The sequence below is a fragment of the Cyprinus carpio genome, chromosome A15, assembly GCF_018340385.1.
Source record: "Cyprinus carpio isolate SPL01 chromosome A15, ASM1834038v1, whole genome shotgun sequence".
NCBI lineage: Eukaryota > Metazoa > Chordata > Actinopteri > Cypriniformes > Cyprinidae > Cyprinus > Cyprinus carpio.
In genome coordinates this window covers 19,431,108-19,575,286 of record NC_056586.1, presented here as the reverse complement: position 1 = coordinate 19,575,286, position 144,179 = coordinate 19,431,108, and the positions used below count along the sequence as shown (strand labels likewise).

Below are 144,179 nucleotides of genomic sequence, written 5' to 3'. Positions count from 1 at the left end.
CATTCCATTTGATCGTTTGGCAAACATAATGGAAACTTTACTTTTGAATTGTTCTCTGAACACTGAGAAAATGTTTATATTTAAAAAAGGTTAGACGAATATTCAACTAAAATGATTCTGAAAAAAATGTTCCATGAACAATGTATAGTAAAATATATATATAAATCAGAAGTTGTGCAAAATATGCGCTGCTAAAATCACAGTATCAAAGAATAATAGGAAAGATGATATAGTTGTTATATAATATTGCCATGGGTGCCTCTGTCCATGCAAGACCACACTGAAAATACAGTTTTTTTTATCCTTTGGCGACAAAAGCCCATATTTAATATAGAGCACAGGAAGTGTGTTTTTCACACAAACCATGTATGTGGGTGTGTTTCGTTGGGAAAGACCATTCTCTGGTGTCACAGCTAGACTTGCATCATAACGTGACACCGTGAACTCTACAATGTACTAAAGAATTTCACAGTAGGCTGATTCTAACAGGTTACCAGAAACTACTTCTGCAGAAACTCATAATAGGCTACTTACATTTTTTTTTTTTTTTTAAAAAGAGAGAAAAACAGTTATGCTGTAGAGTACTTAAGCAAAGGTATAAAACAGAAGAGTCCTTTAAAATTTCCTTCCATATTTCATTGCTGCTTGTAACTGTCCAGTTTGTCCTTAAACGTTTCCATGCAAGTTTATTGTGGAAGAATGGCCTCTTAACCACAGTTCATGAGGGGATATGTGCTTCATTTCTGTGCAATGTCAATTATACTTAGAGTTCCTATAAACCCTCTTGCCTATTATATTTGGCCATAACCAGCCATAAACATCATGCACCTCCTCGGGATACCCTGCAAATGAGTTTTTCTCACACACTTCTCTTGAGATGATCCAAGACTGTACAAATGTTAAAAAAATATTCACCAGGGTAAAAAAATAAAAAAAGTTTTCCAGGATTTATGTCACAAAAAATACATTTTTACTATCAGTAGACATTGAATATATTCATTCTCATTATATTATATTATATTTTGATTGAAATAAATTAATTATTATATTATAATATTATATTATATTATATTATATTATATTATATTATATTATATTATATTATATTATATTATATTATTACAGCATTTTTTGCCGAGGGGTTTTAACATTTTCATATAATATACTTTGACAGATATAAGTCTCTAAATGTTGACAAACTTTCAGTTTGTGTGACAGCTGTGCCTTTTTATACAAATATGGACGATGTGCCAACCAACTCCCAGTCTCCAATAAATATCAAAATTCTCAGCGTTTTGGCTATTATGCATTATGCTATGCCATGTTTTGACCATTATGTTTGTGCAGAATCTATTAGCATTGACTGGAAACTTACAGCATCTGGAAACCCAGTTATTTGACATTTTATGGCCACTTAACTCGAAGCTCAAGTATGTATGCAAAAGTCAAATATTCTTTCATTGAGAAGACAAACAACTCAGAAGATCCACCAAAGAAGTTAAATGAATTGAGATGTCTTTTCTTGGAAAAATCCTTGTGTCCAAGGATCCAGCTGTTAGGTCTACACAATCATTCATTTATTATGTCCCTGAAGGAAAAAAACATTATGAAAAACAAATCTACAAGAATTTAAAAGACTGAAAGTGGTGATGAATAAACCTTTGGACATTTCATAAGTTTAGCATCCCCCAAAAGTATTTTCTTCACTTCAAATATCTGTATTCTCCAGCATGTGATTAATAATGCCAAAATATCTCCTGACAGCTGCTCTCAATCTTCTATCTAAAAGCTTCCATGGGACAGATGGCTTTGTGTGTGATGATATATTTTGTTTTTATTTTTACTCTCTATGTCAGCTTTGGAATAATAAAATATGAGTTGGTTTATCTATTTATTGGGCTCCATTTTCACAATTTACTGTAAGTGTTCCTTGGCAGGATGTCAAAACTGGTTATGCAACTGCTGATTCCGCTCCATTCTCACAATACACATGCTGCTGCTAATTGAAAATGTGATTAAGCATGTAACTTCAGTTTTTTAATTATTTCAAGTGATGGAGTAGACATTTCATTATGTGTGTAGAAAAGCACACATCTGCTTGCAGAGACAGAAGCTGTTTTCATTGGAATAAACAGTTTCAAGTATGCAGTAAAAATATTTTGCTAACCTAAAAATGTGCTTCATGTTGTAACATCCAAACTAACTGGTTTTATCGAATGGATGATGTGATAGAGTTGTCTTGTTTATGCCCTATCATATGGAGCTGCTACAGTTTCAGTTGAAAAGTGAATTACAGACAGGAACTAAGAAAAAAAAAAATGCAGGATGTGGTTTCACAAAGCATAACATACTTAAGGTCATGGGATAAACAAGATAGTCCAGGCACAAAAAGCCTTGGTTTTCTACTCAAGTTCCTTAAACAACATCTTCTTTAGAGTTTTGAATAATAATAGCAATATACATAAATATATATACTACTATTAAAATGTTCAGCAAGTGTGCATGAAATTGATCAAAATTGTCAGGAAAGACATTTCTAATGTTACAAAAGAATTCTAATTTAAATAAATGCTGTTCTTTTGAACTTTTTATTAATCAAGAATCCTGATTAAAATGTATCACAGTTTACACAAAAAAAAAAAAAAAAAAAAAAATTAAGCAGCACAACTGTTTTCAACATTAATAATAAGGAGAAATGTTTCTTGAGCACCAAATCAGCATATTTGAAGGATTTCTGGAGGATCATGTGAAACAGAAAAATTCAGCTTTGCCATCACATGAATAAAGTACATGTTAAAATATATTAAAATAGTTACCTTAAATTGTTATAATATTTTACTGTGTAACTGTTTTACTGTATTTTGTTTGCAAATAATTGCAGTCTTGGTTAGTATAAGAGACCACAACCCCCCCCCTAAAATAAACAAATTTATGATAATGATGATTATATATCCTCTGTGTGGTATAAAACATATGAAAGTATGAATAGAACAAAAACACTCATTCTGAAATGATTGTAAAACTGTTGGTTCTATATGTATTAGTTATAAACAGTTCTTTCCACTATAATGAAGAACCACACTATTAAAGAAAGGAACAGACAAAAAGAGGGAAGAGTGCTAGAAAATGATGTACAATATTGTATTGTTAGTAATGAAGCATTCCATTTTAACCACTCCTAAAACCTGCGATGGGAGTGCAGGTATAGCCAACCAGTGCTGGGATTTTCAACAGTATATTTTAACTATATCTTTTAAAAACAATGTGGGTATTAATAAATACAGAAATGGTTCTTGCTGTGTAACTCTCCATTTCAGACGTGTCACATAATATCACTGTTTGGAAGTGAATTTGGCAGTTACGAGTGGACTGACTCTCTCCCCTCAAGTTTTTTAAGGCAAAAGTTGTAATATGTGTGTAATGTTATCATTCCCATCCAGCCCATTTGTTAAGTGTCTGTCATGTTGGGATGTAAGGGTCTGGTGCTGACTGGTGACCTTTGACCCTTTAGGCATGGCTGAACCTGTTTATGTCTGTCAGTGTTGCAGCTTTTAAGAAAATACCTCACATGCATGTACAATTTAACAAAAAGAGGGTGAGTAAACAATGAATCTGTTATCCCTTGTGTTTGCAAAATCATGCAACTAGACCATTTCGACATTTCTGTATATGCAAAACCAAAACTTTCATAACTTTAAAGATTGAAAGAATGATCCCCCCTGAATGATTGCCCCTCTTGTCTGAACAAGCTATTGAGGGTTGGGCTCCAACATGACTGAAAATGAAAGATACAGACGGAGCATTTAGATAATTACAAAAGGTCAGGACATGATCACAAGTTCTGTGGTTTTGCTAATTAGAATAAAATGAAATGACACAACAGCTTATCAGAAAGATCATGCTTGAATCTGACTGTAGTTCTTGGAAGCAGCTCAAATGAACCAGCATGCACTGTATGCACTACAGTGGGATGCGTGTCACCACTAGCCCCCCATCTGAAATGTCCCGCTTTGACCTCTAACACTCTATGTAGAAATAAATAGCAAGTTCAGTCTTGCATTCTGAAAAAATGTTTTCAGCCTTTTGCATTCTTAGGTGGGTTGGCTGTTTACATTTACACACATTTAGTTTATATATGCATATAGTTTGGTCATTTGCCCGGTCCAAACTTCTACTTTTGAAGAATATTTATGTGTGTGTGTGTGTGTTTATACAAAATGTAAAAGTAAAAACATTAACCTAATGTGAAAAAAGCATTTAGTTTCTCTACATTATCTTACATAATCAGCATTTCTTAAAGTAACAAATAAAACTGCATGGAGTGCTTTCTTTCAAATAGAAGTTCATGCCGCATTTTCTGTAGATAACATTTGCTACATTACGTATTGACACAAAATGTCAGTCTATGACATGCTAAAACATAGAAGTTATGTAAAAAGTCTGTAATATATGTATACCTTGACTTATCCCACATTACAGTGACTGCCTGAACACATGAAGAGTGTGAATTTGTATCTTCAGGGGGGCAAAAAACCCCCAAAACAAAATAGTCTTGATGTTGATAAAAATACATAGCACACTCTGAGAAATTATGCATGAATCAAGTGATTTCAGATTTATAAAACTTGGATGTATTGACTGGAAATACTTGAAAACCTATGCAAAATGAAGCTGGCTAAAACATAAACAAAAACATATTTTGTACCCATTGTGCTAAAATATGAATCATTATACTGGAAATGGTATTTTTTTTGAAAAAGTCAAGATCTCCCGATTACATAATCCCAATATTATTATTTTTGATAGTGATTTTTTTTTATGTTTTTTTTTGTTAATTTTACATTACATTTTTTTTATTTTTTATTTTTTTACCTTAGTAACTATTAGCTTACAAATCATAGTACTTGGCAAAGATAGTGCTTATAAAGGTATAATAATAAAAATGTAAATATAATAAAAAAAGCAAAATGTTAACATTCAAAATATTTTTATTTAAAAATAAAAATAAAATAATGTGTTAATGTTGTGAAACTTCAAACACTGACACACAATTCCATGTCTAAAAGTTGAGTTTATTATACAAATTGAGAAATAAAAGCAAAGGATCCAAAACCTGTTTATGCTGAAATAAATTTGGACTGGAAACATGAAAATTCAGTTTGAGACAAAGCTTTGAGTTTTCAAAGCATGCATGGTTCAGCACATTTGTGCACAGTTTATGCAAAATGGGCACACTTAAAGACACACACAAAACACTAAAGAAGATCGATCAAACCTCTGTCCCACAAGAAAAAATAAAAAAAATAAAAAAATAAAAACCTTAAAAAAAGATTTGAGATTCTATAACAAAACAATGCAACAATTTCTATTTTTATTTTAGATTTTACACCATCTAAACATGAGCACCATAAAATCATTGTCCATGCAACGGTAAACTGTACCCCAGAAAAATAAATTCATGTTACAGGTTTAAGGCAACAGTTCCCTACACCATGTATTTCATATGAGCGCTTCCATTTTTTTTGTTTGTATGCCTCAAGTGTACCGTAACGCCACACGTAATGCACAGTTGTACAAGTGTTTCTGAATCATTGTAACACAAAATCATCTGATTTTGTGTATCATGTCACATATGATCACTTTTTCATGAAACTATGATTTTTCAAACCACACTTTAGAAGAGAGAAAGCTTAAAATATTTCCATACACATATGGAAAATTTCGTATCCCTGTTTGGACCAAATGTACTTGAACAAAATCATCTATTTTCTCTGGGGCAACAGGAATGATCAGTATTGAGTTTGTTTTTCTTTTGTCTTAAACTCAACTCCAACCTGGTAGATTCTGGACCACTGCGCAAGTAAATGAAGGAAGTATTTGCTATACTCTTCAGCACTTGTTTTCTACTTGTGCTCACTGTGGCTGGTCTTGATCTAGGTTCTCCTCCGGGGTACTCCTAAAAAATAAGAAAAGATGGGTCACCACATGTTTTCTCACTTCGATTGTTTGTTCAATCTATGTGCAGGTACTGTATTATAAAACATAAAAATATTTCAAAAAGTGTCAAACTGGTGTTCAGCTGATTTGCCTAAAGTAGCTGTCAAGATGCAAATAACTGTTTAGTGAATTACCGACCTGGTCTTCTTCCAGGCGTTCTTCCCTCTGGAAATGGATTATCAAAAGACATAAACGTCAACCATGTTGGGATGATTTATTTTGAGATACTTAATGTGGGAATCTTACCTTGAATTAATTTAGTGATGTCTTCAGGATCCTCGCCAAAACCTAGTGGGAAAGAAGAAATAATAAATAATACTAGCATTTATCTGATTATACATGAAGGACTAGAGAGAAAAGGAAAAAGGAGGAAATATTAGAGGTTGAGTGAACCGGCTTTACTCCATAGCCTGTTCTGTAGCTAAAAGAGCTGTAAAGAGTACCCAAAAAGAATAGAAAAGGGAGAACAATAAATCAAAAGGTTTAGCTGTCTTTTACCAGTAACTTTAGCACAATAAAAAGAAAACTATATTCCGTAACCTGGAATATGACAAAATGTATGGGGAAAAAAGGTTTGGAATGAGGAGCACAAAGTGGGGTTAACTGTTAGCGTGCTAATAAAGTGTCACACTCTACCATAAAGCTCCATATCGTTGGAGCTGCTGACTGAATATTCAGGACCTGTTGATACAAAACATTAAGCAGGTGTCAATATTTGTCAAATCCAGGTCTGTGAAAGGTTTCTGGTTTCTGGCTTGAGCTACAACTGAACTGTTGGGAAATATCACAGTGCTTTTCATAGCCATATTTCAAGTAACATTATCACACATGTGTCTCCTGGAGAATAACCAGACGTTTGGAGTATGACTAAAAGACAACACATCGCATTTTTTTATTCATTGTTATTAGTGTGTTTCTTCAACTATGGATGTTTTTGGCCTAGTGGACTTTTAGAAAAATATATGTATTACAGGATGAATTGTCATTTGATTAATTGTCAGAACATTTCCATCTTAAATTATGCGTTGTGTTTAACATAAACATTTTAGGAATGGTTGATTTTAGAAATGGTTGGCTCCTTTGATAACGATAACAATTTCAATAGTCATGTCATAGCTAGGATTTTATGTATCCTAAAAACACACAATTAAGTAATATGTGACCCTCTCTGTGAAATCCAGGCTAAAGTCTCAAAATCTAATTATGAGATAACAAGCATCAAAGTTTGATTTCAACCATTTCACTATGATTTCAATCTTTGACATGGTCTTACTCAGTCAGTAATAAAGATATCAATGTTACATTTTCACAGAATGTTCTTTACCTTATGAAGGATGATTTTATATAGAAAACAGTAAATCACCAAAAATAAAATACTTTAGCTGGGTTTTCACAGACAGGGTCACATATTTTTACACTCTTTTTTGCATAATTTTACACTCTTTTTTTTGCATAAGTAACTTCCAAAAAACTTTATTAGTCAACAAATTGTTGGTTGTGGTGAAAATGTATCATTTGTTTGTAAAAAGAAAAAAAATATGTTGTGAATCATGTTGCACACAACAAAATTTCAATAAATTTATGATTATTTAACTCATTGCTTACATTATAACATCTTAAACACACACACACACACACACACACACACAAGATATACACACAAAGCTTTATATCATGGGTGTGTTAAATGATGTTTACCTTGAAGGACTCTGGTAGTGATAGAGGGTTGACCATCAATCACACGGGTAACCTTTGTAATTCTCGGATCACCCTCAATAACCCGTGTCACCTTGGTGATGGTGGGCTCTCCCTGGACTGCAGATATAAGAAACACATTACTCATTAAACAAAAAGTCTTCATGCAATAAATCAATAATCTAGCTTCAATAATAAATCAATAATAAACTCTCATTAGTAATGAGTTTCATTGGGGTCAGTTACCTGTGATGACTCTTTCTAAAAGGAAAAAAGTTCAACATAATCATGTCAGATTGAAATAAAACAGAATTTTTGAGAAAACAGAAACTGATTGCATTGACATGAAAAACATTTTTTTTTAATATACATACTTATAAATGTCAGAGGGATCTCCTGATATCTGTATCCAGAGACAAACTACAAAGGAAAGAAAATACATGTATATATCCAGTCTATTACAATTTTAAGGCATGTCAATAAAATTACATAAAGAAAAAAAAGACATTTGGATTACATAGAAATCTGGTCTGTGAGATTGAGTCTGAATTTGGTTGCACATAATCAAGTTAAGCCAAGAACCTTCAGGGCAACGGCGTTCCCCAAATGGACCTTTATGTGAACTACTTCACGCATGGACATGGTTTTGAAGGAGCATGTTGCAATTCAATACCTTAATGTGGATGTGTCGGATGATCCTTCTCAGGAGTGAAAGGAGGTCCTGGCTCCCAACTGGTATATCTTTAAAACAGAACACAGTTCTTAAACATGGATTTGATTTAAAAAAAAAAAAAAAGCCACTGCAAAAGTAGAAGCATAATTTCGTAATCCTCACCCTCAGGGTACAGAAGAGTCCTGACGACATGAATTACTCCATTTGTGGCCATTAGATCAGAATCAGGAACTTTCACAGTGTTGACCTGCATGCCCTCATTTGCCTAAAAAAATAAAAACAAAAATAATAACCACCACTGTGATATTTTTATTACAATGACTTCTGTAATATTTTTTTTAATAATTATAATTATTAATAATTTAATTTAATAATTTAATTCAACTTAATTTAATATGACTATACAACAAACAAATATATATATTTTTTAAATAATCATTTAACATGATTACAAATCGAACATAAAAATGTAAAAATGAGATAATACGGGATCTTGTTATATTTAGGAGTTGTACTTGATCTGAATATTAATGTTTATTTTAATTGGTGTAAGCTAATGTATTCAGTCATATTAAAAATATACTGACAGCTAATTTAGATAATTACAAAGTTTACAGTATTAACTTACAACAAAAACAACATTTTATTTAATCAAAGAAACGAAAGAAAAAGAAAAATGTTTTATGTCGCCTTTACCATGTATAGTGACTGTATATTAAGGTTAAAACATAAAACTATTATATGGTTATTTTTAAAACTATTCTTTACCCCTGTAGCACTAAAAACTAAATCAATTTTCTATAAATTCAATCAAAGATTGTATCAAGATTAGTGGTTTTCTACAAAGAATATTTAGATTTTACTCACAGGAAATTCCCACCCCAAAACAGAATCATATAATCAGATGAAGGTTCTTGCATGTGTCCCTATAACAGATGTTATGACTGGAAATTAATTTCAAGGCTGGGCAGCCAGAGTGTTGGATACTTACATACAACACCTTCAAATTGCTGCCCTGGAGAGTTTTCAGGAGGTTAGTGACTCCAGTCTCCAAGCCTCCACCGATGAAGATGCCGTTACTGAAGTGATAGAGCAGGATGGCTCTGAGGGCGTTAACGTCCCCTGATCACAGAGAAGAGACTCTGTCACATCCTGTAGCCTCTGTCTTTCATCTTTAATCTTAATAATCCTGAATAAAACACAGCTAAACAGTAATTCTAGATGTGGTGTGCCTTGAAAATGATGTATGAAAGGACTCACTCTTCAAAAGAGACAAGTCTCTGTCACTGAGCCCAGCAAAAGCCTCATCTGTAGGAGCAAAGACTGTGAAATCTCCTTCCTGTTTGAGCAGATCAGTCAGACCAGCTGTCTCCATCAGGGACAAAAAGATCCTGCAGCAATGAAATGATATAGTCAAGACAAGAACAAGAAAGCGATCTTCACTTTGACTGTGCAAACATGTCATTTTTCTTACTTGAAGCCTCCGTTTTTCACCAGAAGTTGGTACATGCTTGACTCTGCTGGCATGATCAGGGTCTTCATAAGATGGAGGGCACCGTTACTTCCCTCTTTGCTTCCACGGATCAAGCAGGCGTTCTCAATGCAGACAGCCTTTGTAGTTAAAATATTATGAGACAGTTCACTTCCTCTGAGATTACTAATGGGAACTATTTTAGCTATTACTTAGCACTTACAATGTCAATAAATGTCAAGTGTAAGTAAAGGCCAAAGAAGAAGTATTCATACACCTGTCATTTCAGTAACAGAGTAACACAGTCTTTATATGAATCTGTATCGAGTGTTCCCATAAAATATATTTGAAACATATCGTAAATACGGGTTAAAATATCATGTTTAAAAAGGGTAAGAAAATACCTTTCCAAAACATTTCAGATATACATGCAAAAATAGTGGGCAAGAACAAAAACAGACATGAAAATATTTTTTTCATAACTTTATAAAGTTTTATAAACCTAGTTTTATTGAAGTACATTGGAAAAAACGACTATTTTATATATATATATATTTTTTAATGGTTTTTATAAAAGAATTTTAATAGTAATTAAAGGGCAAATATCTGATGAACAAATATTTAAGATACATTTATATAAATAACATTAATACACATTTAATATAATAAATATTATATTAGCAGTTTCATGTAATACTTTATAATATTATTATATAATAATTATATAATAATTTTACAAATCAAAAGCAAATCAAGAAAAAGGACATATAAAACAACACTGACTGTGCGGTAGACGAAGACTCTGAGAAATTTCCCTGCGAGTGTTTCCAGACGCTGACCATTGTACAGCTGACTCAGCACAATCTTATTCTTCAGGATGTGGTTTTCCAGAATGATCTTCAGGAAGCTCTGGTCCATGGACATCACCTCATCTAAATAGTAGAAAATAAATGATTTGCACTTGAGGTTTACCATCATGCCAAAAAAAATTATAATAATAAAAATTGCGACAACATTTTCATAACCCCTAACACGATACAATGCGACTCTGATTTAGTACGATTAGAAAGACCGAGAAACTTCTTATATATTAAAACATTTGAATAACCAAAGTGGCCGTCGAAACATTATGTTTCAAACTGCAACATGTAAAAACTTGGCGGGCGTTTTGCAGAGAGCAGTTTGTGGAATGTTCATTCCCAGACAGGACTTTCAGTTATTGTAACCCCAGGCACTGTCACTTTTCCCCCATGCATCCTAGTAAAAGGAACGATTTACCATGTAAATATAATGTGATGAATGTGTTCACCTGCCATTAGCCACAAATGAGCTACAAACATGTGATGATGAGGTGAAAGATCTAGCTTAGCCTTCTGTGAGGTCTAAAACCTTCTCTCTTCTAGGTGGGATAACAGAAGCTTTCGTCTTCTCTTTCTTTCACCATCTTTGCAGTGCTGGAAGCCCAATGAGGCCCATAGATTAACAGATACATGTCAACACGCTGCCATTTTCCATACACATGCACTGTATGAATCATCTGTTTTTACACCTGCTATCCCATGAAGAATCAAAGTTATAGTTATGGGACCGCAGAGGTTAACAGAAGCAAGGCATATCAGCAATTGAAAGAACACCGGTCTTCTTATGGTAGAATTACAATAGACGATGAAAGAGAAGAAACCAGCAGCTGTGTTACGGTAAGGAGACTATAAAAGTTAGTTTAAGGAGGAGAATAATAAGAAAGAGAGATTGACATGTTTTCAGAAATGTTTGCTCACCGTTGAAGGCTGTGTTAAGTGGCGCCAGAAGTGTGTACTCAGCCTGGGGTCTCATGGCTGCAGACAAGCCCAGCTCTGTCAACATGTCGCTGAAGGTGCCCTGAGATTGTCCAACCAACTCCATAACCTGTTTAGCTTAGAAGAAAAAAATCTAAATCTTTAAAAAGCATATTAACAATGCTTTCTGAAGGATCATGTGACACTGAAGACTGGAGTAATGATGCTGTAAATCAGTAGCTTTGCCAACACAGGAATAAACTGCATTTTACAAAATATATTTTTGGATAAATGAAACTGAGAGGTTAAGCTAACCAGAGTTAGGCATGAGGACTTGATCGATGAGGTGGATGACTCCATTGGTGGTGACGATGTCCTTCTTGAGTACCATCTTGATGCCGTTGACTGTGAGACTATCTCCATCACAGCCAATCTCAATATTGCTGCCCTCCAGGGTCTCATAAGATGTGCCGGCCATGATGGCCTCAGAGCACTGAACAGAGTTCAACAGATGGTAGTTGAAGAGAGCTGGAAGAGAAGAAACATCAGTCTCTGTCATCCAAGCACATCTGTTATTCCTCTTACACGCCTCTTGAGATATGAGGAAATCATGGAAAAATTACATTCATTTGCATTTTCATTTTTAATTAATTATTATTATTTTTTTTTTATTGATATTTTGAACATACCACATCAGGTAAAAAAGACAAATGGGAATGAGTCTGTTTGAAAGTGCATCATACAAACACACTGAATGACAATTTTGGACTGTGATTTAACAAAGTATTTGCTCCAAATTAATTTGCATTAAATCACTTGGCAACCACAGTTCCAGAAAGTTTAGGCAGTGCATGTTGAAAAAAAAATTCCTTGCTAGTTGACTGCAGTTCTCATTATTTTTCTTTTGATTGAATAAAAATCTGTGTAGTGCTACATATGTGATCAAATTCCTAATTTGTTTTCATGGAAGAGAATGACTGTAAATTTGAAATGCATATATCTGCTAAGTTAGATGTACACTAGCATATCAATACAGTAGCATCAACGCTAATAGACATACACCTAAAGCCACAAAACTACAATTTTATTTTCATGACCTTTAAAATTTGTCTTTAAAATTCTATTGTATAATATACAGTATAGATTATGTAGATAGCATGTAAATGCTTGCATGTAATCCATTATGACACTTCATCTCCTGTTTGTTTCCAAAGGGAACCATAAGGGATCCTTGGGAGCCTTTGGGTCCTCTCTGAGTGAGACTCTCAGAAGCTTCAAGCCATTTGACTGCAAATGGAGCACTCTGATCTCACGTCAAAAGTCTGGCTAGGGACTAATAAGAGGGCAGAGATCACCATTGTTGCCAGTTTTCACTGGATTGTAAAGCTAACAGCTGTTTTCTGTCTATATGTTTCTGGCAAGACAAGGACGATGATCTTTTCAGAAAGATCTTTCTCCTTTGCCCTTACGATGAACATATTGCTTTAAAGGTTGTAAAATGTTTGAGTCAAATGGATGCATGTGTTCAAGCTGGCTGTTGTCTCACCATATTGTTTTTTGTGCTGAATTTGAAGGTGTTATATGCTGTTATAGGTAATTGTATCAGGCATCAGTATCTAGGTTAAGCTTAGAGTTTTTTCTTTTTCATTTCCCTGACTTCTCTCAATGAAATTATGTAGCAGATCAAATATCTTTCTGCTTGGCACAACAGATCGGGCCATAATATAAGTTTTATTTTAGTTTTCACTCAAGCAGTTAATATAACCCTTAGTGTATTTTAGACAAACTTTATATTCATGAGAGTGGGCATTACGTAATTCTTTTACATGATCATCGGGAAAGCTAATGTTTCCGAACTCCAAAGCAAACATCAACCACAGTATCTTGAAAAAACTGTAAAACGTACCAATAAACTTTAGTTCTGCTGCCGAAAACCTTCGGATTTGATCTCATCTCCAAGGGGCTCAACTGTAACCCTGTCTAAATCTCTAAGTAGTCCCATAAGTGTGGCTTTGGCACTGTTTGCCAGCTGTCTGAGAATTCCAGGTCTACAGCCCAGGGTGCAGCGGGCTCATCTGGTTTGAAAGGGGGTGAAATAACACTCAGCCTCACTCAGTTGGCTCATATCAACAAACGTGGCATGATGGAACCACCAATCCCTTGATTTCCTGCCACTATGTATCACTAAATAAGAATAAAGCCTTTCTTTGTGCCATCAATTTGGGACTTAACTTTTCAACCTTTGCAACTTAAAGCACTCTGTTTGAGAATAGTGCATGGGGCTTTACGTCTTAGTGCTTGGGTTTACCTTGGAGGGAATTCTTGTCTTCCATAAGCCTGTCCAAAACCTCTCTATCCAGCTTGTCAAAAGCATCATTGGTTGGGGCGAACAGGGTGAACTGTCCCGGCTGACCCAGCTTCTCAATCAAACCAGATGCTATAGCCACAGTCTGGACAAGAAATGGAGCATAAACAACTCTTGGTCAATAGATTTGGTTCATGGACTACATGGTTCCAAGTTTTCTTAAAACTTACACTCAAAGTACTCAGGTCATCATCCACTTCGATAACATCCTGAATAGTGTTGCCAACGGCCGTAATGACGCGGTCAATGACATGGACCACTCCGTTGGTGGCCACCTGGTTGCCGTGAATGATCCTGGCACAGTTCACTGTGACAACCTGAACAAGAACCATGTGTAAAGTTTGTTCCTCATGGAGATGCAAGTAACCTCCATTTCTCAAAATATCAACTTACCCCATTGGAGTAATGATTGATGAGCAGGTTCAAGTCGTTGTACATGGAGGTGGCGGTCATTCCGTTCTTGAGGTCTTTGGTAAGGAGACGTTTGTTGACCATGTGGTAGTGGAGAGCATTGTACAGCTCAATATTAACATTGCTCACCAGAGCACTCCTTATCTCCTATAGGATAAAGAACAAGCCAATACAAAACAGTCAAGGAATTACTCCATTTTCATGCGTGTGCTGGAGGGGAAAAGAAGGAATGAGATGTTACCGGATCAAGAAGATCCCAAGCATCATTACTGGGGGCGAAGAAAGTGTATGACCCAGCGCCTTCAATCTCCTCCCGTAGTTTGGATAGAGCAGAGTAGTCCTGGGTTGTTGTGGCTTTGACCAGGCCGAGGGTGCCATAAACGTTGTCAATGGGAGCAACTGCAAGAAAAATTAAACAAAGATTAACTGCACGATTAGCTCCAAGACTGCAGCTTTAGAACTCTTTGTCCAACACTAGGTTGCAATCATATTTAGCATACTAATCATTGTGAATTTGTATTTTATTGACAACATAACCAGACTGAATGATTTTCCAATGTCTGACTGGTCAGTAAGCAACTATTAAGAAACCAACCTGCAGGACAGCCGTGCATGCCTTCCAGCTTCATGTAACCTGGGCAACACTCATACAACACGATTCTGGACAAAGAGGGAAGATATAAAACCAGAAGAACATGTGTTATGTGAGTACTGGATCTAAGACATATGGCACCACTTTGAAAAATACAATACCAGTAGTGTACAGGCTCAAATTCATTTTTTTTTTCCTTGGATGCCATTCACTAGTCGTTACAAGCTATCCTGGTTTTAATGATAACACAGTTCAAGGTCCTGGATAGACAGTCTGTCCATATGGTAACCATTAACTGTCTTTGTACATAAACATGCTATGTGGTCCTGAGGTTTGTGCATTATTCCACTATCATTATGTTGTCACAGCATTGCATTAATAAGTTAAGTGCCCTGAAGCTAAGCGCTGAGACCAACTTGGTGGTTTGGTAAGGCTGAGGGGTATTTTTGGATCCAGGGTGCCTTTAAAGTAAATTTATAAGCCAGTGAAATTTTGGTTTGGAACTTACAATGTACAATGGAAGGAAATGTCGAATCAGCAGTTTTCCAGTAATGAAGGTCGCATTCTATGGTTTTTCTGTTTTCATTGAAAGAGGCTCTTTAAGCCTTCAAACCAAGCTTGTAAATATATTTCCATGACCACACAAATTGGATCTCATGGATGCAATACCATTTATATATAACATTCAAAAGTATATTTGATAATACATTTATTTATAAATAAATTATAACACATTAAAAATATGCATAACTGTCTGTAAATTAACTGTGTGCATTATGTAAATTAAAGACTTTTTTTAAATTCCACCATAAACAGATATTTTTATGCATCATTATTGCACCATTTATTTCCTTTATTAAGTGATCAGCCAGATGCGAGTTCATATGCAGCATAACAGGCTCTTAATAGAAATAATAGGTTCAATAAAATTCACCTAAACTAATTATACCAAATATACAGCAGCCATATTGTAGAGTTAATAAATAGCTGTTAATTGGAAACAGGTTTTTTATAAGGTCCTCTGAGAAAACACCACTAGAGAGTTACGATCCCCTGAGAAGTTCTCAAAGCTGCTGATACTGTACACACTCTAGTTACAGTAGAGATTCACAGATGTACACTAGTCAGGGTTAGTGGGTTGCCGCACTTGGAAATCTCCACACCAGCAAAACAGTTCCATGTGATGCAAGTTGCTGAAATCCAAGCAAATAAAACATCCTGCAAATCACCAAATGAGAAATGTCATTCAGCAGTGAGTTCTGTGGAACAGTAGATACTGACTGTCTCTGAGATTGAGCAATCATGAGACTGTATGATAATAATGGGATCACTGTACGTAGGATCCAGATGCAGTAGTTTTGGATCATGGGTGGCCTCTGTGTTTTCTATGGAATTGAAGAACAATGAAAGGGTAATTGAGGGATGTCAATAAGGTCATGTCTCACTAGACCATAAGCTTCTAAAGAATTACTCCCAAAAACAGGAGGAAAACATGACTCCTGTTGACCAGACACTCTTAGGGAATACGGCTGCATTAATCATTGGGGAGAAAGTCAGATTTTCCAATTTCCCTGAAGTTCTCCCTAATGAGTCACCAGTTCAAAGGATCCACAAGATTATGCACATGTTCAAACCATTAGGATGGAGTTAAAACCAGCAGATGGTAGAGATATCTAGCAAAATATATAAAGATAAGCTTTGTAGAACATAAAACCCATGACTTCAAAAGGGAGTTATCTTCAATCTTCCCTCATCTGCACATTGAAAATCCATCAGCGATATAGCTTTTCGTCCCAATCTTTGGGAGAGATCTAAGACATAAGTCATACTCATCTCAATTATGTAAGCTAAGCACACTAAACCAGATATTTACAAAGAGTGCCAGACCACTATGCAGGGTTGCCAGGTTTTCACAACAAAACCCATCCAATTGCGACTCAAAACTAGCCCAAAACTAGTCTAATCACATTCCGGGGGGTAAAATACATGTTTGTTTTTTTTAGGTTTTCCCTGTTAAAATTTGCATTCCAGGGGCTAAATATCACATTATTGGGGTCTCAACCCACGGACATGAAAATCAACCTACATCAACAGTGTTAAAGTAGCCCAATTCCATTGGAACACCACAGACTTGGCAACACTGCCGCTATGTAATGGTCTGCTGAGCGCAAAAAAAATACTCAGAGCAAAACAGTCCCTGGCTTTCCAGTAATCAAAACTGCAAGGGAAGCAGAAAGTCTACAGAATATCTCAGGCAAGTCTGGCTTTGCAACTAAGGAAATTCGAAACCACTGGAGGTTACCTCACATTGGTGCTGTTTGGTCACACTTGAAAGGCCTGGGTAACCCTTTTATATTGCCGTTTCCTCTCTTTTCCAACTATGGAAAAAGAAGTTGAAACTGGAGGCATAACAAACTCTAAAGGAATCAACGGTTGTGGTTGACCATGTTGGCCTCCAGAAACAACCACATCATTACTTGAGCCTGCAAAGTAGGACTTTGCGCTCATCTTACCAAATATTGTTGCTCTAGATGTTGCAATCTTTTTTGTTATTGTTGATTTTTACATTTCACATGGCACTGAGTTCACTCAGTTTTGCCAAAGAGCTTCCTGAAACACAAACGAGCCTGCTGACATTTCCACCTTGCAGACAGCTGTGTATTTTCGCCTTAGGACAGAAATTTAAAGAAAGGTGTTTCAACACAAGCCAAGCACCCCAGGCGAGCTCTACTGCTTTCTTTAATCATTGATGGCATGTCCTGACAATGTCAGTGGGTTTCACCATTTTATACCGATTAAGGTTCTGCAGTTCTCTGGTAGTTTGTAAGACTGAGTGCTGTAGTAACGCATGGAATTTGGTTAGTAGCAGTGGAGTGGGTCTTTTTCTATTCATCTCTTCTTTGTTTTGGCAGCAATAATAAACTGTAAATCTACTGTTGCTGTCAAATTCTGTGCTTTACAAAGTCTTTTGGAAAGGAAGCACTGTAAATTCAACTATTAAACTGCATTTGGAGCTCAGCTTAAGTAGGAAATCATATGTGCGAGTAACTGTTGGAAATCTTCATACACTCTTACCAGTTGGGACAGTGAACTTTCACCTTTGACCATCGGAGCAGCTGGAACTTTCCAGTTTCTGTCAAAGAGACAGTATTTGTAATAGCCTCCAGAAATCATAAAACATCACACTTACGCTTTCTTTCCACAGATGGCCCGTTGGTACCAATTACGACACGTGCTAAAGTATTTCTTCTTTGTCCCCACGACTTGCTGGAGAGCGCACACATTTGGTCTGCAGAAAGGTAAAGGTAAGACAGGATGAAATGAGCAAAGCAAAGTCAGAAGAGTGCAACAGATACACAATATTTTATTTATTTATAAAAAAAATTGTGACAGCATTGTGCTCCTCTTTAAAACTGGGACAATAAGCATTAGCTTTGATGTAATAAAGGAAAAATTAAGATAATTAACTTTAATATACTTATTCTTTAATAAACATATCATTACATAAATATACCTACAGTTAATATATTATTAACTTTATTATACCTATTAAGGCCTTTGTATTTATATAATAATAATAAATAAATAAATAAAATGCACATTTAAAAAATTTAAATGAATTATTAGAAAATTCTAATAATAAAAATACTATTACAAATTAAATATGAACAAAATATAATAAAATAATAAATTAAATGAAAATAATTAAAACTAAGATTATAAAAATTATTCATTAAAAAAAAATAAAAAATCTTAGTTTTTATACTTTCTAAGCCAAAAATATTATCAGCCTGACAACATTTTGGCTACAACAACAACAACAGCAAAAAATAAATAAATAAATAAAATAAAATTAATAATATCTCTTACCCTTCTTTCTTTGCTCTAATACGGCTGTGGGCAACTATCTTGTCATAAGCTGAGGACTCTGCCTGGTCAAACGCAGACAGCACAAAGAGTGCAAAAGCAGCTGCAAAGAGTAGCTTCATCCCTGCTTTCCCCACCGTGAGACTTCAGAGCAAGAAATGGGCTCCAGCTGAGGGGGAGAGGGCTTTTATAGCTCAGCTCTCAGCAGCAGGAGAGACTGGCAAACTATCAGTGCAGCAGCCTTTCCTGTCCACCAGTGTGTCTCTACAATCTCACCTCCTAACACTGAATAAGCAAAACACAAAGAGTGGAGGATTAATTCAACAATGAGCTGAGGTGTGAGGTTGAAATTTTGCAGAATTCCTAATAATATACATGGGGAGCTATTTTAGTCCATATTAGGATTGGTGTAGAACTTTCACATTTTTTTTTTAATTTGATAGTTATTCTTTACTGGTGATATTTCACATTTTAGAAAATCTGAATCTATGCAACATACGTACACTGTTACACAATGATATCTGACGCACTGACAAAGGATCCAAAAGTCTGAGAAATGCTTCTGTTTTGTGTTTTTCTCATTTGAGTTCACAATTGTTTTATTACAAAACATATTATCAGAATACATTTGAGTGAAAAGTTAAAAAGAAATTTCAGAATGTCTTTGCTATATGAGAGCAGAACTCAAACATTTGTGTAAAACTTGACAATTTTATGTACTGTATATCCAAAATTTAACAATGATCCAAATAGTATCTTGTTTTTCAATTTAAGCAAGAACCTCTGAGTGTCTGTACAAAATTGTTGACATGTTCAATATCAAAATATGTAATCTACATATAAAGCAAAATCTTGATTATTTCTTTATAATTTTAAATTTTTCAAAATCTTTCTAATGTATTTGTCTTTCTCCCAAAGTTACAAGTTTCTTTACAGGTATAAATGAAAATGTTATTCCAGATTTTCACTGTTCTCAGAGTTTTCAACAGTTCATCAATGAGGCATATGATACAAAGAAAGAAAAAAAAAGGACTTTGTTTTAAAGGAATATTGCTGGTAAACCTGTAACTTAAAGGGAAAGTATTTTAGTGAAGTAAAACATGAACAATTTTGTGAACCAAAGGCTGCTGGATTAAAGTATAAATCAATTTTACATAACACTGTAGCTTCACTCCACTGTAGTCTCCACATATTGACAATAATACAAATTAAGCCCCAACGCATCTGATACAGCGGTCTCATACAGATTCATGTGTCTGTGCTTGGCTCACTCTTGTGGCCGGATGCAAACATAGCTATGAAAAGATGGTGGTATCTTATGACAACCTTTTGAACCTTTTGGATTGATGGCTCCATCTTGTGGAAACCCTTAACTTAATACTTAACTGACATATTAACAGGATTTTTTTAGGGCGTCCAGTCTGAAGACATCCATCTTTCTAGCCAATGCCCACCCCAAAGTGCACTTTGTTGATCCTGGTCTTTTAGAAGAAAACGGAGAATGTAAATATTACTTACATTTCGTTATAAGACATAAAGGTGCAGTGAACATAAATAATGACTTTTCAAACAAGTTTTTCCAAACACTCACCCCATCTGCCACTGGTCGCCAAACATACTGGCATTTAAGAGCTTTTTTTTCTTCTGATCTGCTAACAATCAAATTGCAATGAAAGAGTCTTGGTTGACCTCACACCTAATAAACACTGACTCTGTCAAAACAAGATTTGGGTTATATTTTGAAAAAAAAAAAGAGTGATGTTTAAAACTGTCATTTAGAATCTCACAGAAACATGTTTCTGAAGTGAAATTGCATACATAAGACAGATAAGAAGACGCATCTGGAAATAGCTCCATCACTTTTTTCCCACTCTTTCTCTTTTCTATCTCTTCTCTGTCAGTGCTTTTATGGCTTTTGGACAAGTTATTCTGCAGTGTTGCATGCAAAGCAAGCGAGCCGAGAGACATTGGTAGTAAATATACCAGAACATGAACATAATCCCCTCAAGCTGCAGAGGATTCTGCTGTAAACAGATAGATCACGAGATGTGAAAAGAAAATACAAAGAAAGGACAAAAAGAACATATAGGCTATATATGTGTATATGTGTGTGTGTGTGTGTGTGTGTGTGTGTGTGTGTGTGTGTGTGTGTGTGTGTGTGTGTGTGTGTATTTTAGTGAAAGAAGATATTAGTTTAATAGAACATTCTGTTCTCAGAACTTTAGTGTATAATTATAAAATCATAAAAAAGAATGTTCCTAGAACATTAGGAAAAAGATTCAGCAAATTTTTCATGGCTACCACATTTACCTCAAAGACACAGGAAGTGACTCATTTCAACAGCAAAGTCTGAGAAACTATTTGCGGACAATTTATTCACCGTTAATTGAAAGCAGCACGGGGTGCCCCCAGATAAAGGAACTGCTGTGAAGTTAATTAATTAAAGAACAAGAACAGCCACTGTGTGTTGCCATGGCAACAAAAGAAAAATAACAACCACTTGTGAGAGTAATAGATTACACATGTGCGTATAGTGAAAAACTCCCAGTATATCAAATATCTTTATTTTCCAAAAAATAAGTAACTTTTTTTTTTCCTCTCAAAAATAAGTTCAGAATGTGACAAATCATTAAGCATCATATAAGGTGGGCATGAAATTGGGAGAGAGAGAAAATTGCATGCTAAACAAAGAGTCTGAACTAGCAATATGTTACCAGGAGAGTGAGTTTTTATTTTATTTTTTTCAAATAAACATAGAAATATTATCAAATGTCAGTTGAAACTATTATTTCTAAGATCTTAACATTTTAAGAGTTAGATACTTATCCAACATAATACTGAGGGTAGTGCTTAGAAATCTGTAACAGATGTAATCAGATGTACAGAGATCTGTATTATGAGTGCTTTACTTAGATTGCATAGTCATATATATATATATATATATATTATATATATATATATATATATATATATATATATATATATATATATATAATTCTTTTTTTTTAAAATCTGGCTGTGCAACTGTTGTATGTCATATCCAACTAAATCTAGATGATTTGGAGCTCAAAGGAAATAAGAATGCTGTTAAAATATTTGGGGTTTGTAAGATTTTGAAATGTTTTTGAAAGAAGTATCTTATGCTCACCAATGCTGCATTTATTTAAACAAAAATAGAGTAAAACAGTAATAATGAAAAATATTACAATTTAAAATAACAGTTTTCTATTTTACAGTATTTTAAAATAATTTCATTAGCAATATATTCCTGTGATGACAAATCAGAATTTTCAGAAGCTATTTCAAGAAAAATGTGCTTTCTTGCTGCTTAACATTGTGAATACTGTAATACTTTTTTTTTTAGAATATTTAAAAAAAAAACTGAATTTAATTTAATAGAATTTTTTTATTATATTATACATGTCTTTACTGTCACCTTTGATCAATTAAATGCATTCTTGCAGAATAAAAGTATAAAAAAATATGTAAACAAAAAAAATAAAAAATAAATAGTATTAATAATAATAGGCAAGTTCTCTGGTCACTGATAACATGTTATTTTTCTAGCTTTTTTGTCCACAAGTTATGTTTCTCAAAAAAAGATGTGAGAGGATGCTGCACAGTGAAAATGTGAGGTTAGATAAATAAAATAAAAAATAAAACCATTTAACAGGTCAGTTGGACACTGTGTATTGCTTTCCTGAGCTTTCTCTATTTTTTATCCTCCAGATTTACAGCTGCTTTTGGCATCTGTAGTGCTAGGAAGTTTCTTGAGCCCAAAAACAATCAAGCAAATATCTTTTCCTGAGATAATTCATCTCACAAAACCTCATCTCTGTGCATAAGAAAGGATATTCTTTCATCTCTGACAAAGTTTGTCAGTTAAATTTGAGATTCAGATAATCCTTGGTTACAAAAGAAAGAAAGTTTGTTTAACTAATTTTCATGCGGAGATGCAGTGTGCTCTTTCTCTTGGTCCTCCAACACACTTTTCTCTTCATCCATAAGGCACTTTGATTCATTTTCTTCATGCTCAGCTTTTTCTGCCAGATATTTCTCAACTGTTTCCTCTCTCACCCAGTCTAATATGCCAGAATCCGACTCCTTTGCCTCTTCAGCGAGTGAGTAGATCTTATTAGGGTTGAGACTGTTTTGTTTCCTCTGGAATAATTCAAAGTCTGTAAAATCCTTAGGGAAGCCCTTCCTGGCTTTGTCTTTGAGTATCGGGTCAGTCAACACTACTGCTGATCCATTGACCAGACGACCGAGAGACTCCCTTGTCTCTTCAGATTTTTGTTGCTGTAGCACTGCAGTGACATCATACAAATGTAGTTTTTTGTTCTGCTGAAGAGCTGAACAATATTTCAGTGAACTGTCTGGATGTGAAACATCAGAGGCCGCTGTTCCCGGCTTATTTGCACAAGTACTTTTCCGTTTGCCCTTCATCATTCCAATGACTTCGTAGCGGAAGCTAGATATGTCCTGCTTCAGCTCCTGTCGAAGTGATTAGAATCCACAATTAACTTGTGATTTTTACTCAAAGTGCTTACTTCAAGGTGCACTAAGCAGTTTTTAATCATTTAAAATGTTTCACAATGACTAGAATTTTGACTGTTTAAAATGTACACTGAAATTAGAGGAAGACTCCAGTCATACTGTATCAGTGGGCAAGAAAAAGCAGTTTTACTCTATATAAGTGTGGCCCTTCCCATGATCATCCAAATACAATTTTATTCAAGGGTATTTTTACAATGGCATTGAAAAGTAAATTTTTTTTTGTGTGATGTAATACTTTATGTGTATGTAAGGGTGTGTAGTATATAGTAAAGGAAATTAGTTGTTGCTTGCGTTTGATCTCAAGTCAATGTGAAAATATAATAAAATCTGACAAAAAACCATTTGGTAGACAAAATCATTTTCAGTGCTTACTTTGAAATTCTCTTCTGTGAGTCCCTCCTCAGTCTTGGCATCTCGAATCATAGCTGCCACATATCGTTTTATTAAGTTTCTCAAGACCTCCTGCATTTAAGGAAACAGCAGTACAATTGAGGTGAAACAAATCAATACAATGCAGAGAAATAATATTTTTGGTGATAAGATACCTGGTATTGGTGGTTGAGTCTCACGTTTTCAGCAGCTCTTCTCTGAAAAGACAAACAGAAGGACATTTGTAATTCAATAATTCTATGTCTGTCCCCTACAATACTAAAGTATCTTCTCTAAGACAATGAAGCACTCTGGACAGCTTATGACACATATTTATAATGATACATATTTCAATAAATGAATTCTCTTTGCTCCATTAACCTTTTCAATAAAATGTTTGTCATGTCATATGATTAGTTATTCTAATACCAAATTCTATTTAAGAGATAAAAAAGAAGAATAAGAAATAGAAAAAGAAAGAAGGAATATATATATATATATATATATATATATATATATATATATATATATATATATATATATATATATATATTTTTATTTTTTTTAAGAGTCTTACCCCCAATGTCCCAATTGTCTCAGTCCTCTTTGACCTCCTCTTGAACACATGCACCTTAATCCATGTAATCAGGTAACATATGGATTTGGGACTGGGGATAATGTTGAAGGGAGGTGGCAAGGTGCCTCCTTCCTCAAAATAACTCATCCATAATTTAGTTCTTGCAAATTTCCACTCAATATCAGCATGGTCCTTCAGAAAAGCAAGAACACACTATATGTTAAGGCGGGTCATTTCTGAGAAATTTACATTAATGCTTTCATACCAAAGTGACTTACAATGTACAGCGCATTGTACCATATTTTCCAGAATTTATGTCATGGGGTGACTTGTATTACAAAGCAACAAAAATATGCCTACAAGTGCTCAGGTCAGACCTCAAAATTAACTTACGGCGATGTGCTGATAGGAATTGTTCATCATGGCAATGAGCATGTTGAGGAGGACCACCAAGGAGATGATGTTATAGGTGCCAAACATAGTGGCACCCACAAATTCGGTGAACTTGTGGTCAGCTTGGACATTGGTCACATACAGATTGATCAACCCAAAAATAGACCAAAACAAAGACTGCAAGGTCTCAAATAGCCTACAAACAGTGGACAAGCAAGATCAGAATGGGTAATTCCAACTTATACACAACTTTTTCACAATATTTTCATTTTGATCTAGGAGTTAAAATTACGTTTTAAGATTAAACTAATTTACAGCTGGTGTAGTTAACAATGACAATAGATAAATTAAGCTTTGAGATATGAAGCATTAGATATTAGACTTTTTCCCTTCAAACTTACGTTGAGAAAGCGTTGTTTTGATGTTCACAGCGGATGCCTTTGCAGTTCATGCCATCACTAGTCTCATAGTAGAAATAAAGCTGATTGAGTCCATTAGCAAAGGCAAGCAACACCAGGCAGTAGATGAAGAGGAACTTTAGGATGTCCAGAAGCATCCGTCCTAATGATATCTGCAAAGGACCTAGGTGGGAATTGGCCGTGAAGAGCGAGATGAGGCGTAGAGAGCTGATGATGTTGGCGATGGCAAACACTGCCTCAGCCACTAGTGTGGGGTGCCACATTTCCCAGGTTTCCCTGGGTTTACAACCACTGTACTGTTAGGAAAGACGTAACAGTTAGTAACTCTTGATCCATTCCTGATTCCCACCTGTGACTATTGTGATGTAATGTACCTTAACATATGCAACAATCTTCAGTGAGATGGTTGCAAGATACAAGGAATTCATCACAAAGTCCATGAGATTCCACCAGTCATGGATGTAATCCTGAAATCCACCATCCCACATCTGCTTGATCTCCGTCCATATGAATCCTATGAGGGCGGCCGAGAAATTTTGTTGGTATATGTTCAAAGGACCAGAGAACCAAGATTAACCATGAAAATACTGCATGATGAACATTACACACAAATAGCACACTTTAGGATCATTTTATGGAACCATATCGGTTCTGTAGGGATGTGGCATTACCTAGAACCCAGGGTAGGACCATCCATTCCACAATGGTGGGCTTTGGACCTTGGCGATCAGGATTGTTGGAGACTATGTGCTGAGAGGCCAGCAGCAGGAGGAAGGTCAGGTAAGAGGCGGTGTGGCAAATAAACTTGATGAAAGGCTTGCGGATGAAGAGGCCATAGTGGCTCTTGGGTGCCACCAGGTAACAGAGGGAGAGCAGGGGGAACATGAGGCCGATCAAGACACAGGTGATGAACTTGCCAGCCCAGTGACGTCTCCTCCAGCCAGGAAATTCATCATACCAGCGTGAGGCCAACAGCTGCTGGCAATTTGGCTGTGCTACAAACTGAGACAGAAAAGAAGAGAATACATGTAATGAAAGTATGAACAGGTGGTCTGGGAAGCAAGCTGCCAACTCTGTCATTTTGCTTTTTTCCCCATCGTCTATGGTCAGATTTCCCAGAATATCCATTTTTACCATGGCAAGACTTACTAGAAATTTGCATCTGTGTACATATATTATATTGCATAGTTTGTGTATGACATGGGACCACTAACTTACAGAAATATTATTACGACATGTATTCCACTCTAACTGAGGAATAAACTGTCAGTAAAATTAAGTTACAGCACAAGCAAACTATACATCAGTGTTTTCCACAGATTCCCCAAAGCTCCAGACTCCAGGATACCATGTGAAATGAGCATTAGTGTCTTATAAAGTCAGAATGATAAAGTGAACATGAAGAGTGAGGCCAGGAGGTCTGAGTTTCTTCCATTTATTCCCCATCAGACTGCTGAGCCTAGTTAACATGTTGCTTCATACTGCACGAGATTCAACACTTACACAAAGGTTTGTAATGTGATTTGACAACAAAATTGTTGTAGCCAAAACAGTTAAAAGGTGCAGTGGCACCTATAAATTGAAAAATCATGAAATGTTAAGAATTTTGTAAAATACAATACAATAACAAAAAAATTAAATGAAACTAGCCAAAAAATAATAATTTTAGTACTAGTCTTTGATGCAGAACATACTGTAAAGGTTTTACTTTTTATAACTTGCCTTTAATTAATCACAAAATGCCATAAAACCTAGAAATGCCACTAGAAAACACTACCAATAATGCTCTGGCCCTGAGATAATAAATGCTGTGAGATATATTCTAGATATTTTTATGGCCCTGAGATATTTAATGATACCAAATTAACATACTAAAACATTCAGCACACACACACAAAAAAAAAAAAAATCCAAAAAAACAACTACAGTAAAACTAAGTCACAGAGTGAAAAATAACAAAACTCAAAAAGGACAAACTGAACAAAATAGACATAAAAAACTACATTTAAAATGATAATAACCCTGTGTGTAACACACTCACTATACTGAGCGAGAGAATGTTGAAGTAAAGCTGTATTATTTAACATTAGAATTAAATTTAGTATGTGACTTGTACTGTAAGCCACCTACAGGACAAAGTTGTAATTTAAGCTTTTAATCTTTTAATTTAATTTAATAAAAAAAAAAACACACAATTCTCTGAATCATGCATAATGCAATGTACATTTTTACTTTTGTGCTTTGCCAAGCAAATGCTACAGTACTTGCAACCATATATTGACTCTTGTTCTTGATGCTTATTTTGTTCTTCTCCATCATCCTCTTCATCTTGTCTCCAGCGATTTGCCCAAAGCCATTAACGGAGCATCTAAAATGTCAAGCGGAAGTGGGAGGGCGCCTAACCAAATTACAAACAAATGCATCCTCATTAGAGCAGAGCCAGGCGTTCTGGAGGCGATGAGGTCAAGTCTGAGATGATTTTAAGTGTTCTCCGTCAGGGCTGATTTGTATGGTGCAATCTGTTCTACCACTCAACTGAGGAGTCTCTGTCACAGGGCTGCTGTACAAGCGACAACAGTACCTTAAAACACCTCAACAGGACAAATAAGGCCAAAAAGAAACATCAGGCCCAGTCTAGAGTATGTGCCTTTTTACTGCCGCACTCTACATCAACAAATAAAAGGTGGGGGGAAAAACATGCCAACTGACTTAATATAGTACCAAGTTCACTTCTTCTGTCACATTTCTTACAAGGCTTTCAGAACTATGTACAAAAGCTTGAAAGCTTCATAAACTTTTACTGAAATGTGAAAAGAACTTTAATACAAGTTCAAAATCACAGCACCTCTATATGTATATACAGGCACATATACAGTAGCTACAGTGCCCATATATTATAAACTATTTAAGCACATCATTTGAAATGCTTTACCTCCACAATAAATAAATAGTACAAGCATTCCTAATGTCAAATGTATTCCATGTTCTCTACTCTTACAAGGTTTGATATCTTTTCATCTGAGCTAATATAAAAGCATGCTGCATCTGAGTCATTCAAGTAACATTTACAATAATAAGATTACAATAATGAAACAAATGCCATTTAATCTGAGCTTAACCATGTCTAATATTATCACAGGTTGTGAAGAATATAACCAATAGATATTTAAGTAATTCACATACAATAAGCAGAAAAGAAGAGCATGCATGTATACTGAACTCATCTAAAAAAAAAATGTAGGGCCAAAAAGAGGGCAAAATAATTTCAGCAACATGGCTCTAGAATGTCACAACTGATTGCTGTGTAATAATAATTTCTTCCTTTATTATTTATTTATTTGTATCTTAGTCATTTTTATTATATATAAATGGCACTGTATTGTTGAAAAAAAATTAAACCAAATAGCATATATTTTGAAGTCAATACAAGTTACAAATATTTTTTTAGCACTTTACACAAATTAAAATCTATTGTAAAGACTATAGTGTCATTATTCAAGAATAATGAATTATATAATTTCAAGAAATCATTATTATTAAAGAAAGATATGTAAAAGAAAGATAAGTAAAATATCTGACAAAAAAAGTTATAAATAAATTAATACAAAATAAATTAATAATAAATTAAATAAGTTAAAAGCAGATGTAAAAAAAGTTTTGGTGATGGGTTTGTGTTTGCTGCTTGGTTTAAAATTTGTTATCTGTATACATATAAATGTATACATTTTAAATGTCCAAATATTCTTCGGGTAATTGTACAAAAATACATAATTGCAATAACAGATCCATACCTCTTTTTGGCGGTATTTGATGGCCAACTTCAGTCGAGCCAGCTCATTGTTGGCCTCATCCTGCAGCAGGTTGACATTATCTCTGAAATTGAGGATCAACTCCAGTTCGCGTGAGGACCGGGTTTGATCCAGGAGATCCTTTGCAAAGTGTTTGCATTGATGGGAGAGCTCCTCGTATTCAGCCTTGAACTCATTTTCAACTTTGCTGAGCTCCTGGAGCTCCCAGCTGAGCTGGAAGGCGGTGAGGAAAGGATCCTCGCTGGACAGGGCAATGAGAGAGGGGCTGGCCAGGGCCTTGTAGATGTTCAGTCGCGAGCGTGAGTGCCGCAGACTGTCCACGTCTGAACTGGAGATGCACTCCATGCAGTTACAGCGCACCTCGTGAGGCTGGGGTATCGACACACCTTTTTGCACCAGCATCTTGATGATCTCGTAGTTGTTGGTGTGGGCAGCCAAGATGATGGGAGTGATGTCAGGGGTGAAGTCTGAGAACTGTTTATCGAGCAGGATGGGTGGCACCTGGTTAGAAAATAGAAAAGATGGCTGAAATTCATGTCACACATATATGCCATATTCATTATTTTTCACTTTACAATGGCCCCAAAAACAACTGACACTTTTAGAAAATTAATATGACTCTGAACACAAATATCCTTGTATTACAACTGAACAAACCAAATATATTATAAAATTAAATATGTATTTTTTTTATATAATAAATGCCACATTTCGTTTGATATTTTGTCATATAATACATTTTCAATTGTGCCTTAAGTGTCCAATTACTATACTGTAAAAAAAAGAAAAAAAAAGTTGTAAATAAATCAGAGATTATCGGATTTAACAAGAAAAATACTATTTTGTTTTTTCTACTTCAGATTTGAATGTTTAATTCAGTGTGTTACTTGCTGTTTTTTTGTTGTTTTTTTTAACTTGTGAAATTTACTAACAATTTCTACACCCATTTTTTTTTTTTGTGTGTGTGTGTGTGTGTGTGTATTTAGGTCCACTGTATGTTTTATAATAATAATAATAATAATAATAATAATAATAATAATAAATGTATGATTTAATTGTACACTATTTTCACTCAAATAGCTACTAAATTTCACAAACAAGTGCAAAGTAACAGCAAATAACACACTGAATAATCTTCTGTTTTATCCTAATACATCACTAATATTTATGCATCAAAAATCTGTTTTATTTATTTATTTTACAGTGTATTGAAATACTGCAATATTTCTTACTGTGACATTGTTTTATGGAATAAAATATAAAAAAAAAAAAAAATGAAATATGCATAATATTGAATCAGGATTGAGGGCCTGTTTTGACAAGCATTTAGTGATAAAAAAAAAACAAAAAAACAACCATTGCCGTAATGAGGATGCATTTGCTTTGCTGGATAAAAACCCCACAATTAAGGCCTCGTTATTATTCAGGTCTCAAATGTGAAGGACAGCTCTGACTATGAAAATGAGAATAATACCAAACGAGAGAGGAACACAAATGCATAAATTAGGAAGAAAGGTATAAAACAGTAGGAGTGCCCACTGCTGGTTCAATTATGACGAAACGGAAGCTACATCAAATGACCCAGACATTGGCAGGGAAAAAAAGTTTTTTTCTGAAAAACCTCTGAGAACATAGGAAAAAACACTTGGAAGAGAGGCTACAGAGAGGCCTGCGATCACTTTGAAGTAGCTACAGCGCTTCAGTAGCAGAGAAGAACCGTGTGAAATTCTGTCTGGAGTTTGGCAAGGTTTTCGCTTGAAAAGCATAATAGTGACCCAGTTACAATGGGAAAAGATTCTGTGGTCATGTAAGACAGAGCTTTTCTAACCAAAGCAATATGTGTGCCAAAAAGTGCCCTAAACAACAAACAACAAAACATCCAATAAATTACACAATCCTGAAGCACTGGTTTTCATCAGCAAAGATGGCACACTTTATTAAAATAGAAGGAAGAACGGCTGGCACAATATATACAGCAACCTGCTTCAGTCTGAAGTTTGGGAGGGACGAAGTTCATCTAAAGGACAATGTTTTGGACAAGGGCAGGGATAAATTAACATCAGGCAACATAAGAACAAGATTGTGAATGTGCATTTCCTAAAATGCTACGGTTGAAGCACTAATCCATAATCCTAATCCAACCATGAAGTACATGCAGTACTCGAATTGTGGCACACAAGTATCATCCATTATCCTAAAAAATTTGAGCAAATCTGCCAAGAAATCTGGCCAAAATCATATGTGCAAATAAGTACAGACATTAAAAAGACTTAAAGATGTAATTCTTGCAACATATTGCATATTAAAATAACCTATGAAATAATTGGACCCCTATGACTTTCTTAGTCTGGACAAATAATGACTTTTCTTAAACGAAGTGGACTATCCCTTGTAAATGTAAAATCTGGAACCTGAAGCATAACCAGCTAAGAACTGCTGTTTTAAAAATAGTGAAGTGGATGATATCTAATCCTTTCCTGGGGAGTTTTATAGCAATCGTAAAATATACACTGCTTCATGAAGACTGTGATCACACCACATTTGTGGGAGATGGATTTAAAAAAAAAACTGTGAGAGACAAAGAAAAAACATGAAAAAGAAAACCAGGCGGCATTCACAAAAAGTGATTAAAAGTGATAAAGAATAACGAGTGAGGAACGGGTGAAGTGAGAGTAAAAAAAACTTGACTATTTGAGGAAGATAATGAAGGCTCCAGTTGGAGAGACATGTTCAGGCTGGCACCTATACTGATTATCTACTGCTGCAATACGACGCTTTGAAACTCATCCTTAACCACAACAGACCGGAGAGGTGAAGGGAAAAGTATTATCAGTAAGATGACAATTCAAGTCAGCTTTGTGTTTAATAAGTGAAAAAAAAACTTATCTCATGATTCATTACGCACATCTCCAAAAAAGAAAAGGGACAGCTTTTCTTTAATCTGATTATTTTTAATTGTTAAAGAAAGAGTCCCTTTACAACCATGTAATTTTACTGATCTGAGCAATGCAACTTACTCCCAAATGGAAAATAATAATAAAAAAATAATAACAGTTAAAAGTGTAATTTTTTACATGCAAATCCAAGATGCAGATGAGTGTGTTTCTTCATCAGAACAGATTTGCTCACCAATATGAATGGGTGCCATCAGAACAAGAGTTCAAATAGCTGTTAAAAACATCTCAATACACAAGGGAATATCTGCGTGTTTGTAAGAAACAAGTCCATCAATAAGATGTTTTAACTTTAAACCATCGCTTATGGTAAAAAAAAAAAAAAAAAAAAAAAAACTTTTTTGCCTACATAACAGCTAGTTAACTTATTTTAAAAATAAATAAATAAATAAAAAAATTAAAAAAAAACGAAATTACCAGTTCTGTAAAGAATTCGCTAATGTGATAAAAATCGCAAAACATGAGAGCCACAATTTATAAGATCAAAGCAAACAACCTGTTCCTGTGTACTTACTCGCCCTCTTGTGGTCTATAGACACGCTGATTTAGTCATTTGCATATCAAAAAGTTTTATAAATGCGACATTAATAGACATAGACAGGAAGAGACAGAGACAGAGGAAAAGAAAAAGCACTCAGGGATTGAGGAAGGAAAGAGCAGATGCAGAGCTGCTCTGGTTTGTGAATGGTGCATCCATCCCATCATTTTTTTTCTGAATGCATCCAGTCTATTCTTAGCCAATAAAGGAAAATTAAATTAAAGTTATAAGGAGTGGACAGAAAAGTAAGACCCATGTTAAGTCACTTGGTGAGGGAGCAAAGATCGCTCCATTAAAAAGTAAATACCATTAGAACAATGGTAATTGTTAAGTGTCTTGTAGAAAGCTGTTTTCTCCTCTGAAAAGAAGCGGGCATACAAGCACACCTTTTTCTTCACCGTGTTCTTGTGTTGACAATTGGGGACTTAATTCCTTTCAGCCCTAAAAGCACTCCTATCTGCACTATCAGTTGTTTACATGAGAAGTTAATACGACATCTTTTGAAGGTTTTGTGTCCAGGGAGACTCAATGTAATATCTGGATAATAAAGCAAACATCTATATTCAGATCTGCTCTACAAGTTCTGTTTTGGAGGTGCCATTTGAGGACTAAAAATGACACAGCTATGTTCGGAGTCACAGATAGCAGGGAAAAAAAACAACTCAAAATGCATATAATAAAATGCAAATATTCATATAATTATGCATAGTTAGGACAGCAAAATAAACAAGCTTTATGACCTTCAGCAGTTGCCACAAATTCATCTGTCACTTGGCATCTGCTTAATTGGGCAATTAATTGTTTTGTGCAATTAATTATTGGCAGCTCAGAGCAAGAAACCATCAAAATTCAAAGATACAGTATGTATAGAAACTAAATAAATACACCTTCACTAGTCAGGCTGGTGGGAGACCAGTCAAACAATCAGCTAAACCAACTGAACACCAGCAAGAGACCAGCTAAAACAGTAAACCACCTAAAACTTCAAAAGCAGACTGGTTTTCAGTTCTTTTATGGAATATTGTTATTGTTTTATAGAATATTGACAGTGTGTACTTCTTGGTTGGCTAGTTTGTGACAGAGAAGAGATCTACAGTAGCTAACTATACCAGACAGTTCTTCAAACAAACCTGTTTCTCTCCACTTGGCTTCTTGTGGTTCAGCAGGAGCTCCACGGCTCCCACCACCTCTTTACGGATGGCGTGGAGCAGAGCATCCCCGACATACACGTTGAAGCTAAGGAGCAGCTCAATGATCTCCAAGTTCTCATTCTCAATGGCGATGAGCAGCGCCGTGCGCCCTAGAGGATCAATGCAATTGATGTTGATACTGAAGTAGATCTCCGCCTCTTCCAGCGCTAGTTTCACGCTGGCGTAATCGCCCTTCTCCACGGCGTTGAGGTAGGACTTCTCCTGCGCCGAGAGCTCCGACTCAGCGCGCACTATCCGCAGCGGAATGCGGTCCCGGTACGAGGAGTTGTCCGTTCTGCGGTAGTACAGCTGTGACATTGTGTCTTAATCCATCAAAAAACAGCTGGAGAGCGAGGAGTAAAAGCAACCTAAAGACAAACACATCTGTATACGCTTGGAAATTGACAGACGCTTTATAATAACAGTCTACTGAAAATTTAGCAGAAGCTGGTCTAAGGTGGCAGATGCAAGGTAGTAGACCACACAGAACCAGCTGAACAGCTAGCAGCTAGTGATACAAGTGGTTAGGTTTTTTAACAATGGCTGTACGCACAGCTGATAAACAACTTGGAACAACTAATGACCAGCTGGACTTTCGAATAACGGGTCATGCAAAGGGCTGGGCACAGCAGAATATATCATATTGACATGAAAAAAAAACCTTAAAATATCAAAGTAAAACAATTAATAGTCCCTGGTGGTGCGTAATGAAGCAAAATAAATGAAATAAAAAATACAAAGCCTTTACTCTTCAAATTACGCATACTTTACGCATGCTATCGCCTTTTCTTCGTTTTAGCGACTTAAAATCTAACTCATGATACAAAATATATTCAAATAAAATATCAGTGCTTACTTGAATTAAAGCACACAAACCTACCAAAACACACTAATCTCCAAATTACGCATGCTTAGGCAATGGCACCACTATAAACTTCGCTTAAAAAACAGCTGCGATTTAATCATTAAGCATCACGACTGAACTTTTGAAAGAGCATATGAAGGATATGATGGCTGGATTAACATCAACACAATCCGCATTAAACACATACGGTTAAATAAACAACTAGCAAGGCTGGGATAAGGATTCTGTATTGATTTACAGTACAGAGCGCAGTGTACAAAAAACTCACCTTGCTGTCGTAACAACTTTGATTCTCACATTAATAAAGCTGATGCTATCAACTTCACCGATTCATCACCGAAAATACTTCTGGAGCAGTGAGGATTGTTGCGCATGACTGTGTTGTGCTTCCACAGTCAGCACCGACGCACCGCTGTCATCGTGCTGGAATTGCAATTATCCATTACGCCAGCGGTTCTTAATTCCAGTCCTCGCGCCCCCCAGCTCTGCATATTTTGTATGTCTCTCTTTGTTAACACACCTAATTCAGATAATCAGCTCGTTAGAAGTGAGCTCCGTGCATCCACTGTGTTCCCATTGACATGGTCCCTACACAGTGTTCATTGCTCCCTACTCCCTGAGCAGGGGGAATCTGTTGAAGTTTACCTCACTTCGGAACATTCATTCACGGATTTGCGCTGGCGACGTCTTAACACACGGACAAGTGTGACATCATGTACCTCTGTAAATAAATACAATTTACATTCACGTCTCGCACACTTCAATGCACTTTGAATGGAACATATACGTTCGCTTTGAAGTGGAATCATGGCGGAATATCCTGTGATGTCCACTTCGCATGGCACTTACGTTCGAATAGTACAAACGTCTAAAGCCATAAGAGAAACATACAAAATGTGCAGAGGACTGGAATTGAGAACCGCTGCATTACGCCCAGTAGACATCTGTCATTGACCACAGTTCATTATTAGCATTTCCTCTCGTCTGTTATTTCAGTTCAGCTGAGCCCCAGTCTGACGTAGATGATGCTAAAAATAATTACCAAATTACATAATACACGTGCACCAGCACAGCATAACAATAATGCAATCGAACTTACATCTGAGAGAGAGAGAGAAAAAAAAAACTTCTTGTTTGTATATCGTCGTACTCTGCTTATGTTTAAAACATAGCCTACTGCACGCGCCAACGCAGCTACAGAAGAGGGACATATTTATATCACTTAACATTCACTAACAAACATTAAAGACGGTCAAGGCCTGTTAAAATGTTAGGGCAGACCGGTAGTGGTATACAGTACATTGATTTGTAAACATATCTCAAAGAACAGATGAACTGTAAATAAATGTAATATTTAAAAAAGGTATAATGATATTTGAAAAGTGTTGTTCGTGCTTTATGTTTTGAACCCAATCAATAGCTTGTGAATCGGACTACACAAATGTTGCTCTTGATTCATTAAGAAGAACTGGCTCACAAGAATCATTTGTAAGGAATCAGACTGGGCTGGTCCTATGGGCTGGTCATGTATGCTCTTGGTCCAAAACGAAGAATCGGTTCATACGAGTCATTCGTTCGGTAACTGAACTACACTCTCTTTGTATGTTTTGATTGACCAATTAGGGATGTGTTGTAGGGTTTGTTATGAACAACTTTAATGTGTGGCAAATAAATATTAGAATATTATATAAAGTTTGAGATACATAAAGCAAAAAAGTTACAGACAATTTTTACACCTTCCCAGTCTACACTTCAAGTGTCCTCAAAGGTGGTAGAAGCAATGTGATATCTAATTTCATGCAATTTGATTAAGCCAGACGCAGGTGCAACAATTATTATTATTATTATTTGTAATATTATGCAGAGCTTGTGTTTCAGAATCATATGGTGCTGGCAGTTGGGGTCTTTATACCAATATCAAATAATGTAGAAAAATAATAATTATATTGCATAGCCTATTTTTTGTAATGTTCTTTAGTCTATTAAACTTTAATGAGTATCAAATGAAAATTGAATTATATTTGTGTGCAATGCTGTTGACTTTTAAGTGCTTATTTTTGTGGGTAACTAATGAATCACAGTCTTTTATGATGAATGCATATAGGTTTGAAAATCATACATATTTTCAGACTGATTTGTTAATGAAGCAAATTTGTGAATCAGTTTAAATAAATGTTAAAAATAAAAGACTCAATACAAAATGAAAATAACAGAGTCACATGAACATAACTGGAGAATATGGTTGTGAGCAAGCTTTACTCTACCTGAGCAAACAGATTAAACATTTTAAAGCATTTTAACTAGACATACATATATTCACATCGACTTTTCCATGGTTTTATACAGATTCCTGTTAGAATATCCAGTATATTTTAGTAACATTAAGCCGATTTGATCAGTACGGAAATCTAGAAATGTTTCATTGTATTGTCTTGATGTTACTCCTGTGAGAGCTGGTCTGACCTACATTCTGTCACGAGGAGCAAGATTGCAAGAAGGTTAATTGGATACACTTTTAATTGCTATTCCTTGATCCAGTTCAGAGAAGGAAATTCTGTTGGGTATTACGCTCAGTTAATAATCAGATAGTAGTATGGGTTAATTAAACGATTGTCATTTGATATCTTTAATTCTGCTGCAAATTAAGAATTGTTCAGGGTGTTCAGGGAGTTCAGGAAGTTAAAAATTATTTTAATAATGCAAAATGACATAAAAGTACTCTCATTTTGAAAGCTGATTCCACAGACATGTGGGCCCATCTGGAAGCCAAAAGGCATAAATGTCACTTCCAGTGAAATCAGTGTCACTTTCTGTCAGCATGTCTCAGTCCTTACACTTCCTTCATGCCAAGCAGTTTTGTTTAAAAGGCATCATATCTGTGAACACTCATAAAATGCCTTGCTTCCCAATTTATTATTTGCAAATTTTTCTTTATTATTCAGCTATTTAAAGGTACCTGCAGCATTTTTAGCAGCGTCAGGCACAGGAATATTTAGCAATCAAGGTTGTTTTCAGAAAGCTTCAAAATAAGTCGAACCCTCGAGCACAATGTGGTTACAACAAAATGGGGTGAACATAAATCAGACTATTTTGAGATGTGCACATAAATATTTGCATGGGATTATAACAGCATGCCTTACAAGTGCTATGTAGATTAATGCCTTTCAATTTCTGAAGACCGAAAACTTAAACAGTGGATAGATTGTGTGAATCATTCGTTAAAAGTGTTGTTTATAGTGGATGTGACCATCTATTCTAAGCGTCAAGAACACCTGATTCCTGATAGGCAGTTTAAGCCCATTTTGATATAACCCTACAGTTCAGAAGTTTGATGTTAGTAAGATTTTTTAATGTATTGAACAAAGTTTCTTATGCTCACCAAGGCTGCCTTTATTTGATGTATAATCAATGATAAAATATTGCTACAATTTATATAACACTAAAGTTAATGTTTTTTTTTTTTTTATTTTTTTTTAATTATTTTTTTTATTAAACAATCCAGAAAAAAATATCAAGTTTTCCACACACAAAAAAATTAAATAATGAAAAAATAACCATTTTCAACATTAATAAGCAGCAGCAAATAAGCGTATTAGAATGATTTCTGAAGGATCATGTGACACTGAAGACTGGAGTAATGATGCTGAAAATCCTGCCATCACAGGAATAAATTACACTTTAAAAGGACAACATTTGTTTGAAATAACTGTTACAATCCAAAAGCCTTTACTGTCACTTTTGACCAATTTAACGTATTATTTCTTTAAAAAAAAGAAAAAAGTACTGAGCCCAAATTTTTAAATGGCAGTGTATGTAATTAAAGATTTAACCTGCAGCATGAGTTAAACTTATTGCTCTGAATGAAACTGAATGGTGATCAAAAGCATCCTCATCTGACTATATGTATATACAAATGGCTCAAAGTAAATTAAAAAAATATATAAATAGCTCAAAGCAGTTCACATAAGCTCTGCTCTGAAAGCACTACACAATTAGACAGTGCAAATAATGATGTCTGATTGATGTACCAGAGGACTCTCCACTTGCAAGCTCTTCAAATATCTGGTGGAGTGTTTCATCTCTGAACCCTTGGGGGTGAAAAGGGTTTGTGTGTGCTCATTTAACCCACAGTGCATTATGCAAGTTTAAGCAAATTTTTGAAGAGAGAATACGTTAAAATTATTCCTCTTTGTAAACCCCAAAAAATTACTCATCAGCTATTCATAAACTAATAAACTTAAATAAAACTTCACAGACAGCTGACATTTCTGCAGGGAGGGTAGATAGTTTAAGAGTATGTTGAACTGAACGTCATTGATTTTGTGATGTCTTCATATTATGGGACTTTATAGCATTTAAATATAACAGCTGACATTAGGTTGTGAGTAACTCTCTAAATCTAAAATCCTTTTAGCTTAGCCTGTTAGCATGTAGGCTAGTAGGCTACAAAACACAGAATTCTTGCAAAATTTGAATGCAAAGCTACAAACTAAAGCCCGATTCGGAAGGTAATTGTTTCTCATGTGGAGGTCTGTAAAATAGGGTGACCAAACGTGCCATTTTCCCAGGACACGTCCTGGTCAGGATTTCTATATTGGCTAAAATATCCAGGTTTTGGCTTTGGTTTCCTGTTTTCATACTTAATGAAGGTAATGATCGTTTGACCAATAACATGCAGACATTGTACGTAATCGACCAATCGTGCATTTCAGAAATAAATATATATGCAAATTACACCGAAGTAGGCTACAACAGTTAACGTACCTTATGGAGTTCGGGACTGCTCAAAAAGGGTTTAAGCACTGAATTTTTAATCGATTTCTTCTTGTAAACTCAGAGATGTGGATTTGGACGGCAATTAAATTACCACATGACCTCGGTGTTTGTCAAAAAACAGTATGTAATTCGGCCAGGGATTTCTATGTGGGTGGTGAGAGAAAAACATCTACATCCTGGATTCGGACGTCAGTTAAATCACTGACTACCCCCTTGTAAATGGTGAAAATCACTTACGTCCCCCTGAGAAACAAATACCGTCCGAATAGGGCTAAAGACACATTAAAGCGTTTAAAGCCCTATTCGGCCGGTAATTGTTTCTCAGGGGGATGTAAGTGATAACACAGTCTCTGGGAGATAATAAGTGGAATATCGTTCACCTGAAATGTTTGTCTTTTCATCCTGATCAGTTTGTGGCACTACTGAGGTTGTATGGAAGCCCTGATTTCTTTGACAGTGGCCTTCAGCTCATCTGCATTTTTTGGTCTCTTGTTTCTCATTTTCCTCTTGATAATACCCCATAGATTCTCTATGGGGTTCAGGTCTGGTGAGTTTGCCATCTAGTCAAGCACACCAACACCATGGTCATTTAAGCAACTTTTGGTGCATTTGGCAGTGTGGGCAGGTGCCAAATCCAGCTGGAAAATGAAATCACCATCTTCAAAAAGCTGGTCAGCAGAAGGAAGCATGAAGTGCTCCAAAATTTCTTGGTAAACGGGTGCAGTGATTTTTTTTTTTTTCAAAAAAACACAATGGACCAACACCAGCAGATGACATCGCACCTCAAATCATCACAGACTGTGGAAACTTAACACTGGACTTCAAGCAACTTGGGCTATGAGCTTCTCCACCCTTCCTCCAGACTCTAGGACCTTGGTTTCCAAATTACAGTAAATACAAAACTTGCTCTTATCTGAAAAGAGGACTTTGGACCACAGTCCAGTCCAGTTCTTCTCCTTAGCCCAGGTAAAACGCCTCTGAAGTTGTCTGGGGTTCAGGAGTGGGTTAACAAGGGGAATATGACAACTGTACATGTCTGTGTGTGGTGGTTCTTGATGCCTTGACCCCAGCCTCAGTCCATTCCTTGTGAAGTTCACTCAAATTCTTGAATCAATTTTGCTCAACAATCCTCATAAGGCTGTGGTTCTCTCGGTTGGTTGTGCATTTTTCCTCCACATTTTTTTCTTCCACTCAACTTTCTGTTAACATGCTTGGATACAGCACTCTGTGAACAGCCAGCTTCTTTGGCAATGAATGTTTGTGGTTTATCCTCCTTGTGAAGGGTGTCAATGATTGTCTTCTGGACAACTGTCAGATCAGCAGTCTTCCCCATGATTGTGTAGCCTAGTGAACCAAACTGAGAGACCATTTTGAAGGCTCAGGAAACCTTTGCAGGTGTTTTGAGTTGATTAGTTGATTAGCATGTCACCATATTCTAATTTGTTGAGATGTTTGTTAAAATGAGCCAAAATCATCACAATTAAAAGAACCAAAGACTTAAACTACTTCAGTCTGTGGGCACTGAATTTATTTAATTCACGAGTTTCACAATTTGAGTTGAATTACTGAAATAAATTAACTTTTCCACGACATTCTAATTTATTGAGATGCACCTGTATTTATACCGATTTCATCAGGCTCCAAAAATTCTTCAAAAAGAACACAAAGAATGGCCTTCTCAGCTGCCATAGTTGCAACTCTTGCGTCATCAGAACAGGGTGTTCAACGCACCACCGTTTCCGTTTAAAAAAAAACGTTTTGCACCGTTTTTGTCGGGGCTGAACGCAGCCCTGTTGTCCTTCAGTGTAATTTGCATATATATTTATTTCTGAAAAGCTTGAAAGTAAGAACAATACTTCATAACTTCTCACAGCGACTGGGAGCAGAAAGAGAAGAAAAGCACGCAAACATTCGAAATGGGTCTTTATTTTGGCAGCAGGTATGCAATACAGTTTTAAAACGTGTATTATAAATGGATATATAGGCTACATAACTATATCATGTATAATTATATACAACTACAGCGCAAATAGGCCTAATCAAATGATTAGCCTATATATTATAAAATATGATTGGAATAATAAGAACACATTTTACATAAGTATTTTTAAATGTATTTTACACAATAGCTAATAAGAATACATTTTGTAAATAAAATTCATTTTATTTACATCAGACAATTATGTGACTGGTTACGTAAGCAGCGTGTTCGTAGGATCACAGAGCTCACTCCTCCTCTGTGAATAGATCGCCATCCAAATCCATGAGTTTTATCACTGAGATGATATGTAAATTTATTTTTACAAACGTCCACATGAGAAACAATTACCGTCCGAAACGGGCTAACAGTGTTTCTTTCTAACACTTGAAATAAACATCACAAATCAGCGTAGTCTTTAATCAGAACATTGTGTTTATGGTCAAATAATGTTGTCACATGACTCTATGAGCAGGTGGCGGTAATGCACCTTGAAGTTGTATGCCAACCGCCATTAAAATCTACTAGAAGAAGAAAAACATGACTCTTTGGCGGATGTTCAAAAATGTGGCTAGAAAATTCAGCTGTGTAGATGTAATTCCACTGAAGTGTAGTTTAGTGCCATATTTCCTGTTGCTTGTGTTGTGCATCAGATCATAGATACGGGACGGCAGTCTGGAGACAGATTTTGGCGTGTATTATGTAAGCAAAATAACTTTTGTAAACCAGTGTCTAGATAATGTTTACTTTACAACTGTAATCAATTCACTACAGCTGTCTGACCAAACCATGCAGCTCTACAGCGTTTTTTCCATTACAAAATAGCAGTCTATGTCTCAGCCATGCAATGTGGCTTTCAGGTTTAAAAAAAGGATGCAAAGGCACTTTTTCAGAAAATCTCCTTTTGTGTTTTAAAGAATGAAGAAAGTCATACAAGCTTAGCCTAGCTAATAAAAGTATGCTCTGAGAACATTTATTACTCATTAAGTTTTGAAAACGTTTTTTTTAGGTTATGTGAACATTTAGATAACATTCCATTTTATCATTTTGCAAACATTTTGTAAACTATACTTTTGAATGTTTTCTAAACTAGTAACTTTTCAAAAATGTTGGATGAATGTCCAAATTTCAAAGAAAAAAAAAAAACATTAAGGAGGTATAAATAATGTTTTTGCTTTGTTTTGGGAACATTATTAAAGATAAGATAATTTGAACAATCATTCTATTAATTTTACTGGAAGAATGCTTCTTAATAACTTTGAGATAACTTTGCCAGAATGTGAGCCAAAGTTCTGAGAATGTTCCCTCTTATGGAGGGATGGCATGACATTTATGAATGAATTATATCTTTAAATATTCCACTGTCACTTCTTTTTGTGTGGATTAGAGGCTGGGAAGATTGTAAGAAAAAATTATCACTTCGGCTAGTTCACACAAAATCCAACTCTGTAAAAACAGCGCAGCCTCGACACATTGATTGCAGCTGTTGCCATGCCATTGTGTAAAATGTGGTTTAATTGCAGCTTTTCAGTCTCTGGTTTTCATATTCCTCTATAAAGGGTAAGTGAGCAGCTTTTCTCATTGCTGATGGAACTGGATGAAACCCAGACAAGAGAAAAGGGTGATCTGTCTGTCTCTTTCTTTCATACCAGCAAATGCAAACATGCTCACAAACACACATGAGTTGGAACAAAGCAGCAAAATGACAGTAAGCACAGTTTGAACAGAATTAAATAGAATTTGTAATGCTGATGGTGACAGACGGGGATGGAAAAAAAGCAAAGCTAGTGAATCACACTCATTTAAGTTCCTTTGTGGATTCTTTTGCTTTGTTTGGAAGTTTTCTTGTTTCGAACAAAGCACATTAGGATTGTTTTTTCTGCCTTTTTATAGTGCATCCCATCTGATGTTTGAAATGTCAGACTTTGATATTTGAAAATTAGATTACGAGTTTCTCCTGCACCTTCAGAATGTAAGTATATATTAAAATACAAAGTAAAATATTCTGGAGGAACCATAAACATCAGTCACTCTAAATATTCATATTTTTACATTACTTATAGTTTGTGTTTGCAACCCATTTTCTGGCATATTTTTGAGTAAATGTAGTTGTTTATAATTCATTAAATTTATTTTATAAATATAATTTTTTGAGATGGACCATGGTAAGCACCATGTGCTTTGAATACTGTTGTCCCTGTTTTAACTAGCTTAAAGGTGCCATGTGTAAAAATTGAGGTAAAAATATCCAAAAAATGACCTACACGCATCAAAAGAATGAGAAGAAATAAGGGCGATGATGTCATTAAAAAAATGTCAAGTTATAGTGCTGCAGAGATATCAACCTTAATTAGCATTAGCATTACTAGCCACGGCCCGACAGGTGTCGTAATACCAGTTTCGGCCATGGGAGGCGATATGCGGGCAACATAACCACCAGCCAACCTGCAATACACGAATAACTCGCACGGCTTGTGGGCGTACTTGAAGCTGATGTCAAGCAAAACCGCGCTCGGAATCACAAATCAAATCCGATAAGAAAAGGAGCCGAAACAGAGTAAACCATCGGCACTGCTTTCCATCGCTGGAGACAACTGATGGACTTGAAAGAAATGAGCTTCGACTCCGAACTTGCAACATTTCTTTTGGATTGGTAAGTAAGATGCTGTTAGTATTTGGCTAGAAGTTTGTTTTATATGTTTGCGTATTTTTTTCGGGAAGTTATAACATAGAAATGTATCGAAGGCTGTTCGATAAACGTGCTAATGTTAGCGATGGCTAACCGTAGCTGCGTTTGATAGTAAGCTAGCTATAACTTACCCACAGATCCGATCCGGTTTTCACCTGTTATCTACCAAAGCCCGTCTCTACCAAGCTGATGCTAAAATGTAACATTACCTAAGAAGCTTGAAATGTCTTCGATGATAATGAACCAGAGAGAGAGAGAGAGAGAGAGAGAGAGAGAGAGAGAGAGAGAGAGAGAGAGAGAGAGCGCGCCCCGGCCGCGCGCGCACTCACTCACTATATTCAGAGCGGTCAAGTTTTTGAAAGCGTGTGAAAAGAGTCTCACGGTGAATGCTTGAGAGTTGGCAGCTCTGGTTACGTTGGTTGGCGCTAGCTTGGTCAACATCAGCTGTCTGATGTTGACCAATGATGTTGACAGAATGCTGTCTGTCAAATTAATTTAATTCAAATAATGTGTATATACAATTCAAAATGTAATATGAACAAAACGAATATGAACATATTCACTGGTAAAGGTGAAGGGGAGTAGCTTGAAGATGTTTCAAAATCACTTGACATCACCCAACGTTCCTCTGGAGGCAAAACGTCCTTTAGGCTTCGGCTATGGCTCTAGGGTTGTTGTGAAGGTAGGGGCGGAGCATAGAGACTATGCCGTTTCTCGTTTGTTACTCTAGAGTAGACCAATTCACTTTATTGAGGCATACTGCCCCCATCTGGTATGGAATGTGGAGTATGACTTGATTTTTTTGCCAGACATTACACATGGCTCCTTTAACCATCAAGACATTTTTGTTCAGTCTAGTTAATCTAGACCAGCACTAACCAGCATAAACGGCCCTTTCACCTGCATAGGGCTCTTTGTATAATGCTTGATATATAATTAATTAATCTGTCAGACTATCTGAAGTGCTATTTCTAAAAGCTAAAGTATTGACATATAGAGAGAAGCTCGAACACTTGTCTAGCCACAGTCAGTGTGGGCAGCACTTTTTCTGGACAGAGACAGAGATGTCTCTATGTAAGGCATGGTCTCACCTGTTCTCACAGGAGAGAGCTACTTCTGAAGCACATCTCTCATCCCTTCTCATTTCCACAGACAGAGTGGGTGGTTCACCTCCACAAGACAGACGTGCTGATTTGCATTTTTATAGTGTTAGTAAGTAGATATTTCCCTCAGACCTGAATGAATGAATGAATGATGATGCAATCATTTCTCATATCAGCAATGTGCATGTGTGTGTGTGTGTGTGTGTGTGTGTGTGTGTGTGTGTGTGTGTGTGTGTGTGTGTGTGTGTGTGTGTGTGTGTGTGTGTGTGTGTGTGTGTGTGATAAATGATGGATGGATGAATGATTGACCATCTGATCACACACAAAATGATAGATTGCTTATGGGCTTTGTTGCCATTAGATTGGCTGGAACTTTGCCTGACTTAAATTTTTGTTGGTAGAAGTCCAAATCCATATAACTATATAACAACTATAGGACAGGAAGAGCTAAATAAACTTATCACTGCATCTAAACCAACAACATGTTTATTAGATCCTGTACCCACTCAATTACTGAAAGAGTTGTTACCTGTAGCAGAAAGAAAAAACGCTTCTCAATATTATTAACTCGTCGTTATCTTTAAGTCACGTCCCAAAACCATTCAAGCTGGTGGTTATTAAGCCTCTTATTAAGAAACCACAACTAGATCCTAGTGAACTGGCAAATTACAGACCCATTTCAAATCTTCCCTTTATGTCAAAAATTTTAGAAAAAGTTGTGTCTGCTCAATTGTGCTCCTACCTGCAAAAAAATGATCTCTATGAAGAATTTCAGTCGGGTTTCAGGCCCCATCATAGCACAGAAACTGCACTTGTTAAAATTACAAATGACTTGCTTCTTGCATCAGACCAAGGCTGCATCTCATTGCTAGTTTTACTTGATCTTAGTGCTGCGTTCGACACCATAGATCACGACATACTCATAGATAGATTACAAAACTATACAGGTATCCAAGGGCAGGCTTTAAGATGGTTTAGATCCTACCTGTCCGATCGCTACCACATTGTTTATATAAATGGGGAGTCATCTCATTTATCACCAGTAAAATATGGAGTGCCACAAGGATCTGTCCTAGGTCCTCTGCTATTTTCAATATACATGTTGCCCCTTGGTAATATCATTAGAAAATACGGGATTAGTTTCCACTGTTATGCTGATGATACTTAACTATATATCTCAACAAGACCAGGTGAAACTTCAAAACTATCTAAGATAACAGAGTGTGTTAAAAATGTAAAAGATTGGATGACCAATAATTTTCTCCTATTAAATTCAGATAAGACAGAGATATTAGTTATTGGACCACAAAACATTACACAGAATCTCGTAGATTACAATTTGCAATTAGACGGATGTACTGTTACTTCCTCTACTGTCAAAAATCTGGGTGTTATATTAGTCACTACAGGTAGTCCAAAATGCAGCGGCTAGAGTCCTTACCAGGTCAAGAAAATATTTTACAGTCTCTGCACTGGCTACCTATTAATTTCCGCATCAGTTACAAAATATTATTACTGACTTATAAGGCCCTTAATGGCTTAGCTCCTGCGTACCTAACTAGTCTTATACCACGCTACAATCCATCATTCTCCCTAAGGTCACAAAATGCTGGACTTTTGGTAGTTCCTAGGATAGCAAAGTCCACTAAAGGAGGTAGAGCTTTTTCGCATTTGGCTCCCAAACTCTGGAATAGCCTTCCTGATAATGTTCGGGGTTCAGACACACTTCCTCTGTTTAAATCTAGATTAAAAACACACCTCTTTGGCCAAGCATTCAAATAATGCATCTCATAATTTTGGACTGCAGTTATATCTGATCAAAAATGGGCATTATTATTCTTTAACTTGGGTTAAACTAATTAATTTTACTTGGCTGGAACAGCAGCTACGCTAATTATGTCTCTATTTGTTTCTCTGTTTCTGCTGGGATTTACATCCCGTGGTAACTAGGATTTACACAAGCTCCAGTCTGGATCCAGAACACCTGAGAAGAGATGATGCCAACCCCTCAGAGGACCTCAGATGATGCTAACCCAGAGACTACATACAGAACTACCACATTTTGCTCTAAGTTTGATTGCATAATTGCTGTTAATAGTGTTAATCGTCTGTTTGTTTACGTCTTTTATTGATTTTTCTGAACATTTCTGCCGTATACACATAAACTGATCACCACTTATAAGTTACTACTAAATATTGTAGAAACTTAATTTTCTGTAAAGTTGCTTTGCAATTATTTGTATTGTAAAAAGCGCTATACAAATAAACTTGAATTGAATTGAATATAAGATACATTGATTATGTGGATGTCTGTTATGATGATAGCAAGTATTATATTATATACTGTAGGTGTTTGTATAGTTTGTATAACTGAATATACTTATATATTCATATTAAACAGTGCCTTTTTTTTTAAAAAAAAAAAAGAGCACACAAACAGAATTTAACCAAATCATTTTAATGGTTATGAAAAAAAGATGCATTGTATCCCTAAGATTTTGTATTTAGTATTTGTTTCTTTTCCTATTTTATAGTGTGGAGGTCTTTAGCTATTTAAAATGATACAATCTTCATTTTGGGGGGTTCTCAGCAAATTCTGAATTTATTCATTCTATGTAATTAGAAAATTAGTTTTTATTTTTATTTAATAATTTATTTTTTAAGGATTCAGCCATAGATAATGCATGGTTACTTTATTTGAACTTGAGGCACAAAATGGCATAGATATAATTTGAGGGCCTTTTTTGCAAATAAAGTTAATTACAATACTACACTCTCAGATGTGTGTGTGCATGTGGACTTTTATTTTGTTTTTGTGTGGTTTATGAAACATTTGCTAAAGTCTTTGGTCCTGGCTTCCAACACTCATGACGATAGAGCTATAAAAAGCACAGGATGTTCTAAACCAAAGATTGCCATTAAAGGCCAGGTTAAGCAAAGCGACAGCTTGTTTGTTTTTCTGTAAGACTTTGAACTTTTCTTCATGGAACATCATTCTATAATCTGGTCTGTTTCTCAGACAGTTAGTGTAGGAGTTTGCGTGTCCCACAGTTTTATCATTCACTGACGACTCCTCAGTCAGCAGATCCCTCTAACTGCGAAGTGAGGCATGTCAGGTTCTCCTCACAGCCTCTGATCCCCAATGTGTGAACTCTTGAGTACTTACACTTCAGCCTGTGTCACTTCCTGTTTGAAATGGTGTTACATCAGCTATAGTCCCCGATGATTGGTTCTGATTACTGAGAAAAACAGATATTGTATCTGATGTGAAATGACACACAGCTTTGAGGTTCTGAAAGATGACAGAATGTGTCCATTTACAGTAAAAAATAGAACAAGTCCAAAGCAATTCAACCTTCCAATTAAGAAATCCCAAAATACAGCAGCAACTGTTTTTTAATCATCTGCTAGTTTATTTTAGCAGCCTCTGGGTAGCATCATCTGAAAGGAATCTCCTGCTGCAGGTTGTTTAATGACTAAATCATTCAAGCAGATGAAAGTATCTCAGGAACAAGAAAAGATATGCATTGCCATTAGGAAGGTTCAGTTATGAAATATAACCTACTTTCAATCATATTTATGGATGGAGCAACTTCAGCATGCTGCAAAATGGTGACAAGCGTGTTTAAGGAAATTAATTTTAAAACTGATTAAACAGTGCCAAATGAATAAATCATTCTGATTTTTTAGTCACTCCATCCTGTCAGATGTTGCTTAATGTTCCCTATTGCTCAAAGCAAAGGCAGACCAACCAGCATAAAGGTGAATTATAACATTACAAACTTTGATTTGAAGGAAAAAGTATTTGAAAATCGAAAAAGATTCAAAATAAAAAAATACAAATGAAAAACCGTAAAAGACAAAATGACTGTGCTTAACAACTGAATTACAATCACAAAAAGCATTGCAAATGAAAATATGCAAAATTGCATATTTTGCAATAAACATAAATATGTACACACACAAATATGAACAGTAAGTAGTTTGGGATGTAGCAGTCGTAACAATTTCTTTAAGTAGCCCTGTAATAAATGGGATAGCATAGCTTATTATACTTTATCACTAATTCCAAGAATTCAATATCTTTGTACAATCGCTCTCTTGTATGCATAATAGGAAATAGTTCCATTCTTGTAAAGCCACTGTTAGACAGAGAGCTCACTTTACAAGAAAACACACTGACATGTTACTACTTTGACATTTACCTTTCTTCCTGCTTACACTGCCTGGCTGTTTACAAATGACACAGAGTAAAACAAACCACCACCATCATTTTATAAATCAAAACCTGTGCACTGGTCACTGCATCAGTTATGCAAGTACGTCTCTAGTCTATAAGATACATATTTGTTCAGAGTCTTATGTGTATATAAGATACAACTTGTAATGAGTACCATGGCTTCTGCTCCCACATGACTGTTGCCTACGAAGAGCCAATAAAAATGTTAAGCAGCCAGTAAACCTAATCAGTTTAAATGAGGACTGTTTTGCTTGCATTTTAATACTGCTGTTCCCTCACAGATCAGATCAGCATTCATGCACTGATGTCATTACACATTTAAAAACAGAAGGTGCTCCTTGATAAGGTAACATGACTAAATAGGGCTCAGTTTGAGGAATGGCTATGCAGGAATAAGGCCAGTACCTTTCAAACCAAGTAAACATTTGGTTCCATGTGATGTAGTGAACATTGTTGTGACACCCCTGGCTCTTTATGCATCGTTTTTCCTTCTGGAGCTTCAGTGAGCTTTTGAATCTGTAAAAGTTGCATATGAGTCCCTCAGTTGTCCTCAGTGTGAAAAGATGGATCTCAAAATCATACAGTCATTGTTGGAAAGGGTTCAAATATGCAAAAGATGCAGGAAAACCAAAGTATGTGTGGGACCTGAAGGATTTTTCTGAAGAAGAGAGGGAAGTTTAACTCTTCAGGACAAACAAGGGACTTGTGAACAACTATTAAAAAAAAAAAAAAATAAATAAAATAAAAAACGTTGCTGATCATTCAGGTATTCAACTAATATTTTCTCTTGTGGACTATTTGTAAATGTCTTTTATTTGAAATATCTTATTTAGATCAATACTAAATAAAAAAATAACATCCATTTTGTATGATCCCTCTTATGTTGGTAAAATTATTAACTATTTGCAGAAACTGCAAAGTGTAGGTAAAACTTTGACCACAACTGTAAATGCAATTTATAAAGTGAAGTGACATGTGGCAAAGTACTATGGTGACTCATACTCGAAATTTGTGCTCTGCATTTAACCCACACACACACACACACACACACACACCGTGAACACACACCCGGAGCAGTGGGAGAGTAAATAAGTGTTGGGATTTCTTTTCAAAGAAACTAAATATGGAAAACAATAAGATAATATAATAAGTACTTCAGTAATGTATCAGTCAAAATCTCTGGATATGGAAGTGGTCAGGATGGGAGTATCCCATGACTGATGACAATCTGATTCATCTGCTGGTCATTAAGCTGCTGTTTGGGCAGTTTGCTTGTGGTCAAATTTAGTTTGCCTAAATGCTTATGTATATATAGAGTCACAGTGAAATGAATTCTGTGTTTTTTGTTTGTTTGTTTGTTTGTTTGATTGATTGTTGTTTTTTACAGTTAACGCTTTCATTCCCATTATTGTTCAGAACTGCAGCTTGAATAATATATATATTTTATTGTTATTTATTTATTTTAGGTGTACTTCCAAACTTTACTTTTTTTTTGTAATACAGTGTTTTGCGAGGTAGACCATGGGGGAATGTGACAGTTTTCGTTACAGCGCCATCTATTGGCAAATCAAATTTTCTACCAAATTAATCTAATTCTTCTAATTGGTTTGAATAAAAGAGAGCAGTCCTGGTGAATCTGATGTGTGCTTTGGGCTTATAAGACTGCACTTGTTGCATATCATAGATGTATGCATTTGGCCATGCAATCTTTGTTTTCTATAAATAATGACATTTAAATGGTTGCATGTCTGTAAAGTGGGCACAAGGGGGCAGTTTGGAGCTACATACAATCTTACTGCACATTCCCTGACCTGTAAAAGGATAGTATGGCGAGGAAATATGTATTTTTGCATTTATGTACTTTAAGGTTGTATGCATTTCTTTTTCTTACAAACGTTTACCATAAAGTTAAAAACCGATTGCTGGTGCTTTAAATTACTGTTATGTTGATTCTGAACAGTGAAAGTGAGTTAAGAGATTGTAAGGTGTTCAGGTAAATGCCAAAATTCTGAATGGTTTTGTACCATATCAGATGTTAAATACCAGCTCATCCATTAAACATAAAAAAAAAAAAAAAAAAAAAAAAAACAATCCCAAGACATTTTGGACTATATAGTATCATACCTGCTGTTAAGTCTAGTGGAAAAAGCTTAACTTTTGAAACTTTTGAGCAGCTCAATAAAAGATTAATGTTGCACTTAATTAATGGCAAGCAGGGAACAATGAAAATATTTTTGTCAACCCCAAAACAAAGCAGTATTAGCCACCATTGATGTTAACCTTTAGAAGGCAGTTTGAAAGCACTCTAAAATAATGAATTTGTAAATATCCAGAATGGGTTGCTTCTTTAGCATGAAGTATTGAAATTTAAAAAATATTTTAATGTAATATATATATATATATATATATATATATATATATATATATATATATATATATATATATATATATTTATATATATATATATATATATATATATATATACATATATACATACATACACACATACACACTCGTGTAGGATGATACATTTTTAAAAACATACAACAAAAACCATTTTTCTTAAAGGATGTGGTATGCAGTATTATGCTGAATTCATTTACTATTCATTAAAAAGCACTTACAGACCTTGGTTACTCTGTAAACAAACTCGTTAAGTCTCCAAACTCCATGTTGGAAGATGAGAGGGATGATGGCATTTGCAAAGTGTAATTTCCACATTTTTCATCCAACAAGATGAATTTTTTTTTTTTTTTTTTTTTTTACAAGGAACCACAAGAAATCAAAACATCGTAAACTGTGTACACTATTATACAATGTGAAATAAACCATTTGAAATGAAATATTTATGTGCTTAAGACCTTGTAGACTTTCAGAACTATATAATATGAAACACATTTCTGCTAAAACATTTTCTTTCCAGATACTGCAGTATAGGGTGGATATACAGCAAGTGCCAGCAGGGTTGAAGGTCCATTGGGCAGAAATTGTATCATGCTGGGTGTGGATGTAGATTTGGCCCAAAGCAGGATTAGAACAGGTGACCCTTACTGTGGCTTACTGACCACCGAACAGCTGGAGGCCTTGAGACTTATTAACAACTGTTTAAAAATTTAGGGTCTGAGGGGTTTCTCCTGAGCGAGCTTGTTTTATAACTGAGTAACTTCTGATGTTAATTATCTATGACAAATTTATTTCTCAGCGCCTCCTCGGGCACAACTATAGTATGAATTTATCTTTCTGCTCATTACTATTTCAGCATCAGTTACAGCACGCATCTCATGCAAATATGGTTTTAAGCCATATTTGAACATTTCAAAGCAAGAAATAATGTAGATAAATGGTTTGAAATGTGTGTTGTACACTGCCATTAAAAATATTTTATTTTTAAAGAAATTAATCTTTTTATTCAGCAAGGATGCATTAAATTGACCAAAAGTGACAGTAAAGACAACAATAATTATCTATTTCAAATAAATAATGTTCTTTTGAAATTTCCATTCATCAAGGAATCTAAAAAATGTGTCACAGTTTTCACAAAAGAATTAAGCAGCACAACTGTTTTCAATATTGAATGTTTCTTGAGCATCAAATCAGCATGTTAGAATGATTTCTGGTGGATCATGTGACACTGAAGACTGGAGTAATGATGCTGAGAATTCAGTTTTGCCTTCACAGAAATAAATTACATAAAAAAAAAAATCTTTAAATAGAACATAATTTTGCAATATTGCTGTTTTTGCTGTTTTTTACAATATTGATCAAATAAATGCAGCCTTGCTGAGCATCAGTGACTGTTCAAAAACATTTTAAAAACCTTACAGACTCAAAGGATTGCAACAGTAGCGCATCTTTTCCTGTAAATGGATGTAATGGTTGTTTAGATGAGCTGTGGATGTAGGCGAGAATAGGATGATTTATATCTAAGCCTAGAAAAATGCAGTGTCTTTATAGCAATTCACAGAACAACTCATTAAAGTACTTTTAAAAGCAATTTAAGAAAAACTTTTTCAGCCTATAACAATCTTCATAATTATAGATGATACTTTCTTTGATGTTTTCACTCCCAATCCATTTTCTCAACCAGTCTCAAAGACAAGCCCAGACATCTGCACCTCTGACATATTCTGTTTTGACCTCTGTTTGCTCTGAACACATCTGTCATACAAATTGTGTTGACATGTTTTAACAACAAGCTCCCCTCATCCGGCAGGAGAGCATGTCCAATCAAACACAGGCCATAGCCAGTGCAGTAGTGAACTAAAATAGCACTAATGAGATGTGTGGGCTGCATTGTCATAACCAAGTGCATTTCAGGCAAAATATAGACCTGATAAGTTCAGAGATTGTTGCAGTTGAAAGACTGAATGACAACTGCAATGCTTGTACACTTTGTGTACTTTGTGTATTTTCTAATAACATAAATACCTTGCATTAAAGCCCTCGAAGATGCATTTAAGTTGAATAACGAGCTGATTAACTAAAACACTGAGTAGATTCGATTTTTAGCCATTTTGCACAGATTTATACTACTGTTTGAAAGTTTTGACCTATGAGATTTTTTTTTTTAAAGAAAAATAATATTTTAAAAAGAAGTCTCTTACTCTCACAAATGCTTCAATTATTTGATCAAGAAAACAATAAAAAGTATTGTTTATTATTATTACAATTTATAATAACTGCTTATATATATCAACGTAAGCATAAATGTCATTTATTTTTGTGATAGCAAAGCTGAATTTTCAGCAGGCATTACTCCAGTCTTTAATGTCAATCTTAAGAAACTTTTCTTATTATCAATGTTGAAACAGTTGGGCTGCTTAATATTTATGTGGAAACTTTTTTTCAGGATTTATTAATGGATAGAAACTTCAAAAGAAAAACATTTATTTGAAATTATTCTTTGTAGCATTTTGTAAATGTATTTGCTGTCATTTTTGATCAGTTTAATGCAACCTTGCTGAATAAAAATGTTCAGTTAAAAAAAACAAAAACAAAAAAAACATACTGATCCTAAATGAATGGAATTGAATGTCTGATCAATCTAAATGTGTGAAGTGCAGGTGTATGTACCCCCACCACCACCACCACCAGGGACCAAATGTCCTAAATAACAGTTATCCAACACGTCATGTCTGGGCACACAACCACAAGTGATGTTCTGGAAACACTAAAAGAAGATGAACTGCTATAATGTCTGGTGGCAAAATACGTTTATTATAATAGCAAGAAAGGGGTATTCTTAAATCAAGCCAGGAAGAGAACATAAGATCCTGAGTGGAAAGGAGAAAGCACCTTAGAAAATAAATGGATTTGAATGTAGCCCAGGTAATGCTGGGTTTATACATTGTGGATAGAGATGTAGAGAACTCATGCTGCAATTGATGTGTAGGATCAGACTGAGGTAATGACAATAATCTGGGCTCATACAAGGGGAGGTAGGAAGTGTACAATTCTCTTTATTGTTACATAACTTTATCTCCAAGATAAATCATGTACCAGCAAAAGATGCATAAAAGATTGTGAACTTAAAGAGTATATTTCATGTAAAATATAATATCTGTAAAAGTAATATCTGTTTTACATGATAATGACAGACAAGCTAACTTTTAAACTGCTAACCTTTCACTGCTGCCTTTCATCTTTTGAGAACATCTGCAGCTTCCTACACATCCAATAAAACCAAAATAACCATTAAGTTAAATACAGGGCGGCAGTCGAGCGATGATAAACACTCAGAGCTTTCACTTTGTCCATTTCTCTGAAGTCAGTGTTGGAAAACCTTTTTTTATTTTTCATGCAAGTCACAAGTGAGAAAGCATATACCTTATTAATTGTGTCATACAGTTACAACTTTTTAAGCTCTTCTGATTGTGCATTAAAAATAGAAAATTGCAAATCTCTGGAATGGACAATAGGTCCATAAATCAGCACTAGGCACCTCTAATCTGATATGTCTGATTCACACTGGGGGTGTTGACAGGGCTGAATTCCTCTGTGATGTACATAATTTTAAGCCTTTCTGGGAACATCAGCCAAACAGCAGGATGCCAAAATAGTTGGTTGTCTGAGTTTGTGTGACTGTGCATGTGGATAGAGGTTTCTTCATGCATTCATGGTACTTTGAATTTCTCAGTAAGAATCTAACACTCTCAGGAATATTCAAAAATGCCTTTGATTAAAATTGGTCTAACTTTATCATTTATGCAGAATTTTACATATGATCATAACACCGGCATACGTTGAATGAAATACAGATTTTTTAATCTAAAAGACAATAACTTTTGGATTACGTTATTTAATAAACCACTTGCCTTTATAATTTACCATGCAAGCATTATTGTATTTTATATCAGTTTAAATACATTGATCAAATCAAATATAAAGATATGGTTTGCTCATAACGCTGTTGAGTGTATTATCTTCACTCAGCTCTCTCTCTCTCTCTCTCTCTCTCTCTCTCTCTCTCTGTCTCTCTCTCTCTCTCTCTTTCCAATACCTGCTATCACCTGCTCTCTTCTCTCACATCCTTTGGCAGCTGCACAGTAAGATGTGCACGTCTTATCAATCAATAAACCCATCACATGTGTGAAATGCAGCTATAGTCCAAAGGAACATTTACCTAAATAACTGACATGCCTGATTTAGAGTCTCATTTAGAGGGTAATGTATATTCTAAAAACCTTAGAAAAAAAAGGCAGCTGAATGTTTTCATGTGTTCAGTTCACAGGGAAGTTCATGAGAGCGTATAATGTATATCAGACCATTATAGAAAGGAAAATCTCTTTACATATTGTTTTCTGCTTTCTGACTATTTTTCCCTTTATTTGATATTGCCAGCCAAAGCCAACAACATTGCCTCAAAATGAAGAGCACCAGGTAATTTTATTTATTTATTTATTTTTATCTGGCAGTAATTATTATTATTATTATTTTCATGATTATGTAATGAAACCGAAGAACAAAAAATGTTATACATTTTAACGCAGCACTTTCTGACCAAGTCAGTTTGATTGCCTGTGCAGAAAGGAAGCATTCTCCTGTCCAGTGCAGACTGTGATAACTGTGCCAGATTCTATCAAGAAGGCTACAATGTGGTAAGATATGTGACTGTATCAGTCGATTTTATTCTTTCAGTTTTTCTAGAAAAATAAGTACATACAAAAATATTAAGATTGCAATTTAAATAAAGAAGAAATTCAAAGTGTTGGATTTCATGTCATTTTTATTTCATGTCAAAGCTTAAAGCACAGTTTTCAAAAATATTGATAATGAATTATTTTAAAAGTTATTTAATTTAATTCCAAGTTACATTTGAACAGGAGGTCGTGGGATGCCAGAAGTCAGAAGGAAAAATAATTTTCCTGTTATAAATAAACCGAAATGAAAGCCATATAGTAAATAAAACTAAATACTAGTAAGTTTAAAGGAAGGAATGCTAAAACGGCTTGCCAAAATACCCCACAACAAGTCATTCCTTCTGAATTCATGCAGATCTGTCCCCGCTTGCCTCGGTGTGACAGTGCTTGTGACCAATCAGAGCACTCTGAACGCATTCCATCGTAAACGTGCGCCAATAGCGTGAGAGCGGGGCGTGATTTCTCGCGCAACGCTCCGAGAGGCATGGAGTTTATTCAGAGTGCCAGCTGCACAGGGAGAGTGGTGCATCCTTGCGTGGATGCGAATGGGAGATTTTTCTGCTGCGCGCATTAACTTGCTTCACTTTCTCATCTTGCCACGGACTGTGCCGAACGTGTAGTAGTAATTCTGGCTTACATCACAAATGGCTCGGAGTATAACAGAGCAGCGACAACGTAGAGCGTTTCATGTGCACTTGTTTTTCTTTATACTGACTTTGTGTCTCGATGCATCTGCACAGGGATTTGAGAGTTTGGGTTTAACATACGGTTTAAGATCTGAACTTTCAGAGGATGCTATTCTTGTTGCCAATAATGGAGTACGGGTTCCTTTCGGCAGATCTGTCTATATTGATCCAATCAATGATCTGGTTATCCAAGTTCAGCCCGGAGACAAGTGCACCGTAACAGTTCTGGATAATGACCCGCTGTCACAGAGACCGGGACAGCTGTCCCCGAAAAAGTTTCCTTGTGAATTTGGTCCCAATGATGTAAAATATTCGCATTTCGGATCCAGGAGCCCTTCAAAAGACAGAGTAAGACTTCAGCTCAGATATGATACTCAGACTGATACAGTCATAATTCCCTTTATGATGGAAGTTGAGGTGATTTTCACTCAGCTTGAGATTCTTACCAAACACATGCCTGTAGTTGTAGAGAAGCTGCTTGGAATGAGTAATCCTATTAATAAGAAAATCCTGGAGTTTACTTATGATAGAAATGCTCATTTGTGTAAAGTTACATCACTGTCCAGTGGCAGCTCATTACCCAGGTATGGAAAGCTGATTGATAATGGAAAATTAGGGAAACCTGTGGACTGTGATGAATTTGTCAGGATGGACATTCGCTATCAGCATACTTTTGCACATCGTTCTCCAAACCGAGATTATATTCCCATGTATTTAGAGTTACAAGATAAAGAAGCAAATGTACTGAAGCAAGAGTTTTTCCAAATCGTGGTGATTATAAAGGAGGGTGAGGAAAACACAGCTCCTAAACCGAGTTTTGTAGCAATGATGATGATGGAAGTTGACCAGTTTGTAATGACTGCCATAACCCATGATATGCTTGCCGCTGAGGATGTGGAATCTAATCCTGATGATTTAATCTTCAACATCACTTCTCCGCTGTCCTTTGAGGAGGGCTACATTGTGAGCACGGATGACAGGAATTTGCCCATCACGTCTTTTTATCAAGCAGACCTGAAAGATCTTAAAATAGCCTACAAGCCTCCCTCCGTGGATTCAGATGTGGAGAGAATTTTCCAAATTGAGTTTGAAGTTGTAGATACTGAGGGGGCTTTATCAGACCCCTTTGCATTTATGATAGTGGTTAAACCCATGAACACTTTAGCTCCAGTTGTGACCCGTAACACTGGCCAACTGCTTTATGAGGGTCAGTCCAGGCCACTGTCCAGCTCACAAAACCTACAAATTAGTGACGAGGACAACTTAGACCACGTCCAAATCACAGTTATTAATGGCCTTCGCCATGGAGAGCTCCCAGTTCTGGGGTCCAGGCGAAAATTCTTCACCCCAGCAGATCTTAATTTAGGGAGCGTCATCTACCAGCACGATAGCAGCGATACATACAGCGATAATATCATTTTTAGAATGACAGATGGAAAAAATGAAGTTGAGTTTCTATTTCCCATCACTGTGGTGCCAACTGATGATGAACCTCCCATAATCAATGCCAACACAGGCTTAGTTGTGTTTAAAAACCAAATGATGCCCTTTTCTTCTTTAATGCTTAGTGCAGCAGATATAGACTCTGAGGATTCAACCATTAAATTCATCATGGTGCGTCCATACTCTACAATAGGAGAAGTGATACTTCGTCAATCAGATGCACCGGAGGATCCATCCACATGGAGGTTCAATGCCCAAGATGAGATGTATGAGAAAGTAGTGACAGAATGGTTCCAGCACGACATTACAGAAGGCAAGCTGTTTTACAGGCATATCGGACCACATAATACAAAGACCATCATGGACCAGTTTGTTTTCCATGTACAAGACGACAACGACCCACCGAACCAATCAGGTGAGAACTCTTTTATCATCAAAGTTCTCCCCATTGATGATATACCCCCAGAGCTGTATCCCGGGACCACTCTGCAAGTGACCGTTCATGAGTACCAGCTCACCTATTTTCGAAAGAAGTTCTTGCGCTACACAGACTTGGACTCAGAAGACAGAGATTTAAAATACACAATTACCAAGCCACCCACCGACACAGATGAGAACAGCCCTGGCATTCTAGGAAGCATCGTTTTAACTGAGAGTCCAAATTCAGAAGTCACCGAGTTCACTCAGGCACAGATAAATCATCACAAGATAGCCTACAAACCTCCTGATCTAGAGCTCGGAATAACCCCACATGTGGTGCAGTTCCATTACAAAGTTGAGGACACGGCAGGAAACAGCGCCAATGGAGTTTTCACCATATTTTTACAGCCTGTTGACAACAAGCCTCCCCAGATCACCAACACAGGCTTTACCGTGCAAGAACGAGGGGTGCATGTCATCACACGTGCCGAGCTGGACACCACAGATGCTGACACGGACAGCTCACAGATTCTGTTTACAATCACCCAGCCTCCAAAGCACGGCCAGGTTAAGTACACATTCACTGATATGACTAAAGGGAATTCATTTAATGTGGACGATATATCTTTTGGCAGAATGTCTTACATTCATAATGGTGATGAGTCAACCAGCGATTTCTTCCAGTTGGATATCAGTGATGGTGTCCACGTTGTCACAATCACCGTCAGGATCAATGTGAAGCCTATTGATGATGAAGCACCAACCATCAGCCTTCCAGAGGGCACTATTGGGTCTTACATAGAAGTTTTGGAGAATGGAGTGACTGAGATCACCACCAACGTCATTCAGGGTCGAGACGAGGACACTGATGACCTCAGGCTGACCTTTATCGTAGAGGACCCCCCAGTGTTTGGTGAAGTATTAGTAAATGGTGTGCCCTCCAATAGATTCACTCAAGCAGACATCATTAGTGGCTTGGTAGTGTATGCACATAACAGTGGAGAAATTGGCTTGACAACAAAACATGACTTCTTTAATCTTACGCTTACTGATATGTCTGATGACTGGATAGTTGGGGGAAATAAAATCAAAGGGGTTCGCGTGCAAGTCACAATTTTGCCATTGGATAGTCAGGCCCCTGAGGTCTTTGTGGGCCCCCAATTCATTGTCGTGGAGGGTGAGAAAAACATTATCGAAACTTCACATATTAGTGCTAATGACATCGACACCCCTAATGATGACCTTCTTTGCACAATTATTGTACAGCCCACCTCAGGCTATGTAGAAAACATCTCCCCTGCACCAGGCTCTGAGAAATCCAGATCAGGGATTCCTATTAGCGCTTTCACCATTAAAGATATTCGGGAAAAACACATTTATTACGTGCAAAGTATTCATAAAGGTGTCGAGCCAGTTGAGGACAGGTTTACTTTCAGGTGTTCAGATGGGATAAACTTTTCAGAGAAACACTTTTTCCCAATCGTGATAATCCCATCCAATGACGAAAAGCCAGAGATCCATATGAGAGAGTTTGTTGTGATGGAAGGCATGAACATTGTCATTGACACTCCAATATTAAACGGTGCTGATGCTGACATTCCAGCGGATGAGCTTACGTTTATTATTTCAAAACTTCCAAAACATGGATACATCCTTAATCAGTTAACCTCAGGTACTATTCCTGTCACAAACTTCACACTCGATCAGATACAAGAGGCTTCAAGTATTGTCTACGAGCATGATGATTCAGAAACCACAGAGGATAGTTTTGATGTTCTACTTACTGATGGCAAATTCACAGTGGAGAAAACCGTCATGATTATGGTCATTTTGGTTGACGATGAAACCCCAAGGATGGCGATTAATGATGGCCTTGAAATAGAAGTAGGAGAGGTGAAAATAATCAGCAATCAAGTTTTAAAAGCCACTGATCTGGATACAGAAGACAGCATTCTGACATACATCATCCGTTATGGACCAAATCAAGGGTTTTTACAAAAGCGAACACCATTTGGAGCTCTAGAAAACATAACTGTTGGAATGAACTTCACACAAAATGAGGTCGACCAAGATATGATTGTGTACATTCACAATGGACAAGAGGGAGTTCGTGACCTTATCAAATTTGATGTTACTGATGGCATTAACCCTTTGATTGACAGATACTTCTATGTAACTATTGGTGGAATAGATATGGTGTTCCCTGATGTGATCAGCAAAGGTGTTTCTCTGAAAGAAGGAGGAAGGGTGACTCTAACCACAGACCTGCTCAGCACTAGTGATCATAACAGCCCCGATGAACACTTGGTGTTCACCATCACACGTGCCCCTATACGAGGACACTTAGAGTGCACTGATGTACCAGGGATGCCCATTAGTTCATTCACTCAGCTTCAACTAGCTGGAAATAAAATTTACTACATCCACACTGCTGATGATGAGGTGAAGATGGACAGCTTTGAGTTTGAGGTGACTGATGGCTACAATCCTGTGTTCCGCACCTTCCGTGTGTCCATTACGGATGTGGACAATAAAAAGCCTGTTGTCACCATTCACGGTCTGGTTGTTAATGAAGGTGAAAATAAGTTAATCACTCCTTTTGAGTTGACGGTGGAGGACCGTGACACAGTTGATCACCTTTTAAAGTTTACAATCACCCAGGTGCCTGTACACGGCAAGTTGCTGTTTAACAACACCCGACCTGTCACTTCCTTCACCAAGCAGGACCTGAATGAAAACATGATACGTTATAAACATGATGGAACCGAGTCTGCCTCCGACAGCTTCTCGTTTACTGTTACCGATGGAACTCACACAGACTTTTATGTGTTCCCTGACACGGTTTATGCAACTCGCAAGCCCCAGATGATGAAAATCGCAATTTATCCAGTGGACAATGGAGTTCCACAGGTTGTGACTAATAAGGGTGGTACAACATTAAGAATTCTCCCTACTGGTCACCTTGGGTTCCTGATCACTAGTAAAACATTAAAGGCAGAAGACAGAGACAGCCCTCACAGAGCAGTCACTTTTAAAATTACTGTGGCTACTGAGCATGGCTACCTCATTGACTTGGGGAAAGGCAATGCCACTATCACCACATTCACACAAGGTAAGTTTTGTGATATCAGTTTAATAAAATATGCTATATTAATTTAAAAAAATATTAAATCAATTAATGGTACTAGTTAGGGCTGCACAATTAATCGAATTTCTAATCGCGGTTACAAATATGGATGCCACAATTACGTAATCGTTCAAAGTGGCAATTAATCGTTCAAAGTTCACTTAAGGTAATCTGTGTGCTTAAGGCGTTTTTTTTTTTTTTTTTTTTTCTTTCTACATGTTATCTTAAGGTTTTTTTTCATTATGTTAATTTTAGTTTTAGTATAACATTATAATTCCATTCATATTTTTACTTTTTTATAATTTAAAGAAGAAACCAATCCGATGTATAGTTGACATCTGAGACTTAATACTTTAGAAAATGTGAGTAAATACTGGATTAACATGCATCTAATAATACTGTATTAAAGTCATAACTCATGCAAAAAGGAAAATACTGTGATCATTTATTCACCCCCATGTCATTACAGACCTTTCATGCACAGAAGGTGATCTTTTTGAAGAATATCTTGGCTGCTCATTTACATATAATAAAAGTGAATCTGGACTGAGTCTGTCAACTCGTGTTTGAAAATAAATAAATAACTAAATAAACCACTAAAAATATGCTTAAAGTTGTTTACCATCTCATCTCCCGGCCTGGCCAGATGAAAACCCTTCTGAAACATGATGGGGAGACTGGTAAACAAACTTGTCTCTGTCTATCTGTCTATCAATCAATCATCAGGGCAGTTACAAAATGACAGAAAGGCACCATAAAATAAAGAATGATTTGGAGCTTGACAGCATCTTTTATCTTTCAGTTTTATTATATGGAGAAGAGCAGCCTGGATAGAAGGGTGAATAAATTGACAATTTTCATTTTTGGGTAAATTGTTTCATGATCCTAAATGATAGGTCTTGCTATGTTCTCAACAGTGTTATGAAGGAGGATTTGTCCTGAAATATTGAAAGAATATCTGAAAAAGTGTGCACCATTTCGCACAAAATGTTTTTTTTTGCCATCAAAAAAGAGCAATATAGTATTCATTGTTTAAAAAGCAAACAGTTGTTAATGTGTTACACAAGTCATAGAGTTACAGTGAAGACCTGAGCTCTTAGTATAATTGTAAAAACTTGTAAATGTCAAAACTAGCAGGGGGCATGCTCAACTTGCCACTCTGTTTCCCCTTTCTAAATAAGCTGGTTTTTTTCAGGATTCTCTTTGAATATTTCAAGGGAATTTAGCACAGTTGGGGGCTGGGGGTGATGGTGTGGACTACTGACAGTAAATAAAGTTGCTGCTCCCTTGTGGGCATTTGAAAATGATGGGTTTACATTTTTATGAGCTGGCCGCTTTGAAGAGAAATGTTTTGACATAAAATATTGAAGATAGGCTAGAGCTGTGGATGTAACACCCTCTCAGAAAAACCACGTACATGAAATGCACTCCAAAGTTTGAGCACAAGAGAGGGCGGGTGGAGAGGGCGGTGTAGATGGAGGCCTGCTGGAGACCTGCTGCTCTTTATGGCTCCTTTCAGTCAGAAGGGAATTGATGTACCACAGCTTCAGAGCTTCATATTTCTTTCAGTCTAAATTAAACACTGCCCAGCTGATACATCTCAGACATAATGTAGTTTGGTGCCTGCAGAGCTCTGTGCATGAGCAAATGGGCAAAATGCCCTTATTTGAAAGTGCTTTTTAACCTGGTTCATATAGACCCTGTCTCAAATGGCACCCTGTGCCCTTATGGTCCTCCTCAGAGTCTGGATCAGGGCTATACTTTTACTAGGAGAAAAATGGCAAGAATTGTACTGCACAAAAGTCTTAGGCCATTAGTATTTTCACAAAAAAAAAAAAAAAAAAAAAAGCCAGTTATTTCAAGTTTCTTCAAGCATCTTGGAGACATTGCCACAGTTTTTCTGGGTTTAGTCTGGCCTCAGCATTTCTGTATCTTCATGTAATCCTGGATGATGGTGAGATCAGATCTTTGTGTGGAGCACTGGCTGTCGTTAGACTCCTTATGCAAACAAAAGTCTCACTGGATTATTACAATTAATGGAAAAAGAAATGTTTGGAAATGCAAACTGATATTTCCTACTGACACACTTTATTTCATTTAATATATGGAATGTTTACATTTGAGTATATGAACATTCTAAAAATATATATACCATATTTCTCTGTAATGGTTGATTTTGCTTAGACAATTGTGTCATTCTGAAAAATCTGAACTGTATGATAAAACGGATCTATATAGTATCGTTAATATAAAGCAATAAAGTGAATCAGAGCTTAGCTTATAATCTAATATAGTTTAAAAAGTAACTCTTCCTTTTGAATGTTTCATCCTTCAGCTGACATCGATGACATGCATATATGCTACGTGCTTCGAGATGGAGACAACGCCACTAGCGACACATTCCACTTTTCCATTGAAGACAGTGGTAAGATATTGCAACCTCTTTTTATTGTTTTGGCCTCAGGATGTTTAGAATATGACTGGTTGGATTACAGACGTGTTCATCCCTATCTGCATCATCCTTCATTTCTTTGTGTGCTCACCAAGTGCTTGTGAAGGAGTGACTGTGCGAGAGCAATAACTAGAATCCGTGAGTTAGTTCCGTCTGGGATGTCTTTTGATTGACACGTTGGCATATTGAACTGGAAAACTTTAATAGAGCTTTGGTTGGGTTTTTAATCATTTTATTGAAAAACGTTTTTCAATCTCAAACTTTCTCTGATGGGTTGAATGAAGCTGTCCAATTATAAACCCACGAAGTGCACTTAGCACCCAGCGAAGTCCCAGAAAGCATTATTAAGGACTTATTGCTTGACTGCCAAAAAAATGAAAGCTGATATGTTAGAAACAAGTGCTTCACTTTGAGGATGACTTGCGTGATGAAATCTTTTGTCTGTATTTAGCCACCATAATATAATTTGAGAAGGGTGATTGTCTTAATGAGGGCCATTTTCAGGCTAATTAGGTAATGCTGACTAAGTTTATGATAGTTTTGAAATTCTGATAGATAAGATACATTTTTACCAAAGATCAGCTCCATTCCCTCATTATTTGATTTTCTTGTCTATCGTCCTACTTGCCTTTCTTCTTTTTTTTGTATACACAGCCCACTTGAAAACATTAAAGGTTTCTGCTTTTACGTATGCAAATGCCGATTGCTTGTTTTAGTGGGCTTTGAGGACACTTTATGTTCCAGAGACCCTCCTGACAGCCTGTTCATTGTTCTCCTATGCCATGGCTATAAAGAAACATGCTATTTTGTAATGGCACCGTTTCTCTTTTCCCATGACTGAAGAAATGCTCTCACCTCCCACTCCCAATCTTCTGTAGCCACAATGGAATCATCTAGTGAAAACCAGTGTCATTTCACACGATTCTGTACAGAAAATGTAGATCGATTTTTTTAAGAGGATGGGAGAAGACTCAAAGTGTTTTGCATGGTTTAGTCATATGATGAGTTTGAACTCTTCTTGAGTAGGTTAATTTGTTGATCTTTTGCTTTCTATCATAAAAGCATTAGATGTAGACTGACTTGATTTTTATGGATTTGGCATTCAATACTGTTGTTCTAGGTGCATGCTAATTAGATTATTCATTGACTGGCACAAAGAGCCTGTGTCTAACAGAAGTTGGCACGAGGTGTGTGTGTCTTCTGAAGTTTGGCAATTATACAATGGGATTCTGCAGAATGTTGTATAAACTCTCCTTTCAAAAAGGGCTCAAGATGCCCTCATTGTGTCTTGTGGCACTTATTCTTTTCTAAATGAAGTTTTCTTTCATTTTGCTGCTTGTCAAATGATTATGAGGAATCCTGTGCTTTTTTCGGTTATTAAGTCTTTTATGCTCATCAAGACTGCATTTATTTGACCAAAAAACAGTAATATTGTAAAATTGTGCTGCTTAATGTTTTATGGAAGCTACTGTAAATTTATTAGTGTTTTTTTTTTGATAAATAGAAGGTCCAAGAGAACAGCTTTTATTTGAAATAGTTGTTTGTAACATTTTAAATGTCTTTACTCTTGCTTTTGCATCCTTGTTGAATAAACAAATTAATTTCTTATAAAAATCCTACTGACTCCAAGCTTTTGAACAGTATAGTATACATACATAAAAGTGTGTTAAATTATGTTTCCTACTGTTAGTAGTACAGTAAGTTGCCTTGATTTTTCTTTTGTTTTCTTCACATATCACGTCACATGTCTTTTATTCGAATTGTTCATTTGTTAGAACTTGATTTCTGAATGCCGAGAACCGCTGTACATATTCAGTGTGTGGTTCCCTAGAATGGTTTGCACCTCTTTAAATAGACAGAATTTGTCCTCATGAAACGACGGTGAAATGGACTTGATAAGATCTAGAGGCCCCCCTGGTATGCCTTAACATTTGCTTACTGGTGAGTGCTGGTCCTCCCCATGAGAGAGTGTCTTACATGTTTCATATTGTGCCCTCCAGGTGAACCGATGAGCAAAAAGACAGACACATTAAGGAAAGTCTGAAAAACCAACCCAAGACTTTGCTTCGATGTGGTCACCTTTTCTCAACTGTAGTGGAAGTTGTTACCTTAATCATATTGGATGTTTTTTCATTAACCATCCATTAGTCTTAGTGGCATCCCAGTTCCCTAATCATTTGATTCATTTTGAGGTGTTTTCATACTGTGTAGCAATATTCGGATGCAAAAATTGTTATTAGATTTTCAACCTGACCTAGAGTCAGTTTTCAGAATTTAATTTGTGAATTGTGTGCTTATGAAACTCTAATACTGGCTCATTGATAGCAAGGCTGCCAGACTGCTGATGTTATTGGTAGGCATGAGAGCCACTGTGGCAGCCACACTAATTCCCCCAGGTACCCCCTGCGGCTGTTTCAGAGGCTGTGTTTCAGACACAGCTGTATCCTGTCATCATTTTCCAGCAGAAATCACTCTGCAGGTAGAGCTCATATAGTAAGACAGAAAATTGAGATGTATCCAATGGGCTGTTTAGTCTTTATCTTAAAGCAACACTGCAGTACAGCTCATACAGGTTGTAAAATAGGGCATTTTTGTTGCTTGTAAAGATTAAGTGTCGGTTTATTGAATGTTTATTTAGACTAAGCCCAATAAAGTCGAGAAAATGCTTCTAGTTGTGTGATCAGATTAAGCAGTTTGTTTTATAAGGCATTGCTGTGTATAAAAGTGTATCTGCCTTCTCAGATAAATATGTTTTAATCTCAGGCATGAGCTGTTTGGAAATTTAGCCTGACGTACTGAAAAAAAAAAAAAAAACCATCAGTTTTCCAGTCAGTTCTCTTTAGGGCTTGCTTTCGGAATTATAATCAGATTTCTTGTCTGTTAGCCAAATAAATTACACAAACTGGGAATCTGGCTGTGAAGAAGACATGATATAACATTACATACAGTATGTACAGTATGTACGTACAATACATGTATGGGTTGTATAAGTAAATAAATGCCATAAGTGGATTATACAGCAGATGCATGCAGCCAATGCTGTTGTTTATTGAGTGAACTGAATTAAATGTCTTTCTTATTGAATCATGCATATTTAGAGGCATAATCCAATGTTATTAGTACTAGAATTTGCTTTTAAGTATGATTTGATTTTGATTGCAAAAAGAAATTTGTGATACAATGGCTGACGGTGTCAAAATTAATTTGTTGTCACTAACTGTTGCCACCCCTTCTGCTCTAATGGAGGCCAAATTACAACTAGCACAAGTAATTAATCAACATCACTTTATGAAAGGAGTTGAAATTGCCCTTCAAATTAATGCTGTTAGTTGGCAGCAGATTCTTTTGTAGAGTTGTGCTAAAAGCAGAGTAAATGACCCTTTGGCTTAGATTCCCAATGAGTAATATAATTGGTCTTTCAGAGGATTATTAAGTTTTCAAACTTTGAAAGATATCAGCAGGTGGTTACTGAAGAATCTGAAGTTGATGATGGTTTTTGGACGATTACAATTTCTTGTGAAAAGTGGTTACATAGCCAAAAACATGCCAGATGATGAGTGCAAATAGATGAAAATGTCAATAGATATTATGCCTTTGAAGAAGAAAAAAGAGATAAATATTGTATTATAAAAAAATACCACAAAAAATAAATAAGGATTTAGACTTTTTTTTTTAAATATATATATAATTTTGTTCTTATCACCAGTAGTACATGACACATTGGAAAAGTATAATATAAAAAAACACATTTAATAATTTTTAAAAATTATTTATTTATTTTAATTCTGGTCTATTTAATAAGTTTTTTTTAATATTGATATTTTTATTATTTAGTTTATTTGTGCGTATGGGACTAATGCAAAATCTTCTTTGGTAATGTGGGATGCAAGTTCTCTGTGCTGATCCATGAACAACAATTTTGGTTTGCAGCCTAAAAATAAAACAGCAAAAACCTTAGGTGTTTTTTTTTTTTTTTTTTTTTAGAGATATTATTCTTTTTTTCTTTTTGCCTTTAAATTAAGATCTGGTTTTCTGAAGCCAGTTTAAGATTGGGCTGATAAAATGTTTTGAGCACTTTTAGACAGGTTTTTTTTTTTTTTTTTTGGTCGCGAGATTCCCATGTTAACACATGCAATTCTTTAATAAATGTTTTCATTGTGATATTTATATTTTAGCTGCTTGCTGGTGTGATGAATTGCAGAGTCCGTGCACAGATCTGTCAAAGGACTGATGACTGTCTTGAAGAGCTGTGATTTATTTTAGCTACAGAAATGTTTACAGCCCTCAATGTGAATAGAGAGAACATTGTTGTGTGACTAGGTGGTTCTGATTTGATCAAAAGTATTTGGCTTGAAAAGTTTGAGAAACACTGCTCTTCCTTTTTCATTTCCCTCTGGGTTATGCAGTTTCAGACTGAACACTGCTCAACAATGAACAGATGAATATTACTTGTCATTTTGCCAAATAGTCTCAGAAAATAGCACAGTTACCTGAAGGCACCTCATGAAATCCTCAGTGAAGTTTTGTAAAATGTTTGTCTGGCCTCACAAACAGGCTAATTTAATGTTTTTGAGGTAGACGACAAAGTCTTGGTTTTGTTGTGACCTTGTAATCTTGGAGAAATAATACTCTCTATATCAGGTACAGCATTCTTTAACACATTTTTGCATTTGTTTAAATAAAGGAAGCTGCTAGGCTTAAAAATGGTATTAAGGAAGGATAAACTCTAGAATTGGAGACGAAAGTGGCCATAATTGTTACTTGTGAGACCTGGCAGGTTGCTGAATGGAGATTACTGAGAGTGGTTACTTGTGCTTCTCTTTAGTTGAACACAGCAAACTCTCTCACCTTTGTCCCTAAAGATTCTCCTCATCAGTGGTCAAGCTAGGGAGACTGCATGGAGAAAGATACTTCATCTGGTTTTTGTTTTGTAGATGGACATGTAGGCCTAGGGGCCACTTTTTGGCATGTTTGTTCACATAATTGTTCTGTGCAGCCACCTTAACCCCTCCCTTCCATTTTCCCCTCTGATTCTTCTCCTCCTCCCCGGTAAATTGAGCTTACCTGAGCACACACAAGTTCTAGCACTGCCTGTGGGTTGTTTGTGGAGCTTTAGAGGAGCTGTCTGCCTCCAACCTCTAATCCACTCAGTCAGTCAGCAGAGGAGACGTCCCCACTGACAGATTCCCGCCTGCACCTTGCTCTTTGTTTTCAATTCCTGCCTTCTCTCTCTCTCTCTCTCTCTCTGTCTCTCTCTCTTTACCATCCTGATTGTCTCTGCGCTAGCAGGGAGTCCAGGGAGGCTTGTTTTCTCTATTTGTGTAAGAAGAATACACACATCAAGTATGAATTAAGGCTGTATATTTTCATGTTTATCTGATTAAAAGAGCTGTGGTGGATTGATTGATTGATTTTGGCCTATTTTGTTCTTAATTAAGTATCTGTCCCACTGTTCTAAATATGTGCAATTTTAAATGTGAGCAGTCTTAAATGGCCCCTGATAGAAAAAATGTTCCCCACTGCTTTATAGACTTAAAAGTGTGGTCATATTTACCATTTGCTTGATGAAATTAAGTCATTTTAATAAGAATCCTTTTGATAAGTGAGGGAGCGAATAAAGTTCCCCATAAAAATTTTGCTCATGTTCAGGTCGGTCTCACAAATTCATCAGTTTGACCAACAGAAAGCTGCTTGTTTTGAAAGTGGCTTTTGTGTAAGTGGTGCATTGTGCATCGCTACACTATTTGACAATGGCCAACAGACATTTTGCCGAAGAAATTTGACTGCATCTTTAGTTTGTATTTATCATAGTAAAACCACAAAACACACTGGGTGAATCACTAAACAGAGCTGTGAATACTTTTATTGTAAAAGGGATTGTTCAAGACTTGCAAAACCTACACAAGCATTGGTGGCTCAACACAAAACGTTTGTGTTCATTCAGAACCATTGACAGCGGTGGGTCTCTTTCCAGCTCATCTCTGAAGCACCACCTCACTCCAGTCTCAGGTTAGCAGAGGGATTATGTTTCTCAACATGCCATGAGGTGCTACGAAGAAAACAAGCTCATACATGCACTGGTCAGGTCAGAGTGTCTCTTACAGACTTTATCCTTCATCTTCAAGCGGATGTGCATAGATCAGCATATTTTTTCCACCCTATTATCTGTTCAGATTCCATTATTAATGAATATAGCAACTTTGGTCGTTCATAATTACAGGTTAAGCACAATCATAAATAGCTCCAACCTATTTTAGGCCATAGACAAAAGCATGCTCTTCGGCACATTTCATTGACGGCAGACTGTGTAAGAAGTGATTTTGACATTTATAGACACGGCTTCACATAAACCATCTGGTCTGGGAATATAGACCATATACAGGTAACATCTGCTGCCCACAAGGGTGTTGTTATTATTTTCCTGGATCAGCACATTGTTGATTCCAGGAAAATGAAATGAGAATTGGTTTGATTTTAATATCTCCTCTGCTTCCATATCCACTATCTGGAAATATACAGTAGCCTCTGGAAATATAAGAGGTATAGTAAAAAAGTAACTACAATACACTTGTTGGCATAACAAGCGCTTCCTCGTCCTCCTCTGCACACTTGTTCTGCACAGCAGTACCTTCAGTACTCTTGAGTGGGAGTTCTTTTTCTCAGCAGCATAGCTTGCTTACAAATACATGAGTTTAGCAGGTCATAAGAGCACAGCTTGAACTCCATTGCCATCTGTATCTGTTCTTTTGCCTGTCCGTGAATTGAATGCTTTAACACTTTTGGGTTTGTATAGCGCATCTCAAGTAGGAACCCTAAAAATAGTGTAACTGTCACTGTAGTGTTGATTTTTTTAGCAGTTCTATTGCTGGCAGCCCTGGTTTATGTCAACGCCGCAATAAAATTGGTACCATATCAGGCAGTAGGTACCCTAGAGCAGTAGTTCTCAACCACATTCCTTGGAGGACCCCCATCACTGTCTGCACATTTTTGCATGTCTCCTTAATCAAACACACCTGATTCAGGTCACCTGCTCATTAGTAGAGATTCACAGTCTTGAAATGGGTGTGTCAGACAAAGGAGACATGCAAAATGTGCAGTTTTGGGGGTCCTCCAGGAATGTGGTTGAGAACCACTGCCCTAGAGCAAGGCATTTAATCCTAGGATTTTTTAGGATGAGACTTTCTGGAGTCGAATAATGGGCTGTTAATTACTTCAAATCAAAATAACTAAAATTGGCAGTTGATGAAAAAGATTTTAAATTAACTTGATATGGTAATTAAATTGGTATGGCCTTCCTAGTCAGATTCTAGCTGTGAATCCAACAATATGCTAACCATCAACATTTGTTAATATTATCTTTGAATTGAAAGAAAGTTTTAGGGTCTTTGCCCTGGTTCGTGTGCCCGACACACATTCTCCGCATTCTGTCCAGACTTGCCCTGCTGGATCATTCAGAGTGTCGTCGTCCCCTCCCTCAGGATGTTGCTCTTGCATTGGAGGGTTTGAAGACGAGTTTTATAACAGGCTGCAAATTTCCATTCCCAAAAACAAATTTTACAGAAAACCAGCAATTAAACTGGGTCAGTTTTTTCCATGCCATTGCACCTCAAGACCTCTGTTCTGTTGTGGAAATCAGTTATTTGCATATGGAGTACGGCTTTGAAATATATATATATATTATATTATTGTATAATATAAAAAAGAATGAAAATATATTTTTTTTTCATATATATTTATATCTATATATGTGATATGTACTATATATATATATATATATATATATATATATATATATATATATATATATATATATATATATATATATATATTTTATTTCTTTTTATTTATTTTTTTTATACACACAATCTAAACATTTGGTGTCAGTAAGACATTTTGTTTTTGAAAAAAGTCTTATGCTCACCATGGCTGCATTTATTTGATCAAAAATTGTAAAAACAGTAATGGTGTGAAATATTATTACAGAATAAAATAACAGTTTTCTATTTGAATTTTACCTTAAAATTTTATTTGTTTATTTTATTTTTGTTTAAAGTTAGGTTGTTTGTTTTTTTTTTTTTTATTACAATTGTATTAAGTTTAATTTTATTTTTTAGAGTGTGCTGATAAATGTGTGGAAATGAATAGAAAGGTCAAAAATCAGCATTAATTAGTCTTGAAAGAATATAAGTTTTTAGTTTTATGCACAAACAAATGATGATAAACAGCCATATTTACCTATATATTTTTGCATTTTAATATATATAAAAAACACAGACTTCTATGTAAGTGTAAATGAGTAGTTCAAAATTTTGAATTGATCATCATTTTTTTTTGCTTTAAATATTCTGTTAAAAACTTACCATTTTTTATGTAATTTTATACTACCTGCAGTGTCATTGCAGATATATTGTAAATATTAAATATATTGCCCAACACTAGTTAAATATCCAATGTGAGTGTAACATGTCCAAGCTTCTAGGCTAGAAATACTAAAATAGATTATAACAATGACAGCATGACAACTGTGACACAATGTATGATACACTGTCAAGCCAGTGATACAGTTTTCATGTTGGCACTGTAAGCATGAATACCTCTAGATGGTAAAGACAATCTTTCATTCTTATTTCTGTGGGCCTCAGTCCCGTCATGGTTTTCAAAGGTAATATCCTGCAAACAAAAAGACCTTGTTTGCTGTTCTTTCTGATGCCCCAGTGCTGTAGACATGCTGTCACTCTGCATCTGTAAGCCTGGCACTATCACTCAATACATCAGTCTGCATAATACTTTCCTGGCCTTTGCTTTCTAACCGCCTCCTTCCTGCTTCTGTCTTTGAGGGGCTGCTGACAGCCTGGGCCTAGCTGCAGCCTTGCAGTCTCTTCCCGCAGGGCCTGGGTGTCTTGACTTGAATCTGACAAGCCTTCCTCTCCTCCCTACATTTCTACCTCTATCTTTGTCTCTCTCTCTCTCTCACCCTCCTACTTACGGACACGGGCTGAAAGTCATAGCTCACCTCATCACTGTACCATCTTGAAGTTGTTTTGGAGAGAAATGAGATCTGAATTCCTCAATATAAAGATTGTTGGTTTTTGTGTGGTGCTGTCAAGTATGGAATCAAGTGTTTGAAATGTTGGTTGTGGACTTACAGGATCTTTGACAGTCAGTGACATAACAAAAATTTGAGATTCGACTTTTTCCTACAATTTTTTTTAATAATAATAAAAAAATACAAATAAAATAAAATACAAATATCAAAATAAATTAAAATATAAAAAACATTATTTTCTTCTTTATATATTATTTTATTTCTGATGATCAGAGGACTTTTGAATCCCACTATACCAGTGATTTTTATTTGTGTGCAGTGTAGTATTTGAGTTTGAGTATTAGTGTTTGAAATGTTGGTTTTGGACTGCAGGTTTTTTGACAGTAGAATAACCCCAAAAAAATTGTACAATTAGAAAAAATAAAAAAAATAGAGTAGGAGTAGAGTAGGAACAAAAAGTCTTAGACCATTATAAATAAAAATAAATAAATAATAAATATAATTTATATATTATATAGTATATATATATATATATATATATATATATATATATATATATATATATATATATATATATCTATATATATATATATATATATATATATGTGTGTGTGTATATAAACTTTATTTTATTTTATTTATATATTATTATTTTAAGACTTTTTGTTCCTACTCTACCCACTCTAATGCTTTCAAGCTGCCCTGTATGTTCTGGCATTGTTCAGTTACAGGTCTCAGGGGAAAGAGGTGTGAGCAGCCGGTGCTGTTGAGCATCTTCTCCTGGGAGCCAACCTGTGAAGTACTACCCACCTGCCCCCGCCTCCACCTCCCCTCGGGATAGGGAATTTTTAGAGCTGTGTAATGACTGGGAGGAAGTGCAGGGGAGATGAAAGATAGAGAAGTGGCTCAATCCCTTGTAGTGGTTATGATCAGCTTCCTAAAGCCCTGAGCCATATCATGCCATTCTTTCATACTGTTGCCTCAAATTCTAATTTTTTCTGACTTCTAGCTATTTACTGTTACGTGGCTCTTCCGAAAAAGCTCTCAGTTGAGAAGAAAAGCACAGTTTAGTTTCGTTCTGGATTTTCTTAAAGGATTAGTTCACCCCAAAATAACAATTCTGTCATCATTTGCTCACCCTCATGTCGCTCCAAACCTGTATGGCTTAATTTTTTTCCTGTGAAACATAAAAGAAGTAATTCTAAAGACTTGTACTGGTTGCTTTTTGACATGAAATTACACTGAATGTGGACTGAGGCTTTCAAGATTCAAAATGAATGCAAAAGTATCATGAAAAAAGTTCATATGACTCATGCTCTATATTCAAAGTCTTATGAAACCATGCAAAACCGAAATCTTATAAAGTTGTTATTCACCTTAGCATGCATTGATGTGTTTATGAGAGAAGTAGAGATGTCTGATTTGTGAACAAATCGTTCTATTGGACCAGATCTTTTCGATTAATCAGGTCATCCAGTTCACCATGTCAGGTCTGAATGATTTGTTCATGAATCAGACTTCTCAAGTTCAGTGACTGACTCAATCAATTTGCAGAGGTTAAAGCTCACTGGAAGATTACTAGGAAATAAAGTTTTAAATTTGGGTTCACATTAAGCTATTGTGTGATTTTTATGTTGTAATGTTTATGGTGAAATCTTACATTTAAAAACTTTGTGGAAAGTAACACAATCAGTTACTTTCAATAATACATTTTGCGTTTAAATTTTAAGCTACAGAATTTCAAAGTACCAATGTAGTGTAATGAGTGACAAAATATTGCTATTTTTAAGTAACATTCAAAAACAATGTTTACACAACACTGTTTTAACTAAAAATGGGGGAAAAAAAAAGCGTTTTGTGGGGCCTGAAAATGCAAACTTTCAAAAACGGGTGCAAGTTTTTTAAAAAGATACTGTAATCGTCTCGGTGTAAACTACAAAAAGCAAATTTGTGAAAATGGTAATGTCATGCAAATGCGTATTATGTGTTCACATAGTGTTTCTTTACCATATCACCAACTACTGGTCTGGCATGCATAATACAGCGTTTTAAGACATTTTAGCAGATCTGTGTCAACAGTGATCGTTTTGACAATGTTGTCTTCTGTGAAAATTCAATGAAAATTTCATTGTCATGTAAGTGTATGTCTAACGTAAATATTGATTCACATCTGCAAATCAGACAGGATTGCTTTCATGTTAATTCTAGTTCATACCTTTGCCACCAATCACAATCATGATTAAGACTCCTATTTTCAAGGTATTATATTTTGTTGTGCATTCGAGTTTGGGAAATTGTTTTTATACTAATAAAACTAACCAATATATGACATACAGCACAAGCAGACTTGATAAACACGCACAGCTGAAAATGCCTTAAAATTGAGTTTTAAAGGCATAATTTTCTAGTATACTGCATGACACCAGTATTCATTAACATGAATGATGTGCACTGTGACTGAATGGCTTTAAGGACCATGAGGGATAAAGCTAATGAAAGGACAGGCTTTGCAGCAGTAAAGCGAAGCTCTCGTTTTCCTTCATTCAATCAATTTATTTATTCATTTATTCATGATTAGTCAATAGATGTTGTTAACACTGCATGTCTTTAGCACTTGTCTAATCATCAGTCAGTGCATTTGCCCAAGCTCTAGCACTTTTCGCGTTGTCCTCGTAACCTTGAATTTTACAAGGAACTAATGGGGATTTAGCGCATGTTGCAGACTGTGAAGAGCCATCAGTGAGTGCAGCCCAATCTCAGGGGATGAAAGTCAATCTGTACTTGCTGTGAGTGCAACCTTCGTCTTGTAAATCAATGACACGCACACTGACCGCCTCTTCAAGCCCCAGGACAGCAGCATGCCTATTTGCTGCTGTTCATCATAACGCTATACATATGAGCAAGCTTCAGCATGCCTTTTATGCCCTGTTAATTCAAGTAAATCACTTAATTTATGTGTTTTTTAGTCTCTTTGGAACTTGTCCTGGAGACCTGAAAATGACCAGCGATGTATATTTACAGCCAGAAGATTCATTGATATTTAGATTTTTAGATTTCAGGGTCATTTACTTCACTTGGACTTTTTTACTTCAGAGTATTGAGCTGCAATTACAGCTGCAGGAAATGTTTGTGAACCCTTTGTACTTTTTTTCATGTGAATAGCAAATTTGTGAGTGTTTTTATAGGTCAGAACAGATCTGATCAATGCCATCCATCTTGTCTCAGTGTTTGAACTCCAGGTTAACTGACCCTTGAGTTTAGTTAGCTGTTAAAATCATTGGCTTAGGGATTTATATATGTGTTTTTTCCACCCTGTACTTTGAATGTTAGCACAGTTAAATTATTTTGAGCAGCATTTTTGTCTGTTAAAATGAGGAACGATGCACTGATATTAAAATCCAGGCTAATACCAATATGCCAGTAAGCAAGGTTATAGTTAACTAAACCTTAAACTAAAAACATAAATATGTAAATAAAATACATATAAAAGTTTGAGGTCAGCCATTTTTCTTTTTATTATTTTTTCTTAGTAAGGATGCATTACTTTGATCAAAATTGGCAGTAAAAACATTTATAATATAATATAAAAAAAAAAAAAATTATATATATATTTTTCTGTTTCTATTTCTATTGGCTGTTTTTCAGTTGTTTAAATGCTGCATCACATTATGAAAAAAAAATTAGAGATTTGCTAAAGATTACTTTTAACAGTGTTATTAAATTATTTGAGTTTTTATAGAATAACTTCAGGTGAGCATTTGCTGATTGCAAATGTAATCTAAATGTAAAACTAGGGAAAATGAGCATGTCAAATTAAATCTTTAATATCAGCTAAATATCAGTCAGTACTGGTAAAATAAAATCTCTAATATCATTTTGGGCATCTCTAATTGTGACTTATTTGAAGATCAGATCAAATGTCATTGCTTAATTATCACTGAAAATCTACATTGTCTTGTAACAGATTCTGATGTTGTCAGTTTTTCACTCAGCTGTGTTACTCTTCTGCTTTGCACAGTCTTCTCTTAGAAATGGCACTCTAAATACCACATTTCAGTGAAAAGGTCACCGGCTGTCCAGAATGTATCAGCATGCCACTTCAGAACATGGTAGTGGCCTTTAATGCTTGTGCACCGAGAAAAAATAAGGGCAGTGTTCAATTTTTATGCACACTTAAGGTTTGTTTATCTCTTACAACACATTATCTGTCAGACTACTCAGCTCTAATGCTCACTGTGTAATATTATGTTATGCCAGACCAGTGTTCTTCTTTATAAGAATTTTTGCAGACTTCCTCCTTGTCTACTTGCTTTATTTGCTTCTTTTCAGTATGTAGGGACTACACAGTATTACACATCCAGGGATGTCGGCCTGTAATTTATTTCTGAATTCTATGTATACTGCCACTTTAGACTTCAGTTTGGTCTCAAGCGAAAGTCTTTGCATGAGGGAGATGAATGGAATAGAGTTCCATGGCAGACAGGAAATAAACTAGGTTTATACCGAATTAACTCAGACTTTGTCAGTCCCATTAAAAAGTTTTTTTTTTTTTTTTAGTCTCTGAAGTAAGACTGAAAGGGACATGATGGGCATTTGGAAACTTTGTTTAGAGTACTTTAAGACATTTTTGTGGTGTGCTTTATAAATAAACAAGGCCATTAAAGGGGTCATGAACTGCCTTTTTTTTATTATTTTGTACTGTTCTATGAGGTCCACTTATAATGTTATCAAGATTTTCACATCAATAACATAATATTTTAACAGTAATAGGCTATTTTCTGTCCTGTTTCGACCCTCCTCATCAGAACGTTCCGTTTGAATAGGCGTGGCAGATTATAGACTTGGAAGTTAACGCCCACTTCTATGATTGGTTAACAGTTGTGTATGTTTGACAGCCTACAGCCTTCATAGATGGACACTGCTGTAATTTAGGTTTAAAAAAGCATAAATTCTCAGTTCATATCAAATGAACTATAATAACAGACAAAGCAATAGTGATCACCTAATAAAAACAGTTACTCACACTTGTGTGGTGTGACATTACTGTCGGATCCAGTAAAGTCGGCTCAGAATCATCTTTTAATTTAAGTCTTTCAGAAAATCTGGTGTCAAATTGTGCCTTGTAAACGAATCCGCTGTGAAATGAAGTGAACAAACAACCAAACTTTTACTGATGCGGTCTGGAACTTTAACATTAAAAATAAAGCTAATCCACTCTTTCCTAATATTGGGATCCAATGGAAGGTTATGCAAAGACTGTGTTTTTCCACAGCTTGGCACTGAACAGTATGGCGTTATATTTGTGCCTCAATCCTGAGCGAGTAATTGTAAGTTTTGAGCACAGAGAACTATATTTTGCAAGCACTTTACATTATATTTTGAACAGAAATTAACAATCGCAAAAAAAAAAAAAAATTCGTTTGAGCAAAGAATAAACGATTCCGTGCTCAATAAATGTATTTGCTTGTTTGCTATTATCCATATTAACGTGCAGTAATAACCCCTCTCACGCAGTTTACTCAGGTGCTCTCTCACAAACTTATTCTCTGCGCTCCTGTCAAGTTCCTCTCTCTCTCTCTCTCTCTCTCTCTCTCTCTCTCTCTCTCTCTCTCTCTCTCTCTCAACCTCTTAATTCTGTGCGCGCTCAACTCTTGACACACGCTCGCTCAACTTCTCAACAGCGTTACAAGTGTGCCACAAAATCAACCAATCGGAAAATTAAAGGTCAATTGTGATTGGCTGTTGGTCTCCAATCAAATCGTTAGTAGAACCAAAGCCCGTCTGGTAGAACTATTCTACAGCATCCCGGAATCTTACTGAAAAAAATCTACAAAAATAACTGACTACAGCGAGACTAATGGATTAAAACACATTTTGGTAAATTTTTTTTTATTATTATTAACTTAAAAGTGCCTTGATAGTTTTTTGTGGCCTCTATTGGAAAGAAAGTTTTCACTTGGTGGACATTTCACTAAAGTTTTCCAGATTTGAAAATGCTTTATAGGCTACTGCATGAATTTAGGTCTACTTCATGAAAAATATTTTATTTTCTTCTAATGTTACATTGGTATGTTGTCTTATAGAATAAACTGAAATAAAATTAATATACATTTTTTTCCCTTGTCTTTAATTACATATTTGGTATTGAAGTAAAAGTTACCCTTCACAACCATGCTGATAATCTACACATACATATCCAAAGTAAACTATCATCGGAGAAATTTAGTTATAATCTAAAAAAACATGTTTTTAGACAGCATGTTCTACATCTTATTCTAAAGTTTAAATACAAATTCCTATTTTGCTATGGCTAGGATGCTATAAGGGATACATTTATTACTATCTTCCACCACACGTTATCTATTATTACTACTATCGTTAATCTTAGTCATGTACCAGTAGTTTATTCTCAAACGTATATGGCTAACTATGAATCCCTCTTCTTTGCTAATCTGAGCGCTTTCTGTCTAACAGGATTTGCTGAGACAGCACTTGATGGAGAGACTTCTTACCAAACTGCAATCTGCCATAAACCAACTACCACTAAATTTGGATTATTTGGAGTTTCTGACACGCCATGAGCTTATTCTGTTTGAATCGTTCTCTGAGCAGATAGGCAGTGTATCAAACATTACAGAAGCACTACAAAACCTCTATGATGTTATCAAAAGGGAAATTAATGCCAGATCTATGCCCATTGTTGAACAGGAAACAGAGGTTGGTCCAGGTTCTGGTCACCCCAAAATTGTAATAGAGAAAGAAAAACTAAAGAATTTGCTGGACACACATCTGCCAGTCTCCTGCATCGCAAAATTCTTGTGTGTTTCAAGGAGAACAATTTACAGAAGAATGCAAGAATTTGTTTTATTTGTAAGAGGATCATACAGCACAGTGACTGACCAAGAGCCTGACAACATGATTTCAGCCATTTAAAGTCAGATGCCAAATGCTGGTTATCGAATGGTTCAAGGCCATTTGGTGTCAATGGGTCTCCGCATTCAGTGGTGGAGAATGATGGCCTCTATGCATCGGGTTGATGCTGCAGGGATTTTCTTACGGCTCACAGAACTAGGTTGTGTTGTGCGAAGAAGTTATTCTGTTATTCTGAAGAATCTGTTTTCAATACCTGAAACCATATCTTAGACAAAACAGCAATACCCAGTTTTAGCTGATTGATTGGTTTTGTTTCATATTAGAACACAACAAATAAATGACCAACTTACCAGTTAAAAACTCTTTCCTAAGGGCTCCTGTATCAATACCTGCCTCTCCTATATACACCACCTTCAGAGTACTGGCAGGAGATGCAGCTTTCTTTCTTTTCCACTGCAGAATGCCCCTGTCTGGAAGGTCTTCTCTGTCCACACACAACTTAAATTCTGTTGTTGTGTCAACTTGATGTTCAAGGAAGTCCAATATATCTTCCGTACTTAAAGAGGACAGAGAACATATAAAATAGTCCCAAATTATCAAAAACAATGTGTATAAATTATTGCCATTTCATAGTTCCATCCAGCAGTGTGCAGAACAGTGTTTGGAAAAGAATTAAATTATATGTGATTATGAATTACTGCACCATGTGCTGTGTTAAATAATTTGATAGTATGTGATGTCTAGATAAGATGGCTAAAAAACATGAAAACACGAAAGGCATCTAAATAAAACATACCTTAGTGATTTACATACTGGAGTTTGAGCATGGGTACTTGGGCCACTGCTATTTGCTTCAGAAGTCACTATAGATTCAAAGCTGTACATGAAAACAAATGCAGTTTCAAACACCTGTATATGTATACATAGACTTTAACCTGAAAAAAAAAAAAACGTATTATACAGAGAGCTGAACAAAGCAGATTACCTCTCTCCACAAAGGCTAGCATGGAATGTGATCTCATCGTCTGGGAATTCTTTGGTGCAAATTGGACAAACCACCTGAAATTTGAAAGAAAGTCGCTCCATGTTACAAACAACTGAAACAAAGATTACTGGTGCAAAAGGCAATTAAAGTGATTTTAGTTATGGCCTTACCTTGCACTTGTTCTCCACAACCCATAACTCATCAGAGGACTGCAGATTTACAAAACCGTATTTGAAGTAAAGTATTCATAATATTTTTATTTTCGTTTACATTAGACAAACAAACTTGCACTCACCTCTTCACCAGTCTCATCTATGGTGAGTTTTCCCTTGCATGTGTTAATGTGTACTGCAAGCATATGCAAAGGCATCGCCTCATTACACTGGTAGCATGTCTTCTTTGGCATTTTTTGAAAAAATGCTCTGAGTCAGAAGGCAGAGGAGAGGTTGTCTAAAGTCTCCTGGAGTGGTATGATGTAAAACGATGACGCAGCTCGCAGAGCTTTGACAGAATACCCCTCTGCTTCTGGTGGAATGACAGTCAGCTTTCGTCGACCACTGCCAACTTTATTAAGAGAAAGAGAGAGAGAGAAAAATGTCTTAAAATGATTTGTTTTGTTGAAGAAAAAAAATTTACATTTTGTCCGTCTGTCATCTCTAATGCTTGCAGCAAGTAATTAATACACCATAAGGGTTTACATGCACCAAAAATAAATAAAAGATTGGCATTTGATTAACAGTAAATATGACAATTCAACAAAACAATCATAGACTTACAGACCTGTTGCCTTATGCAAGAGCCATCCCCCACAAAGACCCTCCATTTTTGCAAATGTGTTAGCCAGGTGCTTTGAAATCTTGGTTAACAAGAAAGTAAAATTTAAATAAAGATACCCACAGAAAAATCCTTGACAGTGACAAGACTTAAGTATATTTTACAATAATTATCTTTCATTCAAGTCAAAAAGATGGACTGGGATATGTACCTGTGTGGTCACCATCTTCTGGAAGAGACACTGTTTGTCTTCCCATACCCGCCTGGAGGAGTTCAAGCTCCTCAGTTGGCAACGGTGTGTGGGATGTATTTTTGGGAAGAAGATAAAAATTGAGAGCAGTTGTTTTACTTGTCTTTACAAGTTGCTTGGTGGCAGTCAAACACCTCTTTTTACCAGGACTGAAGTTTGATTTAAAATATCCTGGAAAAGATCTGTGGATTAAATTATAGCTTTATATTAGTTTATTATATATACAGTAAATATAACAATCTAATAACAATCTATCAAGCTAATATTCTAAATAGCATATTTATTTAAGGCAATTGGCCTAGAAATCAAGTTCATGTCTCAAGGTGAATCATAATGCCTATTTTGAATATACAGTAGACATCCAAGTAATTAAACCAACTGGACGTTACCAAATTGCATTTAACACGTGGACTTAAAAAAAAAAAAAATTCGTCATGATTTGAAAATTGAATATAAGCATATCTACAGTACTGTAGGTGAATAACGAACCTTGTCATTTCTTGCTGAACTGTTACAGGCACATTTCTAGGGACTGGGAGCTCTGTCTCTGACGGCCGTGTTGGGCAGTTTGTGGACATACTGTTTAGCAGCACAGACACCAAATTTCTGGCTGCTGACTCAGCTGCACCATGACCCTAAATCATTAAAATTACAATAAATAAGTTACAAGTTATATTCTACAAGAGTTAGCCATGCTTGCTGTCATTAACGCTAGCCGGTGGTTATTACCTTAAGTTATAACTATATATATTCAGCTAGCTAGCAAACTTCATTTTTTACGAAACGGTCGGATAATAGCAGGTTTCATCAAAGGCATAGAAAACCATAACATCATAAACCTAGAAATTACTAATTCACCTGCCATTGTGGCATATTGTTGATGTTTTCACCATTTGACTCTGTCATGTTTGATGGTGGCTAGAGTAGACATCTATCCATTAAATCCATTTTTCGTCTTCTTTGTGCTGAGTAGTGATTGGAGACCAACAGCCAATCACAATTGAGCTTTAATTTTCCGATTGGTTGATTTTGTGGCACACTTGTAACGCTGTTGAGAAGTTGAGCGAGCGTGTGTCAAGAGTTGAGCGCGCACAATTAAGAGGTTGAGAGAGAGAGAGAGAGAGAGAGAGAGAGAGAGAGAGTGGAACTTGACAGGAGCGCAGAGAATAAGTTTGTGAGAGAGCACCTGAGTAAACTGCGTGAGAGGGGTTATTACTGCACGTTAATATGGATAATAGCAAACAAGCAAATACATTTATTGAGCACGGAATCGTTTTTTCTTTGCTCAAACAAATTTTTTTTTGCGATTGTTAATTTCTGTTCAAAATATAATGTAATGTGCTTGCAAAATATAGTTCTCTGTGCTCAAAACTTACAATTACTCGCTCAGGATTGAGGCACAAATATAACGCCATAGAACAGCAGCTTGTTTTCTTCTGAGCATCTTTAGCGTTTGGTTTCTGTGTAGACCTGCGTTGGCCTCTCTCGTTATTTACACTACATGTGCGAATCAGTGGGTGGGGCTAATCAGGCAGTGATGTAGAAGCAGGTGTTGATCTTCTTCTGCAGAGGCTGGGTTTACCCGCTCTATTACATCATATAGTCGAACATTCCTCAAGCTGTCGTTTTGGCTGATTGGCTTCAATATAGGCTGTTTTTAGACTAATGAGAAAGTTTTGAGTTCTGAAATACAGTACAGGATGTTTTTATAGTATGATGACCTCTTATATTTCAAAAGATCAAGGGAATGTTCATTTCCCAGTTCATGACCCCTTTAAAAGTGAAGCCTTGGTTGGCTGCTCAGTACTTTAAAATTCACATCTTTGCTGATAAGCAGGGAAATGGTTGCATTTAATTAACTTCAACGACAGTGTATAAAAGCATGAATATGTGTTTTGTCTGCAGATTGCATCAACAGATTAATGTCGATAATGAAACTTTTCATTCCATATGTCAGTTGACCTTCACAAAAGCAGTGTTGAACAGAGGAACCTCAGCAGCATTGATGTTTATGTCTATAGGTATGTACAAATAAAATAAATGTATATAAATAATTTTTTTTTTATATTTGTTGTATTTTTATATAAATCCATTCATCTATCCTTCTTTCCATCCATCAATTTTTAAAGAAAGATTTTCAGCAAGATTTTTGAAGTTTCAAGTTGCTTTCATTTGATTGATTATGAAATTATTATGAAATACTATTGCAATTTAAAATGACTGTTTTCTGTTTCAACATATATATGACGTGCAGTTTATCCCTGCGATGGCAAAGCTGACTTTTCAGCAGCAATTATTCCAGTCTTCAATGTCACAATCATACTAATATGCAGATTTTGTGCTTGAGGAATATTTTGTATTATTGTAAATGTTGAAAACTGTTCATGATCCGTTTTCAGGATTCTTTGCAAATAAAAAGTTAAAATTTAATTTATTTGGTTTAGTATTTTTTTGAATAATATTTACCTTTTGTTTTTTGGGTTTGTTGGTTAGATATATTTGACCTCAAACTAATTTTGAATGGTAATGTACAGTGAATATACAGTATATATAGCATATGTGTCCACACTTATGAAAAGCACTAGCTGCCTCTACCTCTTTGATTTCAGAAAGTAGTGTTAGTCCAGAATGCCATTTTTTTCATCTTTTTTCATCTCCTACATATGCAATAGAAGCTTGCATCAAATATTCCAATGTTTCCTCTTTGAATCACTCCAACAACACAGAAACTCTCTTCAAATCTTGTGCTTTTGAAGTGTTCTTTGTTTTTATCTTCCCAAAATTTAATTTTATATCACATGCTGTCCAATTTCCTATAGAACAACATTAAAATGCTATCTTCTTTCCAGTAGCTAGTTAAAGTTGAGAAACATATAGGCATTCTTTTTTCCAGTAACTCCTCATGTTACTTTTTTTGATAGGTCGAAAGCAGTTGTTTCAGGCGGTGCAAATTGGCATCTCTCTCTGCATGAATTTGCAGAAGAGATCCCTCTTTTTGAGAAAAGATTTGTGGCAAGCCACTCAGCAAAATAACAAGTGACTAATGCTGTTCAAACATGTCCTTCCAAAAGAGGCAGCTTAGTTGGAACTCTCCCAGAGGAGAGAATAGGCTCGCCACAAACAACCTGAGAGCTATTAGCATGAAGCTCGACAGTCGGGGGCCCGGCTTTTACTCGCCATGTCCTTGCACTGAAGCCATTCAGCAAACAAGCTGTCATTATTCTGCCTGATGAGCCAGCAAACACTGGGCATTTAGGGGTCAAGAAAACCACAGTCCCGCTTTCATTGTGAAGTCCCTCTCATCCTGAATCATTATATGCCTGTGTTGTTTTTTTCCTTTCTGCTTCTAGTGTTCTCAATGTGGCCCCTTCACCTCCTCCTCTTCAAGTCCCATTAAGATTTTCACTGGTCCAACAGCAGAGAGAAACGCACTGCTGCTTTTCTAAGTTGGGTGTATAATGCTCCTTTCAACCAGTTGACATATTGGTTTAGACTTTGCCAAACTTGTCCACCTGAAATGACATGCTACCATGCATGACTTCAGTATTAACAATTAGTTTACTTTTTAGGGTAATATTGTTGGAAATTAGAACATTGGCAATGCAGCAATTTAAATTGAGGTAGCAATAGAGATCGATTGATAGATACATTTTTACATCATGAGGTGTGACCTGTTAAAATTATGCTTTGGGTAAAAAAAAACAAAAACAAAAAAAATTTGAAGTGTATTTGACATGCTAGTGTCAGCTTCAGTATTTCTGAAACGTTTGATTAATGTCACCTCAGTAGAGATGTCCTCATTGAGCACTCAGAGGTTGTGCATAATTGCTACTTTCAATATTTAATCGTCAATGACCTTTATGTGTGCCCACTGGAGGTTCTGTCATGCTAAAAGACTACACTTTGTTGTTGTTTCCAGTGCCACCATGTATTCCTGATATCAACATCACAACAAAGGTGGTAATTAAACCACTCGGTTGGTGGAGAGGACTTTCCTGCGGATATAATAGCTGCACAAGGATGTAAATGAATGTTTTTGAAGTCTCATCATGAACGGTTATACAGTACCTACTGCCTGATAATTCTCTTGTTCTATATCTGCTGCAGTTTTCCATTAGCCAATCAGGGTATGCGCAGTGTCATTACAGTGAGTTATCAATATGATGTCCACTTTCCAAAGACAAGGGGATTGGCAATGTATTTGTGCTATTAATTGCTAAACTATTTCTTGCTATAGAGAGAGAAAAGGTTTGGATTTTCCTGGCGAGGTTGTGTTATCTATCCTGAAAGTGAAGAAAGGGGAGACTCTCATGTTGACTTGCTCCATAGTTGAATTTGGTATTTTTTTAGGGGGAGGAGAGTTTACATTAGAACAGGCTCAATAATGTGGATTACACCTACTATCGCTTACTTGTATTCAAACACTTGCTTGATCCTCAAGAAACTGTTTCAGAGTGGGCCATTCAATCAAAAAGCAGTGAAAGAAAGCACTGTTTAATAATCTTGTGTCCATCCAAGTATGTTCTCTAATCCTCTTCTTTAATGAGCAGTGGCCAGGGATAAGACCCGACCTTGGTGCTTGGGAATGGCATTCAGCCTTCCTCTGCCTTTAAAGGAGATCACAGGGAATGGAGAGGGAGCGTTTCTTCCACTTAGTCTATGGTTTTGTGTGCGGAGAAGCTTTAAATAGCTTTTCTTTTGGTCACATTTGAAAATGTATTTAATATTCAACTCTTACAACTTTTAAGGTAACATTTTAATTTGAAATAAAGTATAACCATAGATGGATGGATAGATTTATTTGATTAAAAATACAGTGAAAACAGTGGTTTTGTGAAATATTATCATGATTTCAAATAACTGTTTTCTATTTTAATATATTGTAATATATTGTAAATACATTATACTGTATATGGAATTAAATCCTGTGATGGCAAAGCTGAATTTTCAGCACCCATTAATTCAGTTTTCAGTGGCACAATATTCTTCAGAAATATGCTGATCTGGTGCAGAAGAAACATTTCTTATTATTATTATTTCAAAAGAAAAGCATATGTGTGTGTGTATTTATATACATATATATATATATATTTTTTTTTTTTGTAGCTTTATAAATGTTTTTACTTCCACTTTAGATCAATTTAAAGGGATAGTTCACCCAAAAATGAAAATTCTGTCATTAATTACTCACCCTCATGTCGTTCCAAACCTGTAAGATCTTCGTTCATCTTTGGAACACAAATTAAGATATTTTTGATGAAATCCGAGAGCTTTCTGACCCTCTATTGACAGCAAGGGTCCTACCACTGTCAAGTGCGTTTTTATGCTGTAGGACCGCTTACGCTTTCTTCACTTGTTTTGCCTATAAATCATGCAAATTTCATGTACCTGAAAAAAGGACTGGTCTCTGCTTTTGCTTTAGAGTCTGTCTTGAACTTGTGTGAATGAACTAGTGCCAATAGGATTAGACTCCAAATTACAGGATTTAGTTTTGGTGTGCCAGTGTTTTCCAGGCATATAGTGAACACTGACCTTCATAAAGCCCTCTGCCCGGTGTGATAGCAGAGTGCAGGCACAGCAATGCCCACAAACGCAATGTACTAAACTAAGGTAGTACACTGCAGATTTGTTCTTTAAAATGTTAAAAGAATTTTACACCTTGCACAACTGACATTTCTCGGGAGCTGAACGATTAGAGACAGCTGCATAAAGGCTTTATGAGTTAGAAGCTTTTCCTGAAAGCTTTGGTGGAAGGCCAGATCATTTTATTGACAACGTGAAAAGAAAAGTCCCCGTCATCCTAGACTGTCACAGGATTTAGTGCTTTTAGACGCTTCTACAGCCTCTTAGCCTTTCATTTTTCCATTTGGAAAAGTGCATAGTGAAAAGTATTTTGCAATGAAAAGGTGAGCAAGGTATTTTAGGCACTTCCTCTGTTGGTCTGTGTGTATGGGGGTTGGGATGGTAGGGGACTTAAGCCGGTGTGTAAGGGAACTGACCTCGGCAACAATTGCAAGTGCAGTCACTAGAGCATGGTGGCCCAGTTTGACCTTTAGCTGCAAACACACTTTATTTCTCACTCCCTGTCTTCTTGAGACACACATAAATGAGCTGTGCTGACTTCAATGAATTCCAGGCAGCTCCTCCTCACAAGATTGAATGGGAATCCTGCTTTTGTGACCCAGGAAGTGAGCATGAGAATGGTTTCCACAACATTCTTGCGGTGAATTGTGGAATTATAAGGAAAAAAATTTAATGAGAAAGAGTGATGGTTTTTGTATGCATTTTGTAAAAATTCAGAGCTATTTAATACTATTTAATATCTCATTAGTTTCTCCTACACTGGAATGGGTCTTTATGAGACTTTTGTCTTGTTTGCTTTTATCCAGTGCAAAAGACCCAATTTTATGTTAATTATTATTACATTTAATAATAATTCCATTTAACAGTAATTAAATTTTATTTATTTATTTATTTCAAAAGTTTGGGGTCAATATGATTTTAAAATATTAAATTATATAATTTCATATTACTATTGTATTGTATTGATATTAAAATTAATACTTTTACTCGGCTAAGATGCATTAAATCGTTCAAGTGAAAATAAAGACTACAAAAAGTATTTCACAAAAAAATGTATTTTATATAAATGTTGTTCTTTTGAACTTCATCAAAGAAAAAAAAATGTTTCATGGTTTACACAATAATATTAAGCAGGACAGCTGTTTTTAACATTGACAAAAAAAAAAAAAGATAAATGTTTCTTGAGCTGCAAATCAGCATCTTAGAATGATTTAAATATCTTGTGACAATGAAGACTGGAGTAAAGATGCTGAAAATTCAGCTTTGCAACACTGGAATACATTGCATTTCAAAAATATGCTACAATAGATACAATTCTTTGAAATTGTGATAATATTTCACACTATTGCTGTTTTCACTGTAATAATAACAGAAAAGAGCATAAAAGACATACAAAAATCAGTCTCAAACTTTTGAGTGGTAGTGTAATTTTAGAATTTTGTAATCTCCTGAAATAGTAACAAAAGCTTAAACAGTGAAAGTGGTGAAAAACCTCATGTTTTCTAACAAAAACCTGGAGAATAGGGGTCTATTACTTCTTCTATCCAATAACAATAGCCACTGACTTTCAGTTTTGCACCAAGTTGGTCCTTAGTTTATTCAAAGACAAGTCAATGTTCAGCAGTAATGCCTAACAGGTAGGTTTGTCTGATGGAGGGAGAATGATGGTGGGCACCGTGGGCCCCTCGCTTTCCTCAGTTACCAAATAAGGGCAGTCTGCAGACTCAGTGCTTATGGAAGAAAGAGGGGGCCCAGAGTTGGCACAGCTCAGGCTGAGCGAAGCCTTCGGTCTCATTCATAACAAATCTGTCCATCAAATGCTGATGTCATGCTTATTGTGTTCTGATGAGAGACAGGACATGCTATGTTAGGACTGTAGTGACTACTAAATCTATATTAGCTGTGCACAGAGGAACTTAAAGTCATGACATCCTCATTTCTGTAATGTATAAAGTGATGGGCAGTTGTTCATGAAATGGAAGCTCATCCAATGCATCTTATTGATCTTACATATAGGTTTCATTTTTACATATAATTAAATTATTGCTTGAGATTTTTTTTTATTTTTTATTTTGAGCTCATTATTTTTAATCAAAATATCATAACTTGAATAAAACAATTTCATGTGTACAGGTAATTTAATTTAATTTAATATTTTCCTTAAAAATGTTGAATAAGAAGTAAAAAGATACAGTGTAAGCGCCTATTTTCAACGAGTTTTTTTTAATGAGGTGGTAAAATTATGCTTGCTTTAAAATTGTGTTCTAAAGTATAATGGAATTAGTAGTTTAGTTTTATTAACATATTGCTTTCAGCAACCAGCATATCATCAAAGAAACATGGAAAAAAATAATTTGAAGCTGTTTTTCAAAGCAGTGGGTAGTGCCTCTGCTTTGCAAAGGGGGTTCAGGAAAAAAAACATTAGACCGTGACCTAGAAAGGAGGACCTTGAGAAAACATTGGTGTTAATGCAACCCCTATTCAGCAATCTTAACCTTCAGTTGTAGATTAACTGGGAAGTTTTCCTTGAACTCTTTGAAGTGGGTTTATTCAGCTAAAACGCAATCTCACCTCTAAAACCTGAACCGCTGGCCAGATCTAGAACAATAGTAGGCCTACCGTGTGTTGGTTGAACATGGCTTATCATATTGCATTTAAAATGTGTGTTTGTGCATTAAAATCAAAGCTTGAGGTGGTCTTTCTGAGGGGTTGTTGTGTGTGAGATTTCCTCTAAAATACTCTTTGAAGGGTCTTTGCAGATAAGGTTGAGTGAATGAATATGTTGATTTTTCTTTGTTTTTTCAACGTTTAACTGAATAAACTTTCTATAGCATATGAACTTGCAGACTAATCTCTCCCACGCGTGAAACAACTCCTACAAACCTCCAAGGAGACTACTGAGCTCTTTTTGTGCAACCAAAGACCTTTTAGATTTGCAGTGAGGAGAATGAGATTAGTTTTGAGTTGCTACTTTGACATAGTTACTTTATTTTGTCATTAGGAGGAACAAAGCCTCTAGATAGAATGGAATTTCAACTCAGGTCTTTCTTCTAAGGTGAAGTGAATTCTGTTTATTCGCTGTGTGACAGAGAGCAGGCTTCGGTGAAGTCCACAAATCTTTGTATTTTGTGAATCTCGAATTCTCTTTCATCAAAAGTGTGTTGACACAGCCAATTATTCTGCAAAATGTCAGACTTTGAAGATGAGCCAGGTACTTCAGCTCAGATCAGAATCCTCTGTCATTTCTTCGATCTGGGTTTCATCGAACTCATTTTCTTGAAACTTGAAGATGTTTTCATCAGTGGTGCTTGTTATGTTTCATAAAAGCAGCTCTCACAAATCTTTCAAATGAAACCGCATTATTGGAAAGTGTCTTGTTGTCTTGTTGTTGATCCATTTTTGTCAAGCTTAGAATGTGAAACATCAGAGACGACACTCTTTTAAAGGTATCTGTTGAGTTATTTTACTTTTCTTTTGTGAATCTTCCTCATTGACCATGCTAGATGCTTGGATTGATGTTTTAGAATTATAGATGTAAAAATATACAAAACAGGTGCAACTGTCCAGCTTTACACACACATACATTCATGTAAACTATAAAACACCCGGATGTGTACGTCTTGCCCTTTCCATGAAAGGGAAATGGGGATAGTGGAATGTGACAGGTTTGCAGAGCGTGACAACTGGACGGTGGAGGAAAGAGAGGAGGAGTGTGCGGGGTGGGTACAGCCTGTGCAGTGTTGCCAAAAGCAAACAAACCGCAGTCTACTGATAGCTCAGTACAAAGAAGCCAGAACAGGACAGACCTACTGTCTTTCTCAATCTCTTATTCTCTCTTAACATGCCAGCTGGACTGAACCGGATAAATGACTCATGCCAAATGGTGATTGGATGAGTCCGTCATACAGATCAAGCTTTCTCTTTGTTATACAAAGAATGTTTTTTGTGTGTGTGTGTGTGTGTGTGTGTGTGTGTGTGTGTGTGTGTGTGTGTGTGTGTGTGTGTGTGTGTGTGTGGACAGTGTGTGTGCAAGACTAGCCATTTCTTATTGAAACAGGAAGGATGTTAGACAGGATGTAACTATTTTAACCTGTCCTGCATTAGAGAATTTTTCAGTTGTATTCGACAATTAAAATCATGTCATGCAATATCGGTGTCATGATAATAAATTTTTATCAATATCAGTTTTTGCATAATCTGCTGAACTGATGTTAAATCCATTTTTTTTATGGATAATTATTATTTACTACATTTAATTTTGAATATTAAAAAAAATTAATTATATTTAATCACTATTAAAAAGTTTTGGTAATATAATAAATTATTATTATTATATAATGTGTGCACAAAATGGTTACTAAAGCTTATAAACAGGGACAAAAAAAAATCCACAAAATTCCAATTTTGATTTTATCAAAGGATAACATAATTATACCTGATTTATGAATATTTAATTTAGCATAGATTGACTAAACATGTTATATTTGTATATGTATTATATGTATATTATTTATTTTTTATAATACTTATTTTGTATAAATATGCATAAAATGGTTACCAAAGCTTACAGACAAGCTCAAAATTTGATTTTATTAAACCCCATCCTGTATTTCCATAATTGTATCTGAATTGTGAATATTTAATTTAACATAGATGGACAAGACATATTGCATTTTTCCATTATTTCCATCCCTACATAAGAAAGAAAGCTGTGTTTGTGTGTGTTTGATGTCTCTCTCTGTGTGTGTGTGTGTGTGTGTGTGTGTGTGTGTGTGTGTGTGTGTGTGTGTGTGTGTGTGTGTGTGTGTGTGTGTGTGTGTGTGTGTGTGTGTGTGTGTGTGTGTGTGTGTGTGTGTGTGTGTGTGGCTGTCTGTGTGCAGATAGTAACTGGTAGGAATGCCCTCCAGGAGCGAGCCCTCACTTTGAATCCCACTTCAAACACTGATGATAAAACAGACTAACACAGATAGGAAGCAGACAAACCTTTTTATTTTAATTAGAAAAGAAGCAATTAGACCTGCGCTTCCCCTCACCGCTGCATCAGAGATTTTGACTGATATCACACTGTTCTTGTTGAGATGAATAATGTACCCCATATGAATCGGAGGAGGCAGCTCCATTATACCTCAGTGGGCCATATTAAACCTATTACTTCAAAGAGAAAGCCTTTGCATACTTCTTACAAGAATAGATAGAGTTAAGTCTAACTTTTGTACGTTTTTACCTGGATTAACACAGTCACACAACAAACAATTCTATCCAAGTCATTACTGTACCATTTGATACTAATCTTTACCTGACTGTATGTTCAATATGTTTCTTCTCTTTGCTCTGTAGGGGGCAACAAGCTGAAAAACCAGCTTTTCCGGCTAAACTGGGCTTGGATCTCCCTGGAGAAAGAGTACTACCAGGTGGATGAGGAGACCAAGTTTCTGGAGGTGGTCTTGAGACGCAGAGGTTACCTTGGCGAGACCTCATTTGTTAGTAAGTGATGTTAAGAAAGTGCTTAATTTCCCGTCATGCACTACTGATATGATATTATCAAAAAAGCCTCTCTGTAATGTTAAATAACTGTGACCTCTAATCTACTGATCTCTAATCTACTGGAGTCTCTTTATAACATCACTATTTTGGGCTCTTTGAACTTCTATTGATGTTGCTCCTCTTGTCATTAGATTTGGTTGCTCGATATGCATCAAGACTTTACTACACTTCCGCCTGCATCCACAATTATAATACTAGTTATGATTCATAACAGAGGAAACATATATCGACCCACATATCACTCAATTGACAGTTGAGTTTCCATGGTCTGCAGAAAAAGCTTTCAATTCCTGGAGAGACAAGAACCTCACATTAGAAAAGTTATAGATCAAAGTTAAACTATTGCATTACCATATGCAGATAAAAAGCACATAATTAATGCAAGGCAACTTCATTATGATGATTTTCTATTGTGTTGATGAGATATGCTCAGTTTATTATGACCTTTACTCTTTTATGCAGCATATGGACTATATTTACATCCAGACAACTTCATAATCAGAGTTTTTCTGGCATGAGAGGAGTTAGCCTGTTGCAAGAATCCAAGATTATTCTGTGCAGTAAAGAATCACTTATTTCATGGCCCTCCAGAATATTTGATTTAATCATAACCTTCTGCGGTCAAATATCTTTAATGACCACTAAACTTGTATAATTGACCACTGACCCTGGTCGGGTATAAAATTACCTACATAGTTGTGCAAGTTTTATATCTCTTGTAGCACTCCAGGGTCTCTTTCTTTATCTTTTATTTTATAGTCATTTAATGATTGACTGTACTGTACCATACAAATATTTGGGGTAAGAAAGATTGGTTTAAGTATTTATTTATTTTATTATATATAAATTAAAAAAAAAAAGAAATTTTTACTTTTATTCAGCAAGGATGCAATATATTGTTCAAAATAACAATAAAGACTTTTACATTGTTATAAAAGATTTATATTTCAAATAAATGCTATTAATTTTAACTATTCATCAAAGAATCCTGAAAAAAGTATCACAGTTTACACAAAATATGAAGCAGCTCAACTTTAATATTTAATTATAATAATATTTTACAATTTTTTACTGTTTTTAATGTTTTTTATTAAATCAATTCAATAAGAGAGACTTAAAAAAAAAATTACTGACTGAATGGTAATACAGAAAAAAACATAGTTGACAGATATGTGTACCTCAAATTAAAAAATTCTGGAAGAACAGTAAAATTTCATGAATTTGAGAAAGATTGAGCTTGTGTTTCAAAAATGCCTCAAATATTTAAAATATTAATAAAACCTAAGAACCTAGAATATTTTATTCTAAACCTACAATAGTTTAGCATCTAGTTTAGTATTGGTTTAATTATTAGGACAACGTTCTATGTATTTTTATATGCTTAGAAAAAATAGCTCTCATTGAGATAAAACCATCCCTGAAAGTCATAGAACATTTCAGCTAAATCTATTCCTGTAGCCCAACTGGTAGAGCATGACACTAACAACACCAGCACCATTGGTTTGACTCCCAGGGAGCATCAACAGTTCAGTCATCACCAAGAGGGAGTTTTCCATTTACATGAGCTACAAACTAGCATGGAAAACACTGTAAGAGCAAGGGTTACACTGTCAGGATCATGTGGACAGACCTCCACAAGCTCTCATGAAAAAGATGAATATTACATCCTCATGCTGAGCTTGACCACCATTCCAAAACTCACGTCGTTTCTGGTCCAGAGCTGCTGGCCCGCTGTTCGTCTGCCACTCGCTGGGCCTGGATCAGAGACCTTTCTGTATTGAAGTGGGAAGATGAGGAAGTCTTTGAAATTATGATTTTTATTCAATTATTATTTAGATTTTTCACTCTCTCTGTCAGTTTCTCTTCAAGGACTGATGTTCTCTGAATAATTGCATTTTAGATAGGCACGTGACCTGACATGGCAGGACCCCCTCCTTCTTTATGATGTACCTTAATATCAAAGCACTTCTTTCTAAATTTGCTTCAAAGAAATCTTTTTTTTTGGCAGCCCAATTTCTCCTCCTTTGCTGAAGCTCTACGCTGTGTTTCCTCCCAATCTGGTCTTTCCTCTGGCAGTTTTCCCCAAAAATGATTCTTATCTCTGATTTATTTACTTATTTGTGGGATATATAAATATCTCATTATATGTTGGTGACCATTGAGATTTCTGTGGTGGGAAGACAGTGTTGTTCGCCAGCTGATAATGCCCACCCGGCTGGCACATGAAGCTGCTGGCACTGTGGAAACCTTTGTCAACCCAAGTGGACAGAGATCCACCAGTGGGTCTGTCAGGCTATGAGCATCAGATCTTCTGAGGGTTGTGAAAGGACCAGCCTTTATAGTATTGACTTTATTCTCTTTCCAAAGAACAGTACACTGCACTCTTTGAAGCTTTTATTACAGAATGGTTGCGTCACGCACACTGCAATGTCTCTATATTGGCTGTTAACAAAGCTCTTCTGTGATTTATAGAAACACTGAAGAGGTGAGTTGAGTTGTCAGTCCCTTGACAGTTGTCTTCATTTCTTTCACACTGACCTGTATAGCTGCAGAAAAGACACTAACAATGTTTTTGTCAAATCTGTAAAACATTGTACTTTTCATGTTAAAGTGTGTACAGCTCCGTTTTCCTGTACTCTAGTGCTTAACCACTGTTATAAAAGACTTTAATTTGCTTACGTTTTTGTACTTTACTTAACGTTTATTGACTCTTTCATTCTTAAGGTATTGGTACCAAAGATGGTGCGGCTGAAAAGGACAAAGATTTCCGAGGGAGAGCTCAGAAACAAGTCCAGTTTAACCCGGGTCAGACCACTGCTACCTGGAAAGTGCGCATTTTTTCGGACAGTCTTTATGAGCAGTCCGAGACCTTCCAGATTGTCCTCTCAGAGCCTGTCATGGGAACACTGGAGTTCCCAGAGGCAGCAACGGTGGAAATTGTTGACCCTGGAGATGGTGAGCTTACAAAGAAATAAATAAAACCACGGGGATCCAGGTGGTGAGAATGGTTTAGGGTCGCAACAAAGATCAGTATGGGGGTTCAAATGCCAGCCTTTTTCAAACAAACTTCAAGTTTAAGCAAACAAATTCAACCAATCATTAGAAATGTCGATTTAACATGAAATTGTTAAAAATAAGAGGGACTGGCAATGTCAGCTGAAAAGAAAAGATTTTGATTTATTTTTGTTTTGTTTTTTCCTTGGGAATAACTTGCAGTGATGAAACACTGATAACATGTATAAAGACAGTACTTTAATAGTACATTAATAAAATAAGAAATATTTTATTTTCATTATACTTCATATTCATACGCTGAGTAAGTGTTACTTGTAGGGCAATGTGATAATTTGTGTATGAGACAAATAGTCCAACCAAACAAAGGTAAGCCAGAAAATGTGGAGGAGAGCACAGCACAGATGTCACCCTTCTGTACATTGTGATCATAGCATAATATCTCCAGAACATCTGAATAACATCCTTGTGCCTCCTCATCAAAACACAGCAGCCAAGCCTCTGAAGTTGTGGTAGGATTCACAGCTGATTTAGCAGGAGCAGTCCCTTGGTTCCCTTTCAGTCGGTCACTCTCGACGTCACGTCGGTGGCCGATGAATTGGGATATTGCTTTGATAGACCAATCTACTTCGAGTGTAAACTAAACAAGCCAATGCACATTGGCATGCAATTATTGCATCCAGCTGCCGCTGATCACAGGGTGAGTATAAGGCAGCAGGTGCAATGCATACCAGCTTTTCGCTTCGGAGCTGAATGACAGTATCATTCTGCTCAACTGTGTCTGCTGTGAACTACGAGTTCAGCACGCTCTGGGAAGCTTCCTGTGTTGGCGGGACGGCGCTTCAGCGGCGGTCATTCCAGTCTCGAGTGGTTTGCGTACTTCAGGCTGCACTACCCCCTGTCGTGTTGCAAGTGGCCATCTCCCCTGTGCGCCTCAGCACTAAAAGAGCATTTCCTAAAGAGCGAATTTCCTCTAAAAGAGCTCCACGGGTGTGTCTTTGTAAAGATGACAGATCGTCTTTATAAGGATGCCATTTCACCCGTGCGTTTCTGGGTGCGGTCGTTACCTGACACCGGGTGATGCACAATCACTGCCTCACGTGTCTGGGCGTCAAGCACGCTGAGGTGGCCCTCGTGGATGCGTCATGTTCCCACTGTGGGAAGATGACCATCTCGGAGCTGCGGCTTGTTCTGGGGCTTGTTCTGGCAGACAGACAAGAACCACTTCTGGCAGTAGCGTGGGCGGTTTGAGGGTCACGGTGGTGGCAAACCCTGCAGGGAACCAACCCTCTGGGGACCATCGCTCCTCTTGCACCTCCGATCCAGTGGAGCAACCCACGGAACGCGCTGGGCCCTATTAAATGAGCTTGGCAGTGTTATAAAGTGGGCCTCCCCCTGACCGGATGTCGATCTCAGCATCGGAGGGAGAGCTGTCGGATGAAGATTTGGCTGCGCTGCCACCCTCCAGTGGCAAAGCCTGAATCGGATCCAGAAATGGCAGCTATGCTTTCCCGGGCCGCCGAGAGGGTAGGGCTTGAGTGGAATCCTCCACCGTGTCTCGAGCCCTCGAGGCTAGATGATTGGTTTCTCAAAAAAATGCGGGACGTGCGCCGCGACATGTTTTTTTTTCACTCTCAAAACGCAATCTTATACAAGTGTTTTTATTTTTAACAATGCAGCAAACAATTTTAAATATCTTAAAAATACTTTGATGTCTTTAAAGTGTTGATAGATTTTTTTTTTTTTTTTAGTAGCCTACATTTGGCCAAAATCTAGAAAAGATGATGCTGTATTGGCTGACTAAGCACAGCGGGTTGTTGGCTAACGTTACCAGATCTCTCTTTTTTCCTTTTCTTTTTGAGTAAAGAAAATGCTGTGCTTTATTATTATTATTAGGCAAATTATAGGCAAAGAAAATTGTTTTAAAAAAATAACATTATTGACCGGTATTTTTTCAACCCAAACCGGTTTCGGAACAGTAATAATATCAGAGGAACACAGGAACAGAAACGTTTTCACGCCCTGATATTGAGACCTAAGCGGTACCTGTATGTGTATAGTCCGCGGTATAGCCTTAGAGCCCGTGTTTCCCCGGCAGACTTCTGCCTTCCCAAGAGGGTTTTAATCACCTCAAATTTTCCATATACACCTAAACGGATGCTATATGTGTATTTGATTCCGAAAACTCCTTCGGGAAGGATGGGGCTTCCGCAGCGTCCCTGTTCCAAGCAGAATGGGTACGTTTTGAGTGTTGTCCGATCTCACCCAGTGAGGTAGTGCTTTGACAATGGTGAGTGGAACGACTTGTTCCGAGCCCCGGCCTACACCTAATAGGGGCGCAGACGGCTCGCACAGGGCACTGGAAGGGGCAGCACACATGGCACTTTGGTAGGGATTCCAATTCGTCGGTCACCGTGACGTCTCCGTTCCCTCCTTCAGGGAATGTCTCGGTTACGTAAGGTAACCCTCATTCCCAGAAGGAGGGAACGGAGACATCACGTCCTGTCGCCACTGTTGCTGTACCACCACTGAACGGCCGGGTCGCCGGCTCGGCTCCTCAGCGAAAACCTGATATGCATTGCACCTGCTGCCTTCTTATACTCATGCTGTGATCAGTGGCAGCTGGATGCAATAATTGCATGCCAATGTGCACTGGCTCATTTAGTTTACACTCGAAGTAGCTTGGTCTATCGAAGCTATATCCCAATTCGTCGGTCACCGACGTGACGTCTCCGTTCCCTCCTTCAGGGAACGAGGGTTACCATATGTAACTGAATGAACACTTTCTCCACAGAACTTACACATAATAAGATGTGTAACTCACACCTGATTTCCCTAAAATCTTCTGCGCTCTTTACTGCTATTACACTTACACACAAAAAGTAAAGAATGAAATGAGTCTATTTGAGCTGGAGTGGAGAGATCGATGGAGAAGCACATAACACTGCAGTCACTGCGGCCTCATATGACATTTATCAGTTACAGAGATAAGCCTGTGTTTTTCCTTTGCACAAGGACATAAAAAACAACTTAATGCCACAGTCTGAAAGGTTAAATCTCATTTAATTATCTTCTGCGTCTGAGTGCAAAGAAAGCTTCATGCAGATTTGAACAAGGCATATTTTCTGATAGAAAACCCATATAGCCGTGTCCTTAGAGAGATACTCAGCCATATATTGTCTCAATAGTGCCTGAAAATCAAGTCTTTTATGGATAAAAAGCATTAATTTATTTGAAATGGTGACCATGAAGCTGACAAAAGTTTTGAACACACAGATACTAACAAATAGTATGAACTTTCATGCTGTCTTAAGTGTTTTCTAGTAGGATTGATGTGTTTTAGTCAATCGCAACTCGTCATGTAAAGAGTTTTCATGTCTCTCCCACTATAAAACATCAGTGGTTGAGGATTTCTTTTCGTCAAACTTGGGTCCGTCAAATTGTTATACAGTTCTGAAACTTTTGACAGCAACAGTGAGAGATCAATCCCACATTAAAACACAGTAACAGTATTTAAATCTGTATTTTTTAAGTATTTAAACATGTATTTTTAAAAGGTTAGAAACTTTTAGGACTAAAATGTCAAGCTCTGACAGAACTTCAGATCTGATTCCTCACACAAATGATGATTTCAGTAATTCTCTTCTTTCTTTGTCTATAAATTTTTATTTTACATGCATTTATACATTTATACTAAGTGTGATTTTTGCCCTAGAATCCACAGTGTTCATCCCCTTGGCTACATATTTGATTGAGGAAGATATTGGAGAACTTCTGATTCCTGTGCGAAGATCTGGAGATGTCAGTCAAGAGCTCATGGTTGTCTGCTTCACACAACAAGGTAAGTTATGAAGCTTAACTTAAAGGCATTTCCATTCCTTTCTAACCAAATCCAGCTTCATGAATTTAAACTTTCAAGCTCAGCAGATTTCTTCAACTACATTTTGAAACTTTTAAGTGGCATTTATCTCTGACTAAACCTGTGAGATTCAATTTGAATGCTCAAAACTTCCTCTAATCTTCCCTTTATCCTCATCCGTAGGTACCGCCAAGGGCACGGTTCCCACCACGGTGCTTTCTTATTCTGACTACATTTCTCGACCTGAGGAACACCACAGCATGCTGCGTTTCGATAAGGAGGAGACAGAGAAGCATTGCCGTGTGGTTGTCATTGATGATTCACTCTACGAGCCAGAGGAAAGCTTTAATGTCACCCTCAGCATGCCCATGGGCGGCCGTCTGGGTCAGGAGTTTCCCTCCACCAGAGTCACCATCCTGCCTGATGCGGATGATGGTAAGGGTGTTGGATGCATTTGACTTGTTTAGCATGCTTGCTTTTAATATTTAAGTTTTGTAAAATTTCACTAAGAGAGCAAGTTTAGTTTGAGTTTGATGATCAGAGGCTTTAAAAAAATCTAACATATTATCCAGTGGGATTCAGTTCTGCTGTGCATAGTGGAAAATATAATTGCAAATATAATTTATAAGTTTGCAACAGTTGCAGGACTTTGTGAGTGGGACAGTTTTAGTTCTGCACACCGAAGACTGGAGAATTCTTAATCTTAAAATATTTATGAGCTCTCAAGTTTTTTTTTAGGCAGGTATTATTATGAAACAAACTATTCTTTTAAGTCTTTGGAACACTTGTAGGCTAAGAGATGGATGGAAACATTTTTTTTGACAGGTGCTTCCATTCGAGGCAGCAGTCTGGGAAGCTGTCGGAGGCTTTGTTTTAACACAGTCCCATAGCGATCTAACTCATAAATTTGAAGGCAAGATCACACTGAATGTGTAATCTAAATTCATAGGATTTATTGAACACCACAGCAAACCTTGAAACAATTTTCCAGCCATAATTCATGAAGTAGGAAAGCAAAGAATGGTGCAGCCTCACCTTAAAGTGGGGAGAATGGATTATTTTGTCTGTAGAGAGATAGCTATTATTCCAGTATGGGGTTTTGGATTTCTTTCTTGCTTTTTGTGCTCGAAAGAGCCACCTCTCTGAAACTTTCAAATTCAAGTTTAGCTTGAAAAAATTATTTGTAGCAAAATTGTAATTTAATTATCATGATTTGAAAATGTAATTGAATTCTGCTGGGAAACAGTAAATGGTTTCTGAAAAATGAAATTGAATTACATTTTTATATTAAAAAATTGTTAATTAAATAAGGCTTTTCCCATTTTTTAGGCCAAGTAAAAATTAATTTTATTTTATTCATAATAAAATGTAAATTCTTCTAATAAAATTACAAGAAATTTGAGAAAATCTTATATTAAAATTAAAATCATCTACTCACCTGCATGTTGCTCAGAATATTTCTTTTTCATACAATGGCAATTATCAAATTTAATAAATTTCACTGACTTTTATAATTATACATAAAATAGCTATGGTAAAAAAAAAAAAAACAGAAATTAATATGGGCTTCAAGAAACATGATAAAGTTAAGATGATCATATGATTTTTTTTTTTTTTTTTTTTTTTTTTTTTAGGGTAACTGTCCCTTTAAGAAAAGATAATTATTAATGACCTGATTTGAAGAATCCAAACCTTAGTCCTTTTCTGAGTTAATCTTTACAGAAATTTGTAGTTTTTAATGATAAACAAAACATAACAGATCCGGTCATGTATCAAGTTTGATTTGATACAATATGATTTTAAATATGCATCAAAATCAGGGCTATCCATTGTGAAGCTGAAAGCTGTCCTCAGCGTGTGCATGTCTATGGTTGCACATATGCATCTGTGCCCCAGAAAACACCTTATTGCTCATCTCCAGGTGTAGTTACAGGTGCTGTTCTCTATCATATCTCCCCACGGTGCCTCTTTGTTCAGCAACACCTCCGGGCATCCCCTCTTCTCACAGCTGCCCGGTTATCTCCAGAGACCGATGCTTATCCTGCACAGACAGGGTAGACTGGAAGTAAAAGATCCAACAGAACCGGTGATTTTTTCATTTCTACCTACATGAAACTCACATGGGATGAAAGAGCCCTTGAGTTTGTGGGCGAACTGAAATCTATTTGCATTTACGCATGAGCCAGAAGAAAAATCTTTGGCAAATTCAATTTACTCAGTTTGCTTTTGATGTGTAACAACGTTTGAACTAATTTGGTTTTATACAAGCAAATCTTTCATTAAAAATCTCATGAAAACAAAACATTGGGGAAATCAGATGATGGACAATTTATGGATTGAAGCTTTCCTATCTCTGGGCAACTGAATCGTGGATAGCTTGCGTTTATTACTATTTATGGCAGTGTTTTATGTTGATAAAAGTGTTCTTCTTTTTAGAGGACAGAGGTTTGCATGCCTGAAATTCCCAACAGTTGGTCACTGCGATGTAATTTAAACTGTTGCGTGTCCAAATGCCATGTTTGAGATACCAGGGTCAGCTCTGGAGGTGCCACACTGATGTCTCTGTCAAGATTTTTATGAGGGTGAACTTCATGGAATCTTTTTCAATCCATAACCCTGTCCAGAATGTCACCAAGCCATTCCAAATGTCAGGAAAGTGAAATACTGACAGGTAGCGCTTGGAGATGTCTGCTGATAATAGATAGATAGATAGATAGATAGATAGATAGATAGATAGATAGATAGATAGATAGACAGACAGACAGACAGACAGACAGACAGACAGAGAGACAGAGAGACAGACAGACATTGTTGTGATATTTTTATTTTTCCCACAATGATTTATGTAATACTTTACTGTCATTTATTCATATTTATGTACGACAGGTCTAATTTTTTTAGTTTTTCAAGTCTCTGGTAATGTCTGAGCTCACCGAAATAGTAAAAATTACCTTTTTTTCAGTTTTATCTCAGCTCTTGATTTTAAGTTGAGGTAAATGGCAATTGGAAGCCTCTTACGCATATCAGTTCAGAGGTTGATCCCATATCTTACGGGTGATTTGTCAAGGATAAACAAAGGGTGGAGGATAGCACTGCCGTGTAGAAACCGGCTTTGTTTGCATCTTCATTGTTTTCCAATCCGGATTCTTGGCTGATGTCAAGAATTTCAGCAAGGAGGTTTAAAAAAAAAACACAAAAAGGAGGGGGAGAAAACATCACCTGGAGCTACTGTCTGACAGCAGTGCTGGTTCACTCTTGCCAATGACGCATACACCTGAAACCTGATCGACTGTTTTTAGAAAAGACAGCACCATGTCAGCTTACTGAGTGCCACCTACAGTACTTAGAATACTCAGAGCACGCACAGACAGCAACAACACCGGTAAAAAATAGTCTGCTTAGACTGGACTTTACTGCAGTGGTTAAAAATTTTCATCAAAACAAAACTTTGTTGTAGCAAATTAGCAAGTTTGTGTTTTTCTGTTAGACAGACAGATAGACTGACAGACAGAACAATAAAAAGGTAGACAGACAGACAGAACAATAGACAGTAAGAATGATAGACAGAACAATAGATATACAGACAGAGCAACAGATAGAACAATAGAACAATGGAACAGATAGAATGACAGACAGATAGATAGAATTGAAAAGGAGATATTTTATTTTACAGAAATCACTTTTCAAAAACTACAACGAATGACTTGTTTGGACTACAACGCATATTTTCTGGGATTTGTGATATCACAAAGATCGACGAATGGGACGAGACCTGGTTGAGATGTCAGAGACAGGCTAGTTTTCCCAAGGCAGACGAGCTTAGAGCGGTTACAATCATCCGGGTTAAAATCGCGGTCAAATTGATTTGATTTTGACGCAATATTTACACTAAAGCTCACAGCAGGCGGCTATGATAAGGGGCTTGACATTTCACGACCAGGTGCCGACTGCTGTCAATCACAACACAGACTGGCACAGCTTTTTCATATTTCAGAAGGCGGGCCTTTATTTGATGCAGGAACTGTTCCAGCCGTTCATGGCAGACTGGGGAGAGAGGTGTTGTAATAATGTAAAATATGTGGAAAATATATGTTTTTCGAACAACCTAGTATGAGAGCCTGTTCTAGTACACCCCCAAAACAAAATCAAGACCTTGTAAAAGAGCATAATAGGACCCCTTTAAGGTTTTACTCTCCTTCTGTTTGAAGTCTTCTGTAATTGTATTGGTTACAAGAATCAGTTGGCAACATCCTGTCTAGGAAATCTGCGTGTTGATAATGAGTGTGGTAGGAAGTGTTCTTGCAGGCTGGTGTAATTGCCACAGGATACAGCAAAAAAAATCACCTTTGCATGCACTGAGGAAGAACCACGTTTGGGTTATTGTAACTGTAAAACAAGAGGATACTTGTACCTCAGGATCAGGCTCACTAATATACTGCTTGATGTCAGGCTGTGAATATGTGCTGGGCTAATAAAGCTATGATTATGGACCACTTGGAGAGAGCAAAATGAGTATAGTTGGCTGTCTGTCTGGAGACTATTATTAAGATCCAGTCTTCCGATTCTGGGTTAGTGTGGAGAAGACAAGGTAGATTTCCTATGGAGAAGTTGGTAATTTAAGGAAATTGTTAGGTCAAATTTCTTTGTCGTTTGTTTGTTGTTTCCTGGCTATACATTAATTGAAGAAATATTTTGTCAACAATAACAAAAATGAAGCTTCAAGGCAAATTTTAAAGGGACAGTTGACCCAAAAATGCAAACAGTTGTTGATAGCTATTGGCTTCCATAGTATGGAAAAAAATTTAATGGCTACCATCAACTGTTTGGTTACTAGCATTCTTTAAAATATTACTTTTGCATTCAACAGAAGAAAGAAACTCATACAAGTTTGGAACAAAATGAGGGTGACTAAATGATGAAAGAAATTACATTTTTGGGTGAAATATTTCTTTAAATCAATTTAAAAGAATACAAAAATTTGACACAAAAATATAACAAGAAATGCAACATTAATCAGGTATTTAAAATGTAAAAGGAAATCTAAATCTACAGGTTTCATATTCATCAATCATCCTTTTCTTTCTTTTGAACACATAAAAACTTGCAACTGAAACAGTGGCTAAAATCTTTCATTTGGTCTCCACAGAACATGCAGGTCATTTTGTAAACAGTCATAAGCAGAGGCAACATAATATGGCATCAGCCGGCAATCACAGATTTAGCATTATCAATCACAGCAAACACCTTGGCTTGTCAACTGTTTTGTTTTTTGCTTTTTGCAATTGAAGTACACGTGTCCTGGTGCTTTTTTTAAAAAAAAAAAAGAAAATTACCGCGAATCAATTCAGCTCCAGTGGAAATGTGTACAGTGTGTTCCCGCTGTGAAACACTTAGTGCTGTTAATGTGCTCTGCCATTTTCTTCCACCCAGAGTTCTTTGCTTTTTATAAATGGTGTCTCTCTGTGGGAATGCTAAGGAAAGTTCAAACACACAAATGTGTCTGTGTGTAGACATGTGAACCACACACCAGACTCCCAGGGTACATTCTGCCTCTTTCCTCAGACTAACGCCAAGTGGTTAAATCAGGTGTGTACTGTGTGTGCACATACATCAATTTATATAATATTATATAATGTTATATGATTTAGATTATTATTATAATATTATTTTTTTTTTTTTTTTTTTTTTATTATTTATATATATATATATATATATATATATATATATATAATTTATTGAGATGCACCTGTATATATATATATATATATATATATATATATATATATATATATATATATATATATATATATATATATATATATATACAGGTGCATCTCAATAAATTAGAATGTTTGGTGAAAAGTTCATTTATTTCAGTAATTCAACTCAAATTGTGAAACTCGTGTATTAAATAAATTCAGTGCACGCAGACTGAAGTAGTTTAAGTCTTTGGTTCTTTTAATTGTGATGATTTTGGCTCACATTTAACAAAAATCCACCAATTCTCAACAAATTAGAATATAGTGACATGCCAATCAGCTAATCAACTCAAAACACCTGCAAAGACACCTGCACCTGAGCCTTAAAAATGGTCTCTCAGTTTGGTTCACAAGGCTACACAATCATGGGGAAGACTGCTGATCTGACAGTTTTCCAGAAAACAATCATTGACACCCTTCACAAGGAGGGTAAGCCACAAACACTCATTGCCAAAGAAACTGGCTGTTCACAGAGTGTTGTATCCAAGCATGTTAACAGAAAGTTGAGTGGAAGGAAAAAGTTCGGAAGAAAAAGATGCACAACCAACCGAGAGAACCACAGCCTTATGAGGATTGTCAAGCAAAATCGATTCAAGAATTTGAGTGAACTTCACAAGGAATGGACTGAGGCTGGGGTCAAGGCATCAAGAGCCTCCACACACAGACATGTCAAGGAATTTGGCTACAGTTGTCGTAATCCTCTTGTTAAGCCACTCCTGAACCACAGACAACGTCAGACGCGTCTTACCTGGGCTAAGGAGAAGAAGAACTGCACTGTTGCCCAGTGGTCCAAAGTCCTCTTTTCAGATGAGAGCAAGTTTTGTATTTACTGTAATTTGGAAACCAAGGTCCTAGAGTCTGGAGGAAGGGTGGAGAAGCTCATAGCCCAAGTTGCTTGAAGTCCAGTGTTAAGTTTCCACAGTCTTTGATGATTTGGGATGCAATGTCATCTGCTGGCGTTGGTCCATTGTGTTTTTTGAAAACCAAAGTCACTGCACCCGTTTACCAATAAATTTTGGAGCACTTCATGCTTCCTTCTACTGACCAGCTTTTTGAAGATGGTGATTTCATTTTCCAGCAGGATTTGGCGCCTGCCCACACTGCCAAAAGCACCAAAAGTTGGTTAAATGACCATGGTGTTGGAGAGCTTGACTGGCCAGCAAACACATCAGACCTGAACCCCGTAGAGAATATATGGGGTATTGTCAAGAGGAAAATGAGAAAAAAGAGACCAAAAAATGCAAGTGAGCTGAAGGCCACTGTCAAAGAAACCTGGGCTTCCATACCACCTCAGCAGTGCCACAAACTGATCACCTCCATGCCACGCCGAATTGAGGCAGTAATTAAAGGAGCCCCTACCAAGTATTGAGTACATGTACAGTAAATGAACATACTTTCCAGAAGGCCAACAATTCACTAAAATTTTTTTTTTTGTTTTTTTTTGGTCTTATGAAGTATTCTAATTTGTTGAGATAGTGAATTGGTGGGTTTTTGTTAAATGTGAGCCAAAATCATCACAATTAAAAAAACAAAGACTTAAACTACTTCAGTCTGTGTGCACTGAATTTATTTAATACACAAATTTCACAATTTGAGTTGAATTACTGAAATAAATGAACTTTTCCACGACATTCTAATTTATTGAGATGCACCTGTTTATATATGTGTGTGTGTAATTATTATGTAATTTTATAGTTATATACATATTTATGTATTAAAATGTTATTTTAAGCCTTATTAAAAGAAAAAATCTGTTAAAAATAGATTTTCTGTAACCGCATTTAGATATTGTTTGCTTGTTTGATAACTGCATTTTTTTATTTATAAATTTTAAAATAAGTAAAAGAAAAACATTTATTTTCTTTATAATGGACTTTCTTTTAAGCCATAACATTTTGAACTGAATCTCTCCCTCTGCTGATGAAACATTTACAGTACGATCTGCATTGTGCGTGAGAAGAATCAGCAAATAGAACTCTAAAACATAATTTTGATGTGTGAATCGATGTGCAGTTATTATCAGAAACTCTTCAGAGAGAAAACTTTGACCAAAAAAAAAAAAAAAATGCCATGGTTGGCCATTATACACTAAATAATTTTGAAATAAGAAATATTTCATGGTTCAGAAATCATACTTGTCTTTGATTACATTTCCCTGTCTTTTGATTACATTTACTTTGGCTTTTACCTCCACCATGAGGTTTAAATGCAGTGAGTTGAAATGAGGTGAGAGGAATCTGTGCATTAATTAATGTCTTCTGGGTCCATCCTTGTGAAAGGTTTGCTGGCTGAATTTACTTGGAAGAGCAGCTTTTGACCAAAGTGGTCAAACGTACAGTGAAGTAAAATAGCACTTATAAGTGAGTGTCAGAGCGTACTATAGTGTGCAGGCCAGATCATTCAAGTTTTGGAAGGATAATGCATTAGTGCACCACTCTGCAGTTCCTTTAAAAGAAAGAAAACCCTCAGTAGACCAAATTTAGCCCACTAGCACCATGGCAGCCTGCCACATTGGTAACCTAATCTACTCAGTGAAGCGCCTGAGTTTGGGTTTGGGTCGTGTAGGAGCCAATGGTTTGCGTTTCAGTTAATGTACTGTGGTGCTTTGAAGCTCACTGTTTGTCCCTTTTACATATAAACCTTATCTGATTGTGGGAGCAGCGAGGCACACACCAAAGCACACCCACACAACAAGCCAAACCAAAGCGCTCATTTCATATCACCTTCCGATCGCCCACGGTACTTTATGTCTCTGCAGGGACAGGCGCTGGCAGTGCCAAGGCACATCATGCAATTATATTTAATGTGTCTCCAAGACCTAGATAAAGCTAGAGATAACTGCTTCTCTGTTTTTCTGAAGTGTGCACTTTATAATGGGATTTTCACCACATGAACAATTTAGTCTTATTTTCGCCCTTGGACTTGATCCTCTAGGCAGTGCCTAAAGATATATTTGCCCTTCGAGAGCTTTAACACAACTTCACACGAACATAACGTGCGTTTTATTGGAGATAAACACATTGACTTTTTTGTCAGTTTAAGTTTAGCCTTTGATCATTAATGAAAGTTAGTAATTTAGTAGTGTCAGCACATTAAATGGGAAATATAAAACAGTATTATTACTATTGCTCATACTTAGGCATTTGTAATTAGTTGCATTGGGACGGCAAGTCTGGAATAGAAATGCACCACTTTCACTTTTTTTATGTTTCTGAAGGATGTCTTTTAAAATGAATGTTTGTATTTCGATATATTTTAAGATGTCATTTATTCCTGAATAGCTGAATTTCCAGCATATTTTCCTTCAGAAATCATTGTAGTGTGCTGATTTGGAGCTCAAGATACATTTTTTATTGTTATCCATGTTGAAAACGGTTGTATTACTTAATTTCTAAACCATTTTTACTTTTTTTCAGGGTTCTTTGATGAATAGAAAGTTTAAAAGAACAACATTTATTAAAAATAATATTTTGTTACCTTATAAATGGCTCCAATGTCACCTTTGATCAGTTTTATGCATTCCTGCTAAATAAAAGTATTAATTTTCTTAAACATGTTTAATTAAATATTTAATAATTATTTAAAAATCTTACTGACTACAAACTTTTATTTGTATGTACTTTTTATTTTATTTTAATGCCTTAATTTGACATTACAAAAGCCATGTTTATAAAACTAAACATTTATTCATTTTTCAAGATTTGTTTTAAACCAAAAATGAAATTCTGTTATACTTGCTTGCACTCATGTTACAACAAGCCTGTGGCTTATTTGTGTATTTCTTTGCAAAATGTCCGAGGAGCTCTGTTCTTTCACACTCACATTCAGTTCTTAACATTCAAACGTGTCACTTGCTTATCAGTTTAAAGACATGCCTTCAGATGTCAAACCTGCCATAATGTGGCATGAGATATTTGACAGAATTTTCATTTTTCAGTGCACTCTTTCTGTCACTCAAACACTTTTCTCTGTCCCCATCAGTATTTTCCTGTTTCACTTTTCATGGTTGCTGGGTTCATAATGTAAGAGACAGAACTTGAATAACCCTTCAGTGGCAGGTAAAATCATTCAATAATGGGGCCTAACAAAAGCTCAAGTGGTTCCATTTTAAGCTTTTTTAATGGAAAAAAGTGCAAAGATAACAAACCCATCAGCAAACACCTTGTATGACCTCATCATTGCATTGCATCCTAATGCGTCAACAGTTCAGTGTTGGTTTTGGGGTAAACATGGAACTCGCTGTTATTTTTTTTTTTTCACGTTCCCTGTGAGGCCTCCATGCCACACAAGAATAAAACGAGAGGAAAAGAGTCTCATCACACATACTGTTTATTTTCCTTAGGCTTAGATGTGCTTCCTAACGTGGACGTATAGCAGCTTAAACTCCCTCAACACCCTCACTGTCTTAACCTCACATTCAGTACATGACACGGTGTCTTCCAAGAAAACACATTTGGAAGCTGAGTGTGACATAGACCTTTCAGCAGCAGATAGGGTGTTAGCAAGCTATCAACAAGGATTTGTCACTGGATTCTAAGTTGGGTAAAGTGTTAATTGCAGACAGACAGGTCCATACTAGCCCGTCTATCTCAACATCCCCCGTACCTTCTGTTAAAGCCGCCTTAGATGGTTAAAGAGACAGTTCACCCAAAAATTTAAATTCAGTGATCATTTATGCACTCCTGTCATTCCAAACTTGTATGACTTTCTTTCTTCTGTGGAACACAAAAGATGTTTTGAGAGAAAAAATAATCATCCAGATAAATATATAATATCAGTGTTGTTTTGGACCCACTGACAGTGAAAAACAGTGTTTTGAAATATTTCCTTTTATGTTAGAACTAGTCTAATTTTAGTATAATTGATAATATATATATATAAAATATTTTTTATAGTTTATTTTTATATCTGTTTTCTTTTAATTTTAGTTATTTTGTTGCATTTTGTAATTTTTAATAGTATTTAGTTTTTTATAATATGTCTATATAGCTTATATATTTTTTATTTCTGTTGCATTTAGCAACTAGCAGATTATTATTATTATTATTATTATTTAGTTAACATTTATTTCAAGTAACAGCATTTATTTATTTTCATTTGTAGTATTAGTTAACTATAACCTGGTTATGGCATTAATCATTTGGTGATCAAGCTTACATATATCTTTACTGTCCAACAGCACCAGTGTTTTACTTCGGAGAAACTGAGTACCGTGTGGATGAGAGTGATGGTTATGTCGAAGTCCAGGTTTGGAGAACAGGAAGTGACCTTTCCAAAACTGGAACTGTCACAGTAAGGTCTCGAAAAACTGAGCCCGTTTCAGCCGAAGGTATGTATCAGACAGATTGCGTCTGTCAGTTCCTAGTATTACATGTGCAGACACATTCATGTATAATTACTGTAAACATGTTCGGTTGATATAGTAGATTGTCTAGCTTGTATTTCGAGAAATCGACACCTTGAGACAGTAATATGTTGCTGCAGGCCCCTCAGGCTTCAACAATAGACAGAACCAGAAGACAAAAGCCCATCCTATGACTTACTGACAAGATGTAAACATGGCTAGGTCTTCAGCGCCTCTATCTAACATGATCTAGAAATACTGATGTTGTACAAACATCCACATGTACAGTCTTTTGAACTCTCTTCAGATTGTTTATGGGTTGTCTTGACACAATTTACTTGTTGAGTCAGACTATCAACTGTCTGGTTAACATTGTAGCTCATTCTGGCCAGGAACAGTCCAGTCGTGTTCAACCACAGTTTATTTTTTAAGTGAGTGAATTTGAAACCAATGTCACCAAAATAATAGGCCTGCGTGTAACTAAGTGGCAGCTCATTCAAACAAAGGCACACGCTGTAAAAAATAAAAATAAAAATAAAATAATAATAATATATAATAATAATAATAATAATAATAATAATAATATATATATATATAATATATATATATATATATATATATATATATATATATATATATATATATATATATGAAAAATAATTTTAATTTATTCAGAAAAATAAAAAGTATAAATAAATAAATAAAATAAAAATATAAAAAATAAATAAACATTTGTGAAGGTTAAAACAAATTTGATTAAAATTAAATAAAATTATATTTGATTAAAACAAATGAAAAAAAATAAATCAAAAAATCAAAATACATTTTATTCAATTTTTATTATTATTTTATTTATTTATTATTTTATTATATATTAATTTTTACTAAGATAATTTCTTTAAAAATGCAGTAATAAATTATGCCATGCAAGTTCAATGCATTTAAGGAGTGAGTACATAGCAGGAAACTCACCTACTGTATATGATAATAATAAATAAACTAATCATCTGTACAGTGAGTCAGAAATATAAAGTCTAACCGCAAAAGAAGTTCTCTCAAAAAGTTGGTCAGTCCTGTGCTTGAGAGAGATACAGGGTCAGGGAGAGACATTTATTTTCCCACTGTTAATTTACCTATGACGGTAATTTATTCTTTTGCCACTGATATTTGTGGAATATTTTCTCCATTAACTTACTAACATTCTGTAAACCTTTAACACAGCTGGTGTGGACTATGTTGGGATCAGTAAGAACCTAGACTTTTCCCCGGGCGTCAACATGCAGACTTTCAAGGTTACAATCCTGGATGACCTTGGACAGCCAGTGCTGGAGGGGCCAGAGAAGTTTGAGCTGGTTCTCCGTATGCCCATGAACGGCATATTGGGTGAACCAGGAAAAGCTACAATCTACATCAATGACTCCATCTCAGATTGTGAGTGATCTTACACTAAACCTTAAAAGGGCTTAATCAAGTATACAATTGTATTCACATTATCTTATTGACACAAACTTGTTTTTTTTTGTTTTGTTTTTAAGTGCCCAAGGTGCAATTCCGAGATCCTATGTACACGGGTAATGAGAATGATGGACAGATATCTGCACTTGTGTATCGGAGTGGAGATCTGAGCTACAAATCCAGTGTGCGGTGCTACAGCCGACAAGGCTCAGCCCAAGTCATGATGGACTTCAACGAGAGGCCAAACACAGACGTCTCCATCATTGTCTTTTTACCAGGTATTATTTTTTGGTCTTATTAAGTTTTTGTCTCAATAAAAGAAGTTTTATTCTGAAGGAAAAAATTTTGAAGTAATTCTTTCCTAATTTGAAGCATTGACATTTTTATGCATACTGAACAACAACTCCCTATTGATTGCTTGTGTAGGAGAGGTGGAGAAGCCTTGTGTCCTCATCCTCGTGGATGACACTGAACATGAGGAAGACGAGGAGCTGAGATTGGTGCTGGGAAGCCTCAAGAGTGAGTCTTCATTTGGGGCCTCTATAGGGGCTCAGAATGAGACACTCATCAAGATAAAGGATGATGCTGACAGTAAGACTTTTATCTCCCACTTTCTCACATTTCTGTACCTACTTGTGTTCACTTGCAATTTGCTGTTATCTGTCAGAGTCCTAGAAAGTACATTTTTAATTGGCCTAAAATGAGAAAATGAACTGTAAGGCAATGAGTTTTTTTTTATTCAGGAAAAAAGTAGATATTAAAAGTGTATAGCTGATGATGAAGAAGAAAAACTTAAAAGTGCTTTATAAAATAGTATGATCTGGACTAGAAGATACAAAACTCTTTTTTTTTGATCATCAGTCTGTGTAAGGTGATTGGACGATAGTGATATTTTGGTGCTGACATACATCTCTTCGTTCCCCAGAGGCCATTATCAGGTTTGGAGCAACCAAGTTCAGTGTCAGTGAACCCAGTGAGTCAGGGCAAATCTCAGCGGTGAGGATCCCGGTCCAGAGGAAAGGAGACACATCTAAAGTGTCTGTGGTGCGGGTCCACACAAAGGATGGCTCGGCTTCCTCTGGAGAAGATTACCATCCCATCTCTGAAGGTGGGTTCAAACACAACTTCATAGCATGGTTTTATAAGACAGCTCACTGGGGAATCTCACAAAACCTCTCAAGGACATGTCCAGAGCATATTTTACCCCATAATCATTATTTTTAACTAACAAAATCTGTTGCTCAAAGAATAAGCTCATTCTAGGACCATTTATTATTATTATTATTATTTGTGATTATTTTCATACTATATAACATTTCCCATCCACATTCACAGTATTGTTATACAAAATAATAAGAGTAAGAAGATAGACAAGAATATATACAAAAGAATAAGATAGATTAAAAAATTAATTTTCATTACTGTAACAAATGTTGTAAGTATTATACATCATAATAGTATTTGTTATATTTACCTAATTTATGGTAATTTAAATATAACAAATACTATGAATAGTTATTTTCCATTTACTTTATGCAGATATACCTTTATGTATATTTGTATAATTGTTATTTGCCTAATTTATGCTGATTTAAAAAGAAAAATACTCTACTGCTGTTAAAAAATGACTGCATTACGATATGAGAATTAATGAGAATCATCACTGAGAATAAAAGTTTTTACAAAACTAAAATATCTGAACACATTGGGTAATGAGAATTTGGAAAGAAAATGGCTTTAATTTTACGAAAATAGTGTTACAATGTAAAAATCCTGATGGACATAAAATAAATTTCATTTTCTAAAAGGAAAATACAATTAATTTTATTTCTTTTTAATTTGGGAGTAAATCATGAGCTGGACATGTTTTTGTGAGATTCACTTTTACATATGTGTTATCCCTCACTGGTTATTTATCACACTTTTAAAAAGGCATTGTCACATACAGTGCATATAAAAAATGATCAAAATCAAATATAAAAATGACAATTTCCCAACTGCAGATGTGGAGTTTAAAGAAGGAGAGACTGAGCACATTGTGGAGGTGGAAATTCTGTATGATGGTGTGCGAGAGATGAGAGAGGCTTTCACTGTCCACCTCAAACCTGATGAGAATATGGTAGCAGAGATTCAGGTACTCCGAAATATGGGGATGGAGGAAGTATATACCAAAAACCTGTTTGTGTATAATCTGGCTGTGCTGTATCAGTATTATTATACCTGTTTTTTATTTAGTTACCAATGAGAGATTCACACTGTATTGCTTCTTTTCCAAATCTTCAGGTAACTAAAGCCATCATTTACATCGAAGAGACGAATAGTATGGCCGATGTGACCTTTCCTGCTGTGCCAGTAGTGGTGTCTCTGTTGCAGTACGATGATACAAGCAGCACTAGAGATACTCAGCCAGTCGCAGGATATCCTGTAGTCTGTGTCACGGTAGGTTCCCTACATAGAGGAAGAATGAGAGAAAAATAGAGAATCTGGACACAGTAAATGAAATTGCTTACCAAAAATAAAACAACATTAGTTCAGATCGGAACGCATTTACAAAAATAAACTACATATAAAATAAACAAATAAAAATATTTTAATATTTTTAATAATTAAAGATATGTAAAACTGTTTAAATAAACCCTATATGAATTGTATTTATTTATTATATGAATTATATATTTATTTATCTGTTTTAGTCATGCAACCCCAAGTATCCTGACTTTGACCGGACGGGCTCCATCTGTGTTGCTGAGCACATCAATAACACCCTGACCCGGTACCGCTGGCTGGTCAGCGCCCCAACAGGACCTGACGGTGTGACCAGCCCCATGAAGGAAGTGGATTTTGACACCTTCTTCACTTCTTCCAAAACTATCACATTAGACTCCGTCTATTTCCATGCAGGCTCACGTGTGCAGTGTGCAGCCCGGGCTGTCAACTCTAATGGGGATGAAGGCCTGGAGCTCACCAGCCCCATAGTCTCCATCAGTCAGGAAGACGGTGAGTTTAGTGCATCTCAGAATTAACACCAATATTAGACTACTTCTGGGCACATAAATGACAGGAAGAGTAGTTGTCTGATTTTTTTTTTCTTTCTTTAGAGTGCTACATCATTTGATCCTGATAAAAATCCAAATTGTCTTCTTGCTATGCTATTTTTCAGGACTGTTATCATTTTCACAGCCACTTTTTTTGGCAGTAATCTGTATGATAATATCTAAAAGTTTTTTTTTTTTTTTTCCAGTTTATACTTATAATGTTAGTAAAGTTCTCTTGTACCAAACCCATAATTTTACTGTAATTTACACCCAATAATCTGATCCACTCATTTCCCAATTGATAGAATTAAGTCTTTGTCTTAAAAATTTTCAGGTTGAATATCCTATTTCACTTAGAAATTGGATTGTAAACTTTGGTTCATGTTGACTTAACTGTGTTTTTCCTAATGATGTGGCTCCTTTAAACAGATGCTGTCTATTTATTTTTTCCTTTTGTCATCAGGAATGTGCCAGCCTCGTGTTGTTGGCACTGTTGGAGCTGAGCCTTTCTCTGCCAGGCTGCGCTACACTGGAGCAGAAGATCCAGACCACCCAAACCTCATTAAACTGACTGTTACCATGCCACATATTGACGGTCAGTGCACATGCACACCAATTCTACCATAGTGAAAGGCAGATTTGGCTGCATAAAAACTATTAATTGTAAAACTGTTCAATTTCTGTGTCAGATCAGATGCATACATGTTAAATCATTTTCCTCATTCCCTCGATAGGAATGTTACCTGTAGTGTCCACTCGGGCACTCTCCAACTTTGAGCTGACCTTGAGTCCAGATGGCACACGTGTAGGAAACCATCGCTGCTCTAACCTGCTGGACTACACAGAGGTGCGGACACGCTATGGCTTCATCACAGACACCACCCGCAATCCAGATGCCATCGGCGGGACTGCGCCCTACCAGTACAGCACGGCCCTCAGGGGCCAAAACACCCTACGATTCTACCGAAACCTGCACCTAGAGGCGTGCTTGTGGGAATTTGTGAGCTACTATGACATGTCTGAACTGCTCAATGATTGCGGCGGGACCATCGGGACGGATGGACAGGTGAGGAAAGAAACGGAAACTATTTTTTTAATAATTTAATAATGACATAACAGCAAGCATTTAGCATCAACCAAATAGGAAGTTACAGTATAACTTATCTAATAGTGGAGCTGTTTTTAGCTGTGATAATGCTTAGAATGCAGCAAATCAGCAAATAAGAATGATTTTTGAAGGATCTTGTGACAATTTAGAATGGAGTAGTTTAAAAAGTTTTGTACCTTTAAAAGGGGATAACATGTCCTTGTTTTGTTTCAGTGTCAGTGTGTGCACTTGATATATGGATTCCCAGTCTTTGCCAAATATATATAAAAGGAAAGACATTTTTCCACAGTTGTGAGATCACATCAATCCATTATACCGTTTTAGTTTATTGGCAAAGGCATTTGCTTTATGTACCTCTAGTCCACCCTTTAAGCAGCTCACTATCTGTCTTACGCCCACAATGAGTCAAAACTGACCTTTAGATCATAAAAAGCGTCTTGTTTTTTTCTGTCCTCCACTTTAAACAGCTAGCTAGAAGAGTGTAGCCATTTAAACAATCTTTAGACAACGGTTTACATGCCTGTTTGAGAGAGTCGTTTGTCTTCACCATGGACACATGCTATGTTGGTTTACTCTGCTGTTAATTAAAGTGGACTGGTGTCATTAAACAGAGATGGATGGGTGTACAGGCCACATTCAAGTTCAGTGAAGTTGATCGGTGAAGTTATCAAAAATATTTTCCTGGGGAGTTAGCAGATAGAAGTTAATGTCAAAGTCAGCCGTAATTTTTAGCACATTGCATTGCAATGGATAAAAACTTAAGTTAATTCAAGTCTACTAGAAAGATTTTCGGATTTTTAGGAAACTATTAAAAGTTTTTAGGATTACCACTAAAAGTTTGTGATTCTGACCGAGTTTCAAGTTTTTGATTCAGTTCATTAATGATCATTTTTTTAGGATAAACTGAGGGTATTCAGAGTTTGTTTAAAGCAAGAGCAACATCACCATCTTCTGGTGACACGTGTATATACAGTACATTCCAGATACATACTGTATGTTTGTTTTTAACCTAATTAAGATTTTAATTGGTAACCAAAGTATAAGAGTGATAATCATGAGGTTAAAAGTCTAGCTCTTACTAATGTGCTAAAAGAATTAAAACAGTTCACCCAGCAAACACAAAATGTTGTACCAACATTACCATATGGTTCCATTTTTTGGGAACCAAAAAATAGCATTCTATGTAGGTTTTTTTTAATATATATATATATATATATATATATATATATATCTATATATATATATATATATATATATATATATATATTTTACCTATTTTTAAAACATTCTCTAATAGTTATTTTTATGATTTATTTTTATAACCATAAACTAACCTTCCCAAAAGCATATAATAGTTAGCTGGGTAGTTATTAGATGCTAAAGCATTGACCTTTCTGTCCTGTGTAGGTGCTGAACCTGGTGCAGTCTTACGTGACCCTGCGTGTGCCCTTGCACGTGTCATATGTTTTCCATTCGCCCGTCGGTGCTGGTGGTTGGCAGCACTTTGATCTGCAGTCTGAGCTGCGTCTCACTTTTGTTTACGATACTGCCATCTTGTGGAGAGATGGCATTGGTAGTCCACCGGAGGCTGAATTACAAGGCAAGACAGCATGTTTTTCCTTTATCTGACTGAAAAACAGTGTAATAAATCTTGCAATATTTTTGGACTACTTTAAATTGTTTTTGCATATTACTTACACCACTGTTCACAAGTTTGAGGTCAGTAAAAAAAAACAAAAATATGGTTTTGTGATGAGCTTGACAAAGGCAGATTTTTTTGATTGATCAGAAATACAGTAAAAACGTAATATTATGAAATATTTTTTTGCAATTTAAAAATTGTAGCTTTATATTGTAATATATTTTAAAATGTAATTAATTTCTGTGATGGCAACACTGAATTTTCAGTCTTCAGTGTCACATGATCCTTAGGAAATAGATTTTTTTCGTAACATTAGAAATGCCTTTACTTTTAATTTTTTGATCAGTTAATAAAAATAAAAATAAAACTATTAATTGCTTAAACAATATTACTGACCCCAAAATTTTGGACAATAGTGTATATGGATTTTTTCATTTTGTGGATTTATTTTAGGTGCCCTCTATCCTACAAGCATGCGCATTAACGAACAAGGCCGTTTGGTCGTCAACTTCCGTACAGAAGCACGATTTCGGGGACTCTTTGTCACTGCACATTCAGGTGTGTTATTAAACCTATTAAATATACTAAAAGTACCTTTAAATATACTGCAGGTATCTGTAAATGATTTCATCTGATTCTGATAATTATTTTTAATTAGTTTTCTGGCTCACATCTTCATTAAAAAGCAATTATACAATTGGACGAAACTCACAAACACTGTCAAAAAATTAACTGGTCTGTTTCACTCAAAAATTGGAAGAAATAAAGCTTATTTTTGGGACCAGAAATTGTTGTTTGGCAATATAATATTAGGATTTTAATTAAAATTAAAATTATTTAAACAAAGGGTCTTCAACTGGTGGTCTGCATGCCCTATAGGGGGTCTGCAGCAGTCGTTAATTAATTATTTAAATAATTAATTCATTTTTTTTAAATTGATTTTATTTGGTAACTTACTTTTCCTGATTGTGTCTTATTATTCTAATTGAATTTGTTGTTTTAATTAAAAAAATAACTTGAATAAGGGGACGAATTTAATGAAAGTAAGTTTATTTAATAACAGATAAAACTTGCTGAAAAAGGAAAATGCAACTAGTTATATTAAACAACATTTTAACATGATGAACATGCAACAACTGTTCAGTCAAAACATGTAAATGAATTTTACTATTTACTATTGTGTATGCCAATTATATTTTAAGCTTTATGAGAAACAAAAACATATTTGTGCCAGACAAGTGTGAATTTATGAGTAAACAAATTATTCTCTGAACCCCATGTGGATTTACACAAACTGAGAAAGTCAAAAAGCGTTAGGTTGTGCCCCACTCTTCCCTACATTACTCAAATATACACTTTTTACACATTCATTTTAAGGTATTACACACAGGCTACACAATCACAGTTAGATGCGTATTAAATGATTTTCTCTAGATTTTAAGCAGGATTTGTTTTATTTATTTATTTTTTGGCCACCCCAAAAGAAATCACTAGGCCTTACCTGGCCACCCCTGAAAAACGTTCTGGCTATGCCCCTAAGGATATGTCATGAATTTAATTATGCATGAATTTAATGTGCAGAATAAATATTATTAATGCTAATTATAATGTTTGGACATTTTTTATATTATTATTATTATATATATATATATATATATATATATATATATATATATATATAATATATATATATATATATATATAATATATATATATATATATATTATTATTATTTATTATTTTTTTTTTTTTTTTTCGATTTTGGATTGAAAATTTTTCTTGTGGAATTTGCCCAATTTAAGCAATTTTCTGAAATCATTTATGAGGAGACAGTGTATCACTTGTGTTCAAAAAGAATAATAACATTTGTGTCAACACAGCCTCGCCCATGACTTCCATGGTCATCTGTGCGGACCATCCCGGGCTGACCTTTAACCTTAGCTTGGTGAGAAGTGAGCCGACATACAACCAGCCAATGCAGCAGTGGACCTTCATCTCTGACTTTGCTGTAAGTCTTCAGGGTGTCTGACGGTGCAATTTTTCTTTGTTCAAAGCAAAATTTGCTCTGAATACTGTATGTGACCCTGGACCACAAAACCAGTCATGAGGGGCAATTTTTCAAAATTGAGAATTATACATCATCTGAAAGCTGAATAAATAAGCTTTCCATTTATGTATGGTTTTTTATGACAGATAGTGATGATATGATTGAAAATCTGGAATCTGAGGGTGCAAAAAAAATCTAAATATTGAGAAAATCGCCAAATTAAGTTCTTAGCAGTGCATATTACTAATCAAAAATTACATTTTAATATATTTACAGTAGGAAATATCTTCATGGTACATGATCTTTACTTAATATCCAAATGATTTTTGGCATAAAAGAAAATAATCAATAATTTTGACCCATATAATGTATTTTTGGCTTTTGCTACAAGTATACCCCAGCGACTTAAGACTGGTTTTGTGGTCCAGTGTCACATATGTTTGTGATTGGATTTGTCATTATTGGGTCGATTTACTGTATCTTCTGATTCAGTAATTGTTGACTTTCCTGCAGGTGAGGGATTACTCAGGAATTTACACTGTAAAACTGGTTCCCTGCACGGCTCCTCCTGGTATTGAGTACAGCTTCCGTCCTGTGTGCCACCCCAGAGAGCCAATTACCTTTGAACTGGACATACGCTTCCAACAGGTCATTACTGAAGCACAAGCACTCATCAAAGGGGTCACAGCAAAGGCTGTATAGCTGGGCTCAGGGTTTTCCTGTGTGTCTGTCTAGTACGCTGTGAGTTAACATTACAGCTTACAGGAGACATCTTATATACCTCTTTGCAAAGCCTGCATCACAGGTTTACAAAACAGTCCACTCTGAAATATGGACCAACAGGTCGGTCTGGCTTGATCAGTCATCTTGTTAAAAAGGTTTTTTTGTTGTTGATGTTGTTTTTTTAAGAAGTCTCTTAAGGGTGAGTTTATTAAAAATACAATAAAACAGTTCTACTGTGACATATTACATTATAAGCAATACAAATAGTATATATTAAATATAATATAAATATATTATTACAATTTAAAATAACTGTTTTCTATTGTAATGTATTTAAAAATGTAACTTATTCCTGTGATGCAAAGGTGAATTTTCAGCATCATTGCTCCAGTGTCACATGATCCTTTGGAAATCTTCTAATATGCTGATTTAGCGCTTAAGAAACATTTCTTATTATTATCATTGTTGAAAACAGCTGCGCTGCTTAATTCTGGAAATAATTTTCAGGATTCTTTGATTGATGGAAAGAACAGCATTTATTTGGAATGCAAATCATTTGTCATTACTATCACTTTTGATCAATTTAATGCATTATTGCTGAATACGAAATATTAATTTCTTAAAATAAAGTCATACTGACCCCAAAGATTTGAACAGTAGTGTATTTATTTTATTGATTTTTCTAATGTTAGTTTTATTATTATTATAATTATAAATTGTATAAATTATATATATATATATATTGTTTTTTTACTTTCATGGTATCTGACTATATCTGTACTGCTACACTGTCAAACTAAATTCTAAAATTCAAATTATATAATAAATATTAATAATATAATATAATTTGCTAAATAAAACCCCTTTGAAAGCTATTAAACTTAAGTGTTAGCTTTAAGACAGATGAGAAAATCTAACATTTACCCAGTGTTCTTAGCGAAAAGTAATGTGCTTGTTGTTGATTTTAGGTGAGTGATCCAGTGTCCGCAGAGTTCAGTCTTAACACGCAGATGCTCCTGCTTTCAAAGAAATCTCTCTGGTTGTCAGACGGCTCCATGGGATTCGGTCAGGAGAGTGATACAGCTTTCTCAGAAGGTAAAATGCTACAAACAGCACTTTATTCATATGTATTTTACTCCTGTGGCTTAAATAAAGATTTGTAGTATTTGCAGTATGACACCTCTCCTTATTTATGGTTGTTGCATTCTTTAGGAGATGTCATCTATGGCCGTGTAATGGTGGATCCTGTTCAGAATCTTGGAGACTCATTCATCTGTAACATTGAGAAGGTGTTCCTGTGCACAGGGGCAGATGGATACATCCCAAAATACAACCCTGACAACTTTGAGTATGGCTGCCTAGCTGATTCACCATCTCTTTTGTACCGATTCAAGATCATTGTAAGTGTGAACACTGTTTCATCCTGCCCAAACCAAAAATAGATATCCAATATTATGGATTAAATTTAGTCATTTTGGTTAGTGTTTTTGTCATTTTAATGTCTCAGGTTATGCATGCAACCATGGTTCCGCGAGAGGGAACTCTTGCTGTGTTCTCTAGCAGACACTTTGTGGACTGCCGACAGCAGGACCGGTGTCTGAAGTGTATAAGAGGGCACCTGCAAAACACATTACCAACTTAGTTGTCCCAAGGAGACGTGAAAACAGGCAAGCCCTAGGCATGGCGAGGGGACGCAGCATCTTGTTCACTCTCTGGGAACCTTGAAGTTCCCCTTCTAGGGAGCTCGCGCTGCATGCTCTAGCAGACACTGTGGGGAACGTAATGTCCTCTCAGCCATGCAACAGCGCATGCCTGTTCACCTGGTGAGAGAGCAACAAGGGAAGCGACAGACAAACACCGAACCTTCCCTAAGAAAGAGTGCAAACCACATAACTTGTAAAAATGGGGAACCCAGCCAATCAGGAGGGACATCCCATTAACCAAGCTAAGAACACAGCTATCCTCAAAAGGCTATGTTACAATGAGCCCAACCACACACTTAAAAACCCCCTATAAAGGAAACCACTTGCCTTGGTTTCTTTACAACGCCTTCACACGCATTGTCAAACAAATAGCTCCTGAAGGCTTCAAAAGTTGGTGACGTGTTTGGCAGGTGTCCTCTTATACTTCCGGGTGCCTGCAGTTCCCAAAGTGTCCCCTAGAAGGGGAACTATAATAACCCTGGTCTAAACCAGTTGTCAAAATGTTTATTAATTTTTATTAAAATAAGTTTTCTTAGATTAAAAAATAATGACTAGCTAATATCTAGATCTAGCTGCTTATTATTAGTATACTATTATAGTGTTTATTAATATTTTAAATTTTTACTTTTATATTTTCCATTTTACATTGTAGTAATTTCTTGTGTTTTGGTCATTTACAATGTTAAAACCTTCTTCATGTCAAGTAGGTCCAGTAATTTCTTTCTTTCAATTTTTTGTTTCTTTTTTTTGCCTTTAGGCTGCACTCAGGATCAATTAGACATTATAATGTAATTTTGAACTCATCCTGCTTTACAGGACAAAGCTCAGCCAGAAACTCAGGCGAGAACATTTGGCAGCATTAGTTTCAATGCTTTCCTCGCTGTAGACGATCCTCAGGCGCTGGCGCTGGTGAGGCAGCCAGGCTCTGATGGCTTTAGGCTGGACTCCACAGCTTTGTTTCAGGTAAGAGGGACATAACTGCTGCCACATTAAGAAACATTGCAATAATGTACTGATACTAACACTAAAACACTGTCCAGGTGTCAGCAGGCAGGGAGTGGTACATTCACACCATCTACACTGTCCGGTCCAGAGACAACGCTAACCGAGGCATCGGGAAAAGGAGCCTTGAATATCATTCTGTGACACACAGTCACTCGATTTCCAAAAGGTCAGCTAACCGCGTTCCAGATTTGGCTCAGGATATTGGCATAGAAAATAACCGGGGCACAAATATCTTACACATAGCGCTAGACCGCAGCGCTCAAAAACATCCCAACCTTCACCAGGAATCCCAAGCAGAGGGTATCGTTCCTAGAGAACTGAATCAAAGGGACTCTAGTGACGATCGGCTTGTCTTGATCATAGGAATCTTGGTAGGTCTTCTCTTCACCAGCCTCCTCGTCATTCTTCTCATTCTGGTGGTACGATCTAGATGGAACAAAAACATTGCTGAGCCCCCGAAAGGCTCCAGCAGCACAGAGCCCATGATGACGCAAGGCCTTGATAGCATCAACAGCTCAGAGGTTTGATTTCCCAACAGTGGATGCTTTTATTCAAATAACTTTTTATTTGCAAGTGCCTCTTGTTCACTTGCTCGGGCACGCAAAGACACATATTGACTCGGAGTGGTTGCACTCTACCTCTCCTCTGGATTTTGTCGGTCCGAGATTGTACTTGAATTTCAAAAGCACTTCTGTCGTCACTGCTTTAATAACTGAAGTCTGAATCTTTTGCAGAGAGAATTGGTTGTACTACTGTTACTACTGCTTGATGGCATTGATATTTATCCAAATGTAAGTTTTACTTTATATCCAAAGGTTTTAGATGAAAGAACGGTATTATGGGAAAGATGATCTTGTATAAATACAGTTTGTTTTAAGTCACTGGTCATTTTTATTGGCTTATTATTATGGTTGATAGTAAGGTTGAATAAATCAAATTGTAGTCCATACTGGATGGGTGATACATTCATTATCCATTTTTTTTTTTTTTACTGCTATTGTTTCTACTTTACAAATTAAATGTACTGTAATACAATAACTTCAATAACATCAAACTAGGATTTTTGCTTTAATCAAGTTTGCATAAGAGTGAAATTGTTTCAGTATTGGCTAAAGAAAAGCACATTAGTATTCTTTCTCTGTGTTTTATGTAATTATGGTCACAATCAAGTTTGCATGGTTTTCTTTTTTATATACACTTACTGTGTAAAAATGTATTATAGTGTATTGTAAGTCAGATAAAAGGATTTTTGCCATGTAACATTTCATTGCCGTTTCACAATCAGCAGTTGCTTTTTTTCCATGACTTTTGTACCTGAATGCAATGCTGGTTAGCATGATATCGAATAACATTAATGAGATAAAAGTGAGTTTTTTTTTTTGTTGAGATGCAAATGATTTATTGGTTAAACAATGCGACAGTTGGAATTCATTTTTTTTATGAAATAAGAGCTATATATTTCCTTTAAACAACAAGCATTATTCTGCATAATGTATAGAAATATAATAATGTTATTGTGAGAACATTTTGAAAATGAATTAGTTATGCCAGACACTTTGACTTGAATTCATATTGGGTTAAAATTGAATGCAGACATAGATGCATGTTCTGCAATCCAAACTAAATAAAACTAAATATACTGGAGTATGTAGCTATACTTTAACAGCTCAATACCATTTTACAACATACGTACAATTTAATTGTGGCTTCAGACCACTGTTCAAGTTTTATTTATTTTGTTTTATTCTATACAGTATATAGTATACAATATTCTGCAAAAGTCTTAGGCCATTGGTATTTTCACTAAAAACAACAACAACAACAACAACAAAAATGGTTTTAAGCCAGTTGTTTATATCTTTTGCTGTAGTGTGTCAGTAGAAAATGTCAGTTTGCATTTCCAAACATTCCTTTTGCCATTAATTGTAATAATCCAGTGAGATTTTTGTTTGCACAAGGAGTCTGATGACAGCCAGTGCTCCACACAGAGACCTGATCTCACCATCATCAAGTCTGTCTGGGATTACATGAACAAACTGAGACAGACCAGATCCAGAAGAACTGTGGCAATGTCTCCAAGATGCTTGAAGAAACCTTACTACAAAGCTACCTGAAGTGTATCCTAGGACAAAATTTGTTTTAAATTCAAAGGGTGGTCACACCAATTGTTGATTTGATTTAGTTAATAAAGTTATTTGATAAATAAAATCTATTGACATTATGTTTGAAAGCATCCTCACTTAATCCTCACCAAGTACTTTACAAGTGCCTATAACTTTTTACAGTATTGTAGTTTTGCAGGTAGGTTTCTTGAAGTGTCTTGGAGACTTTTCTCGGTTTTTCTGGATTTAGTCTTGGTTTTTTTCTGTTTCTTCCTGTCATTCCAGAAGGACTGGATGATGATGAGATTAGATCTCTGTGTGAAGCAGATCTTCTTTGTTTATACAAAAAATACATATGTTAAACTTTAACACAGTACACATTTTACCTTGTGTACATGTTGGAGAATTCAAAAATTATGAAATGCTGTTTGTGTTCGATTAGATTTATCATGCTTGTACTGACATAATCACATGACGGTATTAACCTTCTGGTGTTGTTTGGTCATTTTTGACTAAAAGGTTTTATGTTTTGCCTTTATAGAAATTTATGACTTCATCTGAATGGTTAAAAAAAATTAATAGACATGATTCGAAAAGGTTAAATGGTCCTGAAAAGAAGAGTCACTTCTGCTGTTCAGTCAAAAATGAACGCATTGGAAATGAATGGGAGGAGAATTTCATCTAATGGAAATGTTTGATACTACGCCCAAACAAAATCATACTGAAAGATTTTCAGCAATACTTTCAACAAGCTGAGCTGAGCTAGGTTGGTCACAGACAAAGGTTTCTCAACTTCCAAGAGTTTCTCCTCTGTTTTTATGCTGCCTCACACCTGAGTTACTCTTTTTGTGAAGAAATATATAAAATGAGTTATCAACCCCAAAAGAAATATAAATTCAGTCAAGTGAATTTGTGTCCAAATTTGTGGCCTGCGTTTGGATGGCACTCAAATTGTTTGGCATTGGGTTCACTTCTGCCTCATGAAAGGGTGCTTTCATAAAAATGCTACATTTTGAATGTGTGACATACAATCATTGAACCTCAGGAAAGGAGCGGAACGAATTGTGAAGAATTTTGTAAAGCTATTCCTACGTAAATTGTCATTTCCGTGCAGCGATATACATAAGACTGGTTTCACAAACAATTTACACATTTGTTTTGTGGATGAAGTTGCTTTATTCTATAGAGTGGTGCAGTGATGTCAAAACCCAGAAAACCATTATGAAGGATTATAAAATGGTTAAAATGAATCTCAGATTCATAAATAACAGATTATGTGCATACCTATTTAATTCTGTGAAAAAAAAAAAAAAGAAAAAAAAAAAGGCATGCACATGAGAATGCATGTCGGGTTGGTTGTAAGCTGATACTAACATGCATGCAGGAATGTGACTGACACGTTTCACATGCATTTGACAAAGAGAAATTTAACAGAACTCCTTAACAAAGGGTAAATCAGTGTCAAAAGTTGTCGTGTCTTGTTCTATTCAGAGTGAAACTGAAAAAAAAAAAAAAACTGTTTTCTGTATGCTTTACGCACATGTGCAGGAATGTGACTGCTGTAAGAAATGCTTGTGTCTCAATGAATCAAAAGTTAAGAAGTTCAATTATTTGTTAAAAGTACTTTCTTTAAGGCTGCTACACATATTAAGGTTACAAAATAGGTGTATGAAGTAGTTAATAATTTGGGATGCGTGTGCTGTAAATGTGGAATATTACTTGATAGCTAAATGATGAATGGGAGAACTGAATCATTATACATTCTATCGTAATTGTACAATAATATTGTATTTTGTACATGTGACTTGGATAGTTTTATTGCAAATGAAAAATTAATAATTCATTTAAACAAATTTACTCTAAATGCAGATGCTGCATCCAGTGCATCCCACATTTCCTCAATGACACTCCCCCAACATGGGGAGATCAGAACTTCCAATCAGTGCATAACGTTCAGAGTTTCCTACTTGTAATTATGACTTTATAGTGGTGCTCACCAAAATGTCTCATCTGTTCAGTATGTACAGATGAGACATTTAAATATTTACACTAAAAAGTAAACTGTTTAAAAAGGTCGAGTGCGAGATACAGTTAAAATGAGGAACAAAGAGTCATATTACTTGTAAATTGTAATTTAGTTTGCATTTACACTCCAAGACTTAATCCACAGATCTATTTTAACAGAGTATTAAAAATATTTATTTAATTTTTATTATTATTATTTTTTGTCTCATTTATTGTTATGGATTTTAGCTATTTTCTGTGCATTCTTATTGAATTAACCACCTCTAGTTGTCCATGGCATTGCTTTTATTTTTATTTGATTTCATTTTGAGCTAATTCAATTTAGATACTTAGCCTACTTATGCAGAGAAAGTTAAGCAAATTATCCTCCACATTATTTATGTTTGTGATAACCCAAATTGGTTATTCAGCTTTGACCATATAGACAGACACGTATTATGACGAATGCATTTAGAAGCAGGAATACAACTCCAGTTACCTCCAATGTGTCAGTATTAGTTATTCCAGGTGACTTGTTGTAAACTTGCACATGCCTGTTTAAATAAATTACTTTCATGTTTAAAAATTATTGGAGTGCAGAATCAAGGAATGGTTTTTAATTGCTCTAATAAACTAAATGTTCACTTGGCAAGATCAATTAAATTCATTCAGGGCAAATAAAAGAAAGTAAAATGTCAATCTCATTTTTGATGATGACAGGGCCTGGATGAATGTTCTCTTTGCTGTAGTGACAGGCCGTCATTTGCCACACATCCAGAATATAAACACCAACATCCTGAAAAGCCCAACGCAGAATTCTGTCCAACTGTAGAGAATACCAATCACTCCCGAAAATATCCTATTATAAAGACAGAGAAATCCAACATCAACACTAAACTTGCCATCACAGTGTGGCCTCCTTGTATGTGAACACATGATACTGTATAAGCTTACCTTATAGCCAGTGTTGACTGTCTTGATTATAACGGTAGTGTCAGGCGCCCGCTGTAACAATGCTAGAACAGCTTTGCGGATCCTCAACACTCTATGGGTATAGAAATCCAAAGGGTATGTGGTAAAATGGGGCCCCAGATTGAATATAATGACCATGTGGGGTCCTCCAGACAGGTCATCGATCTCATTACTGATGTAGTGCAGATTAGCAACAAATGATTTTCGACTGCGCAGAGGAATGCCGTGAGCCCTCCAGTGTAAGTCAATGTTGTTCTCCACATCCACTGCTAGGAGTGGTCCTGACTGATATTGGACATGCAGGTCCATCTGTTTCAGGTCTGAAAAACAGTGAGTGATACCAACAAATATGATCCCAAAATTACTGTACACACTGTATATATAATATAATTAACCAATGAATAAATTCTCACTTGGTACTTCTTTCACAAAGAAGTCAAACCACTGTCTCATAGTAGAGTCTCCCATCATGTAAATGTGTTTGTCTTTCAGGCACTCTGTTGTCGTTTGGGTTGTAAAATGCCGGGTGCTACAGACAAAAGACGTCCACACATCATTCAGGTAAAATCCGGCTGGAACTGGAGTGTGTAAACCAGGATGACATTTCTCTGCTACATCTGGAAGATGAGTGAATAGAGAATGTAAGGTCTTTAAGGAAGGTATGAGTTTGCCAAAATTTGCCTAAGCTGGTCTTTTAATTTTGAAATTAATTCCTTTTTTTTGTGCAACACATTTCCCAGCATCTCTGTGCTTTACTATTCCTCTGGGTTAATCTATTGACCAACATACCAATAGTTTCATTTCCATGGGAATTAAAAATTTTGATGATGCTCTTATCTCCATTGATACCTTTGTTAGTTTGCTTCCTGTCAAAGAGAACATTTGTCTGTCATACTGTCTTCCATCAATGCATTAAATAAATCAAGTATAAAGTCAATCAAGAATCATTTAATCTCACATAAGCTTCTTCTCTTTTTCAGTCAGACGGTTTCTATAACCGCCCATAGAGTGGTACACACGGGCACTGCATGGCAGGGATTTGGGTCTCTGGCAGCGCCATATTTCTTCGGTATGGGGATCTTTGTATTCACAGCAACAGTCTCCGGTTCCAATACTCTCTAGTCCATTCTTGTCCCACTTCACATTACACTTCACCGTTTCACTCAACCTGGTCTTATTTGGTCCTGGTCCCTCATAATATCCATTAAAGAACACTCTGTTAGAATCAGTATCTCTGTGACGCTTCAGGACCTGCACAGCTTCACTGGAGTGAATTAGACGCACAGCCACCTGAGCCTTGCCGACCCACGGCAGGAGGAAACGCACAGAGTAGGAGCCGTTGAGCAGGTCCACCACCTCCCCAAACACACTGGCCTGTGACAGAGGAACATTCTCAGTACTGCTCTCTCTGTCTGACCCAGGTACAGAGTTTACAGTAAAAACAACAGGCAAGTAATGTTTACAATCACTGACCTTAGTTTTAGACCAGAACAGCTTGGCTTGAAAAAAGTCGCCTCCATAACTCTTAGATTTATTATTAAAATCCTTTGCATGCACCAAAACAAAAAGCTCCTCTCCAATTTGGTAGCTGTCTTTCAGGTTCTCTATGATGAATGTAGTGTGAGCTGGACTAGTACTCATGGACACATTTGTGATTGATCTGTCTGGCTCTTCCCAGTAAACAGCCTGCTGTAACACGGAGTAGCCATCTAAACTGATTCCAAATTCAGAGTAAAATGAGCTTACAACTGACTCTTCTGAACTGAATCCTGAAGGAGATGTGGAGTTTGGAGAGTTAGAGAGTCCTGCAAAGTGCTGAGACAAAATGCTTGGTGGAGGTTGTTTCTTCCTTTCATTACCAATATAAGTCCATACAACCTACAAATACATAATAAATGATTATTAATTAAAAGTTCCTTCTTTGTGGGAATCATGCTTGTAGATTATATTACTAAAACTAAACCAATAAAATCATGACGATAATGAGTTCACTTAGGATACTAACTAGCATAATATGTATAATATATTATACCACACTGTTAAATGTGTGATTCTGATTGATTGATGAATGTTAAGGTGAGCAATTATTTTTATTATTTATTTAAAGTAGCCATATGATGCGATTTCAAGTTTTCCTTTCTGTTTGGAGTGTTACAAGCTCTTGGTGCATAAAGAAGATCTGTAAAGTTGCAAAAACTAAAGTCTCAAACCCAAAGAGATATTCTTTATAAAAGTCTAAAAGACTCGTCCATGCCCTCCTAAAACGCCTCGTTTAAACACGCCCCCACATGTCTACGTCACAATGTGGGAAGATTTGCAAAACACCGCCCAAATGTTCACGCAAAGAAAGAAGGGATAACCTTTGATTCCCGCTGTTGCTGCCGCCACCATGTCGTGGAGGACGCTGTTTCATTGTGAAAGCGAAACTACTTTGTTTGGCCTTCCAAAAGAGGACACAACTAGAAATCAGTGGTTAAGTTGTAGGCTATTTACAACACTGTTCCAGAACAGTTCAACCCAAATATACGAGTGTGTGTGCAGCACATTTTATGGAGGACTGTTTCCTGATCCTGGGACAGAAGACTACAATGCCGGCTGTTCTGACTCAGTCTGTAAGTACGTTTACATATGTAAAGGATTTGCCACTGATGATTCAAATGAGAGTTTTGAGCAGTGTGAAGTAGCGGTTCTCAATTCCAGTCCTCGCACACCCCCTGCTCTTTACATTTTGTATGTTTCTCTTATGGCTTCAGACGTTTGTGCTATTCAAACGTAAGTGCCCTGCAAAGTGGACATCACAGGATATTCCAACATGACTCCATATGTTCCATTCAAAGTGCATTGAAGTGTGCGAGACGTGAATTTAAATTTTATTTATTTACAGAGGTATATGTCACACTTGTCAGTGTGTGAAGACGTTGCACAGCGCAAATCCATGAATGAATGAATGAATGAATTAATTAATTAATCTTCTAATGAGCTTATTATCTGAATTAGGTGTGTTAACAAAGAGAGACATGCAAAATATGCAGAGCTGGGGGGCACGAGGACTGGAATTGAGAACCAAGTAGCGCTTGTTGTTTCTCATTTCTCTTTGTCTATCCATCCTTAATAGTATGTGAGATTAGAATAAGTGTGTCCTAAACCATACCTGAAATGTGAAGGTGCGACAGATTGGTCCTTTAAAGACGCAATTGTGTGATGTGATAATATGTCCCAAAACTTGCCTACTCTTCTACTACACACTCAAAAGTGTGTACTTTTTCTTCACCAAAAGAGTACATACTTTAAGGGCGTAGTATATAGTAGGCACACTGAGATGCAGGGGCAGAACTGGGTTTTATTTTTACGATGCGCAATACAACTCAACGCATAAAAAACAGAGTATGAGTCATTATAATCCGTAATTATGTCCACACCGGATGCAACAAATGGCTCGTTTGTAATGGGTTTTATTGTTTTTGTCCTGTAGTGCCGGTGTTCTGACCGGGACACGCATCACAGTATGGCAAGGGGAGTAACATTTTCGTCACACACTTTTGGCATTCGGCCAATCACAGAGCACTGTATAACTGGCCAATCATTGCACACCTCGCTTTTCAGAATGATGAGCTTTGTAAAAAACGACACGTTTCAGAAAGGCAGAGCATAGAGGAGAAGCAATAATGTACAGTATGTGGAAAATATACTGAAAATATATAAAAATATATAAATATATAAAAAAATGTTGTGGAGATGCTGTGTGTTTCATTGTGAAAGCGAAACAACTTTGTTTGTCTTTCCTAAAGAGGACAATATCCACTTCATCATGCCTAGAGCTGATCCCTGCTGGTCGCTGAGGAAATACATTATCTTCACTCTGTGAATCACCGGATCGGCTTTCACCGTGGACGAGTCCAGCCCGGGGTTGTCACATGTGGTTGCCCACCGGCCGCTCCTTTGTTGAATCCGCCGGCCGCGCCGTTCTCAAGCCCACGAGCCACCACTCACTCAGCCCACCGTCCGTTCCTCAGTTCCAACTTTGCAAGGACAGTCTGGCGCTTCTGACTCACAGCCTGTAAGTATGTTTTTTATATTTAAAGAATTTGCCATTGATGATTTAAACGCGAGTTTTGAGAAGTGTAGAGTAGCGCTTGTTTTTTGTCATTTCTCCAGACATGTTTTTATGTTTACACAGCGCGATACGCAATGCAACACGTAAAAAGACAATACAAGTCATTATAATCAGTAATTATGTCCCCACTGATTGCAACAAATCCCTTGTTTATAATGGGTTTTATTGTTTTTGTCTTGTGGCGCCGGGACACAGGGCGTATATCTAATGTAAGTATGTAAGTATATATCTAATGTAAGCATAACATTTCCGTCACACGCTTGAGGTATTCAGCCAATCACAACGCACTGGATAGCTGGCCAATCAGCATACACCTTGCTTTTCAGAATGATGAGTTTTGTAAAAATCAACACGTTTCAGTAAGGTGGAGCATAGAGGAGCAACAATAATGTACAGTATGCGGAAAATCCTGTTTTTTTTTTTTTTTTTTTTTTTTTCCTTAAACTGCATGAACACATTTATTTACACCAAATACACCAAATAATGTTCTTTTTAGCAACGTCATATAACCCCTTTAAAAAAAAACTCACAATGCAGGCCTACCTGTCCACCACCACACTCTCCTGATGTTGCCTTGCAGCCAGAACAGGATATTGGCCTGCCCCCCACACCACCTTTTGCCCGATCTCAATCCCAAAAACAGAGGGGAAGGAAAAGGGTAGAAAGAAACCGTCAAAAAAGTGTATGCAGCACTGTATGAGAGTAACGCCAAGCTTGAGAAAGCTTTGCAAAAGGCACAGAAATACCACTGATAGACTGATGAAAAAAATGCTAATATGTTAATAATTTTATACAACAGCGTAAAGCAATGCGGTGTTTCATTCCTTGAATTAATCTGTTTTTGAACAAATCATGTGAGCCAGTGATTCAACTGTCCATTCACTTGTCAGTCCTAAACCAGCCAAGGTGCCAGCACAAAAACACATTCAGCAAAATATTGTTTAATTAGCAGTACTGACCCAAATTCCTTCATTTCAGACCCTAGGAGAAAAAAAAAATAATAATAGATTGTTTTATAAGGCTAATTTTTCATTAAACAAAAACCTTTTTTAGACAAATTTTGTAATCATTGTAGCTATGGGACAAACCCCAAACTGTGTTCATACTATGAATGGCATGAGATGTGTTTTCATAGCTTATAAAATTTATACGATTGGTTTGAATTAAACACTTTTTATTAATCTTTCAGTGTCCACAGTATCTTTGAAAATATGAGTTTTATTTTAAGCATTTGATTTGTCACCTGCTATTCATGCAAAATTAGGCAACTTGAATGTATGCTGAATGTGTTGCCGAATGAATGCCGAACAGTCGAGTTTCAAGCACACTGATCAATATAGATATATCTAATATGCTCACGTATCAATATAATTATAGACTTCAGTGAAATGCCGCTGTGCAGGTTTAGCCAAAAAGATAAACGCAAGCTTTAGTCAGTCACACCCTGTTCATTTAAAGGGGTCATATGATGCGATTTCAAGTTTTCCTTTCTCTTTGGAGTGTTACAAGCCCTTGGTCCATAAATAAGATCTGTAAAGTTGCAAAGACTAAAGTCTCATACTCAAAGACATATTCTTTAGAAAAGTTGATCACGCAAAGAAAGAAGACATAACCTTTGATTCTCGCTGTTGCCACTGGCGCTTAATCAGTGGTTAAGTTGTATTTACAACACTGTTCCAGAACAGTTCAACCCAAATATACAGACATGAGCAACACATTTTATGGAGGACTGTTTCCTGATCCTGGGAGAGAAGACTACAGTGCCAGCTGTTCTGACTCACAGTCTGTGAGGATGTTTACATATGTAAAGGATTCGCCACTGATGATTCAAATGAGAGTTTTGAGCAGTGTGAAGTAGCGGTTCTCAATTCCAGTCCTCGCACCCCCCTGCTCTTTACATTTTGTATGTTTCTCTTATGGCTTCAGACGTTTGTGCTATTCAAACGTAAGTGCCCTGCAAAGTGGACATCACAGGATATTCTAACATGACTCCATATGTTCCATTCAAAGTGCATTGAAGTGTGCGAGACGTGAAATTTAAATTTTATTTATTTACAGAGGTATATGTCACACTTGTCAGTGTGTGAAGACGTTGCACAGCGCAAATCCATGAATGAATGAATGAATGAATTAATTAATTAATCTTCTAATGAGCTTATTATCTGAATTAGGTGTGTTAACAAAGAGAGACATGCAAAATATGCAGAGCTGGGGGGGCACGAGGACTGGAATTGAGAACCAAGTAGCGCTTGTTGTTTCTCATTTCTCTTTGTCTATCCATCCTTAATAGTATGTGAGATTAGAATAAGTGTGTCCTAAACCATACCTGAAATGTGAAGGTGCGACAGATTGGTCCTTTAAAGACGCAATTGTGTGATGTGATAATATGTCCCAAAACTTGCCTACTCTTCTACTACACACTCAAAAGTGTGTACTTTTTCTTCACCAAAAGAGTACATACTTTAAGGGCGTAGTATAAGTAGGCACACTGAGATGCAGGGGCAGAACTGGTTTTATGTTTACGATGCGCAATACAACTCAACGCATAAAAACAGAGTATGAGTCATTATAATCCGTAATTATGTCCACACCGGATGCAACAAATGGCTCGTTTGTAATGGGTTTTATTGTTTTTTGTCCTGTAGTGCCGGTGTTTCTGACCGGGACACGCATCACAGTATGGCAAGGGGAGTAACATTTTCGTCACACACTTTTGGCATTCGGCCAATCACAGAGCACTGTATAACTGGCCAATCATTGCACACCTCGCTTTTCAGATGATGAGCTTTTTGTAAAAAACGACACGTTTCAGAAAGGCAGAGCATAGAGGAGAAGCAATAATGTACAGTATGTGGAAAATATACTAAAAATATATAAAAAATATATAAATATATAAAAAAATGTTGTGGAGATGCTGTGTGTTTCATTGTGAAAGCGAAACAACTTTGTTTGTCTTTCCTAAAGAGGACAATATCCACTTCATCATGCCTAGAGCTGATCCCTGCTGGTCGCTGAGGAAATACATTATCTTCAATCTGTGAATCACCCGGATCGGCTTTCACCGTGGACGAGTCCAGCCCGGGGTTGTCACATGTGGTTGCCCACCGGCCGCTCCTTTGTTGAATCCGCCGGCCGCGCCGTTCTCAAGCCCACCAGCCACCACTCACTCAGCCCACCGTCCGTTCCTCAGTTCCAACTTTGCAAGGACAGTCTGGCGCTTCTGACTCACAGCCTGTAAGTATGTTTTTTATATTTAAAGAATTTGCCATTGATGATTTAAACGCGAGTTTGAGAAGTGTAGAGTAGCGCTTGTTTTTTGTCATTTCTCCAGACATGTTTTTATGTTTACACAGCGCGATACGCAATGCAACACGTAAAAAAGACAATACAAGTCATTATAATCAGTAATTATGTCCCCACTGATTGCAACAAATCCCTTGTTTATAATGGGTTTTATTGTTTTTGTCTTGTGGCGCCGGGACACAGGGCGTATATCTAATGTAAGTATGTTATTATATTTGTTTTTTAAGCATAACATTTCCGTCACACGCTTGAGGTATTCAGCCAATCACAACGCACTGGATAGCTGGCCAATCAGCATACACCTTGCTTTTCAGAATGATGAGTTTTGTAAAAAATCAACACGTTTCAGTAAGGTGGAGCATAGAGGAGCAACAATAATGTACAGTATGCGGAAAATCCTGTTTTTTTTTTGTTTTTTTTTACCTTAAACTGCATGAACACATTTATTTACACCAAATACACAAAATAATGTTCTTTTTAGCAACGTCATATAACCCCTTTAAAAAAAAACTCACAATGCAGGCCTACCTGTCCACCACCCACACTCTCCTGATGTTGCCTTGCAGCCAGAACAGGATATTGACCTGCCCCCCACACCACCTTTTGCCCGATCTCAATCCCAAAAACAGAGGGGAAGGAAAAGGGTAGCAAGAGAAATCGTCAAAAAGTGTATGCAGCACTGTATGAGAGTAACGCCAAGCTTGAGAAAGCTTTGCAAAAGTCACAGAAATACCACTGATAGACTGATGAAAAAAAATGCTAATATGTTAATAATTTTATACAACAGCGTAAAGCAATGCGGTGTTTCATTCCTTGAATTAATCTGTTTTTGAACAAATCATGTGAGCCAGTGATTCAACTGTCCATTCACTTGTCAGTCCTAAACCAGCCAAGGTGCCAGCACAAAAACACATTCAGCAAAATATTGTTTAATTAGCAGTACTGACCCAAATTCCTTCATTTCAGACCCTAGGAGAAAAAAAAAATAATAATAGATTGTTTTATAAGGCTAATTTTTCATTAAACAAAAAACCTTTTTTAGACAAATTTTGTAATCATTGTAGCTATGGGACAAACCCCAAACTGTGTTCATACTATGAATGGCATGAGATGTGTTTCATAGCTTATAAAAATTTATACGATTGGTTTGAATTAAACACTCTTTATTAATCTTTCAGTGTCCACAGTATCTTGAAATATGAGTTTTATTTTAAGCATTTGATTTGTCACCTGCTATTCATGCAAAATTAGGCAACTTGAATGTATGCTGAATGTGTTGCCGAATGTATGCCGAACAGTCGAGTTTCAAGCACACTGATCAATATAGATATATCTAATATGCTCACGTATCAATATAATTATAGACTTCAGTGAAATGCCGCTGTGCAGGTTTAGCCAAAAATAAACGCAAGCTTTAGTCAGTCACACCCTGTTCATTTAAAGGGGTCATATGATGCGATTTCAAGTTTTCCTTTCTCTTTGGAGTGTTACAAGCCCTTGGTCCATAAATAAGATCTGTAAAGTTGCAAAGACTAAAGTCTCAAACCCAAAGAGATATTCTTTAGAAAAGTTGTTCACGCAAAGAAAGAAGACATAACCTTTGATTCTCGCTGTTGCCACTGGCGCTTAATCAGTGGTTAAGTTGTATTTACAACACTGTTCCAGAACAGTTCAACCCAAATATACAGACATGAGCAACACATTTTATGGAGGACTGTTTCCTGATCCTGGGAGAGAAGACTACAGTGCCAGCTGTTCTGACTCACAGTCTGTGAGGATGTTTACATATGTAAAGGATTCGCCACTGATGATTCAAAAATGAGTTTTGAGCAGTGTAGAGCAGCGGTTCTCAATTACAGTCCTCGCACTTCCCTTCTCTGAACATTTTGTATGTGAAGCTATCTTCCATTTTTCACAAAAAAAAAAAAAAAACTTGAAGAAATGTCATTTCCACCACAGTCATTTCCACCACACTGCCCTCTGTGGTGGAAATGACAGCATGTGGTGGAAATGACATTTATGGTTACAAAGTACAATTGATATGGATTGCGAGAGCAGATTTGTGTAATACTTTTTATATTATAATATATTACAATGCTTTTTATATTTGAATGTATATTATGATATTTTTATTTCTAAATTATATTACTTTTATATTAATTGATTTGATTTTTTTTATCTATTTTTAAGATGCCACCTAAGACAACAAAAGAAATGTCACAGGCCAATAGGGACAAAATAAAAGCTGACCCTATAAAATATGAAGAGAGCAATTTCAGATCGCAAATCCGTGAATGAATGTTCCGAAGTGAGGTAAACTTCATCAGATTTCCCCTGCTCAGGGAGTAGGGAGCAATAAACACTTTGCAGGGACCATGTCAATGGGAACACAGTGCATGCACGGAGCTCATCTTCTAAGGAGCTTATTATCTGAATAAGGGTGTGTTAACAAAGAGAGACATGCAAAATATGCAGAGCTGGGGGGCACGAGGACTGGAATTGAGAACCAAGTAGCGCTTGTTGTTTCTCATTTCTCTTTGTCTATCCATCCTAAATAGTATGTGAGATTAGAATAAGTGTGTCCTAAAGCATACCTGAAATGTGAAGGTGCGACAGATTGGTCCTTTAAAGACGCAATTGTGTGATGTGATAATATGTCCCAAAACTTGCCTACTCTTCTACTACACACTCAAAAGTGTGTACTTTTTCTTCACCAAAAGAGTACATACTTTAAGGGCGTAGTATAAGTAGGCACATTGAGATGCAGGGGCAGAACTGGTTTTATGTTTACGATGCGCAATACAACTCAACGCATAAAAACACAGTATGAGTCATTATAATCCGTAATTATGTCCACACCGGATGCAACAAATGGCTCGTTTGTAATGGGTTTTATTGTTTTTGTCCTGTAGTGCCGGTGTTCTGACCGGGACACGCATCACAGTATGGCAAGGGGAGTAACATTTTCGTCACACACTTTTGGCATTCGGCCAATCACAGAGCACTGTATAACTGGACAATCAGTGCACACCTCGCTTTTCAGAATGATGAGCTTTGTAAAAAACGACACGTTTCAGAAAGGCAGAGCATAGAGGAGAAGCAATAATGTACAGTATGTGGAAAATATACTGAAAATATATAAAAATATATAAATATATAAAAAAAATGTTGTGGAGATGCTGTGTGTTTCATTGTGAAAGCGAAACAACTTTGTTTGTCTTTCCTAAAGAGGACAATATCCACTTCATCATGCCTAGAGCTGATCCCTGCTGGTCGCTGAGGAAATACATTATCTTCAATCTGTGAATCACCGGATCGGCTTTCACCGTGGACGAGTCCAGCCCGGGGTTGTCACATGTGGTTGCCCACCGGCCGCTACTTTGTTGAATCCGCCGGCCGCGCCGTTCTCAAGCCCACCAGCCACCACTCACTCAGCCCACCGTCCGTTCCTCAGTTCCAACTTTGCAAGGACAGTCTGGCGCTTCTGACTCACAGCCTGTAAGTATGTTTTTTATATTTAAAGAATTTGCCATTGATGATTTTTAAACGCGAGTTTTGAGAAGTGTAGAGTAGCGCTTGTTTTTTGTCATTTCTCCTTCTCCAGACATGTTTTTTATGTTTACACAGCGCGATACGCAATGCAACACGTAAAAAGACAATACAAGTCATTATAATCAGTAATTATGTCCCCACTGATTGCAACAAATCCCTTGTTTATAATGGGTTTTATTGTTTTTGTCTTGGACACAGGGCGTATATCTAATGTAAGTATGTTAAGGGGCATAACATTTCCGTCACACGCTTGAGGTATTCAGCCAATCACAACGCACTGGATAGCTGGCCAATCAGCATACACCTTGCTTTTCAGAATGATGAGTTTTGTAAAAATCAACACGTTTCAGTAAGGTGGAGCATAGAGGAGCAACAATAATGTACAGTATGCGGAAAATCTTTTTTTTTTTTTTTTTTTTTTTTTTTACCTTAAACTGCATGAACACATTTATTTACACCAAATACACAAAATAATGTTCTTTTTAGCAACGTCATATAACCCCTTTAAAAAAAAACTCACAATGCAAGCCTACCTGTCCACCACCACACTCTCCTGATGTTGCCTTGCAGCCAGAACAGGATATTGACCTGCCCCCCACACCACCTTTTGCCCGATCTCAATCCCAAAAACAGAGGGGAAGGAAAAGGGTAGCAAGAAACCGTCAAAAAGTGTATGCAGCACTGTATGAGAGTAACGCCAAGCTTGAGAAAGCTTTGCAAAAGTCACAGAAATACCACTGATAGACTGATGAAAAAAATGCTAATATGCTAATAATTTTATACAACAGCGTAAAGCAATGCGGTGTTTCATTCCTTGAATGAATCTGTTTTTGAACAAATCATGTGAGCCAGTGATTCAACTGTCCATTCACTTGTCAGTCCTAAACCAGCCAAGGTGCCAGCACAAAAACACATTCAGCAAAATATTGTTTAATTAGCAGTACTGACCCAAATTCCTTCATTTCAGACCCTATAGGAGAAAAAAAAAAAATTAATAGATTGTTTTATAAGGCTAATTTTTCATTAAACAAAAACCTTTTTTAGACAAATTTTGTAATCATTGTAGCTATGGGACAAACCCCAAACTGTGTTCATACTATGAATGGCATGAGATGTGTTTCATAGCTTATAAAATTTATACGATTGGTTTGAATTAAACACTCTTTATTAATCTTTCAGTGTCCACAGTATCTTTGAAATATGAGTTTTATTTTAAGCATTTGATTTGTCACCTGCTATTCATGCAAAATTAGGCAACTTGAATGTATGCTGAATGTGTTGCCGAATGTATGCCGAACAGTCGAGTTTCAAGCACACTGATCAATATAGATATATCTAATATGCTCACGTATCAATATAATTATAGACTTCAGTGAAATGCTGCTGTGCAGGTTTAGCCAAAAATAAACGCAAGCTTTAGTCAGTCACACCCTGTTCATTTAAAGGGGTCATATGATGCGATTTCAAGTTTTCCTTTCTCTTTGGAGTGTTACAAGCCCTTGGTCCATAAATAAGATCTGTAAAGTTGCAAAGACTAAAGTCTCAAACCCAAAGAGATATTCTTTAGAAAAGTTGTTCACGCAGGTTTTAGAAAGAGCTGTGTTAATTCAGGTCCAAGAATTTTTTAAAAAAGCTGATGTTTGTGAACAGTTTCAGTCTGGTTTTAGGTCTTGTCATAGTAAGAGATATTCTTTAGAAATTTTAAAAGTTTTTAATGATCTGTTATTACACCTTGATTACTGGCAACTGTGCCATTCTAATTCTGCTTGATTTGACTGCAGCCTTCGACACAGTTGATCATAAAATTCTTCTGTGGCGCTTAGAGCACTGTGTTGGCTTAAAAGGCACTGTCCTAAAGTGGTTTGAGTCATATTTAACAGACAGATCAATTTCTGTCCAAATGGGACAGTTTTCCTCTTCAGTGGCCCCTCTGACCTGTGGGGTACCGCAGGGGTCAGTTTTGGGTCCACTCCTATTCACCCTGTATATGCTCCCTTTGGGATCCATATTCAGGAAGCATGGCATTTCTTTCCACTGCTTCGCTGATGATGTGCAGGTGTATCTACCGCTAAAGGTTCCAGTAAAAGAATCTTTGCAGGCCGGTGATAAACTGCATGAGTGATCCTTAAGACATGGATGGACCTAAACTTTTTAAAACTTAATGAGAATAAAACGGAGGTTGTCTTGTTTGGTCGTCCAGAGTTGGTTCAGGTTCTTACCAGCTCCCTCGGCCAACTAGCACCTCATTTGGGACAGATCCCATGCCAGGAATCTTGGAGTGATTGTTGACAGTGCTTTTTAAACGACAGGTTTGAATTAAACAAGCAGGTCAGTGCAGTGGGTTAAGTCTAGTTTTTTTCAGCTTAGACTGATAGCTAAAGTCAAACCATATTTGAGACAGGCTGACCTAGAAAAAGTTATTCATGTTTTTATTACCTCTCGCCTGGATTACTGTAACTCCTGTGTATACAGGCATTGGGAATTCTGAGCTCTATCGTCTGCAGCTTGTACAGTAAATGCAGCAGTCTCGTCTTTTAAGTGGCAGGAAGAAGCGGGAGCACATTACTCCAGTGCTCTCAACCGCTATCACTGGCTTCACATTTTAAGGAGTATCTGATCCTGAGGAGACTAGAAGAGCACGCCAGTGCCTGTGTTCTGACTCACAGTCTGTAAGGACGTTTACATATGTAAAGGATTCGCCACTGATGATTCAAACATGAGTTTTGAGCAGTGTAGAGCAGCGGTTCTCAATTACAGTCCTCGCACTTCCCTTCTCTGCACATTTTGTATGTTTCTCTTATGGCTTCAGACGTTTGTTCTATTCGAACATAAGTGCCCTGCGAAGTGGACATCACAGGATATTCTGCCATGATTCCAGTACGAAGCGAATGTATATGTTCCATTCAAAGTGCACTGAAGTGTGCGAGACATGAATTTAAATTGTATTTATTTACAGAAGTATATGATATCACACTTGTCCGTGTGTGAAAACGATGCGCAGTGCAGATCCGTGAAATGTATGTTCCGAAAGTGAGGTAAACTTCAACAGATATGCCCTGATCAGGGAGTAGGAAGCAATGAACACTGTGTAGGGACCCTGTCAATGGGAACACAGTTCATGCATTGAGCTCACTTCTACCGAGCTGATTATCTGAATAAGGTATGTTAACAAAGTGAGACATGCAAAATATGCAGAGCTGGGGGGTGCGTGGACTGTAATTGAGAACTGCTGAACTGTAGAGTAGCGCTTTCACATGGCACATAAATTACCTGGAGATGCTGGCCATGTTTCGTGCACTGAAACACTTCCTTCCAGACCTGAGGGGTCATCATGTTCTTGTCCGCACAGAATACACATCGGTGGTCTCCTTGATGATGGTTGATTTCACATGCACACTCTTCCATGTCAAATGTTTGATCAAATCTGGGCTGCATTTCTCAATAGCATCGTGAGATAATCATAGAGACCATTGGTGGCAATGTTTCTAGGATCTACTTAAGGTTACGATGCTTTTCTGAAATGCAGCCCTAATCTGTTAAAATTGAAATTTATTCATATTCAGCCAAATTCGGCCATGCCTGGGAAAGAGAGGATCACCCCCCCCCAATACAATATGGATAAAATGTGGAAATATATAAATGTTGACATAAATGCATATATAGATAAATAAATGTGGAGGGAAATATACAGTTTAACATAAACAAGAAACGCAGCCCTGATCTGTTGAAATTGAAATTTATTCATATTTAGCCAAATTTGACCATGTCTGGGAAAAAGATGATCACCCCCCAATACCATATGGACAACATGTGGA

General features: G+C 36.3%; 4 protein-coding genes across 5 annotated transcripts; 1 reads left to right on the top strand and 3 right to left on the bottom strand.

Moving 5' to 3' along the window:
- Positions 1 to 5,051: 5,051 nt before the first annotated feature.
- Positions 5,052 to 19,032, bottom strand: postnb (periostin, osteoblast specific factor b). Of its 2 annotated transcripts, XM_042771410.1 has the most exons (22): positions 18,850 to 19,032; positions 18,170 to 18,268; positions 14,983 to 15,047; positions 14,629 to 14,786; positions 14,370 to 14,534; positions 14,147 to 14,293; positions 13,920 to 14,061; positions 11,927 to 12,139; positions 11,615 to 11,749; positions 10,620 to 10,768; positions 9,840 to 9,976; positions 9,626 to 9,756; positions 9,357 to 9,487; positions 8,528 to 8,630; positions 8,366 to 8,433; positions 8,067 to 8,112; positions 7,939 to 7,953; positions 7,696 to 7,812; positions 6,634 to 6,678; positions 6,244 to 6,285; positions 6,136 to 6,162; positions 5,052 to 5,956 (listed from the first exon to the last, which is right to left on the bottom strand). In XM_042771410.1, exons 1-22 carry the CDS (start codon positions 18,966 to 18,968, stop codon positions 5,934 to 5,936), a joined length of 2,277 nt encoding a protein of 758 aa, XP_042627344.1. In that variant the 5' UTR covers positions 18,969 to 19,032; the 3' UTR covers positions 5,052 to 5,933. The 2 variants fall into 2 exon arrangements, with proteins under 2 accessions (XP_042627344.1, XP_042627345.1); XM_042771411.1 differs by lacking the exon at positions 6,634 to 6,678.
- A 2,808-nt stretch (positions 19,033 to 21,840) lies between these two features.
- On the bottom strand, positions 21,841 to 35,068 carry LOC109081027 (short transient receptor potential channel 4-like). The gene is made up of 11 exons (XM_042771409.1): positions 34,786 to 35,068; positions 33,593 to 34,020; positions 28,953 to 29,471; positions 25,833 to 26,163; positions 25,536 to 25,675; positions 25,144 to 25,457; positions 24,743 to 24,938; positions 24,350 to 24,541; positions 23,949 to 23,990; positions 23,776 to 23,865; positions 21,841 to 23,340 (listed from the first exon to the last, which is right to left on the bottom strand). Exons 2-11 carry the CDS (start codon positions 33,968 to 33,970, stop codon positions 22,783 to 22,785), a joined length of 2,760 nt encoding a protein of 919 aa, XP_042627343.1. The 5' UTR covers positions 33,971 to 34,020; positions 34,786 to 35,068; the 3' UTR covers positions 21,841 to 22,782.
- Positions 35,069 to 56,925: 21,857 nt separating this feature from the next.
- On the top strand, positions 56,926 to 125,703 carry LOC109054034 (FRAS1-related extracellular matrix protein 2-like). The gene is made up of 24 exons (XM_042771408.1): positions 56,926 to 62,103; positions 64,454 to 64,543; positions 93,419 to 93,565; positions 96,350 to 96,580; positions 100,353 to 100,478; positions 100,680 to 100,931; positions 111,435 to 111,584; positions 112,821 to 113,030; positions 113,135 to 113,332; positions 113,481 to 113,645; positions 113,980 to 114,162; positions 115,058 to 115,188; positions 115,338 to 115,493; positions 115,748 to 116,051; positions 116,553 to 116,684; positions 116,824 to 117,155; positions 118,605 to 118,797; positions 119,293 to 119,397; positions 120,720 to 120,847; positions 121,400 to 121,534; positions 122,578 to 122,704; positions 122,822 to 123,009; positions 124,129 to 124,275; positions 124,353 to 125,703. Exons 1-24 carry the CDS (start codon positions 57,087 to 57,089, stop codon positions 124,842 to 124,844), a joined length of 9,339 nt encoding a protein of 3,112 aa, XP_042627342.1. The 5' UTR covers positions 56,926 to 57,086; the 3' UTR covers positions 124,845 to 125,703.
- A 2,737-nt stretch (positions 125,704 to 128,440) lies between these two features.
- On the bottom strand, positions 128,441 to 143,769 carry LOC109068787 (NXPE family member 3-like). The gene is made up of 7 exons (XM_042771706.1): positions 143,635 to 143,769; positions 130,869 to 131,273; positions 130,354 to 130,769; positions 130,185 to 130,261; positions 129,809 to 130,012; positions 129,378 to 129,715; positions 128,441 to 129,282 (listed from the first exon to the last, which is right to left on the bottom strand). The coding sequence occupies exons 1-7, from the start codon at positions 143,767 to 143,769 to the stop codon at positions 129,088 to 129,090; spliced, it is 1,770 nt and encodes a 589-aa protein (XP_042627640.1). The 3' UTR covers positions 128,441 to 129,087.
- Between the last annotated feature and the right edge of the window lie 410 nt (positions 143,770 to 144,179).

Excerpts from the sequence above, each read along its gene's own strand:
- LOC109081027 (XM_042771409.1), bottom strand. The coding sequence starts at position 33,970 with ATGTCACAGCTGTACTACCGCAGAACGGACAACTCCTCGTACCGGGAC. Across the intron at positions 25,676-25,832 it reads GGTCCTACCCTGGGTTCTAG|GATTCATATGGACGGAGATC; the intron begins GTAATGCCACAT and ends CCGCCCTCATAG. Across the intron at positions 25,458-25,535 it reads AGATTGTTGCATATGTTAAG|TACAGTGGTTGTAAACCCAG; the intron begins GTACATTACATC and ends CTTTCCTAACAG.
- postnb (XM_042771410.1), bottom strand. The coding sequence starts at position 18,968 with ATGAAGCTACTCTTTGCAGCTGCTTTTGCACTCTTTGTGCTGTCTGCG. Across the intron at positions 14,294-14,369 it reads TCAATCATTACTCCAATGGG|GTTGTCACAGTGAACTGTGC; the intron begins GTAAGTTGATAT and ends GTTCTTGTTCAG. Across the intron at positions 14,062-14,146 it reads ATGACCTGAGTACTTTGAGT|ACTGTGGCTATAGCATCTGG; the intron begins GTAAGTTTTAAG and ends TTTCTTGTCCAG.
- LOC109068787 (XM_042771706.1), bottom strand. The coding sequence starts at position 143,769 with ATGGAAGAGTGTGCATGTGAAATCAACCATCATCAAGGAGACCACCGA. Across the intron at positions 129,716-129,808 it reads CTTTGTGAAAGAAGTACCAA|ACCTGAAACAGATGGACCTG; the intron begins GTGAGAATTTAT and ends ACTGTTTTTCAG. Across the intron at positions 129,283-129,377 it reads CAGTCAACACTGGCTATAAG|GATATTTTCGGGAGTGATTG; the intron begins GTAAGCTTATAC and ends TCTTTATAATAG.
- LOC109054034 (XM_042771408.1), top strand. The coding sequence starts at position 57,087 with ATGGCTCGGAGTATAACAGAGCAGCGACAACGTAGAGCGTTTCATGTG. Across the intron at positions 113,646-113,979 it reads GATAAAGGATGATGCTGACA|AGGCCATTATCAGGTTTGGA; the intron begins GTAAGACTTTTA and ends TTCGTTCCCCAG. Across the intron at positions 114,163-115,057 it reads TTACCATCCCATCTCTGAAG|ATGTGGAGTTTAAAGAAGGA; the intron begins GTGGGTTCAAAC and ends TCCCAACTGCAG.